Here is a 144,179-nt window from a genome sequence, read left to right as displayed (position 1 = left end):
AAAAGAGGAGAGATCGAGGGGGGGGGGGGGAGTTGGGCATCAACAGCCGCCTTTTATAGGCGTGCAACATGAAATTGGGGAATGAATGAGTGTGGGAAGGTGAAAATACGACAGACGATGTCAATGGACATGTTCCCCGATGCTTGTAGGACTGGTACATGCGACATTATCATTAAGCGAGGAGGACAAGGCTGAAATGTCACTCGTGCCACATTAGTTGGGTTTAGGACACGACTCTAAAACAGACCCCTACCTCCAAATATGGAGGCTACGATCCAATTTTTGAAGTACACTCCATTCATTTCCGGAGGTTCGGGCACTTATGATAGACATTTTCCCCAACTCTAGCCTTCATATTGACGGTTATTATAGAGTCCTCCCTCCCCCCTGGTCGAATCTGCTAGAGTTGTTGTTGCAACTATGTCTTTTTCAAGGATTGCAAGGGGTTCCGCACATACAAAGTACAATTTTAGTGACGTGGAGAAAGGAGAGAAACATTCGTGTACATGGTAGGATTTTCATAGATATCTTGTAGATGGTCATTTTGTTGTCTTGTGGATCTCACAATGAATTATGACCAAAATATAATATTTACATATGCATATAAATTGCTTGATCATCCATATTACTGCTTGTAGGTTATATTTGTACATGTTTTAAGGGGGAAATGCAAAGATAGACTAATGTTGTGGCTTGTGTAGTTGTGATGATATGAGTCGTCTGCTTCCTCTGATCTAAGAAGGTGCTGCCCCCCCAAGTGCAAGGGTGTAGTAAGCAGCAATTTTCGTCAAGTGGATGACCTTAAGATTTTATCGAACCAGAATTTGCGATACAATCAATGATCAATATTTGCACACATCAATTACAAAACTGCTTGGATACTGGAGTCGATTTTACGGATCTCGATGGGAACAAGATATTGTGAAGAGGCCGAGTAATGAGTATAGTGCCATCACTGATTGATCTATTTGTTGGGGAACGTAGTAATTTCAAAATTTTCCTACGCACACGCAAGATCATGGTGATGCATAGCAACGAGAGGGGAGAGTGTGATCTACGTACCCTTGTAGATCGACAGCGGAAGCGTTGTGACAACGCGGTTGATGTAGTCATACATCTTCACGATCCGACCGATCCAAGCACCGTTACTCTGGCACCTCCGAGTTCTTGGCACACGTTCAGCTCGATGACGATCCCCGGGCTCCGATCCAGCAAAGCGCCGGGGAGGAGTTCCGTCAGCACGACGGCGTGGTGACGATCTTGATGTTCTACTGTCGCAGGGCTTCGCCTAAGCACCGCTACAATATGACCGAGGTGGAATATGGTGGAGGGGGGCACCGCACACGGCTAAGGAACGATCATGAAGATCAACTTCTGTCCATGGGGTGCCCCTTGCCTCAGTATATAAAGGATGGAGGAGGAGGAGGCCGGCCAAGGCAATTGGTGCGGCCAGGATGTGGAGTCCTACTAGGACTCCAAGTCCTAGTAGGAGTCCACCAAGAGGGGAGGAAGGGAGAAGGAAGTGGAGGAGAAGGAAAGGTGGCCGGCCCCCTTTTCCCTAGTCCAATTCGGACCAGAGGGGAGGGGGGGGGGGGGGCGCAGCAGCCCCTTGGCCCTTTCTCCTCTTCCCACTAAAGCCCATCAAGGCCCATTGCTTCTCCCGTAACTACCCGGTACTCCAAAAAATACCCGAATCACTTGGAACCTTTCCGATGTCCGAATATAGTCGTCCAATATATCGATCTTTACGTCTCGACCATTTCAAGACTCCTCGTCATGTCCCCGATCTCATCCGGGACTCCGAACTCCTTCGGTACATCAAAACACATAAACTCATAATATAACTGTCATCGAAACCTTAAGCGTGCGGACCCTACGGTTTGAGAACAATGTAGACATGACCGACACATGTCTCCGGTCAATAACCAATAGCGGAACCTGGATGCTCATATTGGCTCCTACATATTCTATGAAGATCTTTATCGGTCAGACCGCATAACAACATACGTTGTTCCCTTTGTCATCGGTATGTTACTTGCCCGAGATTCGATCGTCGGTATCTCAATACCTAGTTCAATCTCGTTCCCGGCAAGTCTCTTTACTCGTTCCATAATACATCATCTCACAACTAACTCATTAGTTGCAGTGCTTGCAAGGCTTATGTGATGTGCATTACCGAGAGGGCCCAGAGATACCTCTCCGACAATCGGAGCGACAAATCCTAATCTCGAAATACGCCAACCCAACATGTACCTTTGGAGACACCTGTAGAGCTCCTTTATAATCACCCAGTTACGTTGTGATGTTTGATAGCACACAAAGTGTTCCTCCGGCTAACGGGAGTTGTATAATCTCATAGTCATAGGAACATGTATAAGTCATGAAGAAAACAATAACAACATACTAAACGATTGGGTGCTAAGCTAATGGAATGGGTCATGTCAATCAGATCATTCAACTAATGATGTGATCCCGTTAATTAAATAACAACTCTTTGTCCATGGTTAGGAAACATAACCATCTTTGATTAACGAGCTAGTCAAGTAGAGGCATACTAGTGACACTCTGTTTGTCTATGTATTCACACATGTATTATGTTTCCGGTTAATACAATTCTAGCATGGATAATAAACATTTATCATGATATAAGGAAATAAATAATAACTTTATTATTGCCTCTAGGGCATATTTCCTTCAATCTCCCACTTGCACTAGAGTCAATAATCTAGATCACATCACCATGTGATTAACATCGATAGTTCACATCATCATGTGATTAACACCCATAGTTCACATCGCCATGTGACCAACACCCAAAGGGTTTACTAGATTCAGTAATCTAGTTCACATCTCTATGTGATTAACACCCAAAGAGTACTAAGGTGTGATCATGTTTTGCTTGTGAGAGAATTTTAGTCAACGGGTCTGCCATATTCAGATCCGTATGTATTTTGCAAATATCTATGTCAACAATGCTCTGCACGGAGCTACTCTAGCTATTTTCTCCCACTTTCAATATGTATCCAGATTGAGACTTAAAGTTATCTAGATCAGTGTCAAAACTTGCATCGATGTAACTCTTTACGACGAACCTTTTGTCACCTCCATAATCGAGAAACATATCCTTATTTCACTAAGGATAATTTTGACCGCTGTCCAGTGATCTACTCCTAGATCATTATTGTACTCCCTTGCCAAAATTAGTGTAGGGTATACAATAGATCTGGTACATAGCATGGCATACTTTATAGAATCTATGGCTGAGGCATAGGGAATGACTTTCATTCTCTTTCTATCTTCTGCCGTGGTCGGGCTTTGAGTCTTACTCAATTTTATACCTTGTAACACAGGTAAGAACCCTTTCTATGACTGTTCCATTTTGAACTACTTCAAAATCTTGTCAAGGTATGTACTCATTGAAAAAAAACTTATCAATCGTCTTGATCTATCTCTATAGATCTTGATGCTCAATATGTAAGCAGCTTCACCGAGGTCTTTCTTTGAAAAACTCCTTTCAAACACTCCTTTATGCTTTGTAGAATAATTCTACATTATTTTTGATCAACAATATGTCATTCACATATACTTATCAGAAATGTTGTAGTGCTCCCACTCACTTTCTTGTAAATACAGGCTTCACCGCAAGTCTGTATAAATCTATATGCTTTGATCATACTATCAAAGCATTTATTCCAACTCCGAGATGCTTGCAGCAGTCCATAGATGGATCGCTGGAGCTTGCTTATTTTGTTAGCACCTTTAGGATTGACAAAACCTTCTGGTTGCATCATATACAACTCTTTCTTTAAGAAATCCATTAAGGATTGCAGTTTTGTTATCCATTTGCCAGATTTCATAAAATGCGGCAATTGCTAATATGATTTGGACAGACTTTTAAGCATCGATACGAGTGAGAAAATCTCATCGTAGTCAACACCTTGAACTTTGTCGAAAAACCTTTTGCGACAATTCTAGCTTTGTAGATAGTAACACTACTATCAGTGTTCGTCTTCCTCTTAAAGATCCATTTATTTTCTATGGCTTGCCGATCATCGGGCAAGTCAACCAAAGTCCATACTTTGTGCTCATACATGGATCCCATCTCAGATTTCATGGCCTCAAGCCATTTTGCGGAATCTGGGCTCACCATCGCTTCTTTATAGTTCGTAGGTTCGTCATGGTCAAGTAACATGACCTCCAGAACAGGATTACCATACCACTCTGGTGCGGATCTCACTCTGGTTTACCTATGAGATTCAGTAGTAACTTGATCTGAAGTTATATGATCATCATCATTAGCTTCCTCACTAATTGGTGTAGTAGACACAAGAACAGATTTCTGTGATGAACTACTTTCCAATAATGGAGATGGTACAATTACCTTATCAAGTTTTCTACTTTCCTCCCACTCACTTCTTTCGAGAGAACCTCCTTCTCTAGAAAGGATCCATTCTTAGCAACGAATGTCTTGCCTTTGGATATGTGATAGAAGGTGTACCCAATAGTAACTTTTTGGGTATCCTATGAAGACACACTTTTCCGATTTGGGTTTGAGCTTATCAGGATGAAACTTTTTCACATAAGCATTGCAACCCCAAACTTTAAGAAACGACAACTTTGGTTTCTTGCCAAACCACAGTTCATACGGTGTCGTCTCAACAGATTTAGATGGTGCCCTTTTAACGTGAATGCAGCTGTCTCTAATGCATAACCCCAAAACGATAGTGGTAGATCGGTAAGAGACATCATAGATTGCACTATATCCAATAAAGTACGGTTATGACGTTCGGACACACCATTATGCTGTGGTGTTCCATGTGGCATGAGTTTGTGAAACTATTCCACATTGTTTTAATTGAGGACCAAACTCGTAACTCAAATATTTGTCTCCGCGATCAGATCGTAGAAACTTTATTTTCTTGTCATGATGATTTTCCACTTCACTCTGAAATTCTTTGAACTTTTCAAATGTTTCAGACTTATGTTTCATCAAGTAGATATACCCATATCTGCTCAAATCATCTGTGAAGTTCAGAAAATAACGATACTTGCCTTGAGCCTTAACACTCATCGGACCGCATACATCAGTATGTATTATTTCCAATAAGTCAGTTGCTCGCTCCGTAGAACGGAGTCTTAGTCATCTTGCCCATGAGGCATGGTTCGCAAGCATCAAGTGATTCATAATCAAGTGATTCCAAAATTCCATCAGCATGGAGTTTCTTCATGCACTTTACACCAATATGACCTAAACGACAGTGCTATAAATAAGTTGCACTATCATTATTAACTTTGCATCTTTTGGTTTCAATGATTATGTGTATCATTACGATCGAGATCCAACAAACTATTTTCATTGGGTGTGTAACCATATAAGGTTTTATTCATGTAAACAAAACAACAATTTATTCTCTTACTTAAATGAATAACCGTATTACAATAAATATGATCAAATCATATTCATGCTTAACGCAAACACCAAATAACACTTATTTAGGTTCAACACTAATCTCGAAAGTATAGGGAGTTTGCGATGATGATCATATCAATCTTGGAACCACTTCCAACACACATCGTCACTTCATCCTTAACTAGTCTCTGTTTATTCTGCAACTCCCGTTTCGAGTTACTACTCTTAGCAACTGAACCAGTATCAAATACCGAGGGATTGCTATGAACACTAGTAAAATACACATTAATAATCTGTATATCAAATATACCTTTGTTCACTTTGCCATCCTTCTTATCCGCCAAATACTTGGGGTAGGTCCGCTTCCAGTGACCAGTCCCTTTGCAGTAGAAGCACTTAGTCTTAGGCTTAGGACCAGACTTGGGCTTCTTCACTTGAGCAGCAACTTGCTTGCTGTTCTTCTTGAAGTTCCCCTTCTTCCCTTTGCCCTTTTATTGAAACTAGTGGTCTTGTCTACCATCAACACTTGATGCTCTTTCTTGATTTCTACCTTCATCGATTTCATCATCATGAAAAGCTCAGGAGTCGTTTTCGTCATCCCTTGCATACTATAGTTCATCATGAAGTTCTACTAACTTGGTGATGGTAACTAGAGAATTCTGTCAATCACTATCTTATCTGGAAGATTAACTCCCACTTGATTCAAGCGATTGTAGTACTCAGATAATCTGAGCACATGCTCACTAGTTGAGCGATTCTCCTCCATCTTTTAGCTATAGAACCTGTTGGAGACTTCATATCTCTCAACTCGGGTATTTGCTTGAAATATTAACTTCAGCTCCTGGAACATCTCATATGCTTCATGACATTCAAAACGTCTTTGAAGTCCCGATTCTAAGCCATTAAGCATGGTGCACTAAACTATCAAGTAGTCTTCATATTGAGCTAGCCAAACGTTCATAACGTCTGCATCTGCTCCTGCAATAGGCCGTCACCTAGCGGTGCATCAAGGACATAATTCTTCTGTGCAGCAATGAGGATAAACCTCAGATCACGGATCCAATCCGCATCATTGCTACTAACATCTTTCAACACAATTTTCTCTAGGAACATATCAAAATAAACACAGGGAAGCAACAATGCGAGCTATTGATCTACAACATAATTTGCAAAATACTACTAGGACTAAGTTCATGATAAATTTAAGTTCAATTAATCATATTACTTAAGAACTTCCACTTAGATAGACATCCCTCTAATCCTCTAAGTGATCACGTGATCCAAATCAACTAAACCATGTCCGATCATCACGTGAGATGGAGTAGTTTCAATGGTGAACATCACTATGTTGATCATATCTACTATATGATTCATGCTCGACCTTTCGGTCTCCGTGTTCCGAGGCCATATCTGTATATGCTTGGCTCGTCAAGTATAACCTGAGTATTCTGCGTGTGCAACTGTTTTGCACCCGTTGTATTCGAACGTAGAGCCTATCACACCCGATCATCACGTGGTGTCTCAGCACGAAGAACTTTCGCAACAGTGCATACTCAGGGAGAACACTTCTTGATAATTAGTGAGAGATCATCTTATAATGCTACCGTCAATCAAAGCAAGATAAGATGCATAAAAGATAAACATCACATGCAATCAATATAAGTGATATGATATGGCCACCATCATCTTGTGCTTGTGATCTCCATCTTCGAAGCACCGTCATGATCACCATCGTCACCGGCGCGACACCTTGATCTCCATCGTAGCATCGTTGTCGTCTCGCCAATCTTATGCTTCCACGACTATCGCTACCGCTTAAAGTAAAGCATTACAGCGCGATTGCATTGCATACAATAAAGCGACAACCATATGGCTCCTGCCAGTTGCCGATAACTCGGTTACAAAATATGATCATCTCATATAATAAAATTTAGCATCATGTCTTGACCATATCACATCACAACATGCCCTGCAAAAACAAGTTAGACGTCCTCTACTTTGTTATTGCAAGTTTTACGTGGCTGCTACGGGCTTAATCAAGAACCAATCTTACCTACGCATCAAAACCACAATGATAGTTTGTCAAGTTGGTGCTGTTTTAACCTTCGCAAGGACCGGGCGTAGCCACACTTGGTTCAACTAAAGTTGGAGAAACTGTCACCCGCTAGCCACCTTTGTGCAAAGCACGTCGGGAGAACCGGTCTCGCGTAAGCGTACGCGTAATGTCGGTCCGGGCCGCTTCGTCCAACAATACCGCCGAACCAAAGTATGACATGCTGGTAAGCAGTATGACTTATATCGCCCACAACTCACTTGTGTTCTACTCGTGCATATAACATCAACACATAAAACCTAGGCTCGGATGCCACTGTTGGGGAACGTAGTAATTTCAAAATTTTCCTACGCACACGCAAGATCATGGTGATGCATAGCAACGAGAGGGGAGAGTGTGATCTACGTACCCTTGTAGATCGACAGCGGAAGCGTTGTGACAATGCGGTTGATGTAGTCGTACATCTTCACGATCCGACCGATCCAAGCACCGTTACTCCGGCACCTCTGAGTTCTTGGCATACGTTCAGCTCGATGACGATTCCCGGGCTCCGATCCAGCAAAGCGTCGGGGAGGAGTTCCGTCAGCACGACGGCGTGGTGACGATCTTGATGTTCTACTGCCGTAGGGTTTCGCCTAAGCACCGCTACAATATGACCGAGGTGAAATATGGTGGAGGGGGGCACCGCACACGACTAAGGAACGATCACGAAGATCAACTTCTGTCCATGGGGTGCCCCTTGCCTCAGTATATAAAGGATGGAGGAGGAGGAGGCCGGCCAAGGCAATTGGTGCGGCCAGGATGTGGAGTCCTACTAGGACTCCAAGTCCTAGTAGGAGTCCACCAAGAGGGGAGGAAGGGAGAAGGAAGTGGAGGAGAAGGAAAGGTGGCCGGCCCCCTTTTCCCTAGTCCAATTCGGACCAGAGGGGAGGGGGGCGCAGCAGCCCCTTGGCCCTTTCTCCTCTTCCCACTAAAGCCCATCAAGGCCCATTGCTTCTCCCGTAACTACCCGGTACTCCGAAAAATACCCGAATCACTCCGAACCTTTCCGATGTCCGAATATAGTCGTCCAATATATCGATCTTTACGTCTCGACCATTTCGAGACTCCTCGTTATGTCCCCGATCTCATCCGGGACTCCAAACTCCTTCGGTACATCAAAACTCATAAAATCATAATATAACTGTCATCGAAACCTTAAGCGTGCGGACCCTACGGTTCGAGAACAATGTAGACATGACCGAGACATGTCTCCGGTCAATAACCAATAGCGGAACCTGGATGCTCATATTGGCTCCTACATATTCTACGAAGATCTTTATCGGTCAGACTGCATAACAACATACGTTGTTCCCTTTGTCATCGGTATGTTACTTGCCCGAGATTCGATCGTCGGTATCTCAATACCTAGTTCAATCTCGTTACCGGCAAGTCTCTTTACTCGTTTCATAATACATCATCTCACAACTAACTCATTAGTTGCAATGCTTGCAAGGCTTATGTGATGTGCATTACCGAGAGGGCCCAGAGATACCTCTCCGACAATCGGAGTGACAAATCCTAATATCGAAATACGCCAACCCAACATGTACCTTTGGAGACACCTGTAGAGCTCCTTTATAATCACCCAGTTACGTTGTGACGTTTGGTAGCACACAAAGTGTTCCTCCGGCAAACGGGAGTTGCATAATCTCATAGTCATAGGAACATGTATAAGTCATGAAGAAAGCAATAGCAACATACTAAACGATCGGGTGCTAAGCTAATGGAATGGGTCATGTCAATCAGATCATTCAACTAATGATGTGATCCCGTTAATCAAATGACAACTCTTTGTCCATGGTTAGGAAACATAATCATCTTTGATTAACGAGCTAGTCAAGTAGAGGCATACTAGTGACACTCTGTTTGTCTATGTATTCACACATGTATTATGTTTCCGGTTAATACAATTCTAGCATGAATAATAAACATTTATCATGATATAAGGAAATAAATAATAACTTTATTATTGCCTCTAGGGCATATTTCCTTCACTATTGCCCCCCAATGAAACTAGTCAGCAAGTTGTCAGTCTCACTAGATTTGCCATTTACAAGAATTAAATGTAAGTGTGTATAAAAGATATTGCAGCGGAGAAGTAAAAGCAAGGAAATGTAAAAGAGAGCGTTTGATCAAGGTTGAAAGAAATAGAAAGAAGAATGGATTGGGATCCATAGGTTCACTACTGGTTTCCCTCTAAAAGATAGCATGGCATGGTGAACAAATTAGAGGTGGGTATCGATGAAATTGCGGTTTTTATGACCATGACTGTCCGTGGCATAGTTAGCATATAAGCACTCACAACCAAACATCTATAAACCATTATTCAACTGCATGTATTGCTAATACTTCATCCAAGACCACTAACCAACATGCATCTTAAAGCATCAAGTAAAAATAGAATATTGCATCAAGTATGATGACATGAAGTGGATGATATATTGTCTTCATCTAGAAGAGGATTTATCACACGGGCGTGCGGGGGCACCGAGTCCCTCGCGTGTGCTTTTTCTTTTTGGCTTCTGATTTTCAATCTTTTATAATTTTTGAATGAAATGTCCAATTTAAATTATGTTTTCATGTTCGTGTTTCTTGTGATGAGGACTTTCAAATAAGATCCATTTTAAGTACATCTTTAGGAGTTTTAAAAAATCCTATTAAGTTTCAACCTTTGAAACTTATTATGAGAGATCGACAAAATCACAATTTTTGAACAAATAAAAAGATTAAATTTTCAACTATGAAACTTGGTACGAGTGACTGAGAAAATCACAAGTTCCAGATGCAAAATCGTAAGTTTCAACAATAAAAAAATTAAAACTTAATGTTCCCTCGTGCGGGATCCGACTACTTTGTGGATCGAGATGCAATCGGGTGGCCGGGGAGGGCTTGGCAGGTGTGTGCCCCTGTGACTTTTAGGTTTTCACCCTTAGGTTTAAAAGACAACTACACAATCATCTTTTTTTATCTTAGTGGCAACTACACAATAAAAGATTTTTCCACTTTCTGTCACCGCAATAGATTTTTGCAAGGTTGAGCTCATCTGTCATACGCAACTCCCTCTTGAAGACGACTGTTTTCTTATTATTTGCAACTGTATGTGTCTTAAAGTCAGATTTGTACTATGATTTTGCTGCAGAAGTGGCTATTTCTCATTTGTCTTAGAAAAATAGCAAAACCGAGGCGATAATTATCTGATGAGCTTTAGCGGGCGAATCATGGCATTGTCCTCATGATCCAAAATCTGCGAGTAAAAGCAACAAAACGTCAATGGTGTACGTCTTGGCAAGTTTTGTTTTTCATTGGCAAGTAATTATTGTACTTGTAACTTTGTAAGTGATTAATACGTACGTGACAGTGATAGACGTAGCCAGGCTCGGCCGTGGCGTCGAACGGGTAGTCCTCGCCGGTGTCCACCATCAGGAACTTGACCACCGCCGTCGTCACGTGCCCCGGCGCCATCTTCCCCACGTTCTTCCACGTCCTCTCGTGCTCCGGCACGCCCACCGCGTCCCCAGCGGCGTGCTGGCTCACGTTGCACCTGGCCGCGTCGTTGAGCCTGGCCATGCAGCGCCTGAACTCGTCAAGCCCGACCAGCCCCCGGGCGCGCACCGCCTGGAACGTGGCCAGATGGAGGTGGAGCGGGTGGTCGTCCGGCGTGAGGTTGACCACCTCCCACACCTCCGTCGCCCCCACGCGCGGCGTCTCCGTCGCCGGGTCCTCCAGCCGCTTCCCGTTGATGTACAGGTGCGTCGGGCCGCCCGTCGCGCCGTCGTCGTACTCGTACATCACGATGTATCGCTTTCTTGTCGCCTCTTCCTCGGCGACCTTCGCGTGGTACTCCAGCAGCCTCGCCGGCACCCTGGAGTGGTCCCTTGTCTTCGCTGGTTCGATGACGAACTTCATCACCTTGCTGGAGAGGCGGCCCGGCGCGTTGCCGTCGGGGAACGGGTACGGCGCCGTGTTCACCAGCTCCACCTCGGGCGTGTTGGACTCGTCGTCGGAGAAGTCGATGACGACGTCAAACGACTCGGACACGCCGACGACGACGTGGGTGGCGGCGACCGGCCGGGCCAGGTAGCTGGTGTCGGAGCCGACGACGTGGAAGGGGAGGCCGTTGCTCAGCGAGAGGTTGAAGTAGCGCGCGTTGCTGGCGTTGATGACGCGGAAGCGGTAGCGGCGCCGGGCGACGGGAAGGAACGGCCACGCCTTGCCGTTGACGGTGATGACGTCGCCGAAGTACTCAGGCTGCCACTGAGGGTGGACGTGCGGGTTGTCGCCGGTGGAGTTCATGTAGAGGGAGCCGTTGGCATAGAAGCTGCGGTCGGCGAGCACGAGCACGCGGTCGAACTCGTCGCCGCAAGGGAGGCCGAGCGGCCACTCCACCGCCGGATTGCGGATGACGTAGGCGCCGAGGAGGCCGGCGAGGAGGTTGGCGCGCGTGAGGCCGAGGGCGTGGTCGTGGTACCAGAGGACACCGGGGGACTGCACGTTCGGGTACACGTACGTCGGCGTCGTCCACTTGGCGCCGGTCTCGCGGAAGCCGGCGGTGAACCATGCGAAGGCGCTGGCGTCGGACTGCGGCGGGTGGACGCCGCCGTGGAGGTGGACGACGGTCGGGACGCCGCCGTGCCTGGGGATGGCGACGGGCACGGTGGGGTCCCACGGAAGGATGTGGTTCTCCGGCAGGTGGTTCTCCCACGTCACCGACAGAGGGACCCCTTGCAGCGCCTCGATGGTCGGCCCGGGGAACGTGGCGCTCTCCGCCGACTCTCCGAACACGAACACGGTGGTCGCCGGCAGGTCGCGGTGGAATTTCTGCACGCATGCGTCCGCAGTCCACGCACACGAGGTGAGCCGGCGAGGTGACCAAGTGAAGTAATCACGCCGTACATACATACACAAATAGAAGAACAGCGTACCCATTTCTTTTGGTACATCCCGACGGCGAGGTGCACCGGCGTGGCGCGGCCGCGTTCCACGGAGTAGCCGCGTACCTTGGGCATCTGGGGGAGCCTGTCGACGTACATTTCCAGCGAGCCGGCGACCTTCTCCAGCGTGTCCTCCGACACCGGCGGCGGGGGCGGCCTGGTCCCGGCCGCAAGGCCGGCGAGCACGAGAAGGACGGCGAGCGCCGCCTTGCCGAGCATTCCGTCCGGCATATGAACGAAGCTTCCTCTGCAACAAGCCAATTTTCTCAAGGCAGAAAACGCTCACTATGCTAGTGCTGTAGTGCATGCGTGCAATGTATGTAAACTGCCAAGTGCTGTCCGTGTCGAGATGCAATGCAAGAAACAAACAATGTGATGAGTGCACCATGTTATCTAGCTAGTCTTGGTGAGCATCTATTTGCATGCTGATGTGTGGAGCTTCCACTAGCTACCCTTTTTCCTTTTTGGTTTGTCTGTCTGTATGTGTTGGCTGGTGCCAAAATTTGCCCACCCAAAATTTTGGCAGCTCATGGCATTTTGGCTCTTGGTTGGTTGGTTGTCCAAATTTTTGTTGCATATGGAATCTTGCAAGCTCTCATCACATACGTACTCTTTATGTTCATTTGGCAAGGTTTTGGCACTAACTGAACTTTTTCCTGCGGGAAATTAGCTGATTAACACTACAGCGATGTATGTGAAGTTCTCTTGGCTCATATGTGATCTGCATGAGCAAAATAGATGACGAGGAAACCAAATTAAAAAAAATGCAGCACAAACCAGTGAAATTCTTTTGCACTTTCTGTAGCCTTCTTAAGCCGCACCGCTTGTGGAGTAGAGGCAGATTATTGTAATTCCGGGCTGTGCCCTTGAAGCCGCCGTGTTCCGGCTGGCTAACCCTAGCTAAAACCCCTCCAGATATGAAATGAAAATCCTCCAAACATCCCGTGAAATTCTGTGTTTTTCCTCTGTTTTTTGAATTCTGGCGACAGTCCTTAGTTCGATCCTGTCAAGTGGTAATCAGAGCCAGGTTATTGACCTCGGCGGTGGCGAATTGGGGCCAGATCCGATCTGGATGCGGGCTGAAGGCGGCGGTGAGCAGCAGGGAGGCGTACGGCGGCGGTAGATCGATCCGTAGCAAGGAGGTCTGCGGCGGAGGTTTCTGAAGAACACTTCTTCAGAGTAAAATCCCACCCAACCCACCCTTCTAGTGCTACTCTCTCGGCGGCCTACAGGTTGCGGCAGCGGGAGATCTGGTCGGTGAGGCCTGGTTACTGGGGCACCGGTCGTAAAATCCCTCCTCTCCCACCCAGGAGCTGAGACGAGTGTTCTTTTGCGGGTTGAGCATCTCTGTTACCCAACATGTCAAAACCTGAAGACACTATCGATACTGGCGCTCTGGAAATGAAATCCTTGCAATTGGACATCAAGACGTTGCGGCAAGACAGGGAAGAGGACAAGAAAGAATTCTACGAATTCACGGCGTCAGTTAACAAGAATTTTGCCAGCATCCAGCGCAATTTTCAGAAGATTCAGGCCAGTCTGCAAAAGCTTACTGACAGCACTTGCAACGATGAGGATGAGGAAGAGGAAGAACCTCCATCTGCACAAGCAAGTAACCATGCTACTCCCCAGACTGTGCCTCCAGGAAGACCCAAGCAACTGCCAAGCAACCATCTGGCAGCAGACAAAGTTGCTTGATCGGCTGTGTTAGTGGATAAGGTGACTGGCAAAGAACTGAATTTGGATGGGATGCCAAAAGGGCCCTACAGGCACCCCAACCATGTTACCAACAAACATGAAGCGGTGAAGCGGCGAGGGCCAACTTGTTGTATCCCGGCAAAATTGGGAGAAGGAAAGCTCGTATGCTAGACTCTTTTCCGTATAAGGCCCTTGCTAATGCTCCACCTTGTACAGGTGCTAAGACTGCCACGTAGGCAAAAAAAAACTGATGTGGCAAGGTAATAAAGAGGAGAGAGGTGAGTTTGATGATCTCAGGAAGAACCAATGCTAAGCACATGAACATAGGCAAAAGCAATTAAATGAAAGAAATCCACCAATGCATAAAATAGTTTAGTTGCTAAAGCATTAAATGAGGGGAGCTTAGCACCAACAAGTGAAGCACCTATGCATTGTGGACATTAGTTGCTAAACTTTTTAATATGCTTATCTAAGCACCCATGCATTGAAAGCAGCCTAAGGCTGGTCACAATGGGGAGGAACTTAGGAGTAACATCACACACTCCAATACAACTTTGCTTATGTGTCACATATTTAATGAAGAGAGAGGTGCTTGTGGTAACTAGCTAAGTTACCGGAACATCACACACTCCAAGAAACAATAAGTCTATAACATAATAAATACATTGTTGTATGACACTACATAGATGTTCCTACCCACTGTGGAGATAGTAACATAGTCTAGGGAAGTGTGTAAGTTACTAGACTATGTTCTTGCCCATTGTGATCAGCCTAACGAGATAATGCATGGACATGATGGACATCTTGTCTTGTTCTTATGAAGACCGTGAAGGTACAGTATTAATTGGGGATGGATGGCAAAGACGAGCCTCGATTCGAGTACTTACAAATTACTTTTCTTGATCGGTTGAGATGATAGCGAGTAGAGCATGAAACATGGATCCCCCCACGAAATTAAAACCGATCGATTTGGCCAACACTCACACTACTTATACCTATCCAAATAATCATATCATCGTACGACGCATGCATGATGTTGCCGATTTATAATCATAGAAACCTCATTCAAGTGCTCCCTCAACCTCCCCCTGCCCTGTCAGCGTTATAAAGTCACGCAAAGAAAACAAGTCGGATGAAACTATTTGTCTTGCTAACAAGTGCATGTTTATCTTGTGAAATTTGAGTAGACCGTGTTCTTTTGTGCGAAGAGAATAAATTGTTTTCAATTGCATTATCTCTATTGCATTGTGCGTCTTTCGAACAAATGCAAAGAAAATAAGCTAGATAATACTATGTGTCTTCCTAACAAGTGCATGTTTATATCCTATAAAGGTTGTGTGCTAATTTTTTGCGATGAAAGTAAATGGTTTTCAGCTCTGTTGTTTCTATTGTATCACGTATCTTAACTCTATCTTTCTTCTCAATGCAGTGGCCAGAGATACAACTAACAAGAACCATGTAATTGACAACATGTTTCAGTAGTATCGCGTGTCTCGAACGGTTTGAACTATATTATTTTCACTAAATGTGTTTACTCTTTATCAGTCACACACTATACTATAATTCAGTTAAACTAATTCAATATTTTCTTCACTGACACACAATGATTTTGCACACCTTTTAGCCTCTTAGCTCATTTGTCATAGATCGGATTTCACTATGACTACCACTTATGCTGTTTTATAATTCCTGTTCACACGAGTAAGGGGAAATTTCTTTTAAGAAAAAAGAACAAGTTAGGGGAAAATTGTTCGATGGGTTTACATTTTTTTAGACAATCAACGGGTTTAAATAATGTGGCATACATGCACATTGAGTGATGCATGTACATACTCACCGACTTGGCTCTTTTGCATTTATTGGGCCGCGAGGTGTAAGTAAGAGCATCTCCAACAGGCGCCGGTCGCGCCGCGCGCAAAAAACACATATGCCGCGCGCGCATCGGCTGGTTTGGCGCGGCGCGCAGCGCTGACTCCAGCGGCCGCGCTAAAATGCAGCGCGCGCGCGTCGCTCCAGCAGTGCGCGCGACTCGCCGGTGCATTGCATATGGCATTTTTCAACACAAAATGATGAACATTTTTAACACAATAAAAATTTCGCACAAACAAGTTGATGAAGTTCATGTCCACAAGTTTAAAATCATGCTCACAAGTTCATCCAACCAAGTTCAAAATGCAAATCAAGTTCAATACACAAAGGAAAGACACATCATTCCACGTCCTCGTCCTCGTCTTCGTCCTCGTCCTCTTCTTCGGAAGACGATTCTTTCGCCTCCGAAGATGTATCTTCCTCCCTTTCCTCATCGCGCACCGCATCACGTGAAGTGTTGGGGAACGTAGTAATTTCAAAAAAAATTCCTACGCACACGCAAGATCGTGGTGATGCATAGCAACGAGAGGGGAGAGTGTTGTCTACGTACCCTCATAGACCGTAAGCGGAAGCGTTATATCAACGCGGTTGATGTAGTCATACGTGTTCATGATCCGACCGATCCAAGCACCGAAAGCACGGCACCTCCGAGTTCTGCACACGTTCGGCTCGGTGACGTCCTCGCCTTCTCGATCCAGCAAGAGGGGCGAAGTAGTAGATGAGTTCCGGCAGCACGACGGCGTGGTGACGGTGTTGGTGAAGAACAATCTTCGCAGGGCTTCGCCTAAGCACTACGAAAACTATGATGGAGGATAAACTAGAGGAGACAGGGTTGCCGACACTGGCTTGGTGTTTCTTGATGTGTCTTTGGTGCTAGCCCTGCCCCTCTATTTATATGTTGAGCCGTGGGGTCAAAACTTGGAGCAAAAGCCTCCTCAAAGTCGGTTCTGCCCGAAAGGTAAGAGTCCTTCTCGGACTCCAGGGCTAGACGCCAGGGTTCCCGACGTCTACCCCCTAGACGCCAGGGTTCCTGGCGTCTAGCCTCTGGTCTCCGCAAAACTTCCTTTTGCACTTTCCAAAAGCCTCGTGGGCTTTCCCCTTTGGCCCAGATAAAGTGTTCTCGTGCCCAAACATTTCGGGAAACATCCGGAACCCCTTCCGGTGAATTCCGGAACCCTTCCGGAGATCAAATACTACTATCCCATATATCAAACTTTATCTCCGGACCATTCTAGAGTTCCTCGTCATGTCCGTGATCTCATCTCGGACTCCGAACAACATTCGGTCATCAACATACATAACTCATATAGTACTATACCGTCAATGAACGTTAAGCATGTGGACCCTACGGGTTCGAGAACTATGTAGACATGACCGAGACACCTCTCTGGTCAATAAGCAATAGCGGGACCTGGATGCCCATATTGGCTCCTACATATTCTATGAAGATCTTTATCGGTCAGACCGCATGACAACATACGTTGTTCCCTTTGTCATCGGTATGTTACTTGCCCGAGATTCGATCGTCGGTATCTCAATACCTAGTTCAATCTCGTTACCGGCAAGTCTCTTTACTCGCTCCGTAATACATCATCCCGCAACTAACTCATTAGTTGCAATGCTTGCAAGGCTTATAGTGATGTGCATTACCGAGTGGGCCCAGAGATACCTCTCCGACAATCGGAGTGACAAATACTAATCTCGAAATACGCCAACCCAACAAGTACCTTCGGAGACACCTGTAGAGCACCTTTATAATCACCCAGTTACGTTGTGACGTTTGGTAGCACATAAAGTGTTCCTCGGGTAAACGGGAGTTGCATAATCTCATAGTCATAGGAACATGTATAAGTCATGAAGAAAGCAATAGCAACAAACTAAACGATCAAGTGCTAAGCTAACGGAATGGGTCAAGTCAATCACATCATTCTCCTAATGATGCGATCCCGTTAATCAAATGACAACTCATGTCTATGGTTAGGAAAGATAACCATCTTTGATCAACGAACTAGTCAAGTAGAGGCATACTAGTGACACTCTGTTTGTCTATGTATTCACACATGTATTATGTTTCCGTTTAATACAATTGTAGCATGAATAATAAACAGTTATCATGATATAAGGAAATAAATAATAACTTTATTATTGCCTCTAGGGCATATTTCCTTCAGTCTCCCACTTGCACTAGAGTCAATAATCTAGTTCACATCGCCATGTGATTTAATACCAATAGTTCACATCACCATGTGATTAACACCCATAGTTACATCGACATGTGACCAACACCCAAAGGGTTTACTAGAGTCAATAATCTAGTTCACATTGTTGGGGAACATAGTAATTTTAAAAATTTCCTACGCACACGCAAGATCATGGTGATGCATAGCAACGAGAGGGGAGAGTGTTGTCTACGTACCCTTGTAGACCAGAAGCGGAAGCGTTATGACAACGCGGTTGATGTAGTCATACGTCTTCACGGCCCGACCGATCAAGCACCGAAACTACGGCACCTCCGAGTTCTAGCACACGTTCAGCTCGATGACGATCCCCGGACTCCGATCCAGCAAAGTGTCGGGGAAGAGTTCCGTCAGCACGGCGGCGTGGTGACGATCTTGATGTTCTACCATAGCAGGGCTTCGCCTAAGCACCGCTACAATATTACCGAGGAGTATGGTGGAGGGGGACACCGCACACGGCTAAGAAAACGATCACGAGGATCAACTTGTGTGTCTATGGGGTGCCCCCTGCCCCCGTATATAAAGGAGTGGAGGAGGGGAGGGCCGGCCCTCTCTATGGCGCGCCCTAGGGGAGTCCTACTCATAGGATTCCCCCTTTCCTAGTCCAACTAGGAGTCCTTCCATGTAGTAGGAGTAGGAGACAAGGAAGGGGAAGAGGGAAGAGAAGGAAGGAGGGGGCGCAGCCCCTCCCCGTAGTCCAATTCGGACTAGGCCTTGGGGGGCGCGCGGCCTGCCTCTCCCTCTCCCCTAAAGCCCAATAAGGCCCATATACTTCTTCTCCCGTATTCCCGTAACTTCCCGGTACTTCGAAAAATACCCGAACCACTCGGAACCTTTCCGATGTCCGAATATAGTCGTCCAATATATCGATCTTTACGTCTCGACCATTTCGAGACTCCTCGTCATGTCCCCGATCTCATCCGGAACTCCGAACTCCTTCGGTACATCAAAACTCATAAACTCATAATATAACTGTCATCGAAACCTTAAGCGTGTGGACCCTACGGGTTCGAGAACAATGTAAACATGACCGAGACACGTCTCCGGTCAATAACCAATAGCGGAACCTGGATGCTCATATTGGCTCCTACATATTCTACGAAGATCTTTATTGGTCAGACCGCATAACAACATACGTTGTTCCCTTTGTCATTGGTATGTTACTTGCCCGAGATTCGATCGTCGGTATCTCAATACCTAGTTCAATCTCGTTACCGGAAAGTCTCTTTACTCGTTCCGTAATACATCATCTCGCAACTAACTCATTAGTTGCAATGCTTGCAAGGCTTATGTGATGTGCATTACCGAGAGGGCCCAGAGATACCTCTCCGACAATCGGAGTGACAAATCCTAATCTCGAAATACGCCAACCCAACATGTACCTTTGGAGACACCTGTAGAGCTCCTTTATAATCACCCAGTTACGTTGTGACGTTTGGTAGCACACAAAGTGTTCCTCCGGTAAACGGGAGTTGCATAATCTCATAGTCATAGGAACATGTATAAGTCATGAAGAAAGCAATAGCAACATACTAAACGATCGAGTGCTAAGCTAACGGAATGGGTCAAGTCAATCACATCATTCTCCTAATGATGTGATCCCGTTAATCAAATAACAACTCTTTGTCTATGGTTAGGAAACATAACCATCTTTGATTAACGAGCTAGTCAAGTAGAGGCATACTAGTGACACTCTGTTTGTCTATGTATTCACACATGTATTATGTTTCCGGTTAATACAATTCTAGCATGAATAATAAACATTTATCATGAAATAAGGAAATAAATAATAACTTTATTATTGCCTCTAGGGCATATTTCCTTCAGTCTCCCACTTGCACTAGAGTCAATAATCTAGTTCACATCGCCATGTGATCTAACATCAATAGTTCACATCTTTATGTGGTTAACACCCATAGTTCACATCGATATGTGACCAACACCCAAAGGGTTTACTAGAGTCAGTAATCTAGTTCACATTGCTATGTGATTAACACCCAAAGAGTACTAAGGTGTGATCATGTTTTGCCTGTGAGAGAAGTTTAGTCAACGGGTCTGCCATATTCAGATCCGTAAGTATTTTGCAATTTTCTTATGTATACAATGCTCTGTACGGAGCTACTTTAGCTAATTGTTCCCACTTTCAATATGTATCCAGTTGAAGACTAAGAGTCATCCGGATCAGTGCCAAAACTTGTATCGACGTAACCCTTTTACGACAAACCTTTTGTCACCTCCATAGTCGAGAAACATATCCTTATTCCACTAAGGATAATTTTGACCACTGTCCAGTGATCTACTCCTAGATCACTATTGTACTCCCTTGCCAAAATTAGTGTAGGTTATACAATAGGTCTCGTACACAGCATGGCATACTTTATAGAACCTATGGCCAAGGCATAGGGAATGACTTTTATTCTCATTCTATTTTCTGCCGTGGTCGGGTTTTGAGTCTTACTCAATTTCACACCTTGTAACACAGGCAAGAATTCTTTCTTTGACTGTTCCATTTTGAACTACTTCAAAATCTTGTCAAGGTATGTACTCATTGAAAAAAAAACTTATCAAGCGTCTTGATCTATCTCTATATATCTTGATGCTCAATATGTAAGCAGCTTCACTGGGGTTTTCTTTGAAAAAAAATCCTTTCAAACACTCATTTATGCTTTGTAGAATGATTCTACATTATTTCCGATCAACAATATGTCATCCACATATACTTATCAGAAATGCTGTAGTGCTCCCACTCACTTTCTTGTAAATACAGGCTTCACCGCAAGTCTGTATAAAACTATATGCTTTGATCAACTTATCAAAGCGTATATTCCAACTCTAAGATGCTTGCACCAGTCCATAGATGGATCGCTGGAGCTTGCATATTTTGTTAGCACATTTAGGATTGACAAAACCTTCTGGTTGCATCATATACAACTCTTCTTTAAATCCATTAAGGAATATAGTTTTGTTTATCCATTTGCCAGATTTCATAAAAATGCGACAATTGCTAACATGATTTGGACAGACTTAAGCATCGCTACGAGTGAGAAAATTTCATCGTAGTCAACACCTTGAACTTTGTCAAAAACCTTTTTCGACAAGTCTAGCTTTGTAGATAGTAACACTACTATCAGCGTCTGTCTTCCTCTTGAATATCCATTTATTTTCTATGGCTTGCCGATCATCGGGCAAATCCATCAAAGTCCATACTTTGTTCTCATACATGGATCATATCTCAGATTTCATGGCTTCAAACCATTTCGCGGAATCTGGGCTCATCATCGCTTCCTCATAGTTCGCAAGTTTGGCAAGGTCTAGTAACATGACTTCCAGAACAGGATTACCGTACCACTCTGGTGCGGATCTCACTCTGGTTTACCTACGAGATTCGGTAGTAACTTGATATGAAGTTACATGATCATCATCATTAGCTTCCTCACTAATTGGTGTAGTAGTCACAAGAACAGATTTCTGTGATGAACTACTTTCCAATAAGGGAGCAGGTACAGTTACCTCATCAAGTTCTACTTTCCTCCCACTCACTTCTTTCGAGATAAACTCCTTCTCTAGAAAGGATCCATTCTTAGCAACGAATGTCTTGCCTTCGGATCTGTGATAGAAGCTGTACCCAATATTTTCTTTTGGGTATCCTATGAAGACGCACTTCTCCGATTTGGGTTTGAGCTTATCAGGTTGAAACTTTTTCACATAAGCATTGCAACCTCAAACTTTAAGAAACGACAACTTAGGTTTCTTGCCAAACCATAGTTCATACGGTGTCGTCTCAACGGATTTAGATGGTGCCCTATTTAACGTGAATGCAGCTGTCTCTAATGCATAACCCCAAAACGATAGTGGTAGATCGGTAAGAGATATCATAGATCGCACCATATCTAATAAAGTACGGTTATGATGTTCGGACACACCATTACATTGTGGTGTTCCAGGTGGCGTGAGTAGTGAAACTATTTCACATTGTTTTAATTAAAGACCAAACTCGTAACTCAAATATTTGTCTCCGCGATCAGATCGTAGAAACCTTATTTTCTTGTCACAATGATTTTCCACTTCACCCTGAAATTATTTGAACTTTTCAAATGTTTCAGACTTATGTTTCATCAAGTAGATATACTCATATCTGCTCAAATCATCTGTGAAGGTCAGAAAATAACGATACCCGCCGCGAGCCTCAACACTCATTGGACTGCATACATCAGTATGTATTATTTCCAATCAAGTTTGTTGCTCGCTCCATTGTTCCGGAGAACGGAGTCTTAGTCATCTTGCCCATGAGGCATGATTCGCAAGTACCAAGTGATTCATAATTAAGTGGTTCCAAAAGTCCATCAGTATGGAGTTTCTTCATGCGCTTTACATCGATATGACCTAAACGGCAGTGCCACAAATAAGTTGCACTATCATTATTAACTTTGTATCTTTTGGTTTCAATATTATGAATATGTGTAACACTACGATCGAGATCCAACGAACTATTTTCATTGGGTGTATGACCATCGAAGGTTTTATTCATGTAAACAGAACAACAATTATTCTTTGACTTTAATGAATAACCGTATTGCAATAAACATGATCAAATCATATTCATGCTCAACGCAAACACCAAATAACACTTATTTAGTTTCAACACTAATACCGAAAGTATAGGGAGTGTGCGATGATGATCATATCAATCTTGGAACTACTTCCAACACACATCGTCACCTCACCCTTTACTAGTTTCTGTTTATTCTGCAACTCCCGTTTTGAGTTACTACTCTTAGCAACTGAACCAGTATCAAATGCCGAGGGGTTTCTATAAACACTAGTAAAGTACACATAAATAACACGTATATCCAATATACCTTTGTTTACCTTGCCATCCTTCTTATCCGCCAAATACTTGGGGCAGTTCCACTTCCAGTGACCAGTCCCTTTGCAGTAGAAGCACTTAGTCTCAGGCTTAGGATCAGACTTGGGCTTCTTCACTTGAGCAGCAACTTGCTTGCCGTTCTTCTTGAAGTTCCCCTTCTTCCCTTTGCCCTTTTCTTGAAACTAGTGGTCTTGTCAACCATCAACACTTGATGTTTTTCTTGATTTCTACCTTCGTTGATTTCAGCATCACGAAGAGCTTGGGAGTTGTTTCCGTTATCCCTTGCATATTATAGTTCATCACGAAGTTCTACTAACTTGGTGATGGTGACTAGAGAATTCTGTCAATCACTATCTTATCTGGAAGATTAACTCCCACTTGATTCAAGCGATTGTAGTACCCAGACAATCTGAGCACATGCTCACTAGTTGAGCGATTCTCCTCCATCTTTTAGCTATAGAACTTGTTGGAGACTTCATATCTCTCAACTCGGGTATTTGCTTGAAATATTAACTTCAACTCCTGGAACATCTCATATGGTCCATGACGTTCAAAACGTCTTTGAAGTCCCGATTCTAAGCCATTAAGCATGGTGCACTAAACTATCAAGTAGTCATCATATTGAGCTAGCCAAACGTTCATAACGTCTGCATCTGCTCCTGCAATAGGTCTGTCACCTAGCGGTGCATCAAGGACATAATTCTTCTGTGCAGCAATGAGGATAAACCTCAGATCACGGATCCAATCCGCATCATTGCTACTAACATCTTTCAACACAATTTTCTCTAGGAACATATCAAAATAAACACAGGGAAGCAACAACGCGAGCTATTGATCTACAACATAATTTGCAAAATACTACCAGGACTAAGTTCATGATAAATTTAAGTTCAATTAATCATATTACTTAAGAACTCCCACTTAGATAGACATCCCTCTAATCCTCTAAGTGATCACGTGATCCAAATCAACTAAACCATGTCCGATCATCACGTGAGATGGAGCAGTTTCATTGGTGAACATCACTATGTTGATCATATCTACTATATGATTCACGCTCGACCTTTCGGTCTCCGTGTTCCGAGGCCATATCTGTATATGCTTGGCTCGTCAAGTATAACCTGAGTATTCCGCGTGTGCAACTGTTTTGCACCCGTTGTATTTGAACGTAGAGCCTATCACACCCGATCATCACGTGGTGTCTCAGCACGAAGAACTTTCGCAACGGTGCATACTCAGGGAGAACACTTCTTGATAATTAGTGAGAGATCATCTTAAAATGCTACCGTCAAACTAAGCAAAAATAAGATGTATAAAAGATAAACATCATATGCAATCAAATATGTGACATGATATGGCCATCATCATCTTGCTTCTTTGATCTCCATCTCCAAAGTACTGTCATGATCTATATCGTCACCGGCATGACACCATGATCTCCATCATCTTGATCTATATCAATGTGTCGTCACGTGGTCGTCTCGCCAACAATTGCTCTTGCAACTATTGCTATCGCATAGCGATAAAGTAAAGCAATTATTGGACACTTGCATCTTATGCAATAGAGAGACAACCATAAGGATTTTGCCAGTTGCTGATAACTTCAACAAAACATGATCATCTCATACAACAACTTATATCTCATCACGTCTTGACCATATCACATCACAACATGCCCTGCAAAAACAAGTTAGACGTCCTCTACTTTGTTGTTGCAAGTTTTACGTGGCTGCTACGGGCTTAGCAAGAACCGTTCTTACCTATGCATCAAAAACCACAATGATAGTTTGTCAAGTTGGTGCTGTTTTAACCTTCGCAAGGACCAGGCATGGCCACACTCGGTTCAACTAAAGTTGGAGAAACTGACACCCGCCAGCCACCTGTGTGCAAAGCACGTCGGTAGAACCAGTCTCGCATAAGCGTACGCGTAATGTCGGTCCGGGCCGCTTCATCCAACAATACCGCCGAACCAAAATGTGACATGCTGATAAGCAGTATGACTTATATCGCCCACAACCCACTTGTGTTCTATTCGTGCATATTACATCAACGCATAAAACCTAGGCTCGGATGCCACTGTTGGGGAACGTAGTAATTACAAAAATTTCCTACGCACACGCAAGATCATGGTGATGCATAGCAACGAGAGGGGAGAGTGTTGTCTACGTACCCTTGTAGACCGGAAGCGGAAGCGTTATGACAACGCGGTTGATGTAGTCATACGTCTTCACGGCCCGATCGATCAAGCACCGAAACTACGGCACCTCCGAGTTCTAGCACACGTTCAGCTCAATGACGATCCCCGGACTCCGATCCAGCAAAGTGTCGGGGAAGAGTTCCGTCAGCACGACGGCGTGGTGACGATCTTGATGTTCTACCATCGCAGGGATTCGCCTAAGCACCGCTATAATATTATCGAGGAGTATGGTGGAGGGGGCCACCGCACACGGCTAAGAAAACGATCACGAGGATCAACTTGTGTGTCTATGGGGTGCCCCCTGCCCCCGTATATAAAGGAGTGGAGGAGGGGAGGGCCGGCCCTCTCTATGGCGCGCCTAGGGGAGTCCTACTCATAGGATTCCCCCTTTCCTAGTCCAACTAGGAGTCCTTTCATGTAGTAGGAGTAGGAGACAAGGAAGGGAAGAGGGAAGAGAAGGAAGGAGGGGGCGCAGACCCTCCCCCTAGTCCAATTCGGACTAGGCCTTGGGGGGGGGGCGCGCGGCCTGCCTCTCCCTCTCCCCTAAAGCCCAATAAGGCCCATATACTTCTTCTCCCGTATTCCCGTAACTTCCCGGTACTCCGAAAAATACCCGAACCACTCGGAACCTTTCCGATGTCCGAATATAGTCGTCCAATATATCGATCTTTACGTCTTGACCATTTCGAGACTCCTCGTCATGTCCCCGATCTCATCCGGGACTCCGAACTCCTTCGGTACATCAAAACTCATAAACTCATAATATAACTATCATCGAAACCTTAAGCGTGTGGACCCTATGGGTTCAAGAACAATGTAGACATGACCGAGACACGTCTCCGGTCAATAACCAATAGCGGAACCTGGATGCTCATATTGGCTCCTACATATTCTATATAGATCTTTATCGGTCAAACCGCATAACAACATACGTTGTTCCCTTTGTCATTGGTATGTTACTTGCCCGAGATTCGATCGTCGGTATCTCAATACCTAGTTCAATCTCGTTACCGGCAAGTCTCTTTACTCGTTCCGTAATACATCATCTCGCAACTAACTCATTAGTTGCAATGCTTGCAAGGCTTATGTGATGTGCATTATCGAGAGGGCCCAGAGATACCTCTCCGACAATCGGAGTGACAAATCCTAATCTCGAAATACGCCAACCCAACATGTACCTTTGGAGACACCTGTAGAGCTCCTTTATAATCACCCAGTTACGTTGTGACGTTTGGTAGCACACAAAGTGTTCCTCCGGTAAACGGGAGTTGCATAATCTCATAGTCATAGGAACATGCATAAGTCATGAAGAAAGCAATAGCAACATACTAAACGATCGAGTGCTAAGCTAACGGAATGGGTCAATTCAATCACATCATTCTCCTAATGATGTGATCCCGTTAATCAAATAACAACTCTTTGTCTATGGTTAGGAAAAATAACCATCTTTGATCAACGAACTAGTCAAGTAGAGGCATACTAGTGACACTCTGTTTGTCTATGTATTCACACATGTATTATGTTTCTGGTTAATACAATTCTAGCATGAATAATAAACATTTATCATGAAATAAGGAAATAAATAATAACTTTATTATTGCCTCTAGGGCATATTTCCTTCACACATCGCTATGTGATTAATACCCAAAGAGTACTAAGGTGTGATCATGTTTTGCTTGTGAGAGAAGTTTAGTCAACGGGTCTGCCACATTCAGATCCATAAGTATTTTGCAAATTTCTATGTCAACAATGCTCTGCACAGAGCTACTCTAGCTAATGCTCCCACTTTCAATATGTATCCAGATTGAGATTTAGAGTCATCTGGATCAGTGTCAAAATTTGCATCGACGTAACCCTTTACGACGAACCTTTTGTCACTTCCATAATCGAGAAACATATCCTTATTCCACTAAGGATAATTTTGACCAATGTCCACTGATCTACTCCTAGATCACAATTGTACTCCTTTACAAAACTCAGGGCAGGGTATACAATAGGTCTGGTACACAGCATGACATACTTTATAGAACCTATGCCTGAGGCATAGGGAATGCCTTTCATTCTCTCTCTATCTTCTGCCGCGGTCGGGTTTTGAGTCTTACTCAAATTCACACCTTGTGACACAGGCAAGAACTCCTTTTTGACCGTTCCATTTTGAACTACTTCAAAGTCTTGTCAAGGTATGTACTCATTGAAAAACTTATCAAGCGTCTTGATCTATCTTGTCAAAGTCCTGTCAAAGTATGACATGCTGGTAAGCAGTATGACCTATATCGCCCACAACTCCCTTGTGTTCTACTCGTGCACAACATAAACGCATAAAACCTAGGGTCGGATGCTACTGTTGGGGAATGTAGTAATTTCAAAAAAAATCCTACGCACACGCAAGATCATGGTGATGCATAACAACGAGAGGGAAGAGTGTTATCTACGTACCCTCATAGACCGTAAGCGGAAGCGTTATATCAACGCGGTTGATGTAGTCGTACGTCTTCACGATCCGACCGATCCAAGAACCGAAAGCACGACACCTCCGAGTTCTGCACACGTTCGGCTCGGTGACGTCCTTGCCTTCTCGATCCAGCAAGAGGGGCGAAGTAGTAGATGAGTTCCGGCAGCACGACGGCGTGGTGACGGTGTTGGTGAAGAACAATCTTCGCAGGGCTTCGTCTAAGCACTACGAAAACTATGACAGAGGATAAACTAGAGGAGATAGGGTTGCCGGCACACGGCTTAGTGTTTCTTGATGTGTCTTTGGTGCTAGCCCTGCCCCTCTATTTATATGTTGATCCATGGGGTCGAAACTTGGAGCAAAAGCCTCCTCAAAGTCGGTTTTGCCCGAAAGGTAAGAGTCCTTCTCGGACTCCAGGGCTAGACGCCAGGGTTCCCGTCCTCTATCCCTAGACGCCAGGGTTCCTGGCGTCTAGCCTCTGGTCTCCGCAAAACTTCCTTTTGCACTTTCAAAAAGCCTCGTGGGCTTTCCCCTTTGGCCCAGATAAAGTGTCCTCGTGCCCAAACATTTCGGGAAACATCCGGAACCCCTTCCGGTGAATTCCGGAACCCTTCCGGAGATCAAACACTACTATCCCATATATCAAACTTTATCTCCGGACCATTCCGGAGTTCCTCATCATGTCCGTGATCTCATCTCGGACTCTGAACAAGATTCGGTATCAACATACATAACTCATATAGTACTATATCATCAACGAACGTTAAGCGTGCAGACCCTACGGGTTCGAGAACTATGTAGACATGACCGAGACACCTCTCTGGTCAATAACCAATAGCGGGACCTGGATGCCCATATTGGCTCCTACATATTCTACAAAGATATTTATCGGTCAGACCGCATAACAACATACGTTGTTCCCTTTGTCATCGGTATGTTACTTGCCCGAGATTCGATCGTCGATATCTCAATACCTAGTTCAATCTCGTTACCGGCAAGTCTCTTTACTCGTTCCGTAATACATCATCCCCCAACTAACTCATTAGTTGCAATGCTTGCAAGGCTTATAGTGATGTGCATTACCGAGTGGGCCTAGAGATACCTCTCCGACAATCGGAGTGACAAATCCTAATCTCGAAATACGCCAACCCAACAAGTACCTTCGGAGACACCTGTAGAGCACCTTTATAATCACCTAGTTATGTTGTGACGTTTGGTAGCACACAAAGTGTTCCTCCGGTAAACGGGAGTTGCATAATCTCATAGTCATAGGAACATGTATAAGTTATGAAGAAAGCAATAGCAACAAACTAGACGATCAAGTGCTAAGCTAACAGAATGGGTCAAGTCAATCACATCATTCTCCTAATGATGCGATCCCGTTAATCAAATGACAACTCATGTCTATGGTTAGGAAACATAACCATCTTTGATCAACGAGCTAGTCAAGTAGAGGCATGCTAGTGACACTCTGTTTGTCTATGTATTCACACATGTATTATGTTTCCGGTTAATACAATTCTAGCATGAATAATAAACATTTATCATGATATAAGGAAATAAATAATAACTTTATTATTGCCTCTAGGGCATATTTCCTTCAGTCTCCCACTTGCACTAGAGTCAATAATCTAGTTCACATCGCCATGTGATTTAATACCAATAGTTCACATCACCATGTGATTAACACCCATAGTTCACATCGACATGTGACCAACACCCAAAGGGTTTACTAGAGTCAATAATCTAGTTCACATCGCTATGTGATTAATACCGAAAGAGTACTAAGGTGTGATCATGTTTTGCTTGTGAGAGAAGTTTAGTCAACGGGTCTGCCACATTCAGATCCATAAGTATTTTGCAAATTTCTATGTCAACAATGTTGGAAATATGCCCTAGAGGCAATAATGAAAGCATTATTATTATATTTCCTTGTTCATGATAATTGTCTTTATTCGTGCTATAATTGTGTTATCCGGAAATCGTAATACATGTGTGAATAATAGACACCAACATGTCCCTAGTAAGCGTCTAGTTGACTAGCTCGTTGATCAATAGATAGTCATGGTTTCCTGACTATGGACTTTGGATGTCATTGATAACGAGATCACATCATTAGGAGAATGATGTAATGGACAAGACCCAATCCTAAACATAGCACAAGATCGTATAGTTCGTTTCCTAGAGTTCTCCAATGTCAAGTATCTTTTCCTTAGACCATGAGATCGTGTAACTCCCGGATACCGTAGGATTGCTTTGGGTATACCAAACGTCACAACGTAACTGGGTGACTATAAAGGTATACTACGGGTATCTCCGAAAGTGTTTGTTGGGTTGACATGGATCAAGACTGGGATTTGTCACTCCGAATGACGGAGAGGTATCACTGGGCCCACTCGGTAATGCATCATCACAATGAGCTCAAAGTGACCAAGTGTCTAGTCACGGGATCATGCATTACGGTACGAGTAAAGTGACTTGCCGGTAACAAGATTGAACGAGGTATTGGGATACCGATGATCAGATCTCGGGCAAGTAACATACCGATTGACGAAGGGAATCGTATACGGGGTTGCTTGAATCCTCGACATCGTGGTTCATCCAATGAGATCATCGAGGAGCATGTGGGAGCCTGGGTATCCAGATCCCGCTGTTGGTTATTGGCCGGAGAGTCATCTCGGTCATGTCTACATGTCTCCCGAACCCGTAGGGTCTACACACTTAAGGTTCGGTGACGCTAGGGTTGTAGGGATATGTATATGCAGTAACCTGAATGTTGTTCGGAGTCCCGGATGAGATCCCAGACGTCACGAGGAGTTCCGGAATGGTCCGGAGGTAAAGATTTATATATGGGAAGTCCTATTTCGGCCATCGGGACAAGTTTCGGGGTCACCGGTATTGTACCGGGACCACCGGAGGGTCCCAGGGGTCCACCGGGTGGGGCCACCTGTCCCGGGGGGCCACATGGGCTGTAGGGGGTGCGCTTTGGCCTACATGGGCCAAGGGCACCAGCCCCAAGAGGCCCATGCGCCTAGGGTTTCAAGGGAGGAAGAGTCCTAGGAGGGGAAGGCACCTCCTAGGTGCCTTGGGGAGGAGGGATTCCTCCCCTTGGCCGCACCCCCTAGGAGATTAGATCTCCTAGGGCCGGCGCCCCCCCTTGGCCCTCCTATATATAGTGGGGAGATGGAGGACTTCTTACCCTTGCCTTTGGTGCCTCCCTCTCCCTCTCCAACACCTCCTCCTCCTCCATAGTGCTTGGCGAAGCCCTGCCGGAGTACTGCAGCTCCATCATCACCACGCTGTCGTGCTGCTGCTGGAGCCATCTTCCTCAACCTCTCCTTCCCCCTTGCTGGATCAAGAAGAAGGAGACGTTACACTGACCATACGTGTGTTGAACGCGTAGGTGCCGTCCGTTCGGCGCTAGGATCTCCGGTGAGTTGGATCACGTCGAGTACGCCTTCCTCATCCCCGTTCTTTGAACGCTTCCGCGTGTGATCTACAAAGGTATGTAGATGCAATCCGATCACTCGTTGCTACATGAACTCCTAGATGGATCTTGGTGAAACCGTAGGAAATTTTTTGTTTTCTACAACGTTCCCCAACAGTGGCATCATGAGCTAGGTCTATGCGTAGTTCTCTTGCACGAGTAGAACACAATTTGTTGTGGGCGTTGATGTTGTCAACTTTCTTGCCGCTAATAGTCTTATCTTGCTTCAACAGTATTGTGGGATGAAGCGGCCCAAACCAACCTTACATGTACGCTTACGTGAGACCGGTTCCACCGACTAACATGCACAAGTTGCATAAGGTGGCTGGCGGGTGTCTGTCTCTCCTACTTTAGTTGGAGTGGATTCGATGAAAAGGGTCCTTATGAAGGGTAAATAGAAGTTGACAAATCACGTTGTGGCTTTCACGTAGGTAAGAAAATGTTCTTGCTAGAACCCTACTTCAGCCACGTAAAACTTGCAACAACAATTAGAGGACGTCTAACTTGTTTTTGCAGCAAGTGCTTTGTGATATGATATGGCCAAAGTTGTGATGAATGATGAATGATCTATATGTGATGTATGAGATGTTCATGCTATTGTAATAGGAATCACGACTTGCATGTCGATGAGCATGACAACCGGCAGGAGCCATAGGAGTTGTCTTTATTTTTCGTATGACCTGCGTGTCATTGAGAAACGCCATGTAAATTACTTTACTTTATTGCTAAACGCGTTAGCCATAGTAGTAGAAGTAATAGTTGGCGAGCAACTTCATGGAGACACAATGATGGAGATCATGATGATGGAGATCATGGTGTCATGCCGGTGACAAGATGATCATGGAGCCCCAAGATGGAGATCAAAGGAGCTATGTGATATTGGCCATATCATGTTACTATTATTATTTGATTGCATGTGATGTTTATCATGTTTTTCATCTTGTTTGCTTAGAACGACGGTAGTAAATAAGATGATCCCTCATAATAATTTCAAGAAAGTGTTCCCTGTGCACCGTTGCGACAGTTCGTTGTTTCGAAGCACCACGTGATGATCGGGTCCGGAACCTGAGGATCATCCTCATAGCTGCCAAGAAAGATTATGTCCTACAAGCACCGCTGGGTGACGCACCTGTTCTCCCTACAGAACAAGACGTTATGAACGCTTGGCAGGCACGTACCGATGACTACTCCCTCGTTCAGTGCGGCATGCTTTACAGCTTAGAGCCGGGGCTCCAAAAGCGTTTTGAGAGACACGGAGCATATGAGATGTTCGAAGAGCTGAAAATGGTTTTCCAAGCTCATGCCCGGGTCGAGAGATATCAAGTCTCCGACAAGTTCTTCATCTGTAAGATGGAGGAAAACAGTTCTGTCAGTGAGCACATACTCACTATGTCTGGGTTGCATAACCGCTTGACTCAGCTGGGAGTTAATCTCCCGGATGACGCGGTCATTGACAGAATCCTTCAGTCGCTTCCACCGAGCTACAAGAGCTTTGTGATGAACATCAATATGCAGGGGATGGAAAAGACCATTCCTGAAGTATTTGCTATGCTGAAATCAGCAGAGGTAGGAGTCAAGAAGGAACATCAAGTGTTGATGGTCAATAAAACCACTAAGTTCAAGAAGGGCAAGGGTAAAAAGAACTTCAAGAAGGACGGCAAGGGAGTTGTCGTGCCCGGCAAGCAAGCTGCCGGGAAGAAGCCAAAGAATGGACCCAAGCCCGAGACTGAGTGCTTTTATTGCAAGAAAAGTGGTCACTGGAAGCGGAACTGCCCCAAATACTTAGCGGACAAGAAGGCCGGCAAAACGAAAGGTACATGTGATATACATGTAATTGATGTGTACCTTACCAGTACTCGTAGTAGCTCCTGGGTATTTGATACCGGCGCAGTTGCTCACATTTGTAACTCAAAACAGGAGCTGCGGAATAGGCGGAGACTGGCGAAGGACGAGGTGACGATGCGCGTCGGGAATGGTTCCAAGGTCGATGTGATCGCCGTCGGCACGCTACCTCTACATTTACCTACGGGATTAGTTTTGAACCTCAATAATTGTTATTTAGTGCCAAGTTTGAGCATGAACATTGTATCAGGATCTCGTTTAATACGAGATGGCTACTCATTTAAATTCGAGAATAATGGTTGTTCTATTTATATGAGAGATATGTTTTATGGTCATGCTCCGATGGTGAATGGTTTATTCTTAATGAATCTCGAGCGTAATGCTACACATGTTCATAGTGTGAGTAGCAAAAGATGTAAGATTGATAATGATAGTCCCACATACTTGTGGCACTGCCGCCTTGGTCACATAGGTGTCAAACGCATGAAGAAGCTCCATGCTGATGGACTTTTAGAGTCTCTTGATTACGAATCACTTGACACATGCGAACCATGCCTCATGGGTAAAATGACCAAGACTCCATTCTCAGGAACAATGGAGCGAACAACCAACTTATTGGAAATCATACATACTGATGTGTGCGGTCCAATGAGCGTTGAGGCTCGCGGTGGCTATCATTATGTTCTCACCCTCACTGATGACTTGAGTAGATATGGGTATGTCTACTTAATGAAACACAAGTATGAGACCTTTGAAAAGTTCAAGGAATTTCAGAGTGAGGTTGAGAATCAACGTGACAGGAAAATCAAGTTCCTGCGATCAGATCGTGGAGGAGAATACTTGAGTCACGAGTTTGGCACACACTTAAGAAAATGTGGAATAGTTTCACAACTCACACTGTCTGGAACACCTCAGCGTAATGGTGTGTCCGAACGTCGTAATTGCACTCTATTAGATATGGTGCGATCTATGATGTCTCTTGCCGATTTACCATTATCTTTTTGGGGGTATGCTTTAGAGACTACCGCATTCACTTTAAATAGGGCTCCGTCGAAATCCGTTGAGACGACACCGTTTGAATTATGGTTTGGGAAGAAACCTAAGCTGTCGTTTCTAAAAGTTTGGGGATGCGATGCTTATGTCAGGAAACTTCAACCTGAAAAGCTCGAACCCAAGTCGGAAAAATGCGTCTTCATAGGATACCCTAAAGAAACTATTGGGTATACCTTCTACCTCAGATCTGAAGGCAAGATCTTTGTTGCCAAGAATGGGTCCTTTCTAGAGAAAGAGTTTCTCTCGAAAGAAGTAAGTGTGAGGAAAATAGAACTTGATGAAGTATTACCTCTTGAATCGGAAAATGGCGCAACTCAAGAAAATGTTCCTGAGGTGCCTGCACTGACAAGAGAGGAAGATAATGATGATGATCATGATACTTCTGATCAAGCTCCTATTGAAATTCGAAGGTCCACAAGGACACGTTCCGCACCAGAGTGGTACGGCAACCCTGTCTTAGAAATCATGTTGTTAGACAACAGTGAACCTTCGAACTATGAAGAAGCGATGGCGGGCCCGGATTCCAACAAATGGCTGGAAGCCATGAAATCCGAGATAGGATCCATGTATGAAAACGAAGTATGGACTTTGACTGACTTGCCCGTAGAGCGGCGATCCATAGAAAATAAATGGATCTTTAAGAAGAAGACAGACGCGGATGGTAACGTGACCATCTATAAAGCTCGGCTTGTCGCTAAGGGTTATCGACAAGTTCAAGGGGTTGACTACGATGAGACTTTCTCACCGGTAGCGAAGCTAAAGTCCGTCTGAATCATGTTAGCGATTGCCGCATTCTATGATTATGAAATATGGCAAATGGACGTCAAAACGGCATTCCTTAATGGTTTCCTTAAGGAAGAATTGTATATGATGCAGCCGGAAGGTTTTGTCGATCCTAAGAATGCTGACAAGGTGTGCAAGCTCCAACGCTCGATTTATGGGCTGGTGCAAGCATCTCGGAGTTGGAACATTCACTTTGATGAGATGATCAAAGCGTTTGGGTTTACGCAGACTTATGGAGAAGCCTGTGTTTACAAGAAAGTGAGTGGGAGCTCTGTAGCATTTCTCATATTATATGTAGATGACATACTTTTGATGGAAATGATATAGAGCTTTTGGACAGCATTAAGGCCTACTTGAATAAGAGTTTTTCAATGAAGGACCTTGGAGAAGCTGCTTATATATTAGGCATCAAGATCTACAGAGATAGATCAAGACGCCTCATAGGTCTTTCACAAAGCACATACCTTGATAAGATATTGAAGAAGTTCAATATGGATCAGTCTAAGAAGGGGTTCTTGCCTGTGTTGCAAGGTGTGAAATTGAGCTCAGCTCAATGTCCGACCACGGCAAAAGATATAGAAGAGATGAGTGTCATCCCCTATGCCTCAGCCATAGGTTCTATTATGTATGCCATGCTGTGTACCAGACCTGATGTAAACCTTGCCGTAAGTTTGGTAGGAAGGTACCAAAGTAATCCTGGCAAGGAACACTGGACAACGGTCAAGAATATCCTGAAGTACCTGAAAAGGACTAAGGAAATGTTTCTCGTTTATGGAGGTGACGAAGAGCTCGTCATAAAGGGTTACGTCGACGCTAGCTTCGACATAGATCTGGATGACTCAAAGTCACAAACCGGATACATGTATATTTTGAATGGTGGGGCAGTAAGCTGGTGCAGTTGCAAGCAGAGCGTCGTGGCGGGATCTACATGTGAAGCGGAGTACATGGCAGTCTCGGAGGCAGCACATGAAGCAATTTGGGTGAAGGAGTTCATCACCGACCTAGGAGTCATACCCAATGCGTCGGGGCCGATCAAGCTCTTCTGTGACAACACTGGAGCTATTGCACTTGCAAAGGAGCCCAGGTTTCACAAGAAGACAAGGCACATCAAGCGTCACTTCAACTCCATTCCTGAAAATGTTCAAGATGGAGACATAGATATTTGTAAAGTACACACGGACCTGAATGTAGCAGATCCGTTGACTAAACCTCTCCCTAGAGCAAAACATGATCAACACCAGAATGCCATGGGTGTTCGATTCATCACAATGTAACTAGATTATTGACTCTAGTGCAAGTGGGAGACTGTTGGAAATATGCCCTAGAGGCAATAATAAAAGCATTATTATTATATTTCCTTGTTCATGATAATTGTCTTTATTCATGCTATAATTGTGTTATCCGGAAATCGTAATACATGTGTGAATAATAGACACCAACATGTCCCTAGTAAGCCTCTAGTTGACTAGCTCGTTGATCAGTAGATAGTCATGGTTTCCCGACTATGGACATTGGATGTCATTGATAACGAGATCACATCATTAGGAGAATGATGTAATGGACAAGACCCAATCCTAAACATAGCACAAGATCGTATAGTTCGTTTCCTAGAGTTCTCCAATGTCAAGTATCTTTTCCTTAGACCATGAGATCGTGTAACTCCCGGATACCGTAGGATTGCTTTGGGTATACCAAACGTCACAACGTAACTGGGTGACTATAAAGGTATACTACGGGTATCTCCGAAAGTGTCTGTTGGGTTGACATGGATCAAGACTGGGATTTGTCACTCCGTATGACGGAGAGGTATCACTGGGCCCACTCGGTAATGCATCATCATAATGAGCTCAAAGTGACCAAGTGTCTGGTCACGGGATCATGCATTACGGTACGAGTAAAGTGACTTGCCGGTAACGAGATTGAACGAGGTATTGGGATACCGACGATCAGATCTCGGGCAAGTAACATACCGATTGACGAAGGGAATCGTATACGGGGTTACTTGAATCCTCGACATCGTGGTTCATACAACGAGATCATCGAGGAGCATGTGGGAGCCAACATGGGTATCCAGATCCCGCTGTTGGTTATTGGCCGGAGAGTCGTCTCGGTCATGTCTACATGTCTCCCGAACCCGTAGGGTCTACACACTTAAGGTTCGGTGACGCTAGGGTTGTAGGGATATGTATATGCAGTAACCCGAATGTTGTTCGGAGTCCCGGATGAGATCCCGGACGTCACGAGGAGTTCCGGAATGGTCCAGAGGTAAAGATTTATATATGGGAAGTCCTATTTCGGCCATCGGGACAAGTTTCGGGGTCACCGGTATTGTACCGGGACCACCGAAGGGGTCCCGGGGGTCCACCGGGTGGGGCCACCTGTCCCGGGGGGCCACATGGGCTGTAGGGGGTGCGCCTTGGCCTACATGGGCCAAGGGCACCAGCCCCAAGAGGCCCATGCGCCTAGGGTTTCAAGGGAGGAAGAGTCCTAGGAGGGGAAGGCACCTCCTAGGTGCCTTGGGGAGGAGGGATTCCTCCCCTTGGCCGCACCCCCCTAGGAGATTAGATCTCCTAGGGCCGCCCCCCCCCTTGGCCCTCCTATATATAGTGGGGAGATGGAGGACTTCTTACCCTTGCCTTTGGTGCCTCCCTCTCCCTCTCCAACACCTCCTCCTCCTCCATAGTGCTTGGCGAAGCCCTGCCGGAGTACTGCAGCTCCATCATCACCACGCCGTCGTGCTGCTGCTGGAGCCATCTTCCTCAACCTCTCCTTACCCCTTGCTGGATCAAGAAGAAGGAGACGTTACGCTGACCGTACGTGTGTTGAACGCGGAGGTGCCGTCCGTTCGGCGCTAGGATCTCCGGTGATTTGGATCACGTCGAGTACGCCTTCCTCATCCCCGTTCTTTGAACGCTTCCGCGTGTGATCTACAAAGGTATGTAGATGCAATCCGATCACTCGTTGCTAGATGAACTCCTAGGGCCAGCTATCCCGTGGATGCTATCACGGAGTCTCAAAATTGCCACCTTATGACGGAATGGATTAATATGAAGGTCAAGGCGGCTGTTGGCTCTGTTTTTCCTACTGAACCTGGCGCAACTTTTCACTGCCGGTCGATTCCAGAAGGATATGCTAGGGTGATGGTGGATGAAACAACGGAGGGATTTGAGGACCTCCAGCTTGACCACCCTACCGGTGAAGGGGAGACTCGGCTGGGTTCTGCTCTGAAGACTCCATGCCTATGGCGGAAGGAGCTCATCAACCTTCCGAACTGGACGCCTCCGCCTCCTCCTCCTCCTCTGGCGAGTCAGGGAACTCTACCTCCTCCTCCTCTGGCGAGTGACAATCAGGGCACTCGGCCGGCTCCTTCTCCGGTGCGTGGAGGCACTCCGCCTCCTTCTCCGCCTGCGCCGACGCGCCTGAGCAGCCAGCCTCCTCCTTCTCCACCTCATCAGCAAGGGCGGAAGAGACCTGCCGCCGCTCCGGCTGCTCCGGCGCGTCGTAGTCCTTCTCCTCCGCCTCGTAAGAAAGTAAAGAAGACAACCGCTCCGTCTGCTCTGCCGGCGTCTAGCAGTACAGCCAGAGGCGGGAGGAAATACAGATTCGGTCCTTCTCTGAAGACTCCAGAGAAGTTACCATACGAGAGGAACCCGGAGGAGAACACCGAGATCACGCGAGAAGAAGTGAGGAACTTCTTTGAAGGGGTGAAAGCAAAGAAACATCCACCTCCGGAGGAGAAGGTAGATCCGGTGAAAGCGAAGCACACTCTGGCTGCCCTGACAAAACCACCCAAGTCTCCGCCGAAAGGAAACTATGAGCGCATTATTGGAAAGGAATTTGCCGAAGCGGAGCGGTCGGGAAGTACTGTCAGTGATCAAAGGCTGAAAGAACGACGAGCTGGGAAACAAATTGCACAGCTCGGCGAACAAGCGAAGCAATCATGCCCCCCCCCCCGCTCAAGGTGCCTAGCGACATCGTCGCTAATGATCCGAGGATGGTGCCCCGTTATAGCAATCTTGGAGATTACGTGCCCGACGATATACATTATGATTTCATGGAGGTGCAGATACAAAGATACGAGTACGGGAAGCCTCTCGTCAAAGATGAAAGATCTCTATCAACGATGATGCGAAGATTGCATGATTGGTACTTGAAAATCTGCAGAGAGTCTGGGGGGAGGAGTACTTTGTATGTGAGAGTTAAAAAGGAGAATGACCTCGTTGGAATTGATCTGTTGCCTGTTCCATTTGAGGAGTTCTTTCAGTTTTTCAATCAAGTGGCCCTCGATAAAGCAACGGTCACCTGCTACTGTCTGTAAGTAGTACCACTTCTGTCATTAAGTCTCTCTATATAGCTCAGCTCTTTCATTGCATGTATTTATATTTATCCTCACTATATTATGCAGATTGAAGATCGTCAAATTGAAGAAAAGACAAATCGGTGATATTGGGTTCATTAACACAAATATCATAGATGCAACTCAGGTTAAATTTCATGCCGCAGATACCGAGGCCAACTTGGTACGATCGTTGGTAATAAATGAAAACAAAGATTTAATACTCTTTCCTTACAACTTCAAGTGAGTGTTACTGTCTTGTGCGTATTCGGTTTCCCTTATATATTAGTCAAGGTTATAGTAATGTAATTGATGAGTTATGCATGCGTGTGCAGTTTCCACTATATTCTCCTAGAGATTAAGCTTGAGCAGGGACTAGTAACCGTCTTAGACTCAAGACGAAAAGATCCCCAGGACTATGCGGACATGACTCAAATGCTCGAGAAGTAAGTTAAATCGATCATTATCCACCATATCAGCAACTTTGTTCATTTCCTGATATATCAAGTAATTGTTTTCTTTGTCTGGTAGGGTTTGGAAAAAATTCACCAAAAAAGCTCCGGGACTCCCGAAGAAGCTGCAATTTAGGCACCCGAAAGTAAGTACTATAGTAGCATGTTCCGCGCATCTCCTATTGATTCAAGCACTAGTTTCATCAATACCATTTGGCATTCTTGCTTATCAGTTTGATTGACCTCTATTTCTTGTAAAGTGGTTGTGGCAGGAACAAGGGAATGATTTTTATGGATACTACGTTTGCGAGTCCATCCGCCACACGACCTATGAACGGGGCTACTCTGACGAACAATATGAAGTGCGTAAATAACAACATTCACAATTTTATTTTATTACCATCATTTGTGTTGAGTTTCATTCATTCATATATATATGTATTGACCCCCTTCTTCAAATTAGATGTTTCAGAAGCGGGATGAACTCATAGCACCAGCTCGCATGCGAGCAATTCAAGAGGAATTGGCGGCATTCTTTCTTAACCACGTGATCGCTGAAGACGGAGAATACTATGTGGACCATGAGTCCGTATGTTAGGAGATTATATTTGTAAGAGATAATTATTGTATATATGTAGCCGGTAGTGTCGGATAGATATACGAGAACTTGTTGTTCGACCAATCTCTCGGAGAAGGAGAGGTGGTCGATATCACTTCTCTCTGTATGCATATATGTTCATGACGATCTTCTGTTTCCTTCGTTTGCCTACTAGCTAGCTAGCGTGTCTAGTCCTCTCTATACTTATGTATAGTACGTAGCGTCGACCAAGCACGGACATAAGAGAGGACACTTCTCTCTATTAATTATAGCTAGCTAACACAATATATGAAACGCCTAAATTAACCCCCAACCCCCCTTTCAAAAAAACAAAAACCCCAGCCACAGAAATGCTGACGCGTGGATGCCTATTGGTCCCGGGTGGTGCCACCAACCGGGACCAAAGGCCCTCCTGCCTGGGCTCCGCGCACAGGCCACGTGGAGGCCCATCTGTCCCGGTTCTGGATTGAACCGGGACTAAAGAGATAGGGCATTATTACCAACCCTTTAGTCCCGGTTCAGGAAACGGGACAAAAGGCCCTTACGAACTGGGACAACAGGCCCTTTTTCTACTAGTGATTACAGTGCAATTGCATTACATACAATAAAGCGACAACCTATGGCTCCTGCCAGTTGCCGATAACTCGGTTACAAAACATGATCATCTCATACAATAAAATTTAGCATCATGTCTTGACCATATCACATCACAACATGCCCTGCAAAAACAAGTTAGACGTCCTCTAGTTTGTTGTTGCAAGTTTTATGTGGCTGCTACGGGCTTAAGCAAGAACCGTTCTTACCTACGCATCAAAAACACAACGATAGTTTGTCAAGTTAGTGTTGTTTTAACCTCAAGGACCGGGCGTAGCCACATTTGGTTCAACTAAAGTTGGAGAAACTGACACCCGCCAGCCACCTGTATGCAAAGCACGTCGGTAGAACCAGTCTCGCGTAAGCGTACGCGTAATGTCGGTCTGGGCCGCTTCATCCGACAATACCGCCGAACCAAAGTATGACATGCTGGTAAGCAGTATGACCTATATCGCCCACAACTCACTTGTGTTCTACTCGTGCACAACATAAACGCATAAAACCTAGGCTCGGATGCCACTGTTGGGGAACATAGTAATTTCAAAAAAATTCCTACGCACACGCAAGATCATGGTGATGCATAACAACGAGAGGGGAGAGTGTTATCTACGTACCCTCGTAGACCGTAAGCGGAAGCGTTATATCAACGCGGTTGATGTAGTCGTACGTCTTCACGATCCGACCGATCCAAGCACCGAAAGCACGGCACCTCCGAGTTCTGCACACGTTCGGCTTGGTGATGTCCTCGCCTTCTCGATCCAGCAAGAGGGGTGAAGTAGTAGATGAGTTCCGGCAGCATGACGGCGTGGTGACGGTGTTGGTGAAGACCAATCTTCGCAGGGCTTCGCCTAAGCACTACGAAAACTATGACAGAGGATAAACTAGAGGAGACAGGGTTGCTGGCACATGGCTTAGTGTTTCTTGATGTGTCTTTGGCGCTAGCCCTGCCCCTCTATTTATATGTTGAGCCATGGGGTCGAAACTTGGAGCAAAAGCCTCCTCAAAGTCGGTTTTGCCCAAAAGGTAAGAGTCCTTCTCGGACTCCAGGGCTAGACGCCAGGGTTCCCGGCGTCTACCCCTAGACGCCAGGGTTCCTGGCGTCTAGCCTCTGGTCTCCGCAAAACTTCCTTATGCACTTTCCAAAAGCCTCGTGGGCTTTCCCCTTTGGCCCAGATAAAGTGTTCTCGTGCCCAAACATTTCGGGAAACATCCGAAACCCCTTTCGGTGAATTCCGGAACCCTTCCGGAGATCAAACACTACTATCCCATATATCAAACTTTATCTCCGGACCATTCCGGAGTTCCTCGTCATGTCCGTGATCTCATCTCGGACTCTGAACAACATTCAGTCATCAACATACATAACTCATATAGTACTATATAGTCAACGAACGTTAAGCGTGCGGACCCTACGGGTTCGAGAACTATGTAGACATGACCGAGACACCTCTCTGGTCAATAACCAATAGCGGGACCTGGATGCCCATATTGGCTCCTACATATTCTACAAAGATATTTATCGGTCAGACCGCATAACAACATACGTTGTTCCCTTTGTCATCGGTATGTTACTTGCCCGAGATTCGATCGTCGGTATCTCAATACCTAGTTCAATCTCGTTACCGGCAAGTATCTTTACTCGTTCCGTAATACATCATCCCGCAACTAACTCATTAGTTGCAATGCTTGCAAGGCTTATAGTGATGTGCATTACCGAGTGGGCCCAGAGATACCTCTCCGACAATCGGAGTGACAAATCCTAATCTCGAAATACGCCAACCCAACAAGTACCTTCGGAGACACCTGTAGAGCACCTTTATAATCACCTAGTTACGTTGTGACGTTTGGTAGCACACAAAGTGTTCCTCCGGTAAACGGGAGTTGCATAATCTCATAGTCATAGGAACATGTATAAGTCATGAAGAAAGCAATAGCAACAAACTAAACGATCAAGTGCTAAGCTAACGGAATGGGTCAAGTCAATCACATCATTCTCCTAATGATGCGATCCCGTTAATCAAATGACAACTCATGTCTATGGTTAGGAAAAATAACCATCTTTGATCAACGAGCTAGTCAAGTAGAGGCATACTAGTGACACTCTGTTTGTCTATGTATTCACACATGTATTATCTTTGCGGTTAATACAATTCTAGCATGAATAATAAACATTTATCATAATATAAGGAAATAAATAATAACTTTATTATTGCCTCTAGGGCATATTTCCTTCAGTCTCCCACTTGCACTAGAGTCAATAATCTAGTTCACATCGCCATGTGATTTAATACCAATAGTTCACATCACCATGTGATTAACATCCATAGTTCACATCGACATGTGACCAACACCCAAAGGGTTTACTAGAGTCAATAATCTAGTTCAAATCGCTATGTGATTAATACCCAAAGAGTACTAAGGTGTGATCATGTTTTGCTTGTGAGAGAAGTTTAGTCAACGGGTCTGCCACATTCAGATCCGTAAGTATTTTGCAAATTTCTATGTCAACAATGCTCTGCACAGAGCTACTCTAGCTAATGCTCCCACTTTCAATATGTATCCAGATTGAGATTTAGAGTCATCTGGATCAGTGTCAAAATTTGCATCGACGTAACCCTTTACAACGAACCTTTTGTCACTTCCATAATCGAGAAACATATCCTTATTCCACTAAGGATAATTTTGACCAATGTCCAGTGATCTACTCCTAGATCACTATTGTACTCCTTTACCAAACTCAGGGCAGGGTATACAATAGGTCTGGTACACAACATGGCATACTTTATAGAACCTATGCCTGAGGCATAGGGAATGACTTTCATTCTCTCTCTATCTTCTGCCGCGGTCGGGTTTTGAGTCTTACTCAAATTCACACCTTGTAACACAGGCAAGAACTCCTTTTTGACTGTTCCATTTTGAACTACTTCAAAATCTTGTCAAGGTATGTACTCATTGAAAAACTTATCAAGCGTCTTGATCTATCTTGATGCTCAATATGTAAGCAGCTTCACCGAGGTATTTCTTTGAAAAACTCATTTCAAACATTCCTTTATGCTTTGCAGAATAATTCTACATTATCTCCGATCAACAAAATGTCATTCACATATACTAATCAGAAACGCTGTAATGCTCCCACTCACTTTCTTGTAAATACAGGCTTCACCGCAAGTCTGTATAAAACTATATGCTTTGATCAACTTATCAAAACGTATATTCCAACTCCGAGATGCTTGCACCAGTCCATAGATGGATCGCTGGAGCTTGCATATTTTGTTAGTACCTTTAGGATTGACAAAACCTTCTGGTTGCATCATATACAACTCTTCTTTAATAAATCCTATTAAGGAATGCGGTTTTGTTTATCCATTTGCCAGATTTCATAAAATGCGGCAATTGCTAACATGATTCGGACAGACTTAAGCATAGATACGAGTGAGAAACTCTCATCGTAGTCAACACCTTGAACTTGTCGAAAACCTTTTTGCGACAATTCTAGCGTTGTAGATAGTAACACTACTATCAGCGTCCGTCTTCCTCTTGAAGATCCATTTAATCTCAATGGCTCGCCGATCATTTGGCAAGTCAATCAAAGTCCATACTTTGTTCTCATACATGGATCTCATCTCAGATTTCCTGGCCTCAAGCCATTTCGCGGAATCTGGGCTCATCATCGCTTCCTCATAGTTCGTAGGCTTGTCATGGTCAAGTAACATGACCTCTAGAACAGGATTACCGTACCACTCTGGTGTGGATATCACTCTGGTTTACCTACGAGGTTCGGTAGTAACTTGATCTGAAGTTACATGATCATCATCATTAGCTTCCTCACTAATTGGTGTAGTAGTCAGAGGAACAGATTTCTGTGATGAACTACTTTCCAGTAAGGGAGCAGGTACAATTACCTCATCAAGTTCTACTTTCCTCCCACTCACTTCTTTCGAGAGAAACTCCTTCTCTAGAAAGGATCCATTCTCAGCAACGAATATCTTGCCTTCGGATCTGTGATAGAAGGTGTACCCAACATTTTCTTTTGGGTATCCTATGAAGACGCACTTCTCCGATTTGGGTTTGAGCTTATCAGGTTGAAACTTTTTCACATAAGCATTGCAACCTCAAACTTTAAGAAACGACAACTTAGGTTTCTCGCCAAACCACAGTTCATACGGTGTCATCTCCATGGATTTAGATGGTGCCCTATTTAACGTGAATGTAGTTGTCTTTAATGCATAACCCCAAAACGATAGCGGTAAATCAGTAAGAGACGTCATAGATCGCACCATATCTAATAAAGTACGGTTACGACGTTCAGACACACCATTACACTGTGGTGTTCCAGGTGGCGTGAGTAGTGAAACTATTTCACATTGTTTTAACTGAAGGCCAAACTCGTAACTCAAATATTTTACTTCTGCGATCATATCGTAGAAACTTTTTATTTTGTTACGATGATTCTCCACTTCACTCTGAAATTCTTTGAACTTTTCAAATGTTTCAGACTTGTGTTTCATCAAGTAGATATACTCATATCTGCTCAAATCATCTGTGAAGATCAGAAAATAATGATACCTGCTGCGAGCTTCAATATTCATCGGACCACATACATCAGTATGCATGATTTCCAACAAATATGTTGCTTGCTGCATTGTTCCAGAGAACGGAGTCTTAGTCATCTTGCCCATGAGGCATGGTTAGTAAGCATCAACTGATTCATAATCAAGTTATTCCAAAAGTCCATCAGCATGGAGTTTCTTCATGCGCTTTACACCAATATGACCTAAACGGCAGTGCCACAAATAAGTTGCACTATCATTATTAACTTTGCATCTTTTGGTTTCAATATTATGAATATGTGTATCACTATCATTTTCATTGGGTGTATGACCATAGAAGGTTTTATTCATGTAAACAGAACAACAATTTATTCTCTTACTTAAATGAATAACCGTATTGCAATAAACATGATCAAATCATATTCATGCTCAACGCAAACACCAAATAACACTTATTTAGGTTCAACACTAACCCCGAAAGTATAGGGAGTGTGCGATGATGATCATATCAATCTTGGAACCACTTCCAACACACATCGTCACTTCACCCTTAACTACTCTTTTCATTCTGCAACTTCCGTTTCGAGTTACTACTCTTGGCAACTGAACCAGTATCAAATACCGAGGGGTTTCTACGAACACTAGTAAAGTACACATCAATAACATGTATATCAAATATACCTATGTTCACTTTGCCATCCTTCTTATCCGCCAATTACTTGGGGTAGTTCCGCTTCTAGTGACCAGTCCCTTTGCAGTGGAAGCACTTAGTCTCAGGCTTAGGTCCAAACTTGGGCTTCTTCACTTGAGCAGCAACTTGCTCGCCGTTCTTCTTGAAGTTCCCTTTCTTTCCCTTTGCCCTTTTCTTGAAACTAGTGGTCTTTTTAACCATCAACACTTGATGTTTTTCTTGATTTCTACCTTCGTCGATTTCAGCATCACGAAGAGCTTGGGAATTACTTTCGTCATCCCTTGCATATTATAGTTCATCACGAGTTCTACTAACTTGGTGATGGTGACTAGAGAATTCTATCAATCACTATTTTATCTGGAAGATTAACTCCCACTTGATTCAAGCGATTGTAGTACCCAGACAATCTGAGCACATGCTCACTGCTTGAGCTATTCTCCTCCATCTTTTAGCTATAGAACTTGTTGGAGACTTCATATCTCTCAACTCGGGTATTTTACTTGAAATATTAACTTCAACTCCTGGACCATCTCATATGGTCCATGACGTTCAAAACGTCTTTGAAGTCCCGATTCTAAGCTATTAAGCATGGTGCACTAAACTATCAAGTAGTCATCATATTGAGCTAGCCAAACGTTCATAACGTCTTTATCTGCTCCTGCAATAGGTCTGTCACCTAGAGGTGCATCAAGGACATAATTCTTCTGTGCAGCAATGAGGATAAACCTCAGACACGGATCCAATCCGCATCATTGCTACTAACATCTTTCAACTTAGTTTTCTCTAGGAACATATCAAAAATAAAATAGGGGAGCTAAACGCGAGCTATTGATCTACAACATAGATATGCTAATACTACCAGGACTAAGTTCATGATAAATCAAAGTTCAATTAATCATATTACTTAAGAGCTCCCACTTAGAAAGACATCCCTCTAATCTTCTAAGTGATCACATGATCCAAATCAACTAAACCATAACCGATCGTCACGTGAAATGGAGTAGCTTTCAATGGTGAACATCAATATGTTGATCATATCTACTATATGATTCACGCTCGACCTTTCGGTCTCAGTGTTCCGAGGCCATATCTAGATATGCTAGGCTCGTCAAGTTTAACCTGAGTATTCTGCGTGTGCAAAAACTGGCTTGCACCCGTTGTAGATGGACGTAGAGCTTATCACACCCGATCATCACATGGTGTCTGGGCACGACGAACTTTGGCAACGGTGCATACTCAGGGAGAACACTTTTATCTTGAAATTTAGTGAGAGATCATCTTATAATGCTACCGTCAATCAAAGCAAGATAAGATGCATAAAAGATAAACATCACATGCAATCAATATAAGTGATATGATATGGCCATCATCATCTTGTGCTTGTGATCTCCATCTCCGAAGCACCTATATGATCACCATTGTCACTAGCGCGACACCTTGATCACCATCGTAGCATCGTTGTCATCTCGCCAATCTTATGCTTCCACGACTATCGCTACCGCTTAGTGATAAAATAAAGCATTCACTAGTAGAAAAGGGGGCAACGGTCCAAGTCAGGTTAGCCCATTAGTCCCGGTTCACTCCAGAACCGGGACCAATGGGGGCATTGGACCCGGTTCTTGAGCCAAGGGGCCGGCCGGGCCACGTTGGCCATTGGTCCCGGTTCATCTGGACCTTTTGGTCCCGGTTGGTGGGACGAACCGGGACCAGTGGGCCTCGCGCCTGGCCCACCACCATTGGTCCCAGTTGGTGGCTTGAACTGGGACTAAAGGCTCCCCTTTAGTCCCGGTTCATGCCACCAACCGGGACCAATGAGGTGCCTATATATACCCCCTCGCGTAAGAGCAGAGCACACTGCTCTGTTTTTTCTGGCCGAGGGGGAGAGGGCTTGGTGGTGCTCTAGCTCACCTCCTATGCACACAAGGTGTTCGATGTAATGCCCGAGCCACACTACTTAAGCTTTCTCCTCTCCAAGCTCGACCTCCAAGCTCCATTTCCCTCAATATTTGTCTAGGTTTAGTAGTCCGTCACGCCCCGTCCCCGTCTTCACCGCCGTCGATCACCCGCGCCGAGCTCATCGCCGGCACCACCGTGGTGAGCCTCTTGTTCTTATCTTCTTTCTGAAAGGAAAAATATTCTTACTTGTATGTTTACATAGATACTTGTATTATTTTCTTACTTTTATTATTGCATCTTATATAGTGCGATGGTTTTGGTATCCGCCCCCGTCGGTCCTCGTCCTGTCTATGATTCGGATGTGGTATATATATTATCTTTATAACTATTGGTTCATTTATTGTTTATGAAAATTATGCCGACCAAACATAGATTTTGTTTATGTAGGATGTATGTGAATCGGAAATTCCAACTGACCCTATTGTCGAGAGGTTAAATTTAGTTGAAGAAGAAAACAATTTGTTGAAGGAAAAAATAAAAAAAATTGAGGAGGAGAAGATGATATTGGAGTTGCATGTTGCGGATGTCGTCGATGATCACAAGATCAAGATGGATGCAATGCGCTTGAAGATTAGAAAGATTAGAAAATATGCCATTCATACCGAGGCTTGGTATCATTATGCCATTGGATCAATTGTTACCTTGGTTGTGATTATGATCGCATTTGTTTTCGCATTGAAATGTTTTACATAGTTTCAACGTATGGTTTAATTAATTAGATGCTTTGGAGAGCTATATGTTGTTAGATGAGAACTATGTATGTACTTTGGTTTTAATGTGATGATGAACTTCTATTAATTTGGACACTTAATTATATATAATGCACGCAGATGAACCGGCAATGGATGTACGGTGACAGACACACCTCCGAGTACATTAAGGGTGTGCATGAGTTTCTCGATGCGGCTGAGGCAAACAAGCAGAATGGTTTTATGTGGTGTCCATGCACTGAATGTGGGAATACGAGGTCTTATTCTAACCGGAAAAATCCTTCACTCCCACCTGCTTTACAAGGGTTTCATGGCACACTACAATGTTTGGACGAGGCACGGAGAAATAGGGGTTATGATGGAACACGGTGAAGAAGAAGAGTACGATGACAACTATGTGCCCCCTGAATACGGTGATGCTGCAACAGGGGGAGCTGGTGAAGATCAAGAGGAACCAGACGATGTGCCCAATGATGCTGCAACAGGTGAAGCTGCTGAAGATCAAGAGGAACCAGACGATGTGCCCGATGATGATGATCTCCGCCGGGTCATTGTCGATGCAAGGACGCAATGCGAAAGTCAAAAGGAGAAGCTAAAGTTCGATCGCATGTTAGAGGATCACAAAAAGCATTGTACCCCAATTGCGAAGATGGCAACACAAAGCTCGGTACTGTACTGGAATTGCTGCAGTGGAAGGCGGAGAATGCTGTGGCTGACAAAGGATTTGAGAAGCTACTGGAAATATTAAAGAAGAAGCTTCCAAAGGATAACGAATTGCCCGACAGTACATACGCAGCAAAGAAGGTCGTATGCCCTCTAGGATTGGAGGTGGAGAAGATACATGCATGCCCTAATGACTGCATCCTCTACCGCGGTGCATACAAGGATCTGAACGCATGCCCGGTATGCGGTGCATTGCGGTATAAGATCAGACGAGATGACCCTGGTGATGTTGACGACGAGCCCCCCAGAAAGAGGGTTCCTGGGAAAGTGATGTGGTATGCTCCTATAATACCACGGTTGAAACGTCTGTTCAGAAATGAAGAGCATGCCAAGTTGATGCGATGGCACAGTGAGGACCGGAAGAAAGACGGGAAGTTGAGAGCACCCGCTGACGGGTCGCAGTGGAGAAAAATCGAGAGAAAGTACTGGGATGAGTTTGCAAAGGACCCAAGGAATGTATGGTTTGCTTTAAGCGCGGATGGCATTAATCCTTTCGGGGAGCAGAGCAGCAATCACAGCACCTGGCCCGTGACTATATGTATGTATAACCTTCCTCCTTGGATGTGCATGAAGGGAAGTTCATTATGATGCCAGTTCTCATCCAAGGCCCTAAGCAACCCGGCAACGACATTGATGTGTACCTAAGGCCATTAGTTGAAGAACTTTTACAGCTGTGGAATGGAAATGGTGTACGTACGTGGGATGAGCACAAACAAGAGGAATTTAACCTAAAGGCGTTGCTGTTCGTGACCATCAATGATTGGCCCGCTCTTAGTAACCTTTCAGGACAGACAAACAAAGGATACCACGCATGCACGCAATGTTTAGATGACACTGAAAGTATATACCTGGACAAATGCAGGAAGAATGTGTACTTGGGCCATCGTCGATTTCTTCCGACCAACCATCAATGTCGAAAGAAAGGCAAGCATTTCAAAGGCGAGGCAGATCACCGGAAGAAGCCCGCCATGCTTACCGGTGATCACATACTTGCTATGGTCAATGATTTACACGTAATCTTTGGAAAGGGTCCCGGCGGACTAGCTGTTCCGAATGACGCTGAGGGACACGCACCCATGTGGAAGAAGAAATCTATATTTTGGGACCTACCCTACTGGAAAGACCTAGAGGTCCGCTCTTCAATCGACGTGATGCACGTGACGAAGAACCTTTGCGTGAACCTGCTAGGCTTCTTGGGCGTGTATGGGAAGACAAAAGATACACCTGAGGCACGGGAGGACCTGCAACGTTTGCACGAAAAAGACGGCATGCCTCCGAAGCAGTATAAAGGTCCTGCCAGCTACGCTCTTACGAAAGAAGAGAAAGAAATCTTCTTTGAATGCCTGCTCAGTATGAAGGTCACGACTGGCTTCTCGTCAAATATAAAGGGAATAATAAATATGCCAAAGAAAAAGTTTCAGAACCTAAAGTCTCATGACTGCCACGTGATTATGATGCAACTGCTTCCGGTTGCATTGAGGGGGCTTCTACCGGAAAACGTCTGATTAGCCATTATGAAGCTATGTGCATTCCTCAATGCAATCTCTCAGAAGGTGATCGATCCAGAAATTATACCAAGGCTAAGGAGTGATGTGGCGCAATGTCTTGTCAGTTTCGAGCTGGTGTTCCCACCATCCTTCTTCAATATCATGACGCACGCCCTAGTTCATCTAGTCGACGAGATTGTCATCCTGGGGCCCGTATTTCTACACAATATGGTCCCCTTTGAGAGGTTCATGGGAGTCCTAAAGAAATATGTCCGTAACCGCGCTAGGACAGAAGGAAGCATCTCCATGGGCCATCAAACAGAGGATGTTATCGGGTTTTGTGTTGACTTCATTCCTGGCCTTAAGAAGATAGGTCTCCCTAAATCACGGTATGAGGGGAGACTGACTGGAAAAGGCACTCTTGGAAGTGACTCAATAATATGCAGGAACGGATATTCTTGGTCTCAAGCACACTACACAGTTCTACAGAACTCTACCTTGGTGACCCCGTATGTCGATGAACACAAGAACAGTCTGCGCTCCAAACACCCGGAGCAGTGCGATGACTGGATTACATGTGAACACATCAGGACTTTCAGCAGTTGGTTGGAAACACGTCTCAGAGGTGACAACACTGTTTGTGATGAGTTGTACTTGTTTTCCAGGGGACCATCTTTGACTTTATTGACTTACAAAGGATACGAGATAAATGGGAATACATTTTACACGATCGCGCAAGATCAAAAGAGCACCAACCAAAACAGTGGAGTCCGCTTTGATGCAGCAACCGAGAGCGGAAAGGACACATATTATGGTTACACAGTGGACATATGGGAACTTGACTACGGACATGATTTTAAGGTCCCTTTGTTTAAGTGCAAATGGGTCAATCTGTCAGGCGGCGGGGTACAGGTAGACCCACAGTACGGAATGACAACAGTGGATCTGAAAAATCTTGGGTACACTGACGAATCGTTCGTCCTAGCCAATGATGTGGCACAGGTTATCTATGTGAAAGACATGTCTACCAAACCGAGAAAAAGAAAAGATAAGGAAGTGAATACATCATACGATGAGCCAAAGCGCCACATAGTTCTTTCAGGAAAAAGGGACATCCTGAGAGTGGAGGGCAAGACAGACATGTTTGAAGATTATGAAAAGTTTCATGAAATTCCTCCCTTCAATGTCAAGGCTGACCCAAGCATCCTGATAAACAATGAAGATTATCCATGGTTACGGCGCAATAAGCAAATGACACAAGCGAAGAAAAAATGGAGACTTTCTCCCACAACTATTATGATGATACCATGCCAACTTTGTAACACACGAGTATGCTATGCCAACTTTTTCAGAGTTCATTTGAAAACTATGAATTTAGGTCAAATTTTCTCTATAGGTGCATCTATGTTCATTTTTTAGTAAAGTTAATCACAAACTTGTGATTCACACAAACTTCAAAGAATTCAAATTTTAACTATTCAAATTTGAAAACTAATGGCACTAACAGAAAGTTTATAATTTTTCTAAAACTAATGACACTAACAGAAAGTTTATAATTTTGCTGACCTAAAAGCAAAAAGAAATAAAAAATAAAGCAAAAAATAAAAGAAAGTAAATAATATAGAAAACAAAACAAAAAATCTGGAAAACAAAAAAATAGCAACAATAAGTATTTTTTTGTAAATAGAAACAAAATAAAATAAATAAAGCAACAAAGAAAACTAAAAAACTAAAAAAGTGTTTTCAAATTTGAAACTAATGGCACTAACAGAAAGTTTATAATTTTTCTAAAACTAAAAGTAAAAAGAATAAAAAATAAAGCAAAAAACAAAAGAAAATAATGCAGAAAACAAAAAAATTGGAAAAAAATAGCAACAATAAGTATTTTGTTGTAAGTAGAAACAAAATAAAATAAATAAAGCAACAAAGAAAAAAAACAAAAAAAATGTTTTCAAATTTGAAAACTAATGGCACTAACAAAAAGTTCATAATTTTTCTAAAACTAAAAGCGAAAAAGAATTAAAAAATAAAGCAAAAAACAAAAGAAAATAAATAATGCAGAAAACAAAAAAATAGAAAAAATAGCAACAATAAGTATTTTATTGTAAGTAGAAACAAAATAAAATAAATAAAGCAACAAAGAAAAAAAAAGTGCCACCTACTGGGCCCCCACGGCCTGAATACGACTAGAAACCCTACCAAGGGGCCAGAATTCAGGCCCGCAGGAGGCCCAGTAGGCCCACAGGCACACAACTGGTGGTTAGGCCCGAAAGCCTGCATTTGAGAGAAGCTCGAGAGGGAAGGCGCAGTAGCGCTTATAAACCACTCTCAAGCTCTCTCAGCTAGCGAGGTGGGACTAAAGTTTTGGCGCGGGGCAGCACAAGGCCTTTGGTCCCGGTTGGTGCCAGCAACCGGGACTAAAGGGGGCATTGATCACGGTTTGTGCCAAGATTGACATACTCCTTTTGCGCCGCATTGAGGTTAGTTGTGTCCAAGAAGAACAAGTGCTTCTCCCATTCCAACAATCTAGTTCGCTCCCCATTGCTCACCTTCCTCTTCTCCAAAGCCACCTTCCTCTCCTCGCCCGCCACCCTCCTCTCCTCGGCCGCCAACCTTCTCTCCTCGGCCGCGGCATCTTGGGTCCTTGCCATTTTTCTCACCTCGTTGGCTTCTTTTCTTGCCTTCACAATAGTTTCCATAGCATTTTTGAGCTCATCATCTCCTTTCCTCTTCTTATTTTCGGTTTTGTCTTTCTTGCACCCATCCGGCCGCTTTGTCTTCGAGTATGAAACCGAGTTGGGTGTGGGGCTTCTCTTGCTGTCATCACTTGATGCATCATCCTCCTCATCATCATCATCCAACTTAATTGTTCGCTTCCGTTTGTCGCTCAAATGCAAATCATCCAAATCTTCACGCTTCTTCCATTTCTCATCATCCTTCAACACTTCATAGCAATGATGCAAAGTAAATACCCTTCCTTTCTTGATCTTCCCCTTCTTGGTTTTCCTCTCCTCTTCTTTAAACAAGTTTTGCGCAATGTTGTACTACATGAAAACAAAGCAAGTTAGCACCAACAACAAGCAAAACAAAGAAAGTTTAGCACCAACATGTAAGATGAAATGACACTTACTCTATCATCCTCATTTGTGCCACTTGGGTTCAACTTGTCAACCGCCTTTTGACAGGCCGCCCACCTTTGACAATCCGAGTTGATTGTCGACCATCGGGACCTAAGTGATCGGTTGGAGCGGTCAATTCCACTCACGTTGCGAGCATCAAAGTGTTCCTTCATCCGGTTCCAATAAGCATCTCTACTTTGATCACCTCCAACGGATGGATCCCTCGACACTTGCAACCATGTATTGCATAGTAAGATGTCATCGGCGTTGGTGTAATTGCCCGCTCTTTCTTTCGGTGCGTCGACAATGCCCTCACCCTCCTCGTCCACCTCGAACTCATGGTCTTCAAAATGCATGTCATTGGTTTGAGACCAATGCGAATTGTTGGAGCCAACACCCATCGTTGACATGTATGCATCATCATTGAGACTACAATTTTTTTTGCACAATGCAAATAAGCTATCTATATGTGACGAATGCATTCAAAAAATAACAAAAAAAATGAAAAGTTAGAATTTTTTTTACCTTGGAGGCATTTCGTCGAACATGTTGTGCGCGCCGGCCGCCGGCTCAACGAGTGAGCTTGCCGGCGCTTCCGCAGCCGCCGCGCCCGTTGCAGGCCCCGCAAGCTTCTTCCTCTTAGCCTTGGAGGTGCCGGAGCCATCCGCTGCCTTGTTTTTCTTCGCTGATGTCTTGCCCTTCTTTGGCCGCGCCGCATTGGGGAGCTTTGAGGAGGAGGGGGCGGCGGCTCGGCCGGTGCCGGCGCGACGCCACCCGCCGCCGAGGTCATCCGCGGCGGCATGAAGAGGCCGCGCGCGAGGCCGCTCGTCGGAGGAGCTCCGGCGGATGCGAGGCCAACGCCACCCGGGCTAGGGTTTGTGGCGGCGGCGGCAGGGGCGGGGGGGGGGGGGGTCGCGGCTATAGGACGGGGTGAGCGGGGTGTCGGCGCGTGCGTCCATGGGTGCGGGTTGCCGACGCCGGCGCGCGCGGGGCTTTGGAGGGGGGAAGAAGAGCAGAGCGTGAGCGTCGTGTGTGCCGCGCGCGGAAGCGGGCGCCGCAAATACACCGCGCGAGGTACCGCTTCCTAGCGCGCACCCAACTGCTTATAACTTGCATAAATATACTATATTTCACTATGTAGGTAACAATGTATTCACCACCTCGCGTTGCGAGAGCATGTCGCTGTTGGGGTTCAGTGCCATCATCTCTTTTCCTTCCTTTCTCCAATTTTCTTTCCGCGGCTTAGACCATTTTGTTAATTTGTCTATTTTTTTGTGCTCTATGATCTTCTCCTATCAATACAAAACAACTCACCTATCTGGAGAAAATAACTTATCTTGCTTGTATATAATTCTAGATGGGTGCATACATAGAATCAAAAAATATATCTCAAGTCTTGTTGGATTTGTTGGTTCGTGATATTGACTCTATGACATGAAAATATATCAGAGTGTAAGAGCTAGAGGCTCGATCGTTTGTAGCCGACATGTTAAATCTAAGGTTGTGATTTTTCTAAATACATGCATGATGATCTACTTGCCAATGATATGTTTAGCTAAAATACGAAGATCTATTTATTTAAAAGGTTCCATCCAACTCAAAATAAACAATTAAAAGGTTCCATTGAATCAACGGTATTCCCCCCCCCCCCCCCCCCCCCCCCCCAAAAAAATGGCACTTTTATTTCTTTGAGAACCTTTTTGTGATCTCTTTAGTTTGTTGTCCAATGTGTTTTTAGTAGATATTTTACTGTCCTAAATAACATACGCCAATAAAAACACTCTCCCAAAAAGATGTGAATATAATGCAATTTTCTTACCATTTCAAAAAAAATGAATTTTGGTGCCATTAAAGACGAGTAGTTAGCAAGTGCAACTACTGTCTCTTTTTTTTGCGAGAAAGCTTAGCTGTTAGCAAGTGCAACTACTAGCTGACACGACAGTTCATTCAATTGATTGGGAACCAGAAGTATCGAAGCCGTGCATGGTATGTAGGAGTATGTAGGAGTACGTAAGAGTCAGGTCAGGTCACTAGGTCAGGCCAGGCGGCCGGGCTGCCACGGCACGGCAGCACGCGTGCTCTCGCCGTGCCTTCTCCAGCCTATAAAACGCCCGGCCCGTCTTCCTCCGCGCGGCGACCTCCTCACACACCCAAAAGCACTCGTGTGCAATTGAAGCCCTAGCTAGCGACAGTACTGAGATAGAGGCCAAGATGATACTGGGAGGGCTCATCGACAGCCTGACCGGCGCGAACAAGAGCGCGCGGCTCAAGGGCACGGTGGTGCTGATGAGGAAGAACGTGCTGGACCTCACCGACTTGGGCGCCACCATCATGGACGGCATCGGCGACTTCCTCGGCAAGGGCGTCACCTGCCAGCTTATCAGCTCCACCCTCGTCGACCACGGTAAGCACTCCGCCCTTCTCATCTTGCTCCTCCTCCTCCTCCTCCTCCTCCTCCTCCTCCTCCTCTCCTTGGTACTCCCTCCGTTCCGAATTACTTGTCTTGGAGTCTAGATACATCCGTATCTAGACATCCGTATCTAGACAAATTATGTCTAGATACCTCTTTCGTGTGGGCCGGCGGCCATGGATGGATGGATGGATGTATCTCGATCGGCTAAAGAAAGATAGCCTAGCTTGGTCGGTCGTCTTTAGCTTTAGCTGAGCATGGGCATGGCATGGAAAGAAGAGACAACATCATGGAGCTTGATGCTCCAGACAAAGTAATAGAACAAGCAAGGACACGTCAAAAGCACAATCTCAAGTAGTAAAGCACAAAGACATACTACACTACTAACGTGATTGTATTAGGAAACATAGGTTAGACTAGGAAATATTCCGGCTTGCCTTGTACTCCAAATAGATCATGTACGCCTATATATATGCCCACGAGGCTCAAGCAATACAAAAAACTATTCCACCAATCCTCCTCTCTCCCTTCCAACATGGTATCTATCGCAAGTCGACTGGGACTTCTGCATCACCCCGACTCGGCGGCCTCGCGCCATGCGGCGGCCAATCATAGCCGCCCTGCCGCCCCCGCCGCCGGCTTCATCTCGGACTCCGACGCCACCACGCCTCCACCGAGCGGCGTCCCGACCTCGCGCGCGATCGGCTTGATCACCCGCTCGCCGCCGCGATCCGCCTCATCTACGCCGCGCGACCGACCTGGCCCGTCAGTTACGCGCGCCTTCGCAGGTCCCGTGAAGATCGTCTCCGAGTTCAGCGCGCCCCTCCGTCGATCGAGCAACGGGCTGCCGCTGCGTCGCCCCGTCGGGCCGCAGCGCCGCCGTCCCGTGGTTCTTCTCCCGGCTGCACCAACCCGCGTCACCGCTGCGTCGCCCCTTCGGGCCGTAGTGCCGCGGCCCGCGGTCTACCGCCGCCCCGAGGCCGTCCACTCCAGGCCGTCCCCGTGGCTGCACCGACCCTCGCGCCGCCGCTGCGTCGCCCCGTCGGGCCGTAGCGAGCGTGGCACGCGGTCCACGCCGCCATCCCGAGGCCGTCCCTGCGGTTGCACCGACTCGCGAACCGCCGTTGCATCGCCCCTTCAGGCCGCAGCGTCGCGGCCCGCGATCCCCGCTGCCGCCCCGAGGTCTTCCCGCCGTCGCCCCGATCCGCCTGCCGCCGCTGCGTCGCCCCTTTGGGTCGTAGCGCCGCGGCCCGCGGTCCACTCCGCCGTCACCGCGCGTCGATCTCCCGTGGTATGCGCCGCGCCGTCTCCCTTGGCGCGGGAACACCACCGTCCGCGCCGGTCTTCGTCACGCTGTCAGGGTTCTTCGCCTACTTCGAGCATCGCCGCCGCGCTCATAACCTAGCCGCCGTCGCCGCCGTTAGGCCGCCGCCGCCGCTCTTCTTCGGCCGCCGCCGCCGCTGCCCCTGTAGCCGCCGCCGCCGCCCGTCCACCCCGTTCGTCTTCATCCAGCACCAGTCCGTCGCCAGCGTCGCCGCCATCTACCCCGACCACTTCATCTCCTCCGACAACCACGGGCGACATCGGCCCCACGCTGATTGGCGCCGCAACCGTCGTCGAGTCCTTCTCTGCTGGCCTCTATGACTTCTCCGACATGGCGTACAGCTTGTGCAGGTCCCAGTCTATGCATGCCCAGTGCTGGCAACACCGCCGCGTGCCTTCGTCCACGACGTGTCCCCGGGCCTGGCAAGCCTGGCGCGACGCTTCGTCAACTTCGTCTTCGTCCGTCTACGCATGCCCGGTGCTGGCAACACTGGTGCGTGCCTTCATCCACGATGTGTCCCCGGGCTTGGCAAACCCGCCGCGACGCGTCGTTAACAACATCATCTTCCTGGCGCACCCCTACTTCGACACCACTGCGCCCATGCTAACTCGGCGCCTCCTTGCGCCCGCGGCTCCACGGCGACTTCCTCGACACCGGCCACCCTGACTCGACATCGACCACGGCATTCTTCGCACGGCTACCTCGACCACGGCTCCACCACCCACGCTCTCGGCTACCTCGACAAACGGCACAAAGGGCTATCGCCTTGCTTGAGCAACCTCGTCGGTTGCCACTCCAGCCACGACTCCGCGATGCGTCGACTGTTACGACTGTGAGGGGGCGTCCGTCGGCTTGCCTTCGGATTCTTCTCCAGTCTCACCGTCTGCGTCGCTACCGTTGTGACTGCGGGGGGATGTTGAGTAACGTGATTGTATTAGGAAACATAGGTTAGACTAGGAAATATTTCGGCTTGCCTTGTACTCCAAGTAGATCATGTACTCCTATATATATGCCCACGAGACTCAAGCAATACAAAAAACTATTCCACCAATCCTCCTCTCTCCCTTCCAACAAATAGTACTCCCTCCGTAAACTAATATAAGAGCGTTTAGATTACTAAAGTAGTGTTCTAAACGCTCTTATATTAATTTACAGAGGGAGTAGCGTTGAACGGAGAAGTAGGAGTAAACTAATATCTCTCTCAATAATCAAAGTAAAGTAAGATCAGTAGTAATAGCCGGGCGGCAGAGTGATGAACTAAGCATGTGAGAATCTGATAATGATAATACGTGCGTGCAGACAACGGCGGGCGCGGAGGCGGAGCTGGAGCAGTGGGTGACGAGCCTGCCGTCGCTGACGACGGGGGAGTCCAAGTTTGGCCTCACCTTCGACTGGGAGGTGGAGAAGCTCGGGGTGCCGGGCGCCATCATCGTCAACAACTACCACAGCTCCGAGTTCCTGCTCAAGACCGTCACCCTCCACGACGTCCCCGGCCGCGGCAGCCTCTCCTTCGTCGCCAACTCCTGGGTCTACCCCGCCGCCAGCTACACCTACAGCCGCGTCTTCTTCGCCAACGACGTGAGTGATCCTTTTGCCTCTCCTCTCCTTTCCTTTTCACCGGCCGGCTTCGTCATTCATGGTCATTAAGTCTTCTTTGAGATAAAATATATTTAGTGGGTGCAGAATTTATTCCGTGTTGGTAGAAAAGATAGTATGGCTAGGTGCAGCACAAGATTGAATGAAACTGGCACCGTGGCACGCTGGTAGGTGAGGAAAACTGTTGCACCATATTATCTGTCGTTGATTTAGTACAAAGTCTCATTAAATCAGTGACGAGTACTCCCTCCATTCGAAATTACTTGTCGCGGAAATATACGTATCAAGACATATTTTAGTTCTAGATACATCCATATCCAAGACACCTGATGTAATACGATTGGAACGTGCATGCAGGCTGAACACTCACGCGGTGATGGAGCCGTTCGTGATCTCGACGAACCGGCACCTCAGCGTGACGCACCCGGTGCACAAGCTGCTGAGCCCGCACTACCGCGACACCATGACCATGCAGACGCTCATCAACGCCGGCGGCATCTTCGAGATGACGGTTCGCGCTGGGGATGTCGTCGGTGGTGTACAAGGACTGGAAGTTCACCGAGCAGGGCCTGCCCGACGATCTCATCAAGAGGGGCATGGCGGTGGAGGACCCGTCGAGCCCGTACAAGGTGCGGCTGCTGGTGTCGGATTACCCGTACGCGGCGGACGGGCTGGCGATCTGGCACGCCATCGAGGAGTACGTGAGCGAGTACCTGGCCATCTACTACCCCAACGACGGCGTGCTCCAGGGCGACGTGGAGCTGCAGGCGTGGTGGAAGGAGGCGCGGGAGGTCGGGCACGGCGACCTCAAGGACGCGCCATGGTGGCCCAAGATGCAGGACGTGGGCGAGCTGGCCAAGGCGTGCACCACCATCATCTGGATCGGGTCGGCGCTGCACGCGGCGGTCAACTTCGGGCAGTACCCGTACGCGGGGTTCCTCCCAAACCGGCCGACGGTGAGCCGGCGCCGCATGCCGGAGCCCGGGACGGAGGAGTACGCGGAGCTGGAGCGCGACCCGGAGCGGGCCTTCATCCACACCATCACGAGCCAGATCCAGACCATCATCGGCATCTCGCTGCTGGAGGTGCTGTCGAAGCACTCCTCCGACGAGCTCTACCTGGGGCAGCGCGACACGCCGGAGTGGACCTCCGACCCCAAGGCGCTGGAGGTGTTCAAGCGGTTCAGCGAGCGGCTGGTGGAGATCGAGAGCAAGGTGGTGGGCATGAACCACGACCCGCAGCTCTTGAACCGCAACGGCCCGGCCAAGTTTCCCTACATGCTGCTCTACCCTAACACCTCCGACCACAAGGGTGCCGCCGCCGGCCTCACCGCCAAGGGCATCCCCAACAGCATCTCCATCTGAGCATGGTAAATCGGAGCTTCGTCTCGTCTGACGCCAACCACAAGAGATTCGTGTGAATATTTTTTTTCTTTTTTCTTTTCCTCTCTATACTTGATTCACTCACTTAGATGTGCAATAACTAGAGCACATCTAGACACACCCAATAAGAAATAAAAGAAAATCCCCCTGATCCCTTGTGATTGCAATTAATCGTTCCTAATCTCACGCAGAACCCCGAGCTCTCCCTCCACCTCGCAGGCATCGTCCCCCATCTTGCCTCGCCCAGATCCTCTTCTACCCCTGCTCGCACGGAACTGCCTCCTTCTCTCCTCTTCGTACAGCAGCTCGGCAACCCCACCGGCCAGCTTGGCGAGCCCTGTGTGTTTCCGAGCAACCCTAACCCAACTCCAAGCCGTAGCGTTCAATCCCAACCAGATTACTTCGACCGATGATTCCCCGGATAGGAGAAGGCCAACCGAGTATAATTACAAGTCAATTCACTCCAGCGGTTTTTGCCCGAGTCGTGATTTTTTTAGAAAATAAGCCCAAAATCATCTATGCTCGCCCTCGCCTGTCACTATAGCGTGTAAGTTTTTCTCTTTCCAATCAGGACTTTTTAGGTGTGAAGTGAAGTTCACCAGGAACGCTAGTTATATGCTTAACACAGGGTAGGTGATTCCATTCCACCCAAGACGTAAGGTGAATGAGTTCACCCCGACTTCAGAAAGATAGGTCAAACTATGGACTGAGGTTCAGTGAGGAATTAGCGTATAGAAAGACTAAAGGTCCTCGGACTTCCAGGCGGTTTTTCTTTTGGGCTCTTAGGTCTCGCCAGTACAACCTCCTATGGTTTTCGTTACCGAGATATCTTTTCTTCTTTCCCAGGGATTTTTTGATCCGACGGTCTATTTCTCACTGATTGGGAGATTGAACTGGAATCCGAGGAGAACCAAGAGGGAAATAGCTCAGTTGGTTAGAGTGCTGGTCTGTCACGCTAGAAGTCGCGGGTCTCTTTTAACGGAAGAAATAGAAGCTCGAGAAGGAATACCGGTACTGATGCTCGGCATGTGGAAGTTCTTGTTTCTCAACATGCCATTTGAAGGTGATGGCGCGTTCTTAGGGCGATGAAATCGTTCCTATGGAATAGTGCGTGGCAACCTCGTACGTAATACCATTTCGCATTACAGTATCCACTTTTAAGTCGGGGTGAAACTTACTAAGATGTTGGGTCATCAGAATACCACTGAAACAACACTAGTAGAATGCCCGTGCGTTGCCACGGGCTTTTGAAATATTTTGCTCGTCGCCCCCTACCTGAGTCGCCGCCTCCCGCGCCGGCCAACCCTCTAAACCGTGCCACAATCTCTAGCGCCCGCGACCTTCCGCACCACAATCTCAATGGTTGGCAATATTATGAAGAAAAAAGAAGGATCAAGATGGTTCTCTGAAGAAGTCATACTATCTCTTGTTGCACGTCATGTTCATGGATCATACGCATGATCTCTTCTCTCGGCATCATTATCATATTTTCAGACTACAAAATCTAACACTCGTGTTTTGAATAATCAGTAGTACAAATCAGTTCCAAGAACATGTCATGGGTGAACCATTTGGGTGCTATACTTTGAAAAATCATTTATGCATGGGAGAGATTTGGCAGGTTACACCGAATGCCATTTAGAAAGCCATACCCAATAGAGAGATACAATTTTACTATAAAAAACTATGTTACACACAAAAAATGTACCTTGTAAGATCAATAACACTACCTTCTTCCTCAAGTCTTCACATTGATACTGCAGTTCTTGCTCGCGCATACCAGTTTGACAGCCATTAAAGGAACAGTTTGAAAATAAGGAGCATGCAATCTAGGCCGACGATTATATGAAGTTCATGATTCATCATTATATTTCTTCCAATGTCAATCTAGCCAAGACTGATGGTGGTTTTTCCATTGTTGAACCTTTAAATGCACTGGTAAGTACATATATAATGAAGCTGCAACAATACAAAGTTAAATTGATTCTTATAAAATGATTAAATAATCTACTCAAGGCATGTCTGAAGATGAAAATCATTTGCAGAAGACCCGTCCGAATTAGCTTTTGACATGTTTTGGTCTACAAAATCTTGTGCACCCAGCCTACAGCAACCAAATGCATCATAAACCAAATCAACCTAACACCAAACCAGGGCAGTACAGACCAGACATGGACCACATCAAATCCTAAGCATACTAAGCAGACAACCAACTCTAAGCATACTAAGCAAACATCCGAGCTAAGCATCAAAGTCATTTTCCCCTATCGCACAACCAACTCTATAGTGCCTAATTAAGTTTTGTATACCCTTCGACCCCAGTGACAAGGAAAAGGAAAGAAAGAACGAATGAAAGGAGACGAGAGGAGATCTTGGGGCAAAAACTTGAAACCTGCTCCATGTGCCATTTATGCAACACTTTTTAGTCCTATTTTTGCAAACGTCAGAAATAAGATTACACTGAGTATTTTTTTGGACCATGAAATTTGGGCGTACCCTAACAATGTGCGTCATACCTATTTCAGTTCCGCACTTTCATTTCATCAGATGAAAGTATTTTTTGGTTGTTCAAAAAGCACATATATTTTTTATTTTGTGGTGTTTTTTAAATAATATTTTCTAAAAGGTTATCATTTTTATGATGATGAACATTTTTTTGAAATATTATATTTCATTTGTAATTTTTTGCACTATTTTTGTGCTTATACGTCCCACAAGCAATTAAGCAGGCAACAATCTGAAGGCCAAATTGGCAGAGCACTAAGAGCAGCCCACCCGTACGAACCAGCCAGTCGCCTGATTCCCAATTCTTTAACTTAGCTGATGCCTGACGACGGCGCCGGCTGACGACTCCAACCCTCAACTGGCTGGTTGAAGGAGCAGAATCCAGACTTCAGTATGCTTCTCCCCTACTCGGCTACTCCCGACCTAGCTGCTGCAACGACGGTGGCGGCAGCGCCGCGACCGACGGCACCACCAGGTCCATGCAGGTCACCAGCCACCAGCAAGCAAGTCTCCAGCCAAAACAATTAAAAATCAGTATATAAAATAATTGGTTAGAATTAAAAAATTTGAATATAGAAAAAAGTATATAATGAATATAAAAACATACCCAATATTTCATGTCCAGATAATGTATTTCTATCAATTGTTTTGTTTTTTTGTGTCTTTTGGATGTCATCAAACATAATCTTCCGTACGACCAAATTAAAGCAATCTCGGTCCATGCCTCCATGGGTAATTCATCGTTTAGCATTCCTTGTATTTTTTTGAGAGACAAACTAATTGGTTATGGCTTTGAACTTGGGATCCATACTTTCCTTATAATGATAAAATGAAGAAAATAAGTAAGAAATACATATGCCACCTTATATCTGTCTATGTGTTTACTGGACATTCTACTGCAAATTATCACATATCAGTCGGCATCAACAAGGCAATTGTCCCATAGGTAACTACTAACTACATTTTGGTAGATGGTATTAGGCTACCAGCACACAAGTAGAGACAATACTAAAACCTATATGCTCATAATTGGATGATGATATTCTAGAATTGTTTTTGTCTATGTATGAGAAACCAGTAATAAGGGAGCAACTAGTATAGAATCTGAGCTTCATGTGAAAGAATAGAAAAATGAAATCTGAGCCATTGGATGGGAGATGAATGGCACAGATTATGGTGGAGGGGACTGCTCCCACTTAAGTGTACATTTCACGAATCACCCCCTAGAAATAGATAGATATAAACATCACTTTTATAGTAACAACCTCATGTCTCTCATTTATTTCCAAATCGGCAGAATGTTGATGACAACTCTTTCAAGCATGTCAATATTTGATTATATGTGAAAATTAAGTCATCCCCTTGACGCACAACTAAATGTATATGTCAAACTGGATTATCCAAAACAGAGCTAATATTTTATATGAATTATGCAACATAAAATTGAAGTTAACATTAAGGTTATCTCGCAATACACACCCACATCTGAATAGGCTGCTGAAAATGTTTGTGAGCAAGGTATTCCATTTCTGGGTCGACTTTGATCCACATACATGCATGTGAAGTGATCCATAACATGAGATGATTATTTTTATTACATGACCAGCAAAACCAAATATTAAGTACTAAAATGATCAACCGCTCAGCGAGCATTTGCTATCTTGATTGTACATGACATAATATTGTTCAGTTGACGTTTGCCTCCGGTTCGAATGCTTGTCTCTCATCAAGCTTCATTTGCAGGGAGAGATAACACCAAACGAATATGATTCAGTTCAGCACAAGTCTGTGTTGGTGTACGTTCAACAAAGGAACTAAAATTATCTCGCACGCAAATGAGTTTCGCCCTTGCAGTCGTACACTTCTTCTGTCCATATGTACTCAAGATGCTTCTGGTGTCAGAGCATCACCCATCTACAAATACATGGACAATTTTATAGTTTACATCAAGGCAAGAAACTGGAAATAATTATGTTCTTTCGTGGACTAAAAGTCTGTAAGGTACACTCAGAGCTTACATATAAAAAAGACTGGTGGGCACACTCAGAGTGTACACAAGCATAAAAAATACAAACTTATAACACAACTTAGCCTGCAAATAGCCGTAGAAAAGAACTGAGATGAATAATTATTTCCGGTGGCAGAGAAACCTACCTTTGAGGCTTTCACCATGATTCAGCTTCAAAGTGTAGCATTGATGCTGCTCTTTGCTCCCTCAATTCACCATGCTTTTCATTCGATTTGGATTCCAGTATGCAAGGCGAAAGACTTCAACGAGCACCACTACTAGAGAGAAGAATGTAAAAGAACAATGCTGCACTCATTTAGTATCATATGTCCTGTGTATAGAATGGCATTTACAGTAGAACACTAGCAATGAGCAATTAAAACAAAATACTACAAAAATACAAACATTTCAGGACTGGATTGGGGCCAAAATTTGGCATGAGACCAAAACTTGGCATTTGATTGGTTGAACACCAAGCGTGAGCCCCTCTCTACAATTTTCCAAATATTGGCAACTTTTGATAGAAAATTGGCATAGATCTTAGTCTCAAACATTCATGCCACTTTAAGACTAGGGCCACAACTTGATTCAGCATGTAAAGAAAGCAGCTATGCAGAAATGAAGCAAATATTTTCTAAATCAACTTTGGAAATATATTGCGATGCATATTATTTGCTATTTTCAAGAATGCACAAGAATCCCAGGACCAAGTGAAACAACTTCTCAGGCCATACCTGTTATGCTCCCCCCTTATATGTATTCAACCAAATTTCTGAATCGTTGGTTCAAAATTAGCTGAATATCCTGTTTGTGGACAAGAAGCTTTATAGCCATCAACTAAAAAAATAGGAGATCTCCCCTTATCACATTACACTAACTAATCATGCGTCTTGTATGCACTAAATAAGTGAAGGGTTCACTCTCCCCACTAAACCAGTCAAACACCTTGCGATGCACTACTTTATAACAGAATTAACACACCCTTGGCATGTCTGAGAATCGATGTAACCAAAGCATCAACAGATTAACGATCTACAGGCTAAAACATGGCATCAATTTGACTTCAGGTTCAGATTTAATTGGTTCTCGTATTAATCTAGGAACTCTGTACATAGCACGAGTCATCCAAAGCAGTCACATGCCCATATATAACGATAATATTGCATGTAATGGCCGTCGCTGCGTAATCCCATTGTTATTTCAGTGATTTCGGATGGTACACATTGGTGCCCCGTGTACAATTGCTCTGATTTAATGTCTTCATCAGCCGCCTCATTAAGGCCCAACCTTCCTGTAGATCCCTCATCTACCCTAGCAGATCTTTGACGAATGTGCACACAGAAATCTAGGTGAGGGAGGAGGAAGTAGGAGTATCAGAGTATACCTTGATCCTGGGCGTGAGAGGCGAAGGAGGAGCCCACCACCAGCTTGCCGCCAGCGATCTAGGATCTTGAGAGGGGGCAGAGGCACGGATCACGCCGACAAGCCGCTCCAAGGGCCTGAGAGGGGAAGGGGATGAGTAGCCCCCATCTGCTTGCCTTAGGCGAGCTACTGTAGTTGCCGGAGATGGGGATTGGGGAGGGATGCGGATCTCGACCGCCGCTACTGTCCACAAGCGGGAGGGAGATGGGCGAGGGGGAGGGTGACTCGTGGTCGCGTTTGGAGGAGGATGTCGGGAGAAAATTAACAAGAATAGAGGGTCCTTTTTGCTAACCGTGCGCAAAGATCCCACCACCAAAATCTGTACCATCCATCTCAATGCTAACGGCTCAGATCAATTTTTCTATTTTTTCACCCGAAGCTCATTTTCTATTCTAGTCGTTCCCCAGTAATAATAATAAATCAACAACAGCGTGGCGGTTTCTAAGGTGATCTCTAAATTACAGAACCAACTATCTTCAGCTTAGATATTCGCCTAAGAGGGGAAATCAGGGATAACCCATGAACTACTACTTCGTCCTTATTCATACAAACCTGAAAATATTGGCAAAATGTGGTACTCTTGTTACCCCAGAAGTCATAGGCATTGGCAGAAAACTGACTAAAAGATCAGTGCCACCTTTTTTTTCATTTACTGACTGAAGTTTAGCATCCATGAATATTTCAAGCTTGAATCAAATAGGGAGAAACAGAACTTACAGTCCGCACGTCGGTATCATCGAGTGTTACTGGTGGCATGTCCGAGAGCCAAACTTTCTTGGCCTTCACCCGAGTTCTATCAGACGCCTTTGGTCCACTGGTCTAGGAGAATGCCCGTGCGTTGCCACGGGCTTTTTAGTTGTTTGTTCTAATTGCATATATATACATGTATTGTTGTATATAACTCGGTGAACTTTTAGTCCCTTTCTCAACATCGTGTCAACACCCTTATTGATGGATTCTTTTTGAACATCGGCATAATACATCTCCATCATTCTCATACTCTACAAAAATAAACATATAAAAATACACTTTTTTGTGCTATCATGTGCAAAAAATATATAAAGAAGAACAATTATTTGTATTCATCTCTTCCAATTGTATAAGACTCGATGAGTTTTCAGTCCATCCATCATAAAGCTTTTCCAATCGATATTTTGAAAGCATCATCCAAAGGCATCAATTTTTATCTATATTCTATAAAAGTATATATATATATATATATATATATATATATATATATATATATATATATATATATATATATATATATATATATATATATATATATATATATATATATATATATATATATATATATATATATATATATATATATACGGTCACGCTATACTAAGCGTGAGCGCATAATCCCCTATCCTACGCTCCGGCCATGGTACGCCCGCACGAAGCCAGCCCCAAGTCATAACTTCCCTTGTGTTGATCGTAATACATTGCTTCTTTATCGTAAAAGTAGTAAAGCATGTTCGATGCGCTCCATCCCTCTTTTTTTGATAGTAATTGCCTGAACCTACTAGTAAAAGGTGATGCATATATCTAGTAAAAATCTGTAGGAGTACGTGAGACCAAACTTGATGGTAATCTGTTTAGACCTTCTAGTAAAATAATTGTATCTCTAGTAATGACTTGTCCTACGTCAGGTTTGCTAGTAAATCTTCTTGTAAAAGATGGTAACAGAATTAAGTATGGTTACTGTATGCATGCACAAGTCCTCTGCCACGTTAAAGCAAGCCCATTTTTTCCTCTGGCTGCTAGTAAAACTTTTGACAAATATAGTAATACAATTAATTTGTTACCATATGCATGCACGAGTCTAGCGATCCACCAAATTAGACCACCTTTACTAGATGCATGCCTCTTTTTTATTTGAAAGTCTTGTCTTTTCACTTCAAATTTATTACCGTCATTAGTTCTCTTAGTAGTAACTAGGTACTACTTGATTACCACACATAGCAATGCTTTTACGTGCAGGTTGGAGGGTCATAGGTTTAACTTGCATCAGGCGCGCGCTCGTTTGTCATGTACGGGTTGTTCGACCGGAGCGTACAATAGGTAATTCTGCGCTCAGGCTTAGTTTAGCAAGCCTATATATATATATATATATATATAATATATATTCATTTCCCCTCAAAAAAATTCATTCGCCATCTGCTCACTTCAAGCAGGTGACATTTTTTGTGAGAGTGAGTGGCATCGTGTGTTTTTAGTACAGTGAGTCGCATCCCAATTTTAGTAAACTATAGACTCACCAGTAAATCACTTGTTGGTCATTATGTTTCAGAAATGACTTGCTAGAGTATGTGATATTTTTTGCTATGTAAAAAGGATGTGACATTAATTTTCCCTCATAGCAAACAATTGCTTTTCCCTAAGAAAAGGAAACAACTTCTCTGTTTCTTCCAATCTTAAAAAAACAGTTTACTCTCTGACTCTCACCGCATGGCACATCGCTCACACTCACATCTCATTACCCTGGCCTGCTTTCTTAGCCACATCGTCATTGCTGCCATCTCTTCCCCCCACTGCATCTCACTGCCGCCTCCCCACAACGCCACGCCATTCAGCCCGCACCTTCCTTTCACCATTGTCTCTTCTTCCCTCCATGGCATCGCCCCCCTCCTCTCCTCGGCATCCCAGGACGATTCCCGGTGCCAAGGAATGCACACTATGGTAGCTGAGGGCGACCAGCAAAATGTGCTTTTGCTGCCACTATAGTAGAATGCCCGTGCATTGCCACGGGCATTTTAAAAATCTTCCTGGTTCATCGTGATCATGTTTTACTGGAAACAGAAAATCTGAGATTTATGGATATATGATATTCCTCATTGTAATTAATGTCATTAAATTTCTCGATCCATCAAACCATTGGCAAGTTCAAAATTAAATGAATCTGAGTTGAGTGGAATAAGGAAGGATCGAATGAATGAACAAAATGAATCGCGCACGCAATTCATCAGTTCTTCTCTATCACAAAATGAAACCCAATACGTTGCTGCTGCAACATTGCATTGCTCAATGGAAACCATCAACCTCCTCGCTAGCGCTAGGAACCCCATTTGGCCATTTCTTCCGCCGTTGGCCTCAACATTACCCTTGACATCTCTCCGCCAGCATGTCCACCATGTTTCACTTCATCCTACATTACTCCCCACATAGCATAAGTACTATTTTTCAACCATCCATACCAGTAATTAGATTGAGCACATCCAAACGGTTGTGATCCACCACCTTTTCACCCTTCCCTCCCTTCGCGAGACGTCTCCCGCACTACATCAACAACGCTCCCCTCATGCATGCGTCCAGTGTGGCTCGCGGCCCCTCAGGGGCCTACCACCGACGTAGACTCAGGTCGCACCTCACCACCCTCACCCTGACGCCATAACTCTTCCCTCTTCCTTCCTTCCTATTGTGTCGTGTTGGCCATGGCAGATACGGAAAATGTAGATGAAGTCGCTGCAGCACGCAAGGGAGAAACACCCTCCTCCCCCCGCCATAGAACCACTGATGATGATTGTAGCTCCGTTGTCCATTGTCGCAACACTATCAGCAGAGGTGGAAGCTCCTTAACCCGCGGTCGTGGCATGGATGCAGCAAAATCCTTTGCCAGTTCGAGCATCCAGAAAATCATCTACGGTGGCAACCTCATCAGCGAAGGTTCCAACATCCCGTAACCTGGTTGTAGTTCAGGTAGTAGCCGGTTGTAGCAAAATCGTTTGTTGGTTCCAACATCCGCATCACCATTCGCAACATTGCCCAATAGTGGTCACCATCGGGGCTCTTGTGTTCACGGGTCGTAGCAACCACCATACATGGTTCCAACATGATAATTTCGCCGATGAAATTACATGATTATAATTTCTAAAGTGTCACTTGATTTTGGAGCGATCTTCTTCTTCCTTTCTTCCTTAGACCTGTTGAACCTTCCTCAGACCCACCCACACATGTCACCGCCCCGCCCTAGCCGACAGCTCTGTCGTGCTGATGCCACACACACAGACACACACATGCACACACGCACACGCGCGCACACACACACACACACTTCTTCTCCAGTGGCAACAACCAACCCGATACCCTAAACCATCCGGCCTCGACCTCGTCTCCACTTGTGACGTTGTGGTCAGCCACGTTATCGCCTTCTCCTGCTTGTTCTTGATGATCCCTCATCAGGATGTCAGGGCCAGCCGTGGCCTTCCTGTCTCAAGCTCGGTACTCTACCCCTCATCTATTATCTCTATATAAATCGACTCAAACCCTCATCTATTTATCTCTATAAATCAACTTGCGCTACAATTGAGTTTAAGCAACTACCCAATAGCAAACATGCTTTCATTTTCCTCGTCCATTTGCATCTTGCAAGAATATATAGCTTTCCTCATGCCGTCTTTTCTCTCTACATGACCAAACTCCACCAGATATACAACACCGGCAGACATGCTACACGTCGGATACTATGCTAGACATGAAAATTGTATGCTAATTTTTTTTCTGATACTTCCTTATTTCATTTGTAAAAATATCTGAAGCACCATTAGAACACAGTTTAAAATCCAATATATTAAATATGATAAAATCCACTAAATAACGCCAGTAAAGTACATACAAGTTTGCACTTCCATTAGATTGAACGAAAAATATACGTACATCAGCATTCACTACTCCTTTCAACAATGATAAATTGCACTTCCATTAGATTGAATGAAAAATATACGTACATCAGCATTCACTACTCCTTTCAACATGATAAATTTGCACTTCCATTAGATTGAATGAAAAATATACGTACATCAGCATTCACTACTCCTTTCAACAATGATAAAACATGATCACTTGTCCGTCTTTCAGCGGACAATCTTTGACTCCGCTAGTGACCGGGGAGCTACTGGAGATCGCTCCTCAACTGGCTTTGCTGTTTGTTCATCTAAAATAGAAAAGGCTTAGCTTTTCATTAATTTCAGTCTTGCAGAGTTGCAGTCCCTGTATTTGGTCTCTGCATTTTCTTCTATTTTTTTCAGCACCTTGTTTCCTAATTATCCTATGTATTTTCTTGTAGAGAGCAGGCTTATTCTACACCAATTCCCTTCCATCCTCGAGTTACCTGGCCACCATGGTAGCTCCTCCTCCCTTTTACCGCTCCATGTGCTAGCCTTGAAAATGCGAAATTATAGTGTCCTTGCATTGTTATGTATGTAGTTCTCATCAATCACACAAATACCTAAAAGCAAAGAAGAAAATTAAAGTGAAATTGCCGGGAAAATGTCAAGAAATCACATACTGCTAGATAAACCATCAGAATATGTGTACCCCATTATGTCTCAAATCATCATACTACAGTTATAGGCGACGTATATGGAGATCAAAGACGTTAGCAATAATTAATAATCCTTACTGGTTAAAGAAATCAAATTGGTCATCTTAAGCTATGAATAATCCTTATGGTTAAAGACAATGGACCAATTAAGATACTAATGATAAGGATTATTCTTCCTTTCAATCTCCATCTTTAACAAAGAGGATCACCCAAAATGAATAGGTATTTTTAACAAAAATCTAAAAAAATAAGGATAAGCTCTAGAATATGGTACCATTAAAGTAGATGTTAATTGCAAGCACAACTTTGAGATCGATGCTACACTATTGTCATGCATCAGGGTAACATGTGGCGCAAACTGTGGAGGATAACATGTGCTCATTGTTCATGTGCATCCAGATCTCCAAGTATTAGCACAAGAAACTGTTCAGTTGTAACACACTCTAGCCATGCCTGAAATAGGATTAGTGGACTGCTATGCTCGGTAAATTATTACGCAGAGCATATTGTTTCACCTATTTTGAAAAAAATAATTGGATCACTTATTAATTATTTGTCAAACAATGAAAATAATATCACATGTGAAAAAAATACTTTGAAGATTTCATTTTACAATACTATAGAAATTTGGCTCTCTCACAGCTAGAGATGAACTTATTTATGATAATGTTTATCCCAGCCATGTATATGGAAACACCGATTGAGATTTACTCAATAGGATATCTAAAACCTGGCAGTAGTGATTTTTTAAATGTTAGAGAAGTAATCCAGACCAAAAGAACAAGATAAGCAAGTGAAAGAGTCAACTTACCTTCAACAAAATTTCGTCATATGCCAAACAAGTGTCCTCCCTAAATTTTTAATGAGGTGATGCTTCTGGATCTTTTGGTTCCTCCATATCACCCTGCAATGAAATATCCCATTGAAAAAAATTATTTCGTCATATGCCACACAAGTCTCCTCCCTGACGAGGTTTTTGAGTCGCCGACTAATCGCCGATTAGTCGCCGACTAATCGCCTAGTCGTCGCGTCGTGACTGGCTTGCGCGGGCGACTTGGCTCGCGGAGCGAGTCGCCCGACTCGCTGGCTCAACAGCGATTTTCTGCGATTAATCGCTGCGATTAGTCGATCAATTGACTTGCTGGCTCGACAGAGAGAGGGAAAGGGAGGGAGCTCGGGAGGAGAGGAAGCCATGGCGCTCGCGGCCGTGACCTAGGAACCGCCGTCGCAGCTCGCCGGCGACGCACCCCCTTCAGATCGACGGCGGCTGGACCTCCGCGGCGACGGCCGTGACCTTGAGCGAGGCTGCGGCGGCGCAGACTAAGGCGAGGGAGGAGGAGATGAAGCTGCAGGACTGAGCCGGAGGCGGGTGAGGCTGGGGAGGAGGCGCCGCCTCTCCTCGCCGGCGGCGCAGAGGAAGAAGTTCGAGAGGAGAGGCGCAGATGAAGGAGTGCAGGCTGGCAGCGCTAGGTTTAGCGAGTGGATGAGGGCCGGGAGTGGTTAGCTGGGCCGTGCTGGGCCTGTTTGGCCTGATAACTTTGCTTATCTGGCATTAATGGGCTATGCAAAGGAGGGAAACAGGTGCAGGAGTGCCATGGCGACTTGGGGCGATTAGTCCAGGCAAGTTACTGACTCAAGCCAGCAAGCCACTAGCCGCAGCCTTGGCGACTTGGCTTGACTCGGCGACTCAAAAACCTTGCTCCCTGAATTTTTAATGAGGTGATGCTTCTGGATCTTTTGGTTCCTCCATATCACCCTGCAATGAAATATCCCATTGGAAAAAAATTGATGTATTTTTTAAATGGCAACAATTACTAGTCAATACTGAACAATCAGGCTACTGGAACATACATTGTAATAGCCTATATACATTTGTGTAGCACCATAAGAACATCTTAATTTGGGATAAAGACAGCCAAAGTGCAACATCAATATACAATCAGGCTTCTGAACAATAACTGCCAGCAGCCCAACAGTACTAATGAAATAAAATAAGACAAATTCAGTTACTTCAGAATAGTAGAACCTGGCCAATGGTTGGCCGTATGAAGAAAAAATAAGGACCAAGATGTTTGTGTGAAGAAGAACTGAAGTCATATCATCTGCTGCACAACCAGCTACTGGGTTGTGCTCTCTTTTCTAAGCTTTATTATCATGGGTGAATCAATTGTGTGCTATACTGCAAAAAATCTTTTATGCCTACGAGCTTGAGGTCCCAACCCTGCTGACAGTCAAATCCACTCGTTTCTTCTTATATCCCATGGTCGGCGTGCATCCTAAATTATGCCATGAGGGCACTCCGTGCCGCGCCACGCGGGTTGGTGTGCCGCCGGGTGAACTGGAGGACTTGTACCACACTGGCACGACCCCTGTCTTCACGCCAACCGACAGAGAAGTAGTCGTTTGGAAGGCCAGCGCGCAACGTGAAGCTTGCACTGCAAGAAATCAAGAAATGCCATTGTTAGAAGAAATTTGTGAGTGGATCCTTAGTTCTGCAGAAGTAATGGTTTAACAAGTCAACATTTCACCTTTCGGGTTCTGAAATAGGATAACTATGTCATCCTTTTAAATGTTGGCCTCTTCAATACCAGGAATGGTGCTGACTCCTACTCTTTTCAAAGTGCTTTGAAGTCTCTTGTCCTCGGTGGTCGTGGTCTTGTGCACTGCCTTCTTCTTCCTGTCATCAGTGGAAGGAAAACTAAGTATAACAAGCGGATAAAGGTTTCATATTTTTGTACTCTAAGCTGATATGCGTACAATAAATGGCATTCACTGAAAGATCAATTTAGAAATGTGACAATAGCATGCTTGGATGATGATCAGTGTGCGTAGCTAGCACACTTCAAATTTGGCATTTCTACACAGGATATCAGCAATGGTTCACAGGGCCCACAAATTATTAATTGTGAGGAAACATTTCAGGACTGAAACAAACTATTTACACACGTAAAATGGATACCTGTAGAATAGATAACGTGCTGAAAGCGGGAAACGCTACTGCTTGTAGCAAAACCAATGACACTAACTATGGATGATAGTAACAAGGTTAACATAGAAAGCACATGTGCACGCTGCCCTTGCCTCCAGCGCAGGGCACCGGCCATCTTCTTCAGCTTGATAACATTCATCTACACAACACACAGGAGTTCTTGCATTAATAACAGGACAGGGGAGCAAAAAAGTGATCTCCCAATATGTAGTCAACATTCTAAAAACAGTTAGGTGCAAGAAGCAGGGCAGACGACGTGGCAGTGTCTAGTCCTAGTCTGATGTTCGTATGATATACACTCACCTATCACACAGAAAAATGAGGGTTTAGAAATCTTCTTAATTGAATAATAAGTTCCTCCTTCTAGTCTAGAATAAATTGCTAATGATATTTAGTCACAAAGAAGAGATTCAGAGAAACCCATTTGCATTTGCGTTTCACAGACCACTGTAGAATGCAGTACATCTTCAGAGCGTGAAAAGCTGTAAATTTGATTCATTATTTGGTCATTGACTACCAATATAGCAACATACGAATACTTGGACTTGATCATCCGGCTGTAGTATATATATTCAACTTCATCCTCCATTTGGGATCCAGAAAACAAGTTCATCGCTAGGAAAAGTTAAGATTTCTCGTGCTAGTCAAGTAGTACCAAACGTGTAGTTGAGAGAGCAGGTGGGACGGGCTTACCTAGTCCCCGAAGACGCAATCAGGGGAAGCAGGAAGGAAGGAGCTCCGAGGTACAGCTAGCCACAACCAATGGCGGTGTGCGCTGCTGCTGCGTTTGCGTGTGCGTATGGAAGGGAAAAGGGATGGCGCATCAGGGTGGGGAGAATAGAAGAGAAGATCAAAGAGGAGAACGGAAGGGAGGGCGAGAGATCGAGTACCTACGGTCGGGGCAGTGGGAGAGCGGAGGAAGCTCCCGGCGCGCGAGCATCTCCAACAACGACGCACGAAGCAGTCGTAGCAGACGGTCCTCTCCCGTCCGGCGCGATTCCTCTTGCGACCGTGGCGGATCGGGGAGCGCCGTGTGGTGCCCTGTCCTGCTCGATCTGGCCGCCGCCGCCGTCTGAGGAAGAGCATCTCTGTCTCTTCTTCTTTCTGATGAGGGGAGGGGAGGGGAGGGGAGGCCGGCGGCGTGGTCCGAGCGGGACTGGGAGAGGTCGGCGGCGGCGGCGATGTGGTCTGAGAGATGGAGGGGTTCCGCAATGGCGGCGGAGGTCTTCGAGGCCGCGTCGAGGGCACGAGGATTTGGGCGCGAGCTTCTCGCTATTTTTCGTAGGTTAACCGTAGTATTTTTTTAGAACGATTTTCTGTCGATGAACCGTAGTGTTTCACAACGGGCATCGTGATAGTATACAGATTTTTTTTTTGTCGGCCTCGAGAATGGAAGGTGGGAATAGCTGGGTCACGGGAGGTGGGATCGAGGACGAAAATTAACCGTCTCTGATGGGACGAAAATTGACTGGCGAAGACTACCAACTACTTTATTAGGAGTAGAGATAAAGCATGAATGCTATTGTGATCGCGGGGCTTTTCAACTCGTAATAATTAGTTACATGCATCGGTTGGCCATGTTCACTGATCAGTGGCGGAGTAGGCAAAATTTGACTGAGCTGGATGAGCTAACGGATTGCACATGTGCAACTGACATGTGTAACATACATTTCCTTGCCATGTGGAAATGGGGAACATATGCGAGCTTGTCAGGTAGTAAATCAAATCAACACACAACTTGGAGTAACTTGAAGAACAAACTCAATTGGAATGCTCCTTTTTTGTTTGTTAGCAGAAGAGATACCATGCCCATGCTGGCCACTTGGTGTATGATGAGAAATATCTGGATCTGAATGGTACCACACAAGGTGTTGTGAGACTAGTCTGAGTCGCGAGGCTTTCAGTTGTCCGGTGGCCAGTTCAGCAAGAGGCAGTGGAGTTGTGGCCAACACTGTTTACCAGCAGGACTGAGCAACCATGTACCAGACCTGAAGCTCTTGGTCGGCACACCACAAACACTGGATCAGCGAACGTGCCCATCAATGAATTTAAAAGGAGGTGTGTGTGTGTGCTGTTTCTTCTCTCTTGTGCTCCTGTGCTGACAGTGTAGTACTAGCAATAATTCACCAAAATCCCTGTTTGCTAAAATGATTGCGATTCATAATGCGTCAGGATGATGATACCAATGGGAATAGTTTTTTTTTGCACTTACACACTGTTGCCCAAACGTTTTTCTGGAGGGCTTGATTTTTTTTTTAGTGTGGTTAGGTCTTAGTCGACTCGTCTCAGTCAAGTGATATAACATGTAAGAAAAAAACTAAACAATAAAATTTGCACGGGTCTCAATATAAGATCTCACGAATATAGCATCGACTGAGACTTGGTTAAGTCTCGATCGATTGAGATTTAGCAACACCGTTTTTTTTCTTTCGAAAAAGTAAGCTTGATTGATTGTTGATGGGAGATCAAACGGGATGATTAAGCACTGCAGTAGCTGTATGATGTGTCCTTTGTTATGCCCCCCCCCCCCCCCCCCACGTGTTTCTAATGAAACAATCCTGATCCGGCCTTTTTAACTATCAGCCCCCCGACTCCGGGGAGCAAAGTAGACTAATTTTCATTTTTGAGGAGCAAAGTAGATTAGCTAACATGTAGCTTAAACATTGACAAAGCAGTGTAACAAGAGAGATGAGTTTTGCGTACGAATGAGTGATGACTTCACACTTGCTCGAGGCTCCAATCAAAGGTCGTGCTGTTCATATGAAGTGTCAGCAGAAGGCCTACCTCAATTTGTCAAGAATAATGAAATGTGCACAACGCAACCATGCACGTCAAGACCGGGCCCAAAAGGTGAAGAATAACCAGTTTTCAGAAAGAGACGACCATCATCTTTCTCATCGTGTTGAGCGTGAATAAACACTGGACAGACAATTACCCATGCGCGTCGCAATCCGAATATATCGAATATGCTGAGCCGCCAACCTTGCCGGGATCATACTATAATTTAGTGTGGCCCCGCTGTGGACTAGCGAGCGTTTCACGTGGTGCCGTGTGCGGTGCTTATGATGGTCGTGCTCTCGTGTGCGCTTGCAAAGCTTGATGGCAAAAATACTCTTATATTATGAGACGGGGGAGTAGTATTTTAGACAAAGCCCAGATTGTACACCTTCAATTTGGATCGGGGTGGTACAAAGGTGTTGTTTTGGCAGTGCCATGTGCCCAACACTGCTTATAATTACCAGCAGCAGCAACCACGGACCAGATCAGCTGAAACTCTTGGTCACCGCATCTCAAACACTCGATCGACCAACATGCCCATGTTGGATTGAATTAATAAAACTGGAGGAAATTGAAGGATTGATTGGTGTGCCCATGTATTAACAACAGACGTTGGTTCTAAGGTTTGGCCTATTCCTAGCATAAAAGGCGGTGTGCAATCATCTTGTTATTAACTCTGACAATATATGAAGGTGATTGAAATAATGAAGAATAGAGGACATTCGACGGGACCGGCGGCAGCAATGTTTGATGATTGTTATTTTATAGCTTATGATTTTCCTTTTGTTACGTTTGAACATTGTAATAGGGAAGCAAAAAGGTAGCTCATGAACTTGCTAGGCTAGCGAAATTTTCAGCCACGAAGAACTGGTTTGAGGAGCCTATGAGAGACATTGTACGTATACAGATTGACGATGTAACAATTATCTCTAATCAATAAAGCTGATGTTTGTTTTAAAAAAGAAACCAAGATGCACATGTTTGGATTGAATTAATAAAAGGAGGCGGGTGTTTGTCCCTTGTGCTCCCAATTAGTATATCCCTCTTGGCAGCCGAACGGATCCTGTGCTGACGGTGTAGGATCAATAATTCACCAGATCCCTGTTACTACCTTCCTCTCAATTTATAGGGCGTGCGCGTACCCCTAGGTCGTCAATTTGACCAACCTAATACAAGTTATATATTACAAAAAGTATACCAATATAAATTTCAGATGCTCTATTTTTAAACGGTATAATTTTCATGTTATATAATTTATATTAGCGTGGTAAAATTGGCAACCTAGGTATACGCATAGGACTTGTAAACTGAAACAGAGGTAGTAGTGTCTGTTAAAATTAGGGGGATTGCAATCCATAATGCGTCAGGAGGATGATGATGATGATGATGATGATGATGATAGGCGAGACGGCCTGAGGATAGGCCGATGGATGAGCCGGATCGTTGATGGGAGTTGAACCGCAATGATTAAGTACTGCAATGGTTGTATGATTAGCCCTTTATATGTCCCCATGTGTTCAATGAAACAATCCTGATCCAGACTTTTAACATTATTAACGATCAGCCCCCATTTCCGGTGGGCAAAGTAGACTGTGTTTTTTTTTCCTTACTTAATGGAGCATGCAAAGTAGAGTTACTAGTAGCTTAGCTTAAACATTGACAAAGCAGTGTAAAAAGATATGGGTTTTACGTAGCACGAATGATGACTTGACGCTTGCTCGAGGCTTTTAATCAAGGTCAAGACGGGCCCTGCTTGCACGAAAGGAACTCCATTATCTTTCAGAAAAGGAACTCCAAAAGGGGAGGAATAGCCAGTTTTCGGAAAGAGACGACCATTATCTTTCCCATCGCCTAGCCCATGTTCACTGATCAGTGGAGAGGCTGCATGAGCTAACGGACTGCACATGTGTAACTGATTAACTGAGATGTGTAACATACACCTACACGTCCTTGCCATGTGGAGACGGGGGACATATATATGGCAGGTAAATCAAATCAAATCCGAGTATTATGAGAAGAATCAGGATCTGGATGGTACAAAGGTGTTGTTGGCCAGTTCAGCAGGAGGCAGTGCAGTGTGGCCGGCCAACACTGTTTACCAGCAAAACTGAGCAACCACGTACTAGTACCAGAGCTGAAGCTCTTTGGTCATTGCATCTCGAACACTCGATCAACCAAACATGCCCTTGTTGAATTGAATTAATATAAAAGGAGGTGGGTGTTTGTCCATTGTGATCCTAATTATCTCCCTCCTGGCAGCCGAACGGATCCTCTGCTGACGGTGCAGGATCAATAATCCACCAAATCCTGTGTTTCTGCTACTCCCTCCGTTCACTTTTGGAAGTCATCTCAGACAATTCAAAATGCGTTGTTTTGTATATTGTCTGAAATGTCTTCAAGGTCTTATAAAAGTGAACAGAGGGAGTACTAAAAAGATTGCAAATCATGATGCGTCAGGATGATGGTGACGATGATGCCGATGGGAGGAGATAGATAATGCGCAAACGTCTTCGGGGGATGGATGAGCTTGATCGTTGATGGAAGATCCACCGCAATGATTAAGGATTGTATGATTGTTAGTCCTTTACATGTCCCTACCCACGTGTTTAATGAAACGATCCTGATCCAGCCTCTGAACTTCTCGATCAGCCCCCCAATTCCGGTGGGCAAAGTAGACTAGTTTTCTTTTTCTTGAGGGAGCATGCAAGGTGGTAGACTAGTAGCTTAAACATTGACAAAGCAGTGTAAAGACGAGATGGGTTTTATGTAGCACCTGTAGTGATCAAAACGCTTTTATATTTCTTTACACAGGAGTACGCATGATGACTTGACATTTGGTCGAGGATTTTAATCAAGATCAAGACGGGCCCTGCTTGCACGGAACCAACACCATGGCCCGCACAAAAGGGGAGGAACAACTATTTTTCAGAAAGAGACGACCGTTATCTTTCTGGGTCATGGTCTGTCTCTATTGATTGATATAGATGCTCTCAGCTTGAGCGTGCATAAACAGTGGAGAGACAATTAGCCGTGCGCGTCGCACTTACATCCAGTAATCATAATAAAACTGTTTTAGCTTGCAGCTGCATGCACTTGCTTACACTGCTGACAGACACCTTCCTCTACTGAGCTATGAGGCGTAGCATGGGATGGGGTCGAATATGCACCCGATCTTAAATATCTCTTGTTTAGCTTTTGGATCCCCAACCTCTGGTCAGCTGGCTAACCTCTTGTTGCTCCAAAGTCCAAACGCTTTACCCAATCAGGCGTCGATGTGCTCGATCTGAAGAAGGGCACTCAATTACAATCTCGACAATCCATTATTGGCTTGCATATATACTAGTGTACCTGCTCACAGTTGGGTCAGTGGCGACACGATCAAATCACCGAGAGAGGGACAGCCCAACTATTGGATGATCTTACGAGAGCTGCGTGGTAGTTCGAATTCGGAACACCTCAGAAAAAAAGGGCGTAAATTCGCAACGAGGATCGGAGGAGATTTCAAAGCGAGCTAGCGGAACACCACTTTCCGAAGGCGTCGTTGTTGAAGAACCCGTCGTCCATGTGGTGTCATGAGATGGTTGGTGTGGATATGGTCGTCGTCGGCGTTGTTGTTTGCTGATCACGGATTTGATTTTTTTTTTTTTTGCTTCTTCTCGTCTACGCAGAGCTTTGGTCTCATATGGCTATGCTATCCGCTGACGTATTTTTATGTATGTGCGTTGGTGTTGGCTGTGTGCATCTTAACTATGCAGAGGTCGGGTGTGTCCTTGTTATGTTGTGTATTCTCTTGATGCTTCATTTTGAGTCAATAGAATTTACCCTTTATAAAAAAAAAAGTCATGAGGCGCATGCACGCATATAATAGGTGGCCACGATTCGCACGCGGCCTTGTCGCATCCGACGATCGCCATCTTCGTTTTCTTGGCGGTATCGCGAGTCAATGCGGCCATGGATTGCATTTGCATGGCATTCGCATTGCATCCGACGTGTGGCCGTACCAGCCAGGTCCACCGTCACGGCCGGCTGCTACGTACGTAGGCCCCAACCGATTGATGATTAAACTCCTCCGTCGCGAAACACGCGATCACTAGTTTATGCTGGCTGCTTTGGCTTCGCTGGCCCCTCCGGCGTCGGCTTCAAATAATTCACGACGGAGCCTCTATGTACGATACCGCATCTCCAACCTATGGTGGTGATAGGCTTATAGAGTTTGGTTGATGATGGAAGTGTACGGGTACCAACCAAACAGACAAACTTATCCATCCCTTGAGCTGAAAAGCCGTGCTCAACTTTTTTATCTAGTATTCCCTCCGTTCGGAATTACTTGTCGTAGATATATTCATTTCTACTACAAGTAATCCCGAATGAAAGGGAGTACTACAGTGTCATCGTCATTTTCTGCTCCGTGCCTTGCGATGCCACTCCATCTTCGATTGAATACCACTCGGCTCCTCGGTTGTGTCGACCATTAGAACAGAATTTGAGGTGGTTCTGTTGCAATGAACTTGTTTTTCTTTTGTTTTTGAGATACTACAGTGCATAGGCATACGCTCATGTTATTTGAGTGGAGATCTTATTTGAATGCTTTGTCAGTGGTAGAGTAGCAATTATCATGCATAGACTGTATGTAGCTGTGTATTTGAGGAAGAGATCTCTTCACTTAGTTTCGGTTAGTGATTAGGTTGTCTAGCAATACTCATTCATAGGTACTATAATGTAAAGTTGAAAGTTGTGTCCTTAATTCACACGATGGATCCGAATTCAAGTTATTTGCTCAAAGTTAATATTGTTTCGCAAATCGAAAGAAAGCTCGAAAGGACACAAGATGTTTTTGTTTTGAGAAGGCCATCGATTGTGACTTGACAAATTATAAAGATTTGGTTGAATCAATTGTAGAGTAGTACCCGCCGGGTTACTAGAAAGTTGCACATCTGCAGTGTTATGATGATGCTCTTGAAACCTGTCCGGAAGTAAAAGCTGACCAAGATTGGATGCTTATGTTTGAAAAACACCCTGAGACAAAAGGATGAATCCACTAATGACCAACATGGATAAATCAAACCAACGAATAACTCCCAAGACAAACTAACTACATGTCTCTTTATTTAAAAAGCAAAACATTAAGATCACCCGAAAAAACATTTTGAAATGGTTCATAGATTTCCACATCCCTGTCACCCGAGAAACACAAGAGAGGAGGAGAGATTTGTGGAAAGTCTCTACTCCAACGCGGACCCACAAAACGCCTGCATACGTCCGGACCGCGCGGACCGGACGTGTTGTACTACCATCCAACACGGATGCCAGAGCAAATTTGCGGGTCATATTTGGACATGTCCTAAGATGTACTTCCTTCGTCCGGAAATACTTGTCATCAAAATGGATAAAAAGAGATGTATCTAGATGTGCAGTCCGGACGTGTTGTACTACCATCCAACATGGATGCCAGAGCAAATTTGCGGGTCATCTTTGGACATGTCCTAAGATGTACTCCCTACGTCCGGAAATACTTGTCATCAAAATGGATGAAAAGAGATGTATCTAGATGCGCGGTCCGGACGTGTTGTACTACCATCCAACACGGATGCCAGAGCAAATTTGCGGGTCATCTTTGGACATGTCCTAAGATGACTCCCTCCGTCCGGAAATACTTATCATCAAAATGGATGAAAAGAGATGTATCTAGATGCGCGGTCCGGACGTGTTGTACTACCATCCAACACGGATGCCAAAGCAAATTTGCGGGTCATCTTTGGACATGTCCTAAGATGTACTCCCTCCGTTCAGAAATATTTGTCATCAAAATGGATGAAAAGAGATGTATCTAGATGCGCGGTCCGGACGTGTTGTACTACCATCCAACACGGATGCCAGAGAAAATTTGCGAGTCATCTTTGGACATGTCCTAAGATGTACTCCCTCCGTCCGGAAATACTTGTCATCAAAATGGATGAAAGGGGATGTATCTAAATGTATTTTAGTTCTAGATACATCTCTTTTCATCCATTTTGATGAAAAGTATTTTTCGACGGAGGGAATATTGCATAACAAAGATTTTGGCAACACTGGTACTTGTGATCCAGAGAGCTCTCCTTTCAAAAGTTCCGAAGGAACAACTTACACGTTAGTAGTATCTTTTTTATATCTAAAGCTTTTAATGAACAACTTAAACATTACTATCTGTTTCTATCTAAATCTTTAAAGGAGCAAACAAAAAAAAAAGTCAAGTACTATCTTTTTCCTATCTAGCTCATAATACTACTGTTGATGACATCTGATTGGATATGCCCTTTCCAATGAGAATGAGGTGAGACCAGACTTGAGAATGAGTTAGATCATGTTTGGGGCCCATATAATAATTTTCCTTTAATCAAATTAATTGTCCAGGAGGTGAGCCCAAACATGATCTAACATGATCTAACTCATTCTCAAATTAATCAAATTAATAGTGAAGTCGTGATCTAAATGTATGTTTTTATTATTCTGGTGTCCGTTGTACTCCCATGATTGAAGATGAATATATTGAAGGTTTCTCACAAAAAAGTGAAGCAGCAACTGACTTAAAGCAATACAAATAAGTAAACAACTTTTTTTAGAATGAGAATATATTAATATCAAGTAGATACCAATTACACCTCCCATAAGGTTTTCAGATCCCATTGGTTAGTATGTCCACGAACAATTGCAAAACAGACATGTAGAACTCCAAATTGTTAGAAATATGCCCTAGAGGCAATAATAAATTGATTATTATTATATTTCCTTGTTTATGATAATCGTTTATTATCCATGCTATAATTGTATTGATAGGAAACTCAGATACATGTGTGGATACATAGACAACACCATGTCCCTAGTAAGCCTCTAGTTGACTGGCTCGTTGATCAATAGATGGTTACGGTTTCCTGACCATGGACATTGGATGTCGTTGATAACGGGATCAAATCATTAGGAGAATGATGTGATGAACAAGACCCAATCCTAAGCCTAGCACAAAGATCGTGTAGTTCGTTCGCTAAAGCTTTTCTAATGTCAAGTATCATTTCCTTAGACCATGAGATTGTGCAACTCCCGGATACCGTAGGAGTGCTTTGGGTGTGCCAAACGTCACAACGTAACTGGGTGGCTATAAAGGTACACTACGGGTATCTCCGAAAGTGTCTGTTGGGTTGGCACGAATCGAGACTGGGATTTGTCACTCCGTGTGACGGAGAGGTGTCTCTGGGCCCACTCGGTAGGACATCATCATAATGTGCACGATGTGATCAAGGAATTGATCACGGGATGATGTGTTACGAAACGAGTAAAGAGACTTGCCGGTAACGAGATTGAACAAGATATCGGGATACCGACGATCGAATCTCGGGCAAGTATCATACCGCTAGACAAAGGGAATTGTATACGGGATTGATTAAGTCCTTGACATCGTGGTTCATCCGATGTGATCATCGTGGAACATGTGGGAGCCAACATGGGTATCCAGATCCCGCTGTTGGTTATTGACCGGAGAGTCATCTCGGTCATGTCTGCATGTCTCCCGAACCCGTAGGGTCTACACACTTAAGGTTCGGTGACGCTAGGGTTATAGAGATATAAGTATGCGGTAACCCGAAAGTTGTTCGGAGTCCCGGATGAGATCCCGGACGTCACAAGGAGTTCCAGAATGGTCCGGAGGTAAAGAATTATATATAGGAAGTGCTATTTCGGCTATCGGGACAAGTTTCGGGGTCACCGGTATTGTACCGGGACCACCGGAAGGGTCCCGGGGGTCCACCGGGTGGGGCCACCTACCCCGGGGGGCACATGGGCTGTAGGGGGTGCGCCTTGGCCTACATGGTCCAAGGGCACCAGCCCCTAAAGGCCCATGCACCAAAGGGACAAGAGAAGGGGAGAGTCCTAAAGGGGGAAGGCACCTCCGAGGTGCCTTGGGGAGGATGGACTCCTCCCCCCTTGGCCGCACCCTTCCTTCGAGGAAGGGGCAAGGCTGCGCCCTCCCCCTCTCCCTTGGCCCTATATATAGTGGGGGGAAGGGAGGGCAACCATACCCAGGCCCTGGCGCCTCCCTATCCCTCCCATGACACATCTCCCTCCTCCCGCAGCGCTTGGCGAAGCCCTGTTGGAATCCCGCTATTTCCACCACCACGCCGTCGTGCTGCTGGATCTCCATCAACCTGTCCTCCCCCTTGCTGGATCAAGAAGGAGGAGACGTCGCTGCTCCGTACGTGTGTTGAACGTGGAGGTGCCGTCCGTTCGGCGTTAGGATCATCAGTGATTTGGATCACAACGAGTACGACTCCATCAACCCCGTTCTCTTGAACGCTTCCGCGCGCGATCTACAAGGGTATGTAGATCCACTCCTCCCTCGTTGCTAGCTGACTCCATAGATAGATCTTGGTGACACGTAGGAAAATTTTGAATTTATGCTACGTTCCCCAACAGTGGCATCATGAGCTAGGTCTATGCGTAGTTTCTATGCACGAGTAGAACACAAAGTAGTTGTGCGCGTTGATTTTGTTCAATATGCTTGCCGTTACTAGTCTTATCTTGATTCGGCGGCATCATGGGATGAAGCGGCCCGGACCGACCTTACACGTACTCTTACGTGAGACTGGTTCCACCGACTGACATGCACTAGTTGCATAAGTTGGCTAGCGGGTGTCTGTCTCTCCCACTTTAGTCGGATCAGATTCGATGAAAAGGGTCCTTATGAAGGGTAAATAGAAATTGGCATATCACGTTGTGGTATTTGCGTAGGTAAGAAACGTTCTTGCTAGAAACCCATAGCAGCCACGTAAAACATGCAAACAACAATTAGAGGACGTCTAACTTGTTTTTGCAGGGTATGCTATGTGATGTGATATGGCCAAAAGGATGTGATGAATGATATATGTGATGTAAGAGATTGATCATGTTCTTGTAATATGAATCACGACTTGCATGTCGATGAGTATGACAACCGGCAGGAGCCATAGGAGTTGTCTTAATTTATTTATGACCTGCGTGTCAACATAAACGTCATGTAATTACTTTACTTCATTGCTAACCGTTAGCTATAGTAGTAGAAGTAATAGTTGACGAGACAACTTCATGAAGACACGATGATAGAGATCATGATGATGGAGATCATGGTGTCATGCCGGTGACAAGATGATCATGGAGCCCCAAGATGGAGATCAAAGGAGCTATATGATATTGGCCATATCATGTCACTATTATTTGATTGCATGTGATGTTTATCATGTTTTTGCATCTTGTTTACTTAGAACGACGGTAGTAAATAAGATGATCCCTCATAATAATTTCAAGAAGGCGTTCCCCCTAACTGTGCACCGTTGCGACAGTTCGTTGTTTCGAAGCACCACGTGATGATCGGGTGTGATAGATTCTAATGTTCACATACAACGGGTGTAAGACAGATTTACACACGCAAAACACTTAGGTTGACTTGACGAGCCTAGCATGTGTACGGACATGGCCTCGGAACACAGAAGACCGAAAGGTCGAGCATGAGTCGTATGATAGATACGATCAACATAAAGATGTTCACCGATGATGACTAGTCCGTCTCACGTGATGATCAGACACGGCCTAGTTGACTCGGATCATGTAATCACTTAGATGACTAGAGGGATGTCTATCTGAGTGGGAGTTCATAAGATGAACTTGTTTATCCTGAACATAGTCAAAAAGGATTTTGCAAATTATGTCGTAGCTCGCGCTTCAGTTCTACTGTTTAGATATGTTCCTAGAGAAAATTTAGTTGAAAGTTGATAGTAGCAATTATGCGGACTAGGTCCGTAAACTGAGGATTGTCCTCATTGCTTCATAGAAGGCTTATGTCCTTAATGCACCGCTCAGTGTGCTAAACCTCGAATGTTGTCTGTGGATGTTGCGAACATCTGACATACACATTTTGATAACTACGTGATAGTTCAGTTAAACGGTTTCGAGTTGAGGCACCGAAGACGTTTTGAAACGTCGCGAAACATATGAGATGTTTCGAGGGATGAAATTGGGATTTCAGGCTTGTGCCCACGTCAAGAGGTATAAGACCTCCGACGATTTTCTTAGCCTGCAAACTAAGGGAGAAAAGCTCAATTGTTGAGCTTGTGCTCAGACTGTCTGAGTACAACAATCATTTGAATCAAGTGGGAGTTGATCTTCTAGATGAGTTAGTGATGTTTCTCCAAAGTCATTGCCACCAAGCTGCTAGAGCTTCGTGATGAACTATAATACATCAGGGACATATATGATGATCCTTGAGATATTCGCGATGTTTGACACCACAAAAGTAGAAATCAAGAAGGAGCATCAATTGTTGATGGTTGGTGAAACCACTAGTTTCAAGTAGGGCAAGGGCACGAAGGGATACTTCATGAAACGGCAATTCAGCTGCTGCTCTAATGAAGAAACCCAAAGTTGAACCCAAACCCGAGACTAAGTGCTTCTGTAATAAGGGGAACAACCACTGGAGCAGAATTACCCTAGATACTTGGTAGATTAGAAGGCTGGCAAGGTCGATAGAAGTATATTGGATATACATTGTGTTGATGTGTACTTTACTAGTACTCCTAGTAGCACGAGGGTATTAGATACCGGTTCGGTTGCTAAGTGTTAGTAACTCGAAATAATAGCTACGGAATAAACGGAGACTAGCTAAAGGTGAGCTGACGATATGTGTTGGAAGTGTTTCCAATGTTGATATGATCAAGCATCGCACGCTCCCTCTACCATCGAGATTGGTGTTTTCGGTTAGCATAGACATGATTGGATTATGTCTATCACAATACGGTTATTCATTTAAGGAGAATAATGGTTACTCTGTTTATTTGAATAAAACCTTCAATGGTCTTACACCTAAAATGAATGGTTCATTGAATCTCGATCGTAGTGATACACATGTTCATGCCAAAAGATATAAGATAGTAATGATAGTACCACCTACTTGTGGCACTGCCACGTAAGTCATATCGGTATAAAACGCATGAAGAAGCTCCATGTTGATGGATCTTTGGACTCACTCGTTTTTGAAAAGTTTGAGACATGCGAGCCATGTCTATTGGTGTATATGCATAAAGAAACTCCATGCAAATGGACCGTTTGGACTCACTTGATTTTGAATCACTTGAGACATGCAAATCATACCACATGGGCAAGATGCCTGAAAGCCTCGTTTTCAGTAAAATGGAACTAGAAAGCAACTTGTTGGAAGTAATACATTTTGATGTGTGCAGCCCAATGAGTGCTGAGGCGTGTAGTGGATATCGTTATGTTCTTACTTCACAGATGATTTGAGTAGATGTTGAGTATATTTACTTGATGAATCACGAGTCTGAATTATTGAAAGGTTCAAGTAATTTCAGGGTGAAGATTAAAAGATCGTCGTGACAAGAGGATAAAATATCTATGATATGATCATAGAGATGAATATCTGAATTACGAGTTTGGCATAAAATTAAGACATTGTGGAAATTGTTTCACAACTAATACAGCCTCGAACACCATAGTGTGATGGTGTGTCCGAACATCATAACTGCACCCTATTGGATATGATGCATATCATGATGTCTCTTATCGAATTACCACGATAGTTTATGGGTTAGGCATTAGAGACAACCACATTCACTTTAAATAGGGCACCACGTAATTCCGATGAGATGACACCGTATGAACTATGGTTTAGAGAAACCTAAGTTGTCATTTCTTAAAAGTTTGGGGCTGCGACGCTTATGCAAAAAGTTTCAGGCTGATAAGCTTGAACCCGAAGCGGATAAATGCATCTTCATAGGACACCCAAAACAGTTGGGTATACCTCCTGTCTCAGATTCGAAAGCAATAAGGGATTGTTTCTAGAATCGGGTCCTTTCTCGAGGAAAAGTTTCTCTCGAAAGAATTGAGTGGGAGGATGGTGGAGACTTGATGAGGTTATTGAACCGTCTCTTCAACTAGTGTGTGGCAGGGCACAGGAGTTGTTCCTGTGGCACCTACACCAATTGAAGTGGAAGCTTATGATAGTGATCATGAAACTTCAGATCAAGTCACTACCAAACCTCGTGGGATGACAAGGATGCGTACTACTTAAGAGTGGTACGTAATCCTGTCTTGGAAGTCATGTTGCTAGACAACAATGAACCTATGAGCTATGGAGAAGCGATGGTGGGCCTGGATTCCAAAATGGCTCGAGGCCATATAATCCGAGAGAGGATCCATATATGAAAACAAAGTGTAGACTTTTGGAGAACTACTTGATGGTCGTAAGGCTATTAGGTACATATGGATTTTAAAAGGAAGACGGACAATGATGGTAAGTATCACCATTAAGAAAGCTCGACTTGTCGTTAAGATATTTTCCGACAAGTTCAAGGAGTTGACTACGATGAGACTTTCTCACTCGTAGCGATGCTAAGAGTCTGTTGGAATTATATTAGCGATTACTGCATTATTTATGAAATCTTGCAGATAGGATGTCAAAACATTGTTTCCTCGACGATTTTCTTGAGGAAAGGTTGTATGTGATACAACCGGAAGGTTTTGTCAATCCTAAAAGATGCTAATAAGTATGCAAAGCTCCAGCAATCCTTCTAAGGACTGGAGTAAGCATCTCGGAGTTGGAATGTATGCTTTGATAAGATGATCAAAGATTTTGGGTGTATACAAAGTTTATGAGAAACTTGTATTTCCAAAGAAGTGAGTGGGAGCACTATAGAATTTCTGATGAGAATATGTTGTTGACATATTATGGATCAGAAATGATGTAGAATTTCTGGAAAGCATATAGGGTTATTTGGAAAGTGTTTTTCAATGGAAAGCCTGGATTAAGCTACTTGAACATTGAACATCAAGATCTATAAGGATAGATCAAAACGCTTAATGGTACTTTCAAATGAGCACATACCTTGACATGATCTTGAAGGTGTTCAAGATGGATCAGTCAAAGAAGGAGTTCTTGCCTGAGTTGTAAGGTATGAAGTTAAGACTTAAAGCTCGACCACGGCAGAAGAAAGAGGAAGGACGAAGGTCGTCCCCTATGCTTTAGACGTAGGCTCTACAGTATGCTATGCTGTGTACCGCACCTGAAGTGTGCCTTACCATGAGTCAGTCAAGGGGTACAAGAGTGATCCAAGAATGGATCACAGGACAGCGGTCAAAGTTATCCTTAGTAACTAGTGGACTAAGGAATTTTCTCGATTATGGAGGTGGTAAAAGAGTTCGTCGTAAAGGGTTACGCCGATGCAAACTTTGACACTAATCTAGATTATTCTGAGTAGTAAACTGGATTCGTATAGTAGAACAGTTATTTGGAATAACTCCAAATGTAGCGTAGTAGCTGCATCTAGGAGATGACATAGAGATTTGCGAAGTACATACGGATCTGAAAGGTTCAGACCCGTTGACTATAACCTCTCTCACAAGCATAACATGATCAAACCCAGAACTCATCGAGTGTTAATCACATGGTAAATGTGAACTAGATTATTGACTCTAGTAAACTCTTTGGGTGTTAGTCACATGGGGATGTGACCTTGAGTGTTAATCACATATCGATGTGAACTAGATTATTGACTCTAGTGCAAGTGGGAGACTGTTGGAAATATGCCCTAGAGGCAATAATAAATTGATTATTATTATATTTCCTTGTTCATGATAATCGTTTATTATCCATACTATAATTGTATTGATAGGAAACTCAGATACATGTGTGGATACATAGACAACACCATGTCCCTAGTAAGCCTCTAGTTGACTGGCTCGTTGATCAATAGATGGTTACGGTTTCCTGACCATGGACATTGGATGTCATTGATAACGGGATCACATCATTAGGAGAATGATGTGATGGACAAGACCCAATCCTAAGCCTAGCACAAAGATCGTATAGTTCGCTCGCTAAAGCTTTTCTAATGTCAAGTATCATTTCCTTAGACCATGAGATTGTGCAACTCCCGGATACCGTAGGAGTGCTTTGGGTGTGCCAAACATCACAATGTAACTGGGTGGCTATAAAGGTACACTACGGGTATCTCTGAAAGTGTCTGTTGGGTTGGCACGAATCGAGACTGGGATTTGTCACTCCATGTGACGGAGAGGTGTCTCTGGGCCCACTCGGTAGGACATCATCATAATGTGCATGATGTGATCAAGGAGTTGATCACGGGATGATGTGTTACGAAACGAGTAAAGAGACTTGCCGGTAACGAGATTGAACAAGGTATCGGGATACCGACGATCGAATCTCGGGCAAGTATCGTACCACTAGACAAAGGGAATTGTATACGGGATTGATTAAGTCCTTGACATCGTGGTTCATCCAAAGTGATCATCGTGGAACATGTGGGAGCCAACATGGGTATCCAGATCCCACTGTTGTTTATTGACCGGAGAGTCATCTCGGTCATGTCTGCATGTCTCCCGAACCCGTAGGGTCTACACACTTAAGGTTCGGTGACGCTAGGGTTATAGAGATATAAGTATGCGGTAACCCGAAAGTTGTTCGGAGTCCCGAATAAGATCCTGGATGTCACGAGGAGTTCCGGAATGGTCCGGAGGTAAAGAATTATATATAGGAAGTGCTATTTCGGCTATCGGGACAAGTTTCGGGGTCACCGGTATTGTACCGGGACCACCGGAAGGGTCCCGGGGGTCCACCGGGTGGGGCCACCTGCCCCGGGGGGCCACATGGGCTGTAGGGGGTGCGCATTGGCCTATATGGGCCAAGGGCACCAGCCCCTAGAGGCCCATGCGCCAAAGGGACAAGAGAAGGGGAGAGTCCTAAAGGGGGAAGGCACCTCCGTGGTGCCTTGGGGAGGATGGACTCCTCCCCCCTTGGCCGCACCCTTCCTTGGAGGAAGGGGCAGCTGCGCCCTCCCCCTCTCCCTTGGCCCTATATATAGTGGGGGGAAGGGAGGGCAACCATACCCAAGCCCTGGCGCCTCCCTCTCCCTCCCATGACACATCTCCCTCCTCCCGCAGCGCTTGGCGAAGCCCTGTTGGAATCCCGCTACTTCCACCACCACGCCGTCGTGCTGCTGGATCTCCATCAACCTCTCCTCCCCCTTGCTGGATCAAGAAGGAGGAGACGTCGCTGCTCCGTACGTGTGTTGAACGCGGAGGTGCCGTCCGTTCGGTGCTAGGATCATCGGTGATTTGGATCACGACGAGTACGACTCCATCAACCCCGTTCTCTTGAATGCTTCCGCGCGCGATCTACAAGGGTATGTAGATCCACTCCTCCCTCGTTGCTAGATGACTCCATAGATAGATTTTGGTGACACGTAGGAAAATTTTGAATTTATGCTACGTTCCCCAACACAAATGCCCTCTCCACATCCTTTCTAGCTGCTTCTTGTCTTTGGGCAAAGTGAACCTTTTTCTGGTTTGAGATGGTGCTCAAATGTAGCCCATGGATATATACCGTCAACCAAATAGTAGCCCATGTTGTACTCATGTTCATTGACAATATAGTGGCAAGGAGGAGCTTTTCCTTCAGTCAGCCTCGCAAATAATGATGATCGTTGTAGCACATTTATGTCATTATGAGACCCGATCGTACCAAAGAAAGCGTGCAAAATTCAAAAATCATGTGATGCAACTGCTTCAAGAATGATGGTGAACTTCTTAACATGACCTTGGTATTGCCCTTGTAAAGCCTTCGGGTAGTTCTTCCATTTCCAATGCATGCAGTCAAGAGATCCAAGCAAACTCGGCCACCCTCTTGCTTCTAAGATTGCCAAGAGTCTCTTGGTGTCTGCCACAACAGTTGGTTCTCTCAGGTACTGAGGTCCGAACACCTCGACCACGATGGTTACAAACCTAACCATGGCATCTTTGCACGTGCTCTTAGTCATCTGTAGGTACTCGTCCCACGAATCAACGGTCGTCCCCTATGCAAGCAGTCGGAATGCAGCCATGCACTTCTGGTAACCAGAGAAGCAAATCGTTCCCACGGCGTCCTTCTTCAGGGTGAAGTAGTCATCGTAGGACTGAACGCCATGGTACAAACGATCGAACACAGCCTTACGCATCCGAAAACGCCGGCGAAAATGGTCAGCGAATAGTGCATCGGGGGCAAAGTAGTCGACGACCAGTGTCAAATGGCCACGCGCCCTGTTGCGATTGAGCACTCGATGACCCTTAATCGAGCCCTTGAAATCGAGAATATACTCTTTTGCACGCTTCACGTCTTCATGGGCCGCTTGCATCATTGTCGTCTCATCGGAGTACTCCTCCTCGCCAGACGAGCCGTCAGACAACTCAACACACTGCTCGTATATGTACTCCAAATCAGAATCCATTGCCAGAAAGAAGAAGGGACAACCGTTTTTAGCTCTGGCGATTCATCGAACAGTTGCCGGACATGATGAGAATGGCAGTAGCGGATGGTACCTGGCGGGGCGGTCGCAGGATAAGGGTCGAACGGAGATGGAGGAGAAGCAGGGCGGATGGTACCTGACCAATTTGCATGCACTGTTCACCACCTCACCACCAGGAACCGTGTAAGGATCATCAACGTGTGCCAAATTATGGGTAATAAGTACTCCTACATCCAAATATCACCATCTTCCCACATACACACTCCGACACCAAAAATGCTAAACATACAAGCAAATACATAAGTTTACAAATTCTTTTCATCTACTAACCAATCACAAACTTATCCCCTTTAATTTTCGGAAAGGATGAGCCGCCTCCCCATATAGTACTCTACCCCTCATGCGCCTCCGCGTGCGGCGCCGCGCTCCGGAGAGGAAAAAAACGTTTTAGAAACCGCCGGGATCTCGTCGAGAAATACTTACCACGCGGTAAATAAAAGTATTACCATATATAAAGTGCACCGTACTAGTATACTCTGACATCGCTGCTGGGTTGGTGGTTGCGGTGGTGGTAAATTATCGGCGAGGGTCGGCCGGCCTATAAATCCCAGCGTAGCGGCCGCAGACTAGGCCAGGCCACTCTACTCCTGCGAACTGCATCAGCAAAGGGACAGCCACCGGTTGTGTTCCTCAAGAACCAGAGAGGGGAGGAGAGGGGAGGGGCGGAGAGGAGAGATGCTGCTGCACGGGCTGGTGGACCGGCTGACCGGGAAGAACAAGCAGGCGTGGAAGGAGGGCAAGATCCGGGGCACGGCCGTGCTGGTCAAGAGCGACGTGCTCAACCTCGGCGACTTCCACGCCTCCCTCCTCGACGGCGTCCACGACATCCTCGGCAAGGACGACGGCGTCATCTTCCACCTCGTCAGCGCCACCGCCCCAGACCCCCGTAAGCTTTACTTTCTTTCACTCGCCTCCTTCCCCTTCCCTCTTCCTCCCGCCCTCGCCCTGCCCTGCATCCGTCGCTCGCTCGCCGCCGCCGCCGCGTAACCGCTGGCTCTCGTACGTTTCAGTTCCCCTCTTGGCGTTTTTGAAACAATCTCTCTTGATTTCAGTCCTTTTTTTTTTGTCCGCGAATCCCGTGTCGATTTACTTCAGAAACAATCTGTATCGATTCCAGCCTCTTTTTTTGTTTGCGAATCATGTAAGTGTCGATCAAGTTCAGAAACAATCTGTGTTGGTTTCAGTTCAAAAAAAGATGGGAAAATGAAAACAAAAGCAGTTTTCAACTTTTGATCATGTTCATCTTGTCGTGGACCCATGGATGGATGCTCCTAGATTGGCGTGGCCGCCAGGGTTTAGCATCAATGCTGTGGCCTCCGGAGGGACCGGGGCCGAGACCGACCGACGACAGCGGCCAGCGGGGAGACTAGTTTATGTCCGCGACCGACTCCAACCACGTGTCCGCCGTCCCCCCTCCCAAAATCCAAGATCGCCACCTCCATCTCTGATGAGAAATGAGACCTCAAAATGATTGATTGATGTTTTTTCTTGATATTCTCCTCTGATTATGCTGATGACGATGATTCCGGCGTGCGGTTGCAGAGAATCCGAGGCGGGGCAAGGTGGGGAAGCCGGCGCACCTGGAGGAGATGGTGGTGACCATGAAGTCCAAGGCGGCCGGGGAGTCGGTGTTCAAGGTCACCTTCGAGTGGGACGACTCGCAGGGGATCCCCGGCGCCGTCGTCGTCCGCAACACCTACCGCTCCGAGTACCTGCTCAAGACGCTCACCCTCCACGGCGTCCCCGGCAAGGGCACCGTCGTCTTCGTCGCCAACTCCTGGATCTACCCCAACGTCGACCGCGTCTTCTTCGCCAACGACGTGAGCTCCTTCTTCCCCTTCCTCTTCCTCCTCTTCCTTCCTTCCTTCCCCTCGCCGCCGCCACCGCCGACGAACGACGGCGCCACAATCAATCAATCAATCAATCAATCAACCCACCAGAGGAAAATTAATAACGCCCGTGTTGCACGCATTTCATTTTCTTTTAAAAATGTTGTGTCTTTTTCTGAGTATGGCCATGGACCTTGGATTGGAATTGGAATTGGATCTTAGCCGATTCTTTTGCATTATTAAGAAAATCTGCTGCATGGATTAGGTGGTGGTATATCATGTTACTTGTTATCACTTGTGCCACCTACTATAGATGCTAATGATAGATAAGCTGTCAAGAACAAAAGCCAAAATTGCTGTCAAAAACAGAACAAAAGAACAGTCAATCAAAAAGAAGAGATGCCAAATGGACTAGTAGATGTTGAGCTGCGGCAGACAAGGAATTTACTACTGCGTGCTGTCATCCGGTGAGATCACCTTATTAGCTGTCGAGTTGCTGTTGCTAGGTCTTGGTCTTGCGGTCAAGTCAACGGCTGCCCTTCGCTGCTGTCAAAATAATGCCTTTGTCTGAATTCCCAACGCCACATGAAAATGTCTTAGCAGTATGAATCCTGGGACTGGTATCCATATCATATCCCACCTAGCTTCACCTGGCATGAAAAATAGTTTGACAGCAAGTTGCACGCCCATGCAGATGCATGCATCCCTACCGACTGAACTCATCTTAAGAGCTTTTTGTACAAAGATAATGGACTGGTCGTACGAGTTATCAGTATAAGAACGATTATGAAACAACAAGTTGCAGGTGTCAGCAGTTTGCTACCTACTCTGTTTTAATAGGCTGTTGTTCTGGACAAGAATCACCCATCCCCGGGCCTATCCGAATCTCTCAGATCCACAACCAATCGTTAGATCGTATATATAGCAAGTTGACGACTTTTCTACTCCTATAATTGTTTATTACCAGGAAGAAAAAAGCTGTTTTTAACTGTTGCCCTGATGATCAGAGGATCAGGAGACAGAAATATGAACTTGTTTTCAGAAATAATAGGAGATCACACAAGTGACAAACTGAATTAGTATCTGTTTCTCACAGGTTAATTGGTACCAGTCCTGTTTTTTGCGGACTGAGTAGTCCTGTTTCTCACAGGTTTCGTTTTGCTTATCTGTCATCTCATTTCCTCGCTGTTTTTCAGACCTATCTGCCCAGCAAAATGCCTGCACTTTTGGTGCAATACAGGCAAGATGAACTCAACAATCTCCGAGGCGACGGCACAACCGGAAAGTACGAGGAGTGGGACCGTGTGTACCGCTATGACTACTACAACGACCTCGGTGAGCCGGACAAGGGCCATCCGCGCCCGGTCCTCGGCGGCACCCAGGAACTCCCCTATCCCCGTCGTTGCAGAACTGGCCGACCCCCAACAAAAACAGGTGAGTCCAGTGCACTGTATATGTTTGTTTGTTTTTTTCACATGTTCACAACCATGTCACCTTGCAATTGGACTCATATGGGTTATTTGATCTTTTCGCCAGACCCTAGATCAGAGAGCAGAATTCCTCAGTACAAGATACAGGAGGCCCTCAACATCTATGTCCCGCGTGATGAGCGCTTTGGGCACCTCAAGTTGTCTGACTTCCTTGGGTACTCTCTCAAGGCCATCACCGAGGCCATTCTTCCGGTGATTAGGACCTATGTTGACACTACACCCAAGGAGTTTGATTCGTTTCAAGACATCTATGATCTCTACGACGGTCTTCTGAAAGTGCCCGATAACCAACACCTAAAGGAGCTCAAGAAGAAAATCCCCCTTCAGTTTATTAAAAGTCTTTTACCAGTTGCTGGCGACGACCTCCTGAACCTGCCCCTTCCACATGTTATCAGATCAAGTAATCAGCTGTGTGCATGGCTTGCTTAATACGGTCGTCCCTTGTTTTACCCTTTTTTATTTTTGTTATATAACTTATTTTCTTAAATGGCAGACGATTATGCTTGGAGGTCAGACGAGGAGTTTGCGCGGGAGATGCTCGCAGGCGTGAACCCGGTTTGCATCAAACGTCTGACGGTTAGCACCTATGCCATTTATATTTATAAAGAAGAAGAAGAAGAAGAAAAGAATAAACCATCTCCTCATAATCGATTGAGAATTAATCATCATTTGTTTTCTATTTGATGACCACAGGAGTTCCCTGTAAAAAGTACCCTGGATCCCAGTGTGTACGGGGACCAATCAAGCACCATCACTGAAGATCAAATTCAGCAGAACCTTGAAGAAGGCCTCACAGTGAAACAGGTGTGTTGAATCATTGAGCTGTTTATTGGTGAAAAAGGAAATTTCACTGAGCTGCACTGATACATGTAACTTCAGTGGTCTATTTATGCTGCAAATTGCTAGTGAACAAGTACTGAATAATGTAATGAGTTTGACACTTTGTCCTAACAACCATGTATTGTGCAGGCAATGGAGAAAAACAGGCTCTTCATTCTAGATCACCACGATAACTTCATGCCATTCCTTGACCGCATCAACAAGCTGGAAGGCAACTACATCTACGCTTCGAGGACCCTGCTGTTCCTGAAGGCCGACGGCACGCTGAAGCCCTTGGCCATCGAGCTGAGCCTGCCACACCCTGACGGAATACAGCACGGCGCGAAGAGCACGGTGTACCTTCCGGCTGATATTGACTCTGGTGTTGATGGCCAGATCTGGCAGCTTGCCAAGGCTTACGCCTCCGTCGACGACTCTGCGTGGCATCAGCTTATCAGCCACTGGTAATTATGCATTGCAACATTAACCCTGCTTTAAGTTCTAGGTCCTTATAGGCTAAAGAAGGAGCCCTTGGTACCAACAAAGCACTGAGCTGAGCTTTTTGATTGTTTTCTTAGGCTGAACACACACGCGGTGATCGAGCCGTTCGTGATTGCGACGAACCGGCAACTCAGTGTGGTGCACCCGGTGCACAAGCTGCTGAGCCCACATTACCGCGACACGTTGAACATCAATGCCCTGGCGCGAACCACTCTCATCAACGCCGGTGGCGTCTTTGAGATGACCGTCTTCCCGGAGAAATATGCGCTTGAGATGTCTTCCATCGTCTACAAGAACTGGAAGCTCACCGAGCAGGGCCTCCCCGACGATCTCGTCAAGAGGTAATAAAAAGAGAAGGTTGATACAAGATCGGAATGTGGAAGAAATGGTTGATTAAAGATGATTTTTGCTTGTTTGTGCACGCAGAGGCATGGCTGTGCCGGATTCATCGAGCCCATACGGTGTCCGGCTGCTGATCAAGGACTACCCGTACGCGGTGGACGGGCTGGTGATCTGGTGGGCGATCGAGCGGTGGGTGAACGAGTACCTGGCCATCTACTACCCCAACGACGGCGTGCTCCGGGCCGACAAGGAGCTGGAGGAGTGGTGGAAGGAGGTGCGCGAGGTCGGGCACGGCGACCTCAAGGACGCCGACTGGTGGCCCAAGATGGTGACCGTGCAGGAGCTGGCCAAGACGTGCACCACCATCATCTGGGTGGCATCGGCGCTACACGCGGCGGTCAACTTCGGGCAGTACCCGTACGCTGGGTACCTCCCGAACCGGCCGACGGTGAGCCGTCGGAAGATGCCGGAGGAGGGCGAAGAGGAGTACAAGCAGCTGCAGAAGGGCGGGAAGGAGGCCGACAAGGTGTTCATCCACACCATCACCAGCCAGTTCCAGACCATCCTCGGCATCACGCTCATCGAGATCCTGTCGAAGCACTCCTCCGACGAGGTGTACCTCGGGCAGCGCGACACGCCGGAGTGGACGTCGGACGCCAAGGCCCTGGAGGCGTTCAAGAGGTTCGGCACCCGGCTGATGGAGATCGAGAAGCGCATCCTGGACATGAACAAGGACCCGGCGCTCAAGAACCGGAACGGGCCGGTGAAGATGCCCTACATGCTGCTGTACCCCAACACGTCGGACGCCGGCGGCGAGAAAGGGCTGGGCCTCACCGCCATGGGCATCCCCAACAGCGTCTCCATCTGAGCTGAGCGAGGTCCTTTAATCTGAACAGCGTCTCGTTCAGTAGATTGGTTGGTTCGTGTCTCGCGTGCAGGGTGTATTGTGTTCCTTTAATCCTTCTCATCATTCGCTTCTGGGTGGTTGCGGTAATTAGTTGCGAGGGATTAGTGGATGATGGCAAATGATGATCGTAGATGATGTTGATAGGGAGAGAACAATGAGGCATGAATAAGCAGTCGTGTGTGCATTCCTCTTATCTCACAGAAATTTCTCTTCTTTCTACTGTCTACATTTTCTTTATCATAAAAATTAGAGTTGGCAGTGATGGTGGTGAGTTAGGACCTGTTCGGAGCCATTCCGCTCCACAACTCCGCTCCGGGAGCGGGCGGAGCAGCGCCGAACGGTACAACTCCGCGGAGTCGAAAGAGCGGAGCGGAGCGGTTCGCAGTTGAATTTCACGGAGTCGCTGAAACCGAGCTCCCCACCACGACTCCCTCACTTTCCCCCTCCCCAACCTACCAGTTCGATCCAATCTGAGCGAATCCCAGGGTCCTCCCCCGACCATGGAACCCTAGCATTGCGCCGCCGCCGCCGCAGTTCCCTGGCCACCACTGCAACCTCGCCATCTCCTCGCCCCCTCGTCATCCCCGGCCAAATTCTCACCCCTGCAACCTCGCCATCTCCTCGCCCCCCTCCTCATCCAAGGCAGCTTTCTGTTCGGCGATAACTTTGGGGGCATACGGGTTGTGTGGACCTCTGGCGGCTGAGATCACCAGGGCCTCGTCCTCGTCCCCGACAGCTCGGATTCGTCGTTTGCAAGGTCGGCACCCACGCCTACGTCACATACAGCAAGGTGAGATCCATATCCCCTCTTCACCCTTGTTCCTCTACTGTTCTTGATTCATATTCCTGAATAGTTCCACGTGTTCTTGATTCCTGGTTCTTGATTCCTGTAAGTAGTAGTACTACATGTCTATAATTCCTGCAAGGATTATCTCAGGAAATTGAGAGGAAGGGGATGAATTAGGGGAGTTGGTAGAGAAAGGGGATGAGCGACAGAGAGCATAGAGACAGATAGAGTTTCCTTTTCTAGATAACAAATACACACTGCATGATTATCATGGATGTTGTAAACATATATGTATTGCCTCTGTTTCTTTTATTTGCCTTGACATGGAGGGCGTGAACTAGCTAGCTTGTTAATTGATATTGCTGATTAGTTCTAGGCGTTCTTGATTCCTGATTCTTGATTCCAGTTAGTATTAGTTCTACATGTCAATAATCCCAGCAAGGATTAGTAGTCAAAGTAGTGTGAGACCCTGATTTGGGTCTCACGGATTAATCATAGAAATAGTAGAGAATGAAGAACGGAGAGAACGAGACAAAAAGTGAGATTCAGACGTTTTTCTGCATATCACAATCGCCTCTTCAGTACATAACACACCCTGTAAATAAAACACACGCACATCACTCCCACACACAGTGTACACCTGGTCGTTGATGCTGTGAAAGTAGATACAGAAAGGACTAGTGGATGCCGTAAAGTAGATACAGAAAGTATATACTAGTGATTTACAAATGTAAGAAAAAGTAATCCAGCAAGGACTAGTGAGATCCACGTGACGTCTTGTTGATTAAATTCCCTTTCAATCCATGGATGTTGTAGGAAAGTAGTGCAGAAATACATCTTGAATTGTCTCCTGGCCGTTGGAATGTAATTAGACCATGACCAAATATTGCCTTTGTTTCTTTTATTTGCCCTGATTGACATGGATGGAGTGAAGTAGCTAGTGAACCCCTTCTCTGCCTATAACCTGTAACTATTATTATTCTTTGGACTGAAATATGTTAGTGAACCCCTTCTCTGCCTATAACCATGGTCTTTGCTGGTATGTAACTAGGAGCATGATTGATGATTGTTCATCTATATGTGTTAGATTGTAATGCTTGCAATTAATGTATAATTTTCTTGAAGAATGTCTGCCGATTGGAGTGACGATAACACTACGATCTTGACCGAGCTCTTTGTCCAACAAGTGCGTGCTGGCAATAGGCCAGACAAGCACTTGACTCAAAATGCTTATGAGGAAGTTGCGAAGGATTTTAAAGTCAGAACAGGCCTGGAGTACACCAGGCTCCAACTAAAGAACAAGTGGGATAAGTTGAAGACTGATTACAGCAATTTCAGAAAACTCAAATTGAAGGAGACTGGTGGTGGGTGGGACTATGAGAGAAACACCATCAAACAAGATGATGAATGGTGGAAGAAAGCAAAGATAGTGAGTCATGACTTTTCCTATTTGTTCTTATCATATAAGCAATTGTTCCGTGAGTAGTGATGCTAATTAAGCTTTGTTTTGTTGTATTTTAGGACATCCCTGGCTGTGGCAAGTTCCGAAAGCGCGGACTTCGAAATGAGAATAACTTATCTATCATGTTTGCTGACATCACAAGTGATGGTACAGATCACTGGAATCCTGCTTCAGGCACCATTCCCCAATCTAGCAGTGCAACTTCAGTTTTCAATGTGGACGACATACAAGATGTTGATCTGGAGGAGACCCAAACAGGTGAGTCACATGCCGATGGAAAAGGGAAGAGACTTGGCAGGTATGTGGATGGCAATAACAAGAAGCCAAAGACATCTCTTGTTATACAAGAACAGATAACCAGGGTTGGAGATATAGCAGAGAGGACCCAATCCAGCTTTGAGTCATACATGAAGAAAGAAGAGAGTTCATCGATTACTTCTGTGATGGATCTGGTTGTTGAGTGTGGTGCAATAGTAGGCAGTGATGAATATTTCATTGCTAGTGAACTATTTGTGAAGCGAGAGCAGAGAGAGATGTTCCTGCATATGACTGAAAGTGCTGCTCGTTTAGATTGGTTGCGTAGGAAATACAACAGCAAGTATGGGCATTAGATGCTACTGCTGTTGTTTTTGCCTATTGGGATGTAATACTAATTTAAAGTTTGAACTTAGTTATGTACTCAGGTTTACTTGTAAGACTATTTGGGTTGTAACATTATTATGTTAGTCCCATTCTTCCCTTTTTCAGTTGTTTGTCTTCATTTACCTTGTTTCAGCCGTGTGTCTTCAATCTTGGTAATATTTCTTGTAATCTTACTTATATTGCTGCTATGACTCATCTTGCTGATGGTTACATGATAAATGTTGTTACATATGACTTGTCTTTAATGTTACATATGATTCTTACTTATCTTTCTGCTATGACTAATCTGGTTGATAATTAAGTACTAATTGTTGTTACTTGTGTATGTGCAGATGTCATCGGATAGTGACAATGATAGTGATAGTTATGAAGAAAGGAAGAAGAGGGTATGCCACCATGTCCAATCAATGTCCAACATCTATGCCGGTGCATCAACACTTGCAGGGAAGTACTGTGACAACTATTTGATCAAGGCAGACCCAAGGAATTCTATTCTCAGTGGGTTCGGATGGCTGCAGGAGACAGTCTCAACACCTGGAGAAACATATACCATGTTGAGGATGAACGCACGCCTCTTCTTTCAATTGCATGACTTGTTGGTCAAAAAGTATGGCTTCAAATCAACCTGTTTCGTAAGCAGTTATGAAGCGCTTGCAATGTTCTTGTGGACATTAGGGGGTTGCGAGTCTAATAGGAGAACACAAAATCGTTTCAAGCACTCAGGAGATACAGTCCACCGGAAGTTTCATGAGGTTTTACTCTGTGTGGTTAAGATGGCAGCAGATTACCTGAAACCTAAGGACCCAAACTTTAGTAGTGTGCACCCAAGGATTCAAAAGGATAGAAGGGCTTATCCACATCTTAAGGACTGCATCGGCGCACTAGATGGTACTCACGTCAGAGCTACCATTCCTGCTGGCGACCAAGTTAGATACATTGGAAGGTCAGGATCAACAACACAGAATGTTCTGGCAATATGTGATTTTGACATGCATTTCATGTACACTTCAGTTGGTCAACCCGGCTCTATGCATGATACCAGTGTCTTGTATCATGCAATTGAAGCTGACAAAGATACCTTCCCTCATCCTCCAAAGGGTTAGTAGTTCCTATAATAATTTCTTTTATTTAAATTCTGTAAACAAATCATAGGCCTTACATGCAATCTGCTTGTTGTTTGTAGGTAAGTACTATCTTGTGGACGCGGGCTATCCTAATAGACCTGGATATCTCGCACCTTACAAGGGAGAAAGGTACCACGTGCCTGATTTTCAACGAGGTGTGGCGCCAAGAACACCTAAGGAGAAATTTAACAAGATACACTCATCCAAGCGTAATGTGATCGAGAGAGCATTTGGTGTGTGGAAAATGAAGTGGCAGATTCTACTAAAGATGCCCAATTATTCAGTTGAAACTCAAAAGATGATAGTGGCTGCCACTATGACCCTTCACAACTACGTTCGATATCATGATAAGGGTGATCTTCACTTTCTTCGAGTCGACAGAGATCCCAACTATGTCCCAACTATCCCTTCAAGGTATCAACGGTATGCCATCCCTCCGAATGCATCAGATGTGTCAACCTCGGAGGCTAGTGATAAAGACATGGACCTGTTCCGTAATAGACTAGCAACTAATATTGCTCTTGGTTGGTGACTTCCACTTCTGCTATAAATGTGAGTATACTAGTTTCTACCACATTCATGTGTTTTTATTTGCTACAGTTATTTAGTTTTTACCTTGCTTGATAAATTCATGCTTTCTCATAGATGACTGGTCGTAAAGTTAAACAAGTGAATGTTGTCTCCAAACATGTCGAAACTGTTCACTGCCTTTGTTAGTAGCTGAAATATTAGTCACAATATTACTTGTCATTTATTTCCTTGTAGCAAGATGCATAAGTCTAGAATCCAGAAGATGTTCTTAGCTAGTTCAATGACAACATGATTTTGCTTCTTTCACAATTGATGTGTATTTGTACGTATTAACAAATTTCGTAATTTTGTAGGTGAAACCATCCGAAGCAGAGTATATATGTTTTTGGTTCTATTCAAGCAATCACCAGCATTGCATAAAGGTTTTCATGTGTTGAATGCAGGACCTCCACTGGACTAGAGTGATGTCTACAAAGTACATGTGTTTATGCTGCCTTTGTTTGTGTTTATCTTAGGAAAAAAATCCTATTTGTTTATGTTGCTAAAATCATGTAATTTCAGCAAACTCATGCTGAAGCGTTCTTGTGCGATAAAGTGAATTTTTGCACAAAGAAATTATGTGTGAAATTTCAGCATTATTTTCAGTAAACTCAGCATATTTGTGCATTTTGTCTGCACTGTGTTTTAACATTGGCACAACAAGTGATCCCCGTATTGACCAGTATCAAACCAGCTTGATGTGTTGTGGGGAGCCTGTAATCCAGAGTGCAGAGTGGAGTTAGTTGCCGAACAAGTTGTCTGCTCCTCATTTGACCTGGGGAGCTAGCAAACTAGGAGCTGGGAGTGGAGCTAAGGATCTGACGGAGTGGAGTGAATACGAACAGGCCCTTAATATTCATACCAACAAGCCATTGCCGCAACCATTTTTATGATGGAAAAAATTGTACTCAGATATAAATATTACAATCTGGACATGAAGTTTTCCAATAAATGGTTTAAATTTGAATTCAACTTATTTGGACACATTTTTTTTCTCCCCTCGAAGTGCCCATAAATATTGAGTTAGTATATGGTATGACTGACAAAGTGTAAACATATTTAGTGAAAATAATATAGTTGAAACCGTTGGAGATGCAAGATACTAGTGAAACATGTTGTCAATTACATGGTTCTCGGTTCTACCCTTGTCAATTGTATCTGCAACTGCATTGAGAAGAAAGATAGAGTTAAGATACGTGGCACAATAGAACCACAACGGAGCTGAAAACCATTCACTCTCGTCGCAAAAAACTAACACCCGACCTTTATAGGATAAACATGCACTTATTAGGAAGACGCATAGTATATAATCTACACCCTCTGTTTCTAAATATAAGTCTTTCTAGAGATTTCAATAGAGATTACATACGAATGCATATAGACATATTTTAGAGTCTAGATTCACTCGTTTTGCTCCATATGTAGTACTTTTTAAAATTTCTAGAAAGACTTGTATATAGGAACATAGGCTTACTTTCTTTGCATTTGTTCGAAAGACACACAATGCAATAGAAATAATGGATATGAAAACCATTTATTCTCTTCGCACAAAAGAACGGTTTACTCAAATTTTATAGGATAAACATGCACTCGTTAGCAAGACAAATTATTGCTACTACACTGTCAGCACAGGATCCGTTCAGCTGCCAAGAGGGTGATAATTAGTCCCTTCGTCCGAAAATATTTATCATCAAAATAAATAAAATAAAATGCATCTAGACGGAGGGAGTACTTAATTAGGAGCACAGGAGACAACACACACCTCCTTTTAAATTCATTCATGGGCACGTTCGCTGATCTAGTGTTTGTGGTGTGCCGACCAAGAGCTTCAGGTCTGGTACATGGTTGCTCAGTCTTGCTGGTAAACAGTGTTGGCCACAACAACTGAAAGCCTCTTTTATAGAATATAGATAAAAATTGATGCCTTTGGATGATGCTTTCAAAATATCTATTGGAAAAGCTTTATGATGGATGGACTGAAAACTCATCGAGTCTTATACAATTGGAAGAGATGAATACAAATAATTGTTCTTCTTTATATATTTTTTGCACATGATAGCACAAAAAAGTGTATTTTTATATGTTTATTTTTGTAGAGTATGAGAATGATGGAGATGTATTATGCCGATGTTCAAAAAGAATCCATCAATAATGGTGTTGACACGATGTTGAGAAAGGGACTAAAAGTTCACCGAGTTATATACAACAATACATGTATATATATGCAATTAGAACAAACAACTAAAAAGCCCGTGGCAACGCACGGGCATTCTCCTAGACCAGTGGACCAAAGGCGTCTGATAGAACTCAGGTGAAGGCCAAGAAGGTTTGGCTCTCGGACATGCCACCAGTAACACTCGATGATACCGACGTGCGGACTGTAAGTTCTGTTTCTCCCTATTTGATTCAAGCTTGAAATATTCATGGATGCTAAACTTCAGTCCGTAAATGAACAAAAAAGGTGGCACTGATCTTTTAGTCAGTTTTCTGCCAATGCCTATGACTTCTGGGGTAACAAGAGTACCACATTTTGCCAATATTTTCAGGTTTGTATGAATAAGGACGAAGTAGTAGTTCATGGGTTATCCCTGATTTCCCCTCTTAGGCGAATATCTAAGCTGAAGATAGTTGGTTCTGTAATTTAGATATCACCTTAGAAACCGCCAAATCTGCTGCTGTTGTTGATTTATTATTATTACTGGGGAACGACTAGAATAGAAAATGAGCTTCGGGTGAAAAAATAGAAAAAATGATCTGAGCCGTTAGCATTGAGATGGATGGTACAGATTTTGGTGGTGGGATCTTTGCGCACGGTTAGCAAAAAGGACCCTCTATTCTTGTTAATTTTCTCCCAACATCCTCCTCCAAACGCGACCACGAGTCACCCTCCCCCTCGCCCATCTCCCTCCCGCTTGTGGACAGTAGCGGCGGTCGAGATCCGCATCCCTCCCCAATCCCCATCTCCGGCAACTACAGTAGCTCGCCTAAGGCAAGCAGATGGGGGCTACTCATCCCCTTCCCCTCTCAGGCCCTTGGAGCGGCTTGTCGGCGTGATCCGTGCCTCTGCCCCCTCTCAAGATCCTAGATCGCTGGCGGCAAGCCGGTGGTGGGCTCCTCCTTCGCCTCTCACGCCCAGGATCAAGGTATACTCTGATACTCCTACTTCCTCCTCTCTCACCTAGATTTCTGTGTGCACATTCGTCAAAGATCTGCTAGGGTAGATGAGGGATCTACAGGAAGGTTGGGCCTTAATGAGGCGGCTGATGAAGACACTAAATCAGAGCAATTGTACACGGGGCACCAATGTGTACCATCCGAAATCACTGAAATAACAATGGGATTATGCAGTGACGGCCATTACATGCAATATTATCGTTATATATGGGCATGTGACTGCTTTGGATGACTCGTGCTATGTACAGAGTTCCTAGATTAATACGAGAACCAATTAAATCTGAACCTGAAGTCAAATTGATGCCATGTTTTAGCCTGTAGATCGTTAATCTGTTGATGCTTTGGTTACATCGATTCTCAGACATGCTAAGGGTGTGTTAATTCTGTTATAAAGTAGTGCATCGCAAGGTGTTTGACTGGTTTAGTGGGGAGAGTGAACCCTTCACTTATTTAGTGCATACAAGATGCATGATTAGTTAGTGTAATGTGATAAGGGGAGATCTCCTATTTTTTTAGTTGATGGCTATAAAGCTTCTTGTCCACAAACAGGAGATTCAGCTAATTTTGAACCAACGATTCAGAAATTTGGTTGAATACATATAAGGGGGGAGCACAACAGGTATGGCCTGAGAAGTTGTTTCACTTGGTCCTGGGATTCTTGTGCATTCTTGAAAATAGCAAATAATATGCATCGCAACATATTTCCAAAGTTGATTTAGAAAATATTTGCTTCATTTCTGCTTTGCATAGCTGCTTTCTTTACATGATGAATCAAGTTGTGGCCCTAGTCTTAAAGTGGCATGAATGTTTGAGACTAAGATCTATGCCAATTTTCTACCAAAAGTTGCCAATATTTGGAAAATTGTAGAGAGGGGCTCGCGCTTGGTGTTCAACCAATCAAATGCCAAGTTTTGGTCTCATGCCAAATTTTGGCCCCAATCCAGTCCTGAAATGTTTGTATTTTTGTAGTATTTTGTTTTAATTGCTCATTGCTAGTGTTCTGCTGTAAATGCCATTCTATACACAGGACATATGAATACTAAATGAGTGCAGCATTGTTCTTTTACATTCTTCTCTCTAGTAGTGGTGCTCGTTGAAGTCTTTCGCCTTGCATACTGGAATCCAAATCGAATGAAAAGCATGGTGAATTGAGGGAGCAAAGAGCAGCATCAATGCTACACTTTGAAGCTGAATCATGGTGAAAGCCTCAAAGGTAGGTTTCTCTGCCACCGGAAATAATTATTCATCTCAGTTCTTTTCTACGGCTATTTGCAGGCTAAGTTGTGTTATAAGTTTGTATTTTTTATGCTTGTGTACACTCTGAGTGTGCCCACCAGTCTTTTTTATATGTAAGCTCTGAGTGTACCTTACAAACTTTTAGTCCACGAAAGAACATAATTATTTCCAGTTTCTTGCCTTGATGTAAACTATAAAATTGTCCATGTATTTGTAGATGGGTGATGCTCTGACACCAGAAGCATCTTGAGTACATATGGACAGAAGAAGTGTACGACTGCAAGGGCGAAACTCATTTGCGTGCGAGATAATTTTAGTTCCTTTGTTGAACGTACACCAACACAGACTTGTGCTGAACTGAATCATATTCGTTTGGTGTTATCTCTCCCTGCAAATGAAGCTTGATGAGAGACAAGCATTCGAACCGGAGGCAAACGTCAACTGAACAATATTATGTCATGTACAATCAAGATAGCAAATGCTCGCTGAGCGGTTGATCATTTTAGTACTTAATATTTGGTTTTGCTGGTCATGTAATAAAAATAATCATCTCATGTTATGGATCACTTCACATGCATGTATGTGGATCAAAGTCGACCCAGAAATGGAATACCTTGCTCACAAACATTTTCAGCAGCCTATTCAGATGTGGGTGTGTATTGCGAGATAACCTTAATGTTAACTTCAATTTTATGTTGCATAATTCATATAAAATATTAGCTCTGTTTTGGATAATCCAGTTTGACATATACATTTAGTTGTGCGTCAAGGGGATGACTTAATTTTCACATATAATCAAATATTGACATGCTTGAAAGAGTTGTCATCAACATTCTGACGATTTGGAAATAAATGAGAGACATGAGGTTGTTACTATAAAAGTGATGTTTATATCTATCTATTTCTAGGGGGTGATTCGTGAAATGTACACTTAAGTGGGAGCAGTCCCCTCCACCATAATCTGTGCCATTCATCTCCCATCCAATGGCTCAGATTTCATTTTTCTATTCTTTCACATGAAGCTCAGATTCTATACTAGTTGCTCCCTTATTACTGGTTTCTCATACATAGACAAAAACAATTCTAGAATATCATCATCCAATTATGAGCATATAGGTTTTAGTATTGTCTCTACTTGTGTGCTGGTAGCCTAATACCATCTACCAAAATGTAGTTAGTAGTTACCTATGGGACAATTGCCTTGTTGATGCCGACTGATATGTGATAATTTGCAGTAGAATGTCGAGTAAACACATAGATATAAGGTGGCATATGTATTTCTTACTTATTTTCTTCATTTTATCATTATAAGGAAAGTATGGATCCCAAGTTCAAAGCCATATCCAATTAGTTTGTCTCTCAAAAAATACAAGGAATGCTAAACGATGATTTACCCATGGAGGCATGGACCGAGATTGCTTTAATTTGGTCGTACAGAAGATTATGTTTGATGACATCCAAAAGACACAAAAAAACAAAACAATTGATAGAAATACATTATCTGGACATGAAATATTGGGTATGTTTTTATATTCATTATATACTTTTTTCTATATTCAAAATTTTTAATTCTAACCAATTATTTTATATACTGATTGTTAATTGTTTTGGCTGGAGACTTGCTTGCTGGTGGCTGGTGACCTGCATGGACCTGGTGGTGCCGTCGGTCGCGGCGCTGCCGCCACCGTCGTTGCAGCAGCTAGGTCGGGAGTAGCCGAGTAGGGGAGAAGCATACTGAAGTCTGGATTCTGCTCCTTCGACCAGCCAGTTGAGGGTTGGAGTCGTCAGCCGGCGCCGTCGTCAGGCATCAGCTAAGTTAAAGAATTGGGAATCAGGCGACTGGCTGATTCGTACGGGTGGGCTGCTCTTAGTGCTCTGCCAATTTGGCCTTCAGATTGTTGCCTGCTTAATTGCTTGTGGGACGTATAAGCACAAAAATAGTGCAAAAAATTACAAATGAAATATAATATTTCAAAAAAATGTTCATCATCATAAAAATGATAACCTTTTAGAAAATATTATTTAAAAACACCACAAAATAAAAAATATCTGTGCTTTTTGAACAACCAAAAAATACTTTCATCTGATGAAATGAAAGTGCGGAACTGAAATAGGTATGACGCACATTGTTATGGTACGCCCAAATTTCATGGTCCAAAAAAATACTCAGTGTAATCTTATTTCTGACGTTTGCAAAAATAGGACTAAAAAGTGTTGCATAAATGGCACATGGAGCAGGTTTCAAGTTTTTGCCCCAAGATCTCCTCTCGTCTCCTTTCATTCGTTCTTTCTTTCCTTTTCCTTGTCATTGGGGTCGAAGGGTATGCAAAACTTAATTAGGCACTATAGAGTTGGTTGTGCGATAGGGGAAAATGACTTTGATGCTTAGCTCGGATGTTTGCTTAGTATGCTTAGAGTTGGTTGTCTGCTTAGTATGCTTAGGATTTGATGTGGTCCATGTCTGGTCTGTACTGCCCTGGTTTGGTGTTAGGTTGATTTGGTTTATGATGCATTTGGTTGCTGTAGGCTGGGTGCACAAGATTTTGTAGACCAAAACATGTCAAAAGCTAATTCGGACGGGTCTTCTGCAAATGATTTTCATCTTCAGACATGCCTTGAGTAGATTATTTAATCATTTTATAAGAATCAATTTAACTTTGTATTGTTGCAGCTTCATTATATATGTACTTACCAGTGCATTTAAAGGTTCAACAATGGAAAAACCACCATCAGTCTTGGCTAGATTGACATTGGAAGAAATATAATGATGAATCATGAACTTCATATAATCGTCGGCCTAGATTGCATGCTCCTTATTTTCAAACTGTTCCTTTAATGGCTGTCAAACTGGTATGCGCGAGCAAGAACTGCAGTATCAATGTGAAGACTTGAGGAAGAAGGTAGTGTTATTGATCTTACAAGGTACATTTTTTTGTGTGTAACATAGTTTTTTATAGTAAAATTGTATCTCTCTATTGGGTATGGCTTTCTAAATGGCATTCGGTGTAACCTGCCAAATCTCTCCCATGCATAAATGATTTTTCAAAGTATAGCACCCAAATGATTCACCCATGACATGTTCTTGGAATTGATTTGTACTACTGATTATTCAAAACACGAGTGTTAGATTTTGTAGTCTGAAAATATGATAATGATGCCGAGAGAAGAGATCATGCGTATGATCCATGAACATGACGTGCAACAAGAGATAGTATGACTTATTCAGAGAACCATCTTGATCCTTCTTTTTTCTTCATAATATTGCCAACCATTGAGATTGTGGTGCGGAAGGTCGCGGGCGCTAGAGATTGTGGCACGGTTTAGAGGGTTGGCCGGCGCGGGAGGCGGCGACTCAGGTAGGGGGCGACGAGCAAAATATTTCAAAAGCCCGTGGCAACGCACGGGCATTCTACTAGTGTTGTTTCAGTGGTATTCTGATGACCCAACATCTTAGTAAGTTTCACCCCGACTTAAAAGTGGATACTGTAATGCGAAATGGTATTACGTACGAGGTTGCCACGCACTATTCCATAGGAACGATTTCATCGCCCTAAGAACGCGCCATCACCTTCAAATGGCATGTTGAGAAACAAGAACTTCCACATGCCGAGCATCAGTACCGGTATTCCTTCTCGAGCTTCTATTTCTTCCGTTAAAAGAGACCCGCGACTTCTAGCGTGACAGACCAGCACTCTAACCAACTGAGCTATTTCCCTTTTCGTTCTCCTCGGATTCCAGTTCAATCTCCCAATCAGTGAGAAATAGACCGTCGGATCAAAAAATCCCTGGGAAAAAAGAAAAGATATCTCGGTAACGAAAACCATAGGAGGTTGTACTGGCGAGACCTAAGAGCCCAAAAGAAAAACCGCCTGGAAGTCCGAGGACCTTTAGTCTTTCTATACGCTAATTCCTCACTGAACCTCAGTCCATAGTTTGACCTATCTTTCTGAAGTCGGGGTGAACTCATTCACCTTACGTCTTGGGTGGAATGGAATCCCCTACCCTGTGTTAAGCATATAGCTAGCGTTTCTGGTGAACTTCACTTCACACCTAAAAAGTCCTGATTGGAAAGAGAAAAACTTACACGCTATAGTGACAGGCGAGGGCGAGCATAGATGATTTTGGGCTTATTTTCTAAAAAAATCACGACTCGGGCAAAAACCGCTGGAGTGAATTGACTTGTAATTATACTCGGTTGGCCTTCTCCTATCCGGGGAATCATCGGTCGAAGTAATCTGGTTGGGATTGAACACTACGGCTTGGAGTTGGGTTAGGGTTGCTCGGAAACACACAGGGCTCGCCAAGCTGGCCGGTGGGGTTGCCGAGCTGCTGTACGAAGAGGAGAGAAGGAGGCAGTTCCGTGCGAGCAGGGGTAGAAGAGGATCTGGGCGAGGCAAGATGGGGGACGATGCCTGCGAGGTGGAGGGAGAGCTCGGGGTTCTGCGTGAGATTAGGAACGATTAATTGCAATCACGAGGGATCAGGGGGATTTTCTTTTATTTCTTATTGGGTGTGTCTAGATGTGCTCTAGTTATTGCACATCTAAGTGAGTGAATCAAGTATAGAGAGGAAAAGAAAAAAGAAAAAAAATATTCACACGAATCTCTTGTGGTTGGCGTCAGACGAGACGAAGCTCCGATTTACCATGCTCAGATGGAGATGCTGTTGGGGATGCCCTTGGCGGTGAGGCCGGCGGCGGCACCCTTGTGGTCGGAGGTGTTAGGGTAGAGCAGCATGTAGGGAAACTTGGCCGGGCCGTTGCGGTTCAAGAGCTGCGGGTCGTGGTTCATGCCCACCACCTTGCTCTCGATCTCCACCAGCCGCTCGCTGAACCGCTTGAACACCTCCAGCGCCTTGGGGTCGGAGGTCCACTCCGGCGTGTCGCGCTGCCCCAGGTAGAGCTCGTCGGAGGAGTGCTTCGACAGCACCTCCAGCAGCGAGATGCCGATGATGGTCTGGATCTGGCTCGTGATGGTGTGGATGAAGGCCCGCTCCGGGTCGCGCTCCAGCTCCGCGTACTCCTCCGTCCCGGGCTCCGGCATGCGGCGCCGGCTCACCGTCGGCCGGTTTGGGAGGAACCCCGCGTACGGGTACTGCCCGAAGTTGACCGCCGCGTGCAGCGCCGACCCGATCCAGATGATGGTGGTGCACGCCTTGGCCAGCTCGCCCACGTCCTGCATCTTGGGCCACCATGGCGCGTCCTTGAGGTCGCCGTGCCCGACCTCCCGCGCCTCCTTCCACCACGCCTGCAGCTCCACGTCGCCCTGGAGCACGCCGTCGTTGGGGTAGTAGATGGCCAGGTACTCGCTCACGTACTCCTCGATGGCGTGCCAGATCGCCAGCCCGTCCGCCGCGTACGGGTAATCCGACACCAGCAGCCGCACCTTGTACGGGCTCGACGGGTCCTCCACCGCCATGCCCCTCTTGATGAGATCGTCGGGCAGGCCCTGCTCGGTGAACTTCCAGTCCTTGTACACCACCGACGACATCCCCAGCGCGAACCGTCATCTCGAAGATGCCGCCGGCGTTGATGAGCGTCTGCATGGTCATGGTGTCGCGGTAGTGCGGGCTCAGCAGCTTGTGCACCGGGTGCGTCACGCTGAGGTGCCGGTTCGTCGAGATCACGAACGGCTCCATCACCGCGTGAGTGTTCAGCCTGCATGCACGTTCCAATCGTATTACATCAGGTGTCTTGGATATGGATGTATCTAGAACTAAAATATGTCTTGATACGTATATTTCCGCGACAAGTAATTCCGAATGGAGGGAGTACTCGTCACTGATTTAATGAGACTTTGTACTAAATCAACGACAGATAATATGGTGCAACAGTTTTCCTCACCTACCAGCGTGCCACGGTGCCAGTTTCATTCAATCTTGTGCTGCACCTAGCCATACTATCTTTTCTACCAACACGGAATAAATTCTGCACCCACTAAATATATTTTATCTCAAAGAAGACTTAATGACCATGAATGACGAAGCCGGCCGGTGAAAAGGAAAGGAGAGGAGAGGCAAAAGGATCACTCACGTCGTTGGCGAAGAAGACGCGGCTGTAGGTGTAGCTGGCGGCGGGGTAGACCCAGGAGTTGGCGACGAAGGAGAGGCTGCCGCGGCCGGGGACGTCGTGGAGGGTGACGGTCTTGAGCAGGAACTCGGAGCTGTGGTAGTTGTTGACGATGATGGCGCCCGGCACCCCGAGCTTCTCCACCTCCCAGTCGAAGGTGAGGCCAAACTTGGACTCCCCCGTCGTCAGCGACGGCAGGCTCGTCACCCACTGCTCCAGCTCCGCCTCCGCGCCCGCCGTTGTCTGCACGCACGTATTATCATTATCAGATTCTCACATGCTTAGTTCATCACTCTGCCGCCCGGCTATTACTACTGATCTTACTTTACTTTGATTATTGAGAGAGATATTAGTTTACTCCTACTTCTCCGTTCAACGCTACTCCCTCTGTAAATTAATATAAGAGCGTTTAGAACACTACTTTAGTAATCTAAACGCTCTTATATTAGTTTACGGAGGGAGTACTATTTGTTGGAAGGGAGAGAGGAGGATTGGTGGAATAGTTTTTTGTATTGCTTGAGTCTCGTGGGCATATATATAGGAGTACATGATCTACTTGGAGTACAAGGCAAGCCGAAATATTTCCTAGTCTAACCTATGTTTCCTAATACAATCACGTTACTCAACATCCCCCCGCAGTCACAACGGTAGCGACGCAGACGGTGAGACTGGAGAAGAATCCGAAGGCAAGCCGACGGACGCCCCCTCACAGTCGTAACAGTCGACGCATCGCGGAGTCGTGGCTGGAGTGGCAACCGACGAGGTTGCTCAAGCAAGGCGATAGCCCTTTGTGCCGTTTGTCGAGGTAGCCGAGAGCGTGGGTGGTGGAGCCCTTTGTGCCGTTTGTCGAGGTAACGCGAGGTGGTGAATATATTGTTACCTACTCCCTTCGTCTCAAAATTCTTGTCTTAAATTTATTTAGATACGGTTATATCAAGTCACATTTTAGTATTAGATACATCTCTATCTAGACAAATCTAAGACAAAAATTTTGAAATGGAGGGAGTACATAGCAAAACATAGTACATTCATGTAAGTTAAAAGTAAACATAATTTATTGTGGAAAACATCGTTAATTATTTTTGTAGTTATAGTATATGCTTGTACTAACGAAATCTAATAGGTAATGTATTTTAAACCGAGTTCAAATCAGTCACGGTATGTGGTACTGTACTAATCAATCGTGGTCTCTCGGTACGAAGGTGTGTGAATGATTGAATGGTCCCTTTCATAAATCGCCAAAAAGATCTCCTATTCACCATCTAGTAGACGCTAATTAAAGTGCAATAAGCGCTCCTTTGACCTAGCCAACCGCCCCTCCAAAAAGCTAGGGTACTCTGCCTCCCGCCGGCGCCGGCACCGGTCCGTCCCGTCTTCGGTGGCCTTAGGACCATGAAGGCGGAGTGATCTCGCCCCTTGCCGGTGGGAGGGCTTTGTTTTTAGATCTTTTTTCGATCTTTGTTAGGATTTGCGTCCTACTCAGGAAGGCGAGACGGCGGCGGCTCCCTGAAGATGGAATAAAGGTCTCCCCGCCTAGCCCCCGTTCCGGTGATGTGTTCAGCATCATCGGTGGGCGTGTGGAGTTGTGTCTCCGACTGATATGTGCTTGGTGGATTTGCTTGGATCTGTTTGTCGTTCGTCTTCGTTCGTATGTCTTCAGGCTGGATCCTTTTAATCTACACTCTTCATCTGCGGCGGTTGCTGTTCTGGTGCGTTGGTTCTATGAAGCCTTAGCACGACGACTTCCCGACTGTCTACTACAACAAGGTTTGCCCGGCTCCGATGAGGGAGGGGCGATGGCAGCGGCGCGCCTTCGGCTCGCTTCAGTGTTTGTAGTCGTCGCTAGGTGGTCTACAGACCTGAACGTAATTTTTATTATTTCTAGTATTAATTGTACTACCATGATTGAAGATGAATAGATTGGAAATTTTCCCTGCAAAAAAAAAAATTAAAGTGCAATAAGCAGCGAGCATACAGTGCACGCATCTACGTCGTCGATCGAAACACCGCCGTGGGCCGTCACGGTATGTTCTGCCCGCATGCGTGGGCCTGCCTTACTTACACTGTGGTGGGTAGCTGGTTTCGCTTGTAACCTCGCGGCCCAATAAATGTGAAAGAACCTAGTCGATGAATACGTACAATGCGCATGCATGTCGCATTATGTAAACCCGTCGATTGTCTAGAAAAATGTAAACCCGTCGAACAATTTTTCCCTGACTTGTTTTTTTTTGGTGAAGTTTCCCCTAACTCGTGTGACCAGGAATTATAGAACAGCATGTGTGGTACAGTGGTAGTTTTAGTGATTAGTGAAAATCAAGACAAACGAGCAAGAGGCTAAAAGGTGTGCAAAATCATAGTGTGATAGTGAACCAAATATTGAACTAGTGTAGCCGAAAATTATTGTGTGACAGTGAAGCAAATATTGAATTAGTATTGGGTGTGACTGATAAAGAGTAAACACATCTCTACTCTTATAAAAAATAGAGTTGATGATGATGGCGTGCATGCCATCCTGCAATATAGGCCGTTCGATTTATATCTGACGGATAGGAAGGAAACCATGACAATTTTATAAAAAGATATCCGCACTCCTCTTCACATTTGCATATAAGGCCTTCCCTCGCTTATCCTTATCTCCCACAAGACAAACTTATCATATAAAATGCATCTTGATGTTCCGTGCAACGCACGGGCATCTTGCTAGTTTAGTGAAAATAATACTGAAACATGTTGTCAATTACATGGTTCTCGGCTGCACCCTTGTTAAGAGCATCTCCAACAGAAGCGCTATATAAGCGACGCGGGGTATAAAAACTGCTTTTAGCGCGCACGGACCCGATTTGGAGTCTCTAGCAGCCGCACAAAAAACACGCGTAAGCTATAACTAATGCAGCGCGCGCATTAAAAAGGCATCGCGCGCAGCATATTTAGTGCATCCAGTAGCGCGCGCTGCAAACTCTGGGCTGCTGTAGATGGGACCGCTTGATTGGGACCGCTGGACTCGCGCGCGCAGCATATTTTGCATCGCTTGTTGGAGCAAACGTCTTCTAGCGCTTTAAAAAGAACTACTTACGCGTTGTAAACCCGTTTTTTGGGCGGCTGTTGGAGATGCTCTAAGATATTAGCTCTGGCAACTACATTGAGTTTTCCTTCTTCCAATTTTACTGGGATACGACAAGTTGTCCTTCACTGCTTCCCCGATTTAAAAAGTTGGAAATTGTAGGTGGAAGATACAGTTTTGAGTTAAGTAAAACTTTGGTCACAGAATGAGTGAGGACAAGAACGATTCGAGCTGATGAATGTTCCTTTTCAAGTGCAAATGCTATACAGTAGTTGCTACAATTATCCCCTTTCAAGTTTACCTTACACAGGTCCACAGTTCCACATTACTATATTACACATGGGAGAGGGGCAACCCAGTAATGGTTCAAGCAGACAAGTACGTAGAGATCATCAAATGATATGTATACTCACCTATACACCAATACCCTTGTATATACTTCCCACTGGCCTGCATCTAATGGCCCGCTTGTCGCTGCTCCCACCTAAGGTCCTCCGAGAACTCCATCATAGCAGCTCTCGGATCGCCACCTGTGACGGACAGGTAGTACTCGGCAGTTCCGTCATCCACATGCAAGCTTCGCCTCACCGACTCGAGAATCCGTTTGCTTTGCCTTTTTGCAGCTGCAGCGTTTGCCACGGATTCTGCGTTTCTATTCGGGTGGCCCTCGGGATAAAAGACGGCGACCTCTCTCTTTGAGTTGTGATCCATCTCAATGTAGCATGTGCTCCCCAGAAGGATTTCTGGATCACTGATTGGTATCAGAAGCCTCTCCCTCGAGTAGATACCGTGGTCACTCATCATGTTGTTGAACCGTTTGATATCGGTCACCTGCTTGAAGTTCACATGATATCAGATACGGTTTGACGAAGAACAGAGAAGGTTTGCTCACACAAGCACAGTACAGCTGCATATCTTTCTGAAACAGTGGAAATATTTGCCTGGAATGGTACAAATTACCGGCATTCAGCCACTGACAAATGGAGTAGCTGAGCATACCAATTGTTTTCAAATTTAAGTTGCATAGACAGCTTTGTCAATAACAGTAGTCCAAAAAGTCTGAACATGTGTGTGGTCAATGTTTCAGATTAGGACTGTGCTAACGACCAGTCCGCACGACTAGTTCCTACGCGTAATATGAGAAGAAAATGGAAGTGCTTGAAATAGGATTTGAACCCAGGTCTATGCAATAGTGGTTGAGCCTAATGACCAACTAAACCAACATTTGTTGTTGTCTATTGTAGACAAACAATGTTATCTGAACCTTTCTTATTTCTGCCATATCAGAAAAAATAAAGTTTGGCTTGGTAACTTTGGCATGACCAGCGTGATTACTATGGTATGAGCAACATGATAAGGCTGGTAACTACAGTACGAGAAGGTTAAGGCATGGGGAAGTATGGCAATTTAACACGGGAATTACTGGTGAAAATGTTTCAAAAACTGTTCCCCCTTGGATGAAAGATAACATGGTGTTTAAAACGTAAGATATTAGTTATCAAGTCTGTGATATCATGCTTTTTACACAGAAATTCCCGGGTGTATGTTTTTCAACAAATAAATCTGGTCAAAAATTACAGTGGCGTTTCTATGGGAGTTATCAACTTTGTATGTGTCTGTTACCATGCTATTTACATAGAAATTACCGGGGTTGCCCCCCCCTCCCTCGCCACAGTCGCCACATTTACCAGGATCGGGTACATAAGTTATTAGGTCTACCATGTATGAGTTATCATGTTTTTTGCACAGAAGTTATCGTGGCATGTTTCAGCGACTTGCCCCACCCCCACCCTCGCTGATCAAGTTATCAGGACCGGGGTACATAAGTTATTTGGTCTGCCATGTTTGAGATATCATGTTATTTGCACAGAAGTTACCGTGGTATGTTCCAACGACTCCCCCCACCCCCACCCTCGCCGAAGTTATCGACAAAGTTTCTAGGACCGGGGCACATAAGTTATCGGGTCTATGAAATGTGACTTACCATGTTGTTCACACGAAAGTTACCGGAGGATATTTCATCACCCCCCCCCGGGGGGGGGGGGGGGGGGGGTCGGTAAAGTTAGCAGGAACCGGGTACATAAGTTAGCAAGTCTGTGATGTGTGAGTTACCGCTATTCACAGAAAACACACCCGGGGGGGGGGGGTTATATTTCATCAACTCTTTCTCCATTCTTTCCAAAGTTAACATGGCGTTCGTATGTACATGAGTTATCGAGAGTATGTTTAGAGCAAAAAAAAAATCTAGGGTCACAATTACCACGTTGTTCAATAAATTACCGGATGTATGCTTTTCAACAACTTTTTTTCCCGGGTCAAGAAAGTTATCGTGTCTAGGCTCGGTAACTTATCAGGTCTGCTATATGTATATACCAAGTTATTTACACATGAGTTACCGAAGGTGTTTTCCAACAAAAAAATAGCAGGCTCAAAAAGTTACCATGTTTCAGCTAATTAAGTTACCAGCTAAGCGCTGTGTATATTACCATGCTCGGGATAGATGGCAAGAACCACTAAATTTGGAGCAAATCTCGCCCAACCCAGCAAATTACGATTTCATTTTGTCGAACTAGTTAACTCAACTAGAAACATGTAAAACCAAGACAAACAACATTAGTTAGCGGGTTGGTCTGTGCGTGCTGAAACTTTCAAGGGGTTGTGGGCTCGAGTCCTAGTACTCGCAAATTATTTATTTTTCATTTTTCCATCGAAACCAGCATCCACCAGAAACGGGATAAGTGGGAGGTGGAGATCACGGGCGGGATAAGCGGGATGTGGGAGATCACGTGATTAGCGGGAAACAGTGGACGCAAGAAAGAACAGATCGGAAGGCGCGGTCAATCGTAGGATTCAGATCCAACGGCGCGCGATTCGTGCGGATCTGTTGCAAACTGACAGTCGGCAGGAATTTAGCATTCTCGTTCAGATTAACTCTATATCAGCAACATTGAAGATAAAAAGGGTTATTAGCTGAAGGTGCATGGGCACTCTACAGCCTTGCCTTACTATCAATTGTGGCAACATTATGGAAACCAAACCTCGAGAGCTAGCTCAATTACTTTGAGACCTAACAAAGTAAGCCACTGCAGCCTTACTATCGATTGGAACATTCAACATTTTAACTGATACAACCGAGCAATGAGTATTGACAGAATTCGGGAAGAAGTGTATCTGTTCTATCACCAAACGTTGTATCATGAGCATTATCAGATAGCCAACAATTAAAACATGATGAGTTATGCTAATGACAACGGTGGTGAGTTCTGCGACAGTGAGAATGTTGATTGTTTTTCATGATCAGAAATTATTGTAGTGACTTGCAACTTTTGCTTATTTTACATTAGATAGACTATCTGTTAGACAATCACTCATGACTTCCATAGTTGTAATTCAAGTTCCAGGAACCCCATCCTGTGATAAGAACTAAGAAGGCATAGTCTCGCATCATACATCTTGCGATATTATAGGATTTGATACTACTAGCACGGAATCTGCCAAGTTCAGTATGGGTTGGTGTTGCCTCATCAGGCACCAAAGCAGTACAAGGTAGGATTCAGCTAACACCGATACCTGAAGAATAAGCTTCAGACGGGGAGGATAGACAGATGATACCTGGACGGAGTACTTGAGCGCGACGCCGGGGACGGTGTCCCCGCGACGGACGGTGTGCGAGAGCGCGAAGCGGGCGAGGGAGGCGGCGCGCCAGAAGGCCCTGGTGGCCGGGTCGCCGAGGACGCGGCGCACGCCCCAGGGCGCGCGGAAGGCGGCCTCCAGCACGGCGCGGTCGGAGGCGACGGCGCGCCAGAGGCGGCAGACGCAGGCCGCCCGCGCGACGTCCGCGGGCGGGAGCCGGTGCAGGACCGCCCGCAGCAGGTCGGCCGGGAAGTCGCCACCGCTCATCGGGGACGGCGCCTCCGGGCCGGGTTTGGTGGCGGGGGAGGTGGGGAGGGCGTGGCCGGCGACGTCTCCGGCGCGGCTGCTCATGGCGACCGGGAGGCCCGCGCCGTGGCTGCAGGTGGGTGGGGGCGGCGGCGGCGGCGTGGCGGGGGATCCTACCTATGGATGGACGGGGGAAGAAGGCGCGGGCCGTGGTTGACTGGCTGTGGCTGCGAGGGGGAACGGAGATGTGTGGCGCTCCAGGGCGGGTGCGTGCACGACTCGCGGACCATTCCTCCACGCCTTGCATTATCACCAACTGTAAATATTCTCATTCAAAAAACTGTATATTCTCATAAAAAAAACTGTAAATATTCTCACTAAAGTTGATCCTTCAAAAAAAAGTTGATTTCAAAAAAAAGGTGGAGACACTTATTTAGGACGAAGAGAGTATAATGTATTAGTGTGTACTAGATTGTTTTAAAAAACTTATTAACATATAGCAAATTATCGTTGTATTTTTCGTACGACGACAACCTTCTCGCAGGCCCCCCTCCTCACGCACTCAAACCGACAAGTCTCTACCTCACTTTCGGCTAAAAACAATGGGACCGTGTCGTCGCCAGCCCCGACTCACTCCAGGTTACAGCGTCCCCGTCCCAGCCTCAGGGGCAACGCGCGCCTGCGAATCATTTGACGCAAGAAAAACATCTACATTGCATGAGGAATAAGAAAAATCATTTCTTAACAATATCTCATTCTTCGTGTCGCCCTCTCAAATTGCGATGAACGTTTTAGTCGAGCACAAACCAGCGTCGTTGCGCCGTCGTTACCAAAAAAAATGTTTACAAGGGAACCACGGGATCCATATTTCGTGCAACTTCCAACTATTAACAAGGACATGCCATAAGAGAAGTCGGCTACAAAAACAGTTAGCTATTTTCCTACTTAGTTTTTCCTCACTAAGCCGTTCAAACATTTTTGCGAAGACAACACATGGCTTGTGATGCTGAACTTGTGTCGCCTAAAATTTCACCAAACCACATCTAAGATTACATAAGATCTAGAGGGTTGCCTCCGGTGATCATCAACTTGTGACGGTCACCGTTACCGAAAATGGTCTTAGGTGATGGTTCTTCCTCCGTCACCATGATTTTTGTCACAAGGGGTGGCATGTTTTGTAGTGGGGAGGATCAATTCGAAGCATGTGATCCCTTGTGACCTATCCTTTGAAGAGTGCCCGAGGGAATAGTGGTCTATCCTTTGAATTGTTCCTCGGCACTATTCCCTCTGCCACGCTCGCTGCAGCTTGTGTTTGTGCTGCCCAACCGACCGCCTCCGAGCAAACACCAATTACGTGGCTGGTGAATCCCCGCTGCCTGACGCTATTAGACTAGCCACAATAGATAGTAACATACACATTTCCCTAAACTATATTACTACTTTCATAGTGGGTAGTAACTTAAGTGTGGTAACATGCAAATATTCATTTATCAGGTTATAGACTCATATTGCATTGGGATATGTGATGTTACAGTAACTAGCTAAGTTACTACAACTACCTCTCTCTTCATTAACTCATTGCCACATAAGCAAATTTGCTGAGTTGGACTTGATGTTACTGCTGAAGTTACTCCCACTGTGGCTAGTCTTAGCGAACTAGGAAAGGGTCGAGAAGTGTCTCCTTCCCTAGATTTCGTCGATGATGTCCCAAGCACCACCCCCGAACCAACGCTCGATGGTGGGAGCGAGAGTCGGAGTGAAGTGGAGTCGAGCATCCCCGGACAACAAAGGCACGGGAGACGCCAACATTGGCGGGAGCAATGAGGCGGCGAGGGGTTGTGGGCGGGGTGAAGAGAGCAAGCGATGACAAAAATTATACTCCCTTCGTTCATTTTTGTAAGTCGTTTCAGACAACTTAAAATAGGCTGTTTTGCACATTGTCTGAAATGTCTTCAAGGTCTTATAAAAATGAACTCCAGAGAGAGTATATGATACGTACGAAAATGGCTTGCAGTAAGTGCCGTTGAAAGCAAGCACAATTACCGTGACAAAGTCAATCTCTCAATACAATGACCAGAGTGCATTTAGTTTTACTCGTATAAATAAAAAACTAAAGCAAGCTACCCTCAAACTCGGTCGACCTGGAGCTGCCACATACACCCAGCGAAGCAGCATTGCCTACGCTCGCAGGTTCTAGCGGCGACACTGTAGAGACGGCCCCACAGGCTTCGTCCCCACTCACAACGCAGAATACCGGAAACACCCCTCGCCGCCAAGCCCGCAGCCCCTGCCCTTATCCTCTTCCTCTGTTTTTCCCCACTTTGCCCCCACCCCACCCCTCGCGGGGGCGGCGGCGAGGCCACCCATCACCGCATTTGCCTACTTCTTCCCCGCCCCGGCTTCCCGCTCGTCTCGTCTCGGCTCGGACTCCCACGCCACCCAACGCCACGCCGTCGCCCTCGAACCCTCTCTCCGCGGAGCACGCCGGCTCGAAGGAGCTCCGAGCGGAGATCCCTGCGAGCTTGCTCGACTGCTGCTTCAGAGCCGGTGACAACCACCAACTTACTCGCATTGTTCTAAGAATCCCTTCCATTCTCATCTTTGTTTTACTTGCCGTGGTGAATCTAATCCAGATATTTCTATATGGCAATGGGCGCTCTGACCCTTCCAGTTCTCTGTGAATCTGTCTGCGGCGCGGTGGAGTGGAGTACTCTCTTCATTTTTTCCAACCAAGTCGTTGGTTCACTTCAAGGTGGTTTCGCCAGATTTGTACAGATAGTTTGATTGGAGTGTTCGGGCCTGAGGAATCGGGTAAACAGCTGGGCGTGATTCTTGGTGATATTCCATGGAAGCCGTGCACGGTATACAGTCCCTGGCTTCAGGAGACGGCCACCACCACCTTTCCCGGACCCTTGGGCCGGCGCTGCTGATCTCCGTGGGCTATATTGATCTTGGCAAGTGGGTGGCCACGGTCGACGCCGGGGCTCGGTTTGGGTACGACCTCGTGCTGCTGGTGCTGCTTTTCAACTTCTCATCGGTTCTGTATCAGTACATGTGCACCTGCATCGGCATGGTCACCGAGAAGAATCTCGCACAGGTACCCGATTCACGAGTTATTTCTTGCTGCTGCTGTTGTTGTTCAGACATCCACCGTATAGTTCTAGTTCTTACTTGTGATGCGCTTATATGGATTTCAAGATCTCCGACCAGGAGTACAGTCGGTTCATATGTGTCGGCCTTGGTGTCCAGGCAGGATTGTCTTTGCTTACTTCAGAACTAACCATGGTATGCCACTATGTCTACAGGCATTTGTTTTGTTTTGTTTTGTTTTGTTTTGTTTTGTTTTGTTTGTCAAAGCTTCATTCTAGAGTATTTTGTATTGGATTGGTATGTAACTCCTCACTTTTCTGAACATTTAGTATTTTTTCTGTTTCAGATTTCAGGCATAGCAGTTGGATTCAACCTTGTATTTGATCACGATGATCTCATCACAGGCATTATTTTTGCATGCGTTGTAATTAACCTGCTGCCGTATCTCTTATCCCCTCGGGTAAGTTTATTATTGACCCTGGAACTAGTAATTCTTGATAGGTTCATCTAACTCCTCTATGACCCTATGTGCTTTTCATATATTATTTCTGACCATTCTAGGACAAGAGGATGTCTGGAATGTTAAATGCTTGCATAGCGGGCTTTACGATCCTTTGTTTTGTGCTTGGTTTGTTAATCAGTCAACCAGAGATACCTCTCCATGTGAATGTGATGTTCCCCAAGTTGAGTGGTGAAAGTGCTTACTCACTGATGGCACTTATGGGTGCAAACATAATATCACACAATTTTTATGTTCACTCATCAGTTGTTCAGGTATTTTCCGATGCCTCTTGCTCATACGTAGTTTTAATTGTCCACATATTTGGATTTACATTTGAAGTTGCAGTAGCTGTGTCAAACTGTCTTCCATTATGAGTTGTTTGGTTATATGTTGCAACTTGTGTTGATATCTGGTGTGTGTCATATTTCATAGTTTCAGATACAGATTATGACATCCACGATGCTGAATACATAATAATAACCGTTCATCACAAAAAGGGGCAAGCACCCGCCAAAAATACTAAATAGCTGGGCGTTGGGCATTATGCTTGTGTTCGGTGTCATGTCTCAAGCAGCTTCTGCATAGCATTTGATTTGTTTCGTGTCATTCCACTCGTCAGAATTATCATCTATACCATAGGAAATAGTGCTTCAACTATGCTGCTATGATCATTGAATCACTCATGGGGTATTTGGTTCAAGGAAGGGGTGAATGGAAGACCCATCATGCTTTCATCCCTCATAAGCACAAACTAACAAAAATGAGGATGGAGTCATCCCCGAAAATTCATGGAATGATCAGTTGATGATGGACCAATCCACCTTCGCATGAAGAGGCGGTCCTCCAATCCAACATTCAATTGAAGTATTAATGTTTCCAGGGTTGTCGGACAATGTACCTTTTTTGCTAAATTTTCATTCTTATTATGCGAAGGGGAGCCTTGGCGCAGTGGTAAAGCTGCTGCCTTGTGACCATGAGGTCATGGGTTCAAGTCCTGGAAACAGCCTCTTACAGAAATGTAGGGAAAGGCTGCGTACTATAGACCCAAAGTGGTCGGACCCTGCGCAAGCGGGAGCTACATGCACCAGGTTGCCCTTTTTTTTCATTCTTATTATGCAAGTAAACATGGAGAAAATGGTATTGCATGTTTTCATTAAATGTCATGTGGATTGTTTCCTAAGTGAATGATGCTAACGGAACTAGCACTGTTACATTTTGTGTTTTTTATTACGTGGTTAATTCAACTATTAGAAAGTCTGGAAAACTATTAAAATTTGGTTATGATAGTTCAGAAATATTGTAGAACACATCAGGTTAACGTGGCAATGCACTCTGTATTCCCTGATTCCACTATTATTTACAAACAAGTCAATTTTACTATTTATTCCTGCTTATTGGAGTTCATTTTATCATATATGCAGGTTCAAAAGAGGTCTCATGTTCTTACCCTTCGTACCCTGTTTCATGACCACCTTTTTTCTATATTATTCATTTCTACTGGAGTTTTTCTTGTGAACTATGTTCTGTTGAGCTCAGCGGCATCGGAATCTAGTCACAATGTGATCCACTCCTTTCATGATGCTGTAGATCTGATGAACCAGGTTTGTGAGTCCAGTTTCTACAGTATAAATCCAAATATTAAAATTACAATCATGCCTTTTGGTGTTCTAAGTATACATTGAAATTTCTTCCTGAGTTTCTCTGGGTTCTTGCCTTCTGCAGATATTTACAAATCCCATGGCTCCACTTGTGTTACTAGCGGTTCTTCTCTTTTCGAGCCACATTATTTCGTTGACATGTGTTATCGCCAGTCGTGCAGTTATGGAGAATTTCTTTGGTGCAAATCTGTCTCTTTCTGCGCATCATGTGCTACTCAAGGTTCTTTCCATGATTCCTACTATCTATTGTGCAAAAGTAGCAGGCTCCGAAGGGATATATCAGTTACTCATTCTTTGTCCAGTAATCCAGGGCATGACCCTGCCCTCCTCTGCTATTCCTGTTTTCCGTATTGCCTCATCACGGTCAATGATGGGCAACTACAGGATATCTCTGTACGTTGAAATACTAGCCTTCCTTGCATTTCTTCTTATGTTGTTCACAAATATCATTTTCGCGGCCGAAATCATGTTCGGTGACAGCAGCTGGACAAACAACCTGAAAGGGAACACTGAAAGCCCTGTCATAATTCCACATGCTGTACTAATTCTAATGTCTTGTGCGTCTATTGCTTTTACACTCTTCCTGGCTGTGACTCCAATAAAATCAGCCAGTAGTGAAGCTGAAACTCATGAGTGGTCTGTGCACTCTCCGAGAGAAGCACTGGGCACCACTCATCACACAGAAGATACTTATCCGGAATATATTGCGCGCGAAGAAATTCAAAGGTATTCTGTTGATGTTGTTCCAAAGGATTCATTGGGAAGTCATAAGAAATCAGCTTTGGAGCATACTGACAGTTCTGAAACCACTGCAGAATCCGATAACGGGGCTCAACAATCAACTGCTCATATGGCGACTATTCCTGAGGCTGACTCCTTAGCGCCCTGCAACCTCGAGGAGTCAAAATCAGTTGTTAGGGTTGACTTTACAGAGTCAACTACAAAGGTTTCTACTGCCATGGTAGTAGAACAAAGTTCAGCAGAGAATATCAAAATGAAGAGCACGGCTGAGAAAGATGTCGAAGTTGAAGCAGATGTTTGCACAGACAAGGACAATGAGACTTCACATAATGTGAGCTCCAGTAATAAGTCCACTGGAGGCAAAGCACCCTCTTCATCTTCCAGTGATCCACCATCCCTTGCTATGAGCAGGTATAAAGAAGCTGATGCTATCAGTGGCAGTAGTGGCCTCTCAAGGCAGCCTGGTTTGGGCCGTGCTGCAAGGAGACAGTTAGCAGCTATTCTTGATGAGTTCTGGGGGCATCTTTTTGATTATCATGGTAAGTTGACACAAAAAGCTAATTCTGAAAGGATCAACCTTTTGCTAGGACTGGACTTGGGAGTAGATGGTTCAGCTGGGAGAACGGATAACCAAAACACTCAAGCTTCCAAGAACCCCTTAGCGAGAGATACAGTGCCAGGATCAGGCATCTCTAGCCCATACTTGTCTTTTGGGCTTCAGATGGGTGCCATGGGGTCATCAGCCTGGTCACAGAGCATGCATTTACCAAACACAGACGCTCTGAGTTCAAGCAGCACGTTTCTTGACCAAAATGCAAAAGAAATCACGAATTATGATGGGGCACCTTACTGTGATAACCAGTTGTGTCAGCCTGCTACCATTCATGCTGGGTATCAGCTAGCAAACTATCTAAAAGTGATAGATGCAAGTCGGCGTTCACGTTCCAGCATTCCACTGAAGGCACAGCGACCTCCTATATCTTCTGAATCCGCTGGTTCCAACTATGCTGGCTCTGCTATTCGTTCATTTGGTTCTACCACTTTGCAGAACCCAACAATGAGCGGCTTAAGTACAATGATGGTAGGAAGATCGTATTACGATCCCACTACCATTCTTGGTGGTGGCTCATCTGCTTACCCAAAGAAGTACCAGAGCTCACCCGATATATCTGCTGTAATTGCTGCAAGCAGGAATTCACTGTTGAATAAAGCAAATATGGGCAGTGCTGCTGGAAATCAGTCATATCTTAGTAGGGTGGCATGTGAAAAATCACGTGATGTGGACGCAGCAAACATGTTACAGAGCTCTATGCAGTCGAGTATGAACACCAAACCAGCATCACTTTGGTCCCGGCAACCATTTGAACAACTGTTTGGTGTGCCGAGTGCAGAGTTGAATAATAGGAGCGAGGTGAACACCGAGCGCAGATCAAATGTCACCAAGGATGATTTCTCATACAAGGAATCCGAAGCAAAGCTTCTCCAGTCTCTTAGGTTTTGCATCATGAAGCTCTTAAAGCTGGAAGGGTCGAGATGGCTTTTTAGGCAGAATGGTGGTTGTGATGAAGATCTAATTGACCAAGTCGCTGCAGCTGAGAGAGTTTCACAAGAAACCACAAATGGCATGGACGTTAATTGCATGCACGGACAGCTCAATTGTGGTGGTGATTGTGTTTGGCAGGCTTCCCTGGTTGTTAGTTTTGGTGTCTGGTGTATCCGTCGGGTGCTTGACCTGTCCCTTGTGGAAAGTAGGCCAGAACTTTGGGGCAAGTATACTTATGTTCTCAACCGTCTTCAGGTAACCCTTTTGCCTTATTATTTTTCAGGCTTGCAGTAGACTACAACATGCACCCTTACGCTGAAAAAGGCAACCTGAGAAGTGGATCCCGACATTGTTTGCTCATCCATTTAGCAAAGATTCTTTTAACATATTGACATTCAAAATGAAGTTCCAGTTTCCAGTAAACTACTCCCTCTGTTCCAAAATGCAGTGCATATTTTGTTTTCTAAGAGTCAAACATGTTATATTTGACCAAGTTTAAAGGGGAAAAAATAACATCCAGAATACAAAATCAATAACAATAGATTCGCCATGAAGCGTACTTTTTATTTTCTTTATTTAGCATTTTAGATGTCGATAGTTTATTCTATGAACTTGGTCAGACGTAGACATGATTGAATGAAGTTGAAACAGGGGGGTGTATGCTAGAGTCGCAGTTAATTTGAGGATATATCAACTATTCGAACATAAGAATTTGAGAATATGTCAACTAACCATGGAGGGTGGAAGAACTGTTAGTACATGACATAACTGAACTTAGCGTGGTGATTGGAACGTACTGTTGAGCATATATCAATTTCATGTCATTCTCATCGCATATTCTGTTTTCTGATATCTTGTTTACCTTATTTGATGCAGGGGATCCTCGATCCTGCATTTTGTAAGCCTCGGAAACCCGTCACCGGGTGCTCATGCCTCGAGAAAGCACGTCTGGTCGCCAAGCCGATGCCCGCCACCTTCACCGCCATAGCTGACATCTTGCTGTTGATCAAAGATGTGGAGCAAGCCGTTTCGGGCCGGAGGGGTCGAAGCGGCACGGTGGCAGGAGATGGTGCCTTCCCTAAAGGGAAGGAAAACCTTGCTTCTGTGCTCAAGCGATACAAGCGTAGGCTCTCGAGCAACAAGCCACCTGCCGGACCATAGCTGTCAGTCAGCCTCTCACCAAGCCTCTGTAGACTGTAGGGTTCTTGTTACCACTGCTTCTTCTCGTATATTGGGTTTTTCTGCTGCATGCCGTACGCCTGGAGGCTTTTCGATCTTGGTTCAGTAATGGCAATCGACTGTAACTGGTTTTGCCCATATAATGGCAATTCACTCTGGTTTTTCCCATATAATGGCAATTGCATAGTGTTCTACAAGGGCAAGGTGTGAACGGTCACTGTAGCTGCTTCGAGCGAGATGTACAAAAAATCGTTGGTAGTTTGTTGAAGTGGCTCTGTAAATTTGACTGTAACTCAAATTCCTCTTGTGGCTAAATCTTTGTATTTCAATGTTTCCGCGGCTTTTGCCGCCCCTTTCCACAAACAAGTACTGAAAACCCTAGGATCCAGGAAATGTCCTAACTGATGCACCGCGATCGTGACATTGACCACTGTCTCTTTTATTTTTCAGTAGTATTTGAAATACTCGCTGCTATTTGTGATATTCAGTTCTTAAAATAATAAAATATGATTTCCATACAAAGTTCTACAGGTGCGCATGAGCAGGTGAGAGCTATGTAGAACATTGTCTGTGATGGTCTGCATCCTCTATGGACTTCACATTTTCAGGCCTCCTTTGGTTCATAGGATAAAAATGTTGTAGGAATAGGAAAATCATAGGAAGTGAGATGACATGCATCTCAATTCCTATAGAGAAAGAGATGTCATTCGATACATAGAATAAGAATTTTTTCATTGAGTCTTAACTAATGTTTTTTTTCTCCAAAATGTGAAGAATTGATTCTTATCTTATATAGGAATAGGAATCCATTCCTACAAACCAAAAGGTCTCAAAGAAAATTTTCCTATGCAAATTCTATTCTATAGAAATCTTATGACATTTCTATAAATCAAAGGAGGCCTCAAGTCTATAAAGAAGAACTTTACTGTGCCCTGGACCTGATGCCGACCATCTAGGACCGATTGACAAAGTTACCACAAGTGTACCTACCACCATAATAATAAAAAATTAGCTCTATATGGATCCTCATCAACTTTAAAGTACAAAAGCTAAACATGAAACTGCAAAGTTGTAACCAATAATCAGTCACATGCATTGGTTTTCCGTCTCTGGCATTGATTGCTATATACTCCCAACTTTGAATAAAATTCTTAGAGCAAGATTGATTGTTATATGCTCCCATCTCTGAAGAAAATTCTTGGAGCAACTCTAGCGAATCCCCTGTCTTAAAAATCCAAAATGGATCCCTTACCCTCTTTCGTTTTACAATTTTTAAAAGATCTAGCAAATCCCCCTCCCTAAAAATCCAAAACTTTTTTTAACACAAACTAGCAAATCCCCTAAAACCGTTTGAACACAAGCTCATTTGAAATACAAATTTAAACTAGCTCATTTCATAATTTGATTTTATGTACCACATTAACATCGTGCACAACATAATTGAACCATCCATTGCCTATTACTACATCGACATCAAACTAGGTTAAGCATCGACATAAAACATATAAAAACTAGAGTAAAATACACCACTACTCCTAAAACTATTCGAGGGTGTCTAAATGTGTCACCTATAGTCCTATCCGCGCTGCATCAAATTTGACTTCCACGGGTGGCAGATTGACTACTGCCATGTAGCAACTTTTTGCACAAAAACCCAACCAAAAAGTCATCTCTTCTAATCTTTTGTGCAAAGGAGAATGCAGAGCATATCTTCTTTAATTGCATCCTTGCCAAGTTCAAGTGAACTTGTGTGCGCGATTGGCTCAATGTTACTTGAGACCCTAAGGATCCCCCCCCCCCCCCAACTTTGTGGTCTCCTCGCTCCGCTCTCGGCTCATTCTAAGCGTATTTTTTGGGTTGCTTTTGCTGCTTTGGCTTGGTCTCTTTGGAGTATTAGAAATAAGTTTACCATTGAACATATCTTCCCTGCTAAGCCGTTTGATTGTTTGTTACATATCTTCCGTGCTAAAGCCTTCTGATTGTTTGTTTAAACCGATCTCTCTCTTACAGCAGTGGCGGTCGCTCGCTAAGGCGTCTGACGTGGACCACATGGAAACTTGATTTTGAAGATCTCGATCCTTGTCTTTGGGGCTTGATTAGAGCTCTTTTTGGGAAACTAGTGATTGCGCCCATGCTTGGTGCACCAACGCAATGAACAGTAAAACCTACAAAGTAGAGAGAGAAAATTAAAAAAAAAACCTTCATGGCATTGATTATGAACAAATGTTTTACAACCTTGCAAAGTATGGTCGCCAAATAACATCGAATGATCCATGTTTGAAATGAAATACAAACTCTTGCTCTGCACCAATTTTCAGATTTTATATTTGAGCACAAACTTTGTTTTGTTTTTCTACAGAGCTCCGGGATGTCATTTGGCCTTAAAATTTTGCAAGTACCTAAGACATTTGTTCATAGTCGGATCTGCAAAGTTTCAGATTTTTTAATTTGTTTTGCTAGGTATTTTATCACGGGTGTTGCGAGGGTGCAATGTTCGTGGTTGTAGAACAACCACACTCGCTCTTTTTTGGTGTCCCCTAATATGGTTGAGGCTTGCGTGTTGTTCTTGTCTTTGTTGATTGTGCTGGACTTTATATTTTGCTCGCATTTGGTATTTTTGAATGACGCGTATGGCTTTTTTGCCATGTTTAGCTTTATCTGTAAAGTCGGGCTATCATCTTTAAAAAAAAACTTAACAAGTTAAAGCTCGGCTCGTTAAACGATTTCATATTAAAGCTCGGCTCGGCTCGACTCGTTAATCACCGAGTTTAAGTCGATTCGAGCCGAGTCACAAGCTGCTCATTTGGCTCAAGAGTTCCGAGTTTTAATTCCAGCCCTGCTACTCCCATGCTACACGAGGCTTAAATGAAGCGGCAAATTAATAGAGCGGAGAAGGGAGGAGATACTACTAGCATGTGTGAGCAGATGAAGCAATGACTGTCCACTGATCCGATCTGATATCCATCCCTAAGCTGGGACGTGGGCACGTCACGTCCAGTCCAGATGGAATCAATCACTTGAAGGCAGGGCAGCTAGGTGCCTGTTCATGGCCGTTCCAAGTTGGGACCGACGCCGATGATCCTCCTGTTCATTCAATCAATCAGCGTCTGAATTGAATCCGGGCAGGGCCACCACTACCGTCCTGCCTTCACGGTTAGTTAGTTGATGATGGCGGCCAGCGCGGGGTCGTTTTCGCGGCGGCCACGTACGTACGTCGCTGCCGGCGCCGGACAGGCCAGCGCTGCTCGCCGTCCTTGCCACAGATAGGGCCTGTTGCATCTTGCATGCGTGTTCTTCATCATCGGTGGGGCGGAGGTCAGGCGCTGATCCTGTCGGGCGGATCGGTTGGCGGTGGTTGCCCCCGGCCCCGGCTGTTGGCCTGTTGGAACTTGGAACTGCTGTGCCGTGCTGGTGGTACCGCCATCGCCATGGCCTTCAATTCTCCGTCTCCATCTACTAGCTGGTACCCTTTTCACTTGGCCCGTGGATTGATGTCTACCGATGATGCAATGGCTCGTACCCCAATACTCTTCGTTTATACTACTAGCTCATATCACAGCCTCTCTCCCTAATGTAAAACGGCGTCGTACATGTTTACTGTAGACTTCGGTGGCGGCATGGGTTAACGATCTGCCATTTCCAATTGTTCATCTCAAATTTGTTGTTCTAGACTAGATCGACCAAGTCGCGCATGATGATACGACCAAGTAGATACAACGGCCCTTGCAGACATAAAGCTCTTCAATAGGTCCGGCGACCTCCTAACATGAAGTGATGAAGATGAGAGGAAGTTGGTACCTGAGGTCGCCATGACGTTGTTAGCATCCCTCCGATCCTAAATACAACGAGCCCTTTTAAGATGGGCTCACCTTGAGCACCCCATGGTAGCCCAGGCTCGCATAGGAGTTTGAAAACGAATGCATGGGAGGCGGAGGCGGCTGCTGGAGCGGGGCGTCGCGGTGAGGGCGACTCGGAGACAAGGCGCTTCAAACAGATGAAAATGGAGACCTTTAGTAGAGTATGTCCAAGCTTTAGGAGGAGGTCATCATAAGAGGGGCTCGCTAGAGCCAGCGATCGAGCGGTAGCGGTCACCGAAGGGGAGGAGGAAGGTGAAGGGCACCTAGGTTTGATCCCTTCCTCCGGAAGGCTCTAAACTTCATTATGGAGCTACCGGGTATGGTCTTCAGGCTCAACGAGGTCGTTGGCCGCGTGAGTGGCAATGTCGTTGTCATGGACATCCTCTAGGCGCCACCCGTGCACTCACTGCAGAGGATGAGAGAGAGAGAGAAACTCTGCATTAGATGGAGGCAACTGAGGGGTGATTCTAACACACCCAATGATAACCCACAAGTATAAGTGTCGTGGAATTGTCACGGCAGATGTCCTAGAGCAAGGACTTAGTCGTAGGGCCATCGCACTAGGAAGCTTAAAGGGGTTAATCGGGACAAAGGACACGAGAGAGGATTTTATACTAGTTCGGCCCCTTACGATGAAGGTAAAAGCCTACGTCTAGTTGGGATTGGTAATTGATGAGGTTTTGATCTCCAAGAGGCTCAACTCGCCGGCTTGGTGATCGACTTGATTGTTTCTTGCCCTAAGCCGCCACCGGGTCGTCCCCCTTATATACACGGGTTGATGCCTGGTGGCTTACAGAGTCCCGGCCGGCTCATAATCGTGTCCGGCTCGATGACTTCCTTTACATGCCTTTCTTTACAAGTCTTTCCGCCCATATGGCGGTTTACAATAACGGGCCTTAAGCCGGCCCGAGGCCTTTGGGCTTTCTATATATACTAATAAACTATCATCTTGACTGTATATTGGGCTTCTTACGTAACCCGCCATTAAGGCTGACCCGGCCCCTCCTGGGCGGGTTTTAGCTGATAGTAATATCCCCAACATTAGGCCCCAGGTTGACTTTGAACTTTGTTCTTTGTCAATCTTTAATACTTAGGCAGAATCCATCCTTTGTCTGAAAACTTCCTTAACCCGCTGTGACGTCATCTTTTTGAAACACAAAAAACTTTCATGACGTCATCTTCCAACGGATCTTTCATTTTTAATGCCTTCCGGGAATCGAGGCGTCTGTTCAGTTGGATAATCATTACTGGGTCTCCTTGATTTTCGCGCCCGCCTGTTCGCGCGTTCCCTTATAAATAGGCATAACTTAGGTCTTTCTCATTCTCCTTTCTTCCTCATCTTCTTCCCCTCGCAACCTCCGTCGCTGCTTGAGCTCCGCCGTCGCCGCAACTCTCATCGTCGTCGTCAAGCTTGGCCACTGCATCACCCTGAGTTCGTCCAGAGAACGCGGCGACTCTTCATGGCAGGCCTGCTTCTTGTAAGTTTTCTTCTCTCTCACGCACCTAGATCTGTTTCTAGGTTTACGAGTTCTTCAGTGTTCTTCATCTGTTCATCACGGGCCATCTTGTAGATCTTCTCCGCAACTTCTTTTGATCCAAAAAAGAGATATAACTCGCGCGGTAGCTGTTTGGCATTCGTTTTTTATATCAGTAGATCCCATTTACCTGTATAGATGCTTCGTTATAGTCGACGAACTCCTCTGTACTATGTATTTAGGTCTAGAATATTTCCCTTTTTGAAACAGCCCTTTGATCCAAAATGATAATAATAACTTGGTGAAACTTGTTTATGCCAACACTTAACTGAATTCTGCCTTCCGAGAAAATCTGTAGTCATGGCGGCTTACCACTCCGGCTTTCTTTTCCTTATATGCCATTAGCCCTTAGTTAAACCGCCAGTACTTGCTTTATAATTGATCATAGACTGAACCGGCATATTATTATTTATTTTTCAGTTCGTTGCACATCATGTCGTCGAAGTCACCCACCGTCTGTAACTGGGTCCCTTCATCCGTAACCGAGGAACGGTTAAAAGAGTTCTTCATCGTTGGGTTTCTGCCTTCAAAGAATGTCATGTCTTATCATGCTCCTGACCCGGAGGAAGAACGTCCCAATCCAAAAGACGGAGAAGTGGTTATCTTCATTGACCACATGAACCGTGGATTTTCACCACCCGGTTCAAAATTCTTCAGAGAGGTCCTTCATTTTTTCAAAATCCATCCTCAGGACCTTGGACCCAACTCTATTTCCAATATTTGTAACTTCCAAGTGCTCTGTGAGGCATATCTTTAGCAAGAGCCCACCGTAGAGCTGTTTAGAGAGTACTTTTATCTGAATCGCCAGAATGAATGCACCAACGGTTCTAGCTTAGAACTTGGAGGCATCTCGATCCAGCGCCGTCAGGGTGCTGTTTTTCCTCTCATCGTCTTACCGAGCCACCCAAAAGACTGGAACCAAACTTGGTTCTATTGTCAGGATACTTCTCCAGCAAACGAGAAGCCTCTGTCGGGTTATCGCCCTAGTCGTCTTGACTCCAAGTTCACCCTTTCGGATAAGCTTACCGTTGCTGAGCGTAGGAAGCTTCTTCCCTCCATTAGAAGAATCAATGGCTTGTTGGGTAATGGTCTAACCGGAGTAGATCTGACCCGTTGCTGGATCTCATGGCGGGTTATCCCATTAAGTCGTCGATCTCAACTGATGTATGAATATGACGGAAGCCCAGACCACCCTCTTCGTCACAGCCCAGTTGAACTCATCGAAGAAGACATTGTTTCGATGTCAACCCTTTTGGTAAATGGGAAGTACGAAGATTCCAGTATTGTTGGGTCAAGTGCCTTCTGCAAGATTAATCCGGTGCCAGAAGTAAGTATATCTCTTTTTCTTTGTGTTTTGCCCAGCTATCAGTACTTAATACTGATCTTTCTTCTTGTCTTTACAGGCCAATTCTGACTTCTGGAAGGTGAAATATGACCACGAAGCTGCCAAGAAGGCGAAAGCCGCCGCTATGAACACCAAGAAGACGACCCGGAAATCAAAGAAAAAGAAGAAAACTACTGCTGAACATTTAATGAAGCTTGATGATTTGTCTGACTCAGAGGTATCCCTTGATTCCCTTGGCCAATTTTTTAACAATCTTATTGACACTGATCCTTAACAGGATGACACTGAGCCAGTCAGGCTGGGGAAGCAGAGGTAACTATCATTTCCTCCGACTCAGAGCCCTTATCAAGACACAAAGTTCGACCAGTGATCCGTAAAGTAAGGTTTTCTAACCCTTTAGCTCACTTGGATCCCAACTTTCATTTGAAAAAGCAGCAACACGAAAGCCGTCGTGAAGCTGAGATTGAAGATGAACCGGCTGTTGATCTTCAAAAAACCCCTCGAAAACGCCCGAACGAGGTTTACTTTTACTGTCCTTAACTTGTTTTAATGAACCCTGCTTACTGTATTCCTTTTTAACTCCTTTCTTTTACTTTTTAGGAGGTGTCTCATTCTTCAGGCGACTCTTCTCAAACACAATTCCCGGCTTTCAAGACTGCCCCTGGGTAATCAAAAAATCTTCTTTTCTTCCGGACTGTTCAATTGTATCCTGATGTTGATTGTCCTGTAATGTGTGTGTGTGTGTGTGTGTGTGTGTGTGTATAGGCGAGATCCAAGAAAGCGAAGGTAACAAAGCCGGCGGAAGACCCGCCAGTACCAATATCTGAGCCGGCTAGGCCGCTTTCTCCACTAACTGCCGCCCCAGAAGACCCGCCTATTGTTCATGAAGCGAATCCTTCGGAGCCGTCCCTTGACCAAGCTACCATGAATCCTTCCACAGTCGGACCATCAAGCTCAGCTGACCCGCCGTCTCCACGTGCTCCAGATGTTCAAATTACTGGGAGCCGCTTTGTTGAGCCGGGGAATCCAACGGTGTTGGCTCGGTGCACAGCAAAGCAAGAAGCGTTGGAATGGCAGAAGGTTCGCTTTGATATCGCCAACTATGACCATCTCAATGCTAGTGATATCTTATCTGGCTATCTCAGTCATGTACACTCCAGTCCTGAGTCTGAGATTGAGATGGTCAAACAACTTCAACTGAAGTATGAGGTATGTTATTTCCGGTTTACCAATATTCCTTCAGCCCCCAAGTCTTCAGATTATAAGAGAAACAAAATAACCTGTAGACTTTAGAATATAAGCCAAAACTTTTATCTCTGAAGCTTTGCCTTGTACTGATAGAACAAAACTTCACCCATAGTCCCCAAGGACCGGTTCATTTTGATCAGTAATGAATCGGTACTTTAGAATTTAAAATTCTCTTTAAAGTATTTTAACACTCTGGCTTAACCTTGAAAAACTTTGCTGAACTGCGTACATTAGCCCCCAAGTGCCAAGTGTTGTTATTTTGTGAAGGACTTGGGACTTCAAATATGCTGGTAGAGTTGTAAAAAATTTGATTTGGCATACATTAGCCCCCAAGTGCCAAGTGGTTTATTTGTAAAGTACTTGGGACTTGAATCTTGAATTTGGATGCTGGAATTTAAAACCAAGTCTTGACTTGTCTGAATATTTCACAGAATGCATTGTCTGAACTACACTCTCAACTGAATGACGCAAAGACCCGACTAGCGAGTCAGGAATCAAAACTCAAGTCTTCCACCTCCAAACTGCAAGTAAGCCTTTCTGAAACGGAGAATTTGAAGACCAACTTTGTTGCCAAAGAGAAAACTTGGGAAGATGAGAAAACAGTTCTGACCCGGCGAGCTGAAATAGCCGAAACAACCCTGAAATAAATATCAACCGAGTTGAACGGTTTAAAGGGCCGGGTGTCTCAGATGGTCGCTATTATCTTTGGTAAGCTGCCTAGTTTTGACCTTTCATGTATTTTATGCCAAACCGGAGTATAAACCGCCCACTGACTCTGTTAAATATATGCAGGTCCGCGAAGCAGAAATCTGAGCCAAGACCCGTTGGTTAAACTGAAGGCCGTATACACCTTGGTTGAACAACTGTATATTGGTGCACAACGGGCTCTAGCCGCTATCTCTCCCGCAAACCAAGGATCCAATCGGCTTAGTGATGTCCTGAAGAAGCTGTCCATCCTTCCTGCCCGGTTCCAAGAGGTAAAACGTTCCTGTGCGCGAGCCGGAGCTTTGACTGCTCTAAGCCGCTCCAAGGCTTGGGTGCCAGATCTGGACCCGGCGGACATAGCAAGGGGCTATCCTACCGTGAAGGAGGACGGGTCTCCGTTTGACCAAGATGATTTTATAGTGTGTGTATGCGAAGTCCGGCCTCAGGCCACTAGTCTTGGAGAGGACACCAATGTGGACAAGTACCAGCCGGGTTTTGACAGTGAAAATAAGAAGATGGCCACTCCTTCATATAAAGTAGCAGATCTAATCCCACCTGTGAGAGAAGATACCTTTGCTCCGGAAATTGACCCGGCCGGCCTGATTGACGATGAAGCCGAATTCGTCGCCATGAACGGCTTTGATTGGTCAAAGTCTAACTTCCAGCAACCAGACGGCGGTGAACCGCTGAGGGAGGGACAATGATCATCTTCACAGGTTTATAAAGCCTTGTAATAACTTTAGTAAAAACTCTGCCTGTTTGCTTATGCCGTCGTGCATAAAATACTTCTTATGTGAATCTATGCTTCCAAATGCCAATGTTTAATGCTTTCTTATGCATCATTTAATGCTTGTCTCCGCAATGTTTGAACTCTGTTCCTGTGAAAATAAGGAAAAAACCTGGCAAGGCGGTTTAGAACCAACTAGGCTTAAACACCTAATATACAATCCATAAATTTACCTCAATAAGGAAAAAACAAAGACCAATGTAAATAAAGGATAAGGTTTAATACTAACTCTTGAGTTAACGCAGCAGGTAAGCGCGTATAAGTAAAAACCATACCTTATCTTTGTTGATGCTTAGATCACCGGCTTAAGTAACCCGGGTGATGAATTGATAACTCAATATGTATAAAAGTTAATATTCCTTGAATATTCAATTATCATCATATCTTAGTAGCTTGTACCTTTGGTTCCTTAGACCACTGGCTTGAATAACCTGGGTGTTTGTGTTGTCCAATAATTGAGCCGGCAAAGAAAACCAGGCTATCTCATTTGTAATATTGAAATAACAAAAACTCCAAGGCAAGCAACAGATAATAAACATAATTTTCACTCTATATTCAAAAGATTGGGGGTTTCTGATTCGAATACGATCAGTAAACCGGACCAAAGGGGTTAAGCTAAGGTTCGAATACGACCATATATCCCCCAATGGCTTTGGTGTTGCACCGATCAAAAGGGTACCGACAGCTATGTTCTCTTTGGTTCGAATACGACCTATGTTTGAACAGGAAGCCCCCAAATGACCTTGAGAGGTTTTTAACGACCCTGATTCGAATATGATCCAAGTCGGCTCAAAAGGGGTTAAGCTATGATTCGGATACGATCAAGAAGCCCCCAAGTGAGTTTGGCTTTGAGCCGATCCAGAGGGTTATGACAGCTATGTTCTCTTTGGTTCGAATACGACCTATGTTTGAACAGGAAGCCCCCAAGTGACCATGAGATTTACAGCTAGATTCGAATACGATCATAAGACGGACTAGAAAAGGTTAAACTTGATTCAAATATGATCAAATCCTTAATAGTCATTTGTGAAAAATAATAAAGATGCATAATCTTTGAAAAGAAAAGAGACCGATGGTCTTACTTTATTGCTTATCATCGTATATACAATGTGAACGTATGTACATGATGAGAGCTGGTGGCTCAGGTATAGTACGACCGAAGTTGAGCAATGTTTCATGGCCGGCGGGTCTCCTCTTCCAACTTATGCGAGTCTGCATGCTCTCGAACGTCAATGAGGTAGTAAGACCCGTTGTTTAAATTTTTACTGACCACAAAGGGTCCTTCCCAAGGTGGGGATAACTTGTGTGCATCTGAAAGATCTTGGATGAGTCGGAGCACCAAGTCGCCTTCCTGAAAAGTCCTGGTCTTAACCCGGCGGCTGTGATAACGACACAGGTCCTGTTGATAGATTGCTGACCGTGCTGCTGCTAAGTCTCTTTCTCCATCCAACAAGTCAAGCGCATCCCGTCTGGCTTTTTCATTGTTAGCTTCAACATAAGCCGCCACACGGGGCGAGTCATGATGGATGTCACTGGGCAATACTGCTTCTGCCCCATAAACCATGAAGAAGGGTGTGTAACCCGTAGACCTGTTGGGTGTAGTATTGATGCTCCATAACACTGAAGGCAACTCCTATATCCAACAACTCGGCGTTCGCTGTAAAGGAACCATAAGCCGGGGCTTTAGCCCTTTCAGAATTTCTTGATTGGCTCTCTCAGCTTGACCATTGGATTGAGGATGAGCTACAGAAGAAACATCAAGCCGGATGTGCTCTTGCTGACAAAACTCTTCCATAGCCCCTTGGGATAGATCAGTGCCATTGTCTGTGATAATATTGTGTGGAAAACCGAAACAGAAGATTATTTTCTTCATGAACTGAACCGCCGTGGCTGCATCACACTTACTCACAGGCTCCGCCTCAACCCATTTAGTGAACTTATCAACATCCACTGAGAGATGTGTCTTTTTATCTTTAGACCTTTTGAAAGGTCCCACCATGTCAAGCCCCCAGACTGCAAACGGCCAAGTTATTGGAATCATCTGGAGCTCTTGAGCCGGCACATGCGCTCGTCGTGTGAATTTCTGACAACCATCACATCTACTGACCGGATCTTCCGCATCAGCGTGAGCCATCAACCAGTAAAAATCGTGACAAAACGCCTTGGCCACTAAGGATTTTGACCCGGCGTGATGACCACAATCGCCTTCATGGATCTCACGAAGGATTTCCTGACCTTCTTCGGAGGAGACACACCGTTGAAATGCTCCGGAAACCCTGCGATGAAATAACTCTCCATCCGAAATCGTCATGGACTTAGACCGTCGGGTTATCTGTCGAGCCAGGGTCTCATCCGCTGGCAATTCTCCCCGGGTCATGTAAGCCAAAAACGGCACCGTCCAATCTGGGATGACATGAAGAGTCACCACCAACTGCGCCTCCGGGTCAGGAACAGCTAAATTTTCTTCTGTGGGCAACTTGACAGAGGGGTGATGCAAAACATCTAAAAAGGTGTTGGGTGGTACCGGCTTACGTTGAGACCCCAGCCGGCTTAAAGCATCAGCTGCTTCATTTTTCCGACGGTCAATGTGTTCCACCTGATAACCTTTAAAATATCCTGCAACCGCATCGACCTCTCGGCGATAAGCCACCATGAGAGGGTCTTTGGAATCCCACTTGCCAGACACCTGCTGAGCCACTAGATCTGAATCACCAAGACATCTGACCCGGCTCAAGCTCATCTCCTTTGCCACTCGAAGACCATGGAGCAATGCTTCATACTCTGCTACGTTGTTAGTGCACGGAAACATCAATCGTAACACATAACAAAATTTATCACCTCGCGGGGAAGTTAATACAACTCCGGCCCGCGAGCCTTCCAATTGCCTGGACCCATCAAAATGAATAGTCCAATATGTGTTGTCCGGCTTTTCTTCTGGCATCTACATCTCTGTCCAGTCATTGATGAAGTCAACCAGAGCTTGAGACTTAATCGCAGTGCATGGAACATACTTCAGCCCATGAGACCCAAGCTCAATTGCCCACTTGGCAACTCGCCCTGTAGCTTCTCTGTTTTGAATAATGTCTCCCAAAGGAGCAGAGCTAACCACAGTGATTGGATGTCCCCGAAAGTAATGCTTAAGCTTCCGGCTTGCCATGAACACCCCATAAACAAGCTTCTGCCAATGTGGATATCGTTGCTTAGACTCAATTAACACTTCACTGACATAATAAACCGGCCGCTGAATCGGATGCTCTTTGCCAGCCTCCTTGCGCTCTACCACCATAGCCACACTAACAGCCCATGAGTTGGCAGCCACATATAATAATAGTGGCTCTTTCTCAATTGGAGCAGTTAGGACCGGTGGCTCAACCAGTTGTGCCTTCAGATCCTTAAAAGCGGCGTTCGCAGCATCACTCCAAACAAACACATCCGTTTTCTTCATCAACTGATACAGAGGCATAGCCTTTTCCCCTAACCGGCTTATGAACCGGCTCAAAGCAGCCACACGACCCGCCAGTCGTTGAACACCATTAATGCAGGTTGGCTTGGCCAGAGATGTAATTGCCTTGATCTTCTCTGGGTTAGCTTCAATACCTCGGTTAGACACTAGAAAGCCCAAGAGTTTGCCGGCTGGTACTCCAAAAACACACTTGGCCGGGTTAAGCATCATCTTGTAAACCTGAAGATTATCAGAAGTCTCTTTCAGGTCTGTGACCAAGGTTTCCTCTTCTCTGGACTTCACCACTATATCATCCACATAGGCATGAACATTGTGACCAATTTGATCATGAAGACAATTCTGCACACACCGTTGGTAAGTCGCCCGAGCACTCTTGAGCCCAA

General features: G+C 45.0%; 5 protein-coding genes, 3 long non-coding RNA genes and 2 pseudogenes across 12 annotated transcripts; 4 read left to right on the top strand and 6 right to left on the bottom strand.

Moving 5' to 3' along the window:
- Window positions 1-10,547: 10,547 nt before the first annotated feature.
- LOC123082388 (multicopper oxidase LPR1 homolog 1) lies at window positions 10,548-12,777 on the bottom strand. Its single transcript, XM_044504729.1, has 3 exons — window positions 12,428-12,777; window positions 10,857-12,323; window positions 10,548-10,749 (listed from the first exon to the last, which is right to left on the bottom strand). Exons 1-3 carry the CDS (start codon window positions 12,665-12,667, stop codon window positions 10,696-10,698), a joined length of 1,761 nt encoding a protein of 586 aa, XP_044360664.1. The 5' UTR covers window positions 12,668-12,777; the 3' UTR covers window positions 10,548-10,695.
- Window positions 12,778-56,113: 43,336 nt separating this feature from the next.
- Window positions 56,114-61,002, top strand: LOC123083939 (linoleate 9S-lipoxygenase 1-like; annotated as a pseudogene).
- Window positions 61,003-64,873: 3,871 nt separating this feature from the next.
- LOC123087178 (uncharacterized) lies at window positions 64,874-66,276 on the bottom strand. Its single transcript, XR_006441265.1, has 3 exons — window positions 66,097-66,276; window positions 65,509-65,640; window positions 64,874-65,268 (listed from the first exon to the last, which is right to left on the bottom strand). It is a non-coding gene; the product is annotated as an uncharacterized lncRNA (long non-coding RNA).
- Window positions 66,277-71,501: 5,225 nt separating this feature from the next.
- LOC123087177 (uncharacterized) lies at window positions 71,502-73,836 on the bottom strand. The gene is made up of 2 exons (XR_006441264.1): window positions 72,925-73,836; window positions 71,502-72,017 (listed from the first exon to the last, which is right to left on the bottom strand). It is a non-coding gene; the product is annotated as an uncharacterized lncRNA (long non-coding RNA).
- A 211-nt stretch (window positions 73,837-74,047) lies between these two features.
- LOC123087176 (uncharacterized) lies at window positions 74,048-76,399 on the bottom strand. Its single transcript, XR_006441263.1, has 4 exons — window positions 75,796-76,399; window positions 75,073-75,241; window positions 74,642-74,790; window positions 74,048-74,548 (listed from the first exon to the last, which is right to left on the bottom strand). It is a non-coding gene; the product is annotated as an uncharacterized lncRNA (long non-coding RNA).
- Window positions 76,400-94,828: 18,429 nt separating this feature from the next.
- Window positions 94,829-100,334, top strand: LOC100682480 (probable linoleate 9S-lipoxygenase 4). The gene is made up of 9 exons (XM_044509099.1): window positions 94,829-95,139; window positions 95,796-96,073; window positions 97,279-97,516; window positions 97,619-97,972; window positions 98,066-98,148; window positions 98,266-98,376; window positions 98,542-98,855; window positions 98,970-99,233; window positions 99,319-100,334. The coding sequence occupies exons 1-9, from the start codon at window positions 94,929-94,931 to the stop codon at window positions 100,100-100,102; spliced, it is 2,637 nt and encodes an 878-aa protein (XP_044365034.1). The 5' UTR covers window positions 94,829-94,928; the 3' UTR covers window positions 100,103-100,334.
- Window positions 100,335-100,433: 99 nt separating this feature from the next.
- On the top strand, window positions 100,434-105,353 carry LOC123087174 (L10-interacting MYB domain-containing protein). 2 transcript variants are annotated; one of them, XM_044509100.1, is made up of 4 exons: window positions 100,434-100,931; window positions 103,365-104,130; window positions 104,216-104,708; window positions 105,041-105,353. In XM_044509100.1, the coding sequence occupies exons 2-3, from the start codon at window positions 103,365-103,367 to the stop codon at window positions 104,686-104,688; spliced, it is 1,239 nt and encodes a 412-aa protein (XP_044365035.1). In that variant the 5' UTR covers window positions 100,434-100,931; the 3' UTR covers window positions 104,689-104,708; window positions 105,041-105,353. The 2 variants fall into 2 exon arrangements, with proteins under 2 accessions (XP_044365035.1, XP_044365036.1); XM_044509101.1 differs by lacking the exons at window positions 103,365-104,130; window positions 104,216-104,708; window positions 105,041-105,353 and adding exons at window positions 102,054-102,357; window positions 102,450-103,136 and having other exon boundaries at window positions 100,449-100,931.
- Window positions 105,354-113,614: 8,261 nt separating this feature from the next.
- Window positions 113,615-115,145, bottom strand: LOC123087172 (linoleate 9S-lipoxygenase 1-like; annotated as a pseudogene).
- A 3,344-nt stretch (window positions 115,146-118,489) lies between these two features.
- On the bottom strand, window positions 118,490-122,407 carry LOC123087173 (F-box protein At1g55000). The gene is made up of 2 exons (XM_044509098.1): window positions 121,877-122,407; window positions 118,490-119,095 (listed from the first exon to the last, which is right to left on the bottom strand). Exons 1-2 carry the CDS (start codon window positions 122,246-122,248, stop codon window positions 118,721-118,723), a joined length of 747 nt encoding a protein of 248 aa, XP_044365033.1. The 5' UTR covers window positions 122,249-122,407; the 3' UTR covers window positions 118,490-118,720.
- Window positions 122,408-124,436: 2,029 nt separating this feature from the next.
- Window positions 124,437-131,185, top strand: LOC123087171 (protein ETHYLENE-INSENSITIVE 2). Of its 4 annotated transcripts, XM_044509096.1 has the most exons (10): window positions 124,437-124,690; window positions 124,815-125,240; window positions 125,342-125,428; window positions 125,580-125,693; window positions 125,795-126,007; window positions 127,157-127,336; window positions 127,458-127,613; window positions 128,002-128,119; window positions 128,209-129,932; window positions 130,554-131,185. In XM_044509096.1, the coding sequence occupies exons 2-10, from the start codon at window positions 124,989-124,991 to the stop codon at window positions 130,836-130,838; spliced, it is 3,129 nt and encodes a 1,042-aa protein (XP_044365031.1). In that variant the 5' UTR covers window positions 124,437-124,690; window positions 124,815-124,988; the 3' UTR covers window positions 130,839-131,185. The 4 variants fall into 4 exon arrangements, with proteins under 4 accessions (XP_044365031.1, XP_044365029.1, XP_044365032.1 ...); XM_044509094.1 differs by having other exon boundaries at window positions 127,458-129,932; XM_044509097.1 differs by lacking the exon at window positions 130,554-131,185 and having other exon boundaries at window positions 127,458-128,119; window positions 128,209-128,444.
- The last annotated feature ends 12,994 nt before the right edge of the window (window positions 131,186-144,179 follow it).

This window comes from Triticum aestivum, chromosome 4A (genome assembly GCF_018294505.1).
Source record: "Triticum aestivum cultivar Chinese Spring chromosome 4A, IWGSC CS RefSeq v2.1, whole genome shotgun sequence".
In the NCBI taxonomy this organism is placed as follows: domain Eukaryota; kingdom Viridiplantae; phylum Streptophyta; class Magnoliopsida; order Poales; family Poaceae; genus Triticum; species Triticum aestivum.
This window is presented reverse-complemented; position numbering and strand designations above follow the sequence as displayed.

Excerpts from the sequence above, each read along its gene's own strand:
- LOC123082388 (XM_044504729.1), bottom strand. The coding sequence starts at position 12,667 with ATGCCGGACGGAATGCTCGGCAAGGCGGCGCTCGCCGTCCTTCTCGTG. Across the intron at positions 12,324-12,427 it reads GGATGTACCAAAAGAAATGG|AAATTCCACCGCGACCTGCC; the intron begins GTACGCTGTTCT and ends GCATGCGTGCAG. Across the intron at positions 10,750-10,856 it reads GCTACGTCTATCACTGTCAC|ATTTTGGATCATGAGGACAA; the intron begins GTACGTATTAAT and ends TTTTACTCGCAG.
- LOC100682480 (XM_044509099.1), top strand. The coding sequence starts at position 94,929 with ATGCTGCTGCACGGGCTGGTGGACCGGCTGACCGGGAAGAACAAGCAG. Across the intron at positions 97,517-97,618 it reads CCGACCCCCAACAAAAACAG|ACCCTAGATCAGAGAGCAGA; the intron begins GTGAGTCCAGTG and ends TCTTTTCGCCAG. Across the intron at positions 98,377-98,541 it reads AAGGCCTCACAGTGAAACAG|GCAATGGAGAAAAACAGGCT; the intron begins GTGTGTTGAATC and ends TGTATTGTGCAG.
- LOC123087174 (XM_044509100.1), top strand. The coding sequence starts at position 103,365 with ATGTCATCGGATAGTGACAATGATAGTGATAGTTATGAAGAAAGGAAG. Across the intron at positions 104,131-104,215 it reads CTTCCCTCATCCTCCAAAGG|GTAAGTACTATCTTGTGGAC; the intron begins GTTAGTAGTTCC and ends TGTTGTTTGTAG.
- LOC123087173 (XM_044509098.1), bottom strand. The coding sequence starts at position 122,248 with ATGAGCAGCCGCGCCGGAGACGTCGCCGGCCACGCCCTCCCCACCTCC. Across the intron at positions 119,096-121,876 it reads CGCTCAAGTACTCCGTCCAG|GTGACCGATATCAAACGGTT; the intron begins GTATCATCTGTC and ends AACTTCAAGCAG.
- LOC123087171 (XM_044509094.1), top strand. The coding sequence starts at position 124,989 with ATGGAAGCCGTGCACGGTATACAGTCCCTGGCTTCAGGAGACGGCCAC. Across the intron at positions 126,008-127,156 it reads TTCACTCATCAGTTGTTCAG|GTTCAAAAGAGGTCTCATGT; the intron begins GTATTTTCCGAT and ends TCATATATGCAG. Across the intron at positions 127,337-127,457 it reads CTGTAGATCTGATGAACCAG|ATATTTACAAATCCCATGGC; the intron begins GTTTGTGAGTCC and ends TGCCTTCTGCAG.